Here is a 144,179-nt window from a genome sequence, read left to right as displayed (position 1 = left end):
ATTTTTCTTGTTTCTTAAGGTAGGCTTGTATAGCTATAAAATTCCCTCTTAGAACTGCTTTTGCTGCATCCCATCGGTTTTGGATTGTCGTGTTTTCATTGTCATTTGTCTCTAGGTATTTTTTGACTTCCTCTTTGATTTCTTCAGTGAACTCTTAGTTGTTTAGTAACGTATTCTTTAGCCTCCATGTGTTTGTGTTTTTTACGTTTTTTTCCCTGTAATTCATTTCTAATCTCATAGCATTGTGGTCAGAAAAGATGCTTGATATGATTTCAATCTTCTTAAATTTACTGAGGCTTGATTTGTGACCCAAGATGTGATCTATCCTGGAGAATGTTCTGTGCACACTTGAGAAGAAAGTGTAATATGCTGTTTTGGGATGGAATGTCCTATAAATATCAATTAAATCTATCTGGTCTATTGTGTCATTTAAAGCTTGTGTTTCCTTATTAATTTTCTGTTTGGATGATCTGTCCATTGGTGTCAGTGAGGTGTTAAAGTCCCCCACTATTATTGTGTTACTGTCGATTTCCTCTTTTATAGCTGTTAACAGTTGCCTTATGTATTGATGTGCTCCTATGTTGGGTGCATATATATTTATAATTGTTATATCTTCTTCTTGGATTGATCCCTTGATCTTATGTAGTGTCCTTCCTTGTCTCTTGTAACATTCTTTATTTTAAAGTCTATTTTATCTGATATGAGTATAGCTACTCCAGCTTTCCTTTGATTTCCATTTGCATGTGTCCCTAGGTCTGAAGTGGGTCTCTTGTAGACAGCATATATATGGGTCTTGTTTTTGTATCCATTCAGCAAGCCTGTGTCTTTTGGTTGGAGCAATTAATCCATTCACGTTTAAGGTAATTATCGATATGTATATTCCTATGACCATTTTCTTAATTGTTTCGGGTTTGTTTTTGTAGATCATTTTCTTCTCTTGTGTTTCACACTTAGAAAAGTTCCTTTAGCATTTGTTGTAGAGCTGGTTTGCTGGTGCTGAATTCTCTTAGCTTTTGCTTGTCTGTAAAGCTTTTGATTTCTCCATCGAATCTGAATGAGATCCTTGCCAGGTAGAGTAATCTTGGTTGTAAGTTCTTCCCTTTCATCACTTTAAGTATATCATGCCACTCGCTTCTGGCTTTTAGAGTTTCTGCAGAGAAATCAGCTGTTAACCTTATGGGAGTTCCCTTGTATGTTATTTTTCTTTTTTCCCTTGCTGCTTTCAATAATTTTTCTTTGTCTTTAATTTTTGCCAATTTGATTACTATGTGTCTCGGTGTGTTTCTCCTTGGGTTTATCCTGTATGGGACTCACTGCACTTCCTGGACTTGGGTGGCTATTTCCTTTCATATGTTAGGGAAGTTTACAACTATAATCTCTTCAGATATTTTCTCTGGTCCTTTCTCTCTCTCTTCTCCTTCTGGGACCCCTATAATGCGAATGTTGTTGTGTTTAATGTTGTCCCAGAGGTCTCTTAGACTGTCTTCATTTCTTTTCATTCTTTTTTCTTTATTCTGTTTCGCAGCAGTGAATTCCACCATTCTGTCTTCCAGGTCACTTATCCGTTCTTCTGCCTCAGTTATTCTGCTATTGATTCCTTCTAGTGTCGTTTTCATTTCAGTTATTGTATTGTTCATCTCTGTTTGTTCTTTAATTCTTCTAGGTCTTTGTTAAACATTTCTTGCATCTTCTCGATCTTTGCCTCCATTCTTTTTCTGAGGTCCTGGGTCATCTTCACTATCATTATTCTGAATTCTTTTTCTGGAAGGTTGCCTATCTCCACTTCATTTAGTTGTTTTTCTGGGGTTTTATCTTGTTCCTTCATCTGGTACATAGCCCTCTTCCTTTTCAACTTGTCTTATCTTTCTGTGAATGTGATTTTTGTTCCACAGGCTGCAGGACTGTAGTTCTTCTTGCTTCTGCAGTCTGCCCTCTGCTGGATGAGGCTATCTAAGAGGCTTGTGTAAGTTTCCTGATGGGAGGGACTGGTGGTGGGTAGAGCTGACTGTTGCTCTGGTGAACAGAGTTCAGTAAAACTTTAATCTGCTTGACTGTTGATAGGTGGGGCTGGGTTCCCTCCCTGTTGGTTGTTTGGCCTGAGGCAACCCAACACTGGAGACTACCTGGGTTCTTTGGTGGGGCTAATGACAGACTCTGGGAGGGCTCACGCCAAGGATTACTTCCCAGAACTTCTGCTGCCAGTGTCCTTGTCCCCACAGTGAGCCACAGCCTGCCCCCTGCCTCTGCAGGAGACCCTCCAACACTAGCAGGTAGGTCTGGTTCAGTCTCCCCTGGGGTCACTGCTCCTTCCTCTGAGTCCCAATGTGCACACTACTTTGTGTGTGCCCTCCAAGAGTGGAGTCTCTGTTTCCCCCAGTCCTGTTGAAGTTCTGCAATCAATTCCCACTAGGCTTCAAAGTCTGATTCTCTAGGAATTCCTCCTCCCGTTGCCAGGCCCCCAGGTTGGGAAGCCTGACGTGGGGCTCAGAACCTTCACTCCAGTGGGTGGACTTCTGTGGTATAAGTGTTCTCCTGTCTGTGAGTCACCCACCCAGTAGTTATGGGATTTGATTTTACTGTGATTGCGCCCCTCCTACATTCTCATTGTGGCTTCTCCTTTGTCTTTGGATGTGGGGTATCTGTTTTGGTGAGTTCCGGTGTCTTCCTGTCAATGATTGCCCAGCAGCTAGTTGTGATTCTGGTGTTCTCGCAAGAGGGAGTGAGAGCATGTCCTTCTACTCCATCTTGGTTCCTCCTCCTCTTTTGGCTTTTTGATAATAGTCATCCTAACATAATCAGAACAGCATGGCTTTTGTTAAAGAAGGGAGTCTCTCTTACCTAAAATCCAAGCCACCAGAGAAGAGACTTGAAGATATAGTAAAGTGGAATCTTTTCTTAAATATCGGGATTTTTCTGAATGCAAAAGTAATACAAACTCATGGGGGGGTGGTGCTCAGGGGAGGTGGATGAAAACACAGAAGAAGACAAAAGTTTAAAAATCCCACCCTGCCATCATCCTTCCATCTTTTTCCTTTCTTCTGTTAAAAGAAAAGTCGTGTTTGCAGACTCACAGACATAGAAAACAAACTAATGAATACCAGAGGGAAAAGGGGTGGAGGAGGGATAAATTAGGAATTTGGGATTAACAGATACACACTACTATATATAAAATAGTTAAGTGAGGACCTACTGTATAGCACAGGGAACTATATTCAATATCTTGTAATAACCTATAATGGAAAAGAATCTGAAAAATAATATATATATTATAAATAAATAGAATATATATATATTCAGTTGTATATATATATAACTGAATCAGTTTGCTATACACCTGAAACTAACACAACATTGTAAATCAACTATACTTCAATATAAAGAAACCCAGTGGGGACTTCCCTGGCAGTCCAGTGGTTAAGACTCCACGCTTCCACTGCAGGGGGCGCAGGTTCAATCCCTGGTCGGGGAACTAAGATCTTATATGCTGCATGGCGCAGCCAAAAAACACAAACAAACAAACAGTGGTTTCCACATCTTTCCTTTGTCCTGGAACTAAGTCTTCTCTCATATTCCATTTCTCAACTGGGTGGTTGGCTCAGAGGTTGAGTCACTACTCCCTGTGCTACGGTCTGGAGATTACTGCCTCTTCTCAGAAGCCATACAAACTAGGTCACCAGCAACAAATTTGGCCTTCCAGTGTTACTTCTCCTTCAGCTCCATTTCCCCTGCCTTTCCAGTGTCCACCTGGCCTGTACAGGAAGTGTCCTGCTTCTTTCATGATTGACACCTGCTTCTGGATCTCACTGCTGCCATCTAGAGTCTCCTAGGTGGATGAGTCACTCCCAAGGGGGTGCACAAGATGATCAAATGGGCTGAAGGAAGAAAATATGGAGCTTCACTTGATCTTATTTTTATCTTGACAAAACAAAGAAGTTCATCTTTACTGACCTTGAATGTACAGCCAAACAAGGGCATCCTTGTTTGGCTCGTGTGTCAGGTGGACATGTGGTACACATTCGGAAGACTGGAAGCTAAACACATAGAGAAGGTGACAGTGGCTCTCACACTCCTTCCTTCCTTCTCAGTGTGTTGCAGAGTAACACAGTTTATGTGTGCCCAGTTTAGAGGATTAGCAACTATACTATCTAATTTTAAAACCTAGCCAACACAAAGTGAACAAGAAGTTTACAGAAATTCCTGCCAAAACAAAAACAAGACAAAACAAAACAAACAAAAAAACTATGGTGTTATGGAGTGGAAAACTGCAGAACCTAAAAGTTGAGAATTATGTTTTATTCAGTGGACTTGCTGAGGACTCAAGCCCGGGAGGCAGCCTTTCAGATCGCTCTCAAGAGGTAAGAGAGGAGCCCAGGGTATACAGGAATTTTTACAACCAAAACCAGGTAGTCGGAACATCAAAAGATTACTGTTAATTAAAGAAAAACCGGACATCTCAAGTTACTCAATTTAGCACTTTTCTATATATGGGAAGATGCAAGAATCTGGGCTCATTGAAATCATTCCTTTGATATGCACCTCAGCTATCTGGGGCCAGCATCCTGTTTTTCTCCATCCTGAATCCCCTCAGGGTGCACTGTTGGGGGTGGCTGCAGTGGCTGCATCCTTTGTTTACTGATATGGCAGGAGACACTCATTGTCCACAACTTGAAGACAATACTAAAGCAAGCACAAACAAAACACTAAGATCAAAAAGGCAGACATAACATCTCTTTTACTATTAGAGATGAACTTTTCATCAGCCACATTACAGAGTAAAAACTACAACAATCTAATCAGATCTACGGAAAAAAAGCCAAATTTTATCCAAAAAAAGTATTTGAAGCATGGATTCTTATATGAGTAAAGATGTGCTGTTAATAAATAAAATTAAAATGATCTAGCTTTAAATATTGTTTAGTCCATTAAAATCTCATCAGTTTAAATTTTCTCCTTCAATCTGTTTTATCATTTATATAATTCATGAACATACCAATATTTGTATATAAATTACAGGGTTATGTGTCGGGGTGCATCTATTTTATTCTGATAGTGGTTTACAATCAAAAATGTTTGGAGAAGACTGCCCCTAGCAATGAACTTTCAGGTCTCTGACCTTCCTCAGATCGGGAGGGTTCTTGGTCATTAACTACACAACTCACTCAAGCTATTGTAACTAGAAAAGGAATTTATCAAAGGACATTAAGTGGCTCACAAAACCTTTAGGGGAGCCAGACAGCAAGTCAGGTTTGGAGGCTACACAGCCAGGAGTAATGCTTGTCTAGCCACACAGTGTGATTCACCCAGCAAAGAACTTTCTTCTTCTACAGTGAAGACCCTATGCCAGCTGAAACTCCACCACACTGCACCCAAGGCCAGACCCCTCCCCAGCCAACCTTCCAGAAAATGGAATCCACAAAGTGCCTGCCTCCTCCTGGCTCTATTTCACATCAAAGAAAGTTGTATGCCCATTGCAGAGCCTAGATCACATTCTTTTTTGATGGTTGTTTTTGATGAGCTTTGAGATGAGGAGTAGGAGGAGGAGGAAAAAAAAAATGCCTTTACTTTGCCAATTTTAATAGTAATTTCCAATTTGGGTAATTTAAAAGAAACATTTTCTTTCTCCTTTCTTGATCAATCTGTCCAGAAATCTGTGCTATTTTTTTCCTTCAATTTGTTTATCAGTAACTCTAGTTCATTTTTCTACTTACTAATATACTACTTTTATCCTTATTAATTCCTTACTTCTGCTTTCCTTGTGTTTATTTTCTGTTTTCATAAGTTGAATGCTCAATTCATTTATTCTCACTCTAGTGTAAGAATTTGGTGCTAAGAATTTAACTCTTAGGGAGGTTTTAAAATATAATGTTATTATTTTTTAAGTAGTATAATTTTAACTTTTATTTCTTCTTTGATCCAAGATATAATAAGATTGTTTTGTTTTCATTTCCAGGTTTTACAAGATTATTTCTTTGTTTAATCTTAGGTTATTACTTTCTGATTTTATTGCATCATGATGCATATTGCATCAAGATGTAGTGTGACCTGTACATTTTCAGCTTTGAGGAATTAATTGAGGTTTTCTGTGTAGCCCAATATACAATTAATTTTTGTAGATGTTCCATACACATTGGAAAAATTAGACCCAATAGGAGATTCTTTAATTTCTAGGTGGACCTTTAAAAATACTTTGTTATTAATTTCTAGTTTTATTCTATGTTATCAGAAAGTATTATTAGTAATTTTCTACTTTATGGTATTTAATATTTCCTTTATGACTTTATACATGATCCATTTTTGCTAATGATCTGTGTGTGCTTGAGAAGGTGTATTTCCTATAATCAGGGTGTGAAAGTTTTATATATGCGTAAAATCTACCTTATTGATTACATAGTTCGTCTTCATTATTCCTGCTTATTTTGACCATTTGACCTGTCTTGTACTTGTAGTGGTATGTTAAAGCGTCCTACTATTAGTGTTTTCCTATCTGTGTCTCCTTGCAACTACAGTATAGTTATAGGTGGTTGCTGCATTATTTGGTGCATACCTATCTATAATTGTTGTAGCTTAATTGTGAGTCATAGGTTCTAGCATCTTTATTTGTTATACTTAACTCTTTTTGACTTAAATACTGCTTTGACTGATATCAGGATTATAACTCCAGCTTTCTTTTCCTTTCCATTTACCTGGTATATTTTGCCTATTTCTTTATTTTTAACCATTCTGAATGACTTTTCAGTGTCTCTTGTATACCTATCAGCTTTATGAGCCAACTTTAAAATCCTTTTCTTTTATTAGATGAGTTCAGTCCACTCACTTTTATTGATATGACATATATGTTTGGCCTCAATTCTGCCTTATTATTTTATGTTATAATTACTATACATGTATAGTTATTGTATTTATTTCTCTATTGGATGTATTTTCTTTGTTCTTATTTTTAAATGCTCTTTTGATATTTAGAGAGGTTTGCCAAGTCACAGAATATTTGGTTAGTTGTTACCCTTATATTTAGACCTTTTACAATAACCTTACTTTTTATTTTTATTTTATTTTATTTATTTATTTATTTATTTTATTCGGTACACGGGCCTCTCACTGTTGTGGCCTCTCCCATTGCAGAGCACAGGCTCCGGATGCGCAGGCTCAGTGGCCATGGCTCACAGGCCCAGCTGCTCCGCGGCACGTGGGATCTTCCCTGACCGCGGCACGAACCCGTGTCCCCTGCATCGGCAGGTGGACTCTCAACCACCGCGCCACCAGGGAAGCCCTACTTTTTATTTTTAATATATATTTTTACATTTTTTATTTTATAATAAATATATTTTTTATTTTATATATTTTTATATATTGGGTTTGTCAGTTACGAAAAGTATCCAGTAACCCCCACCTGTTGCCCATACAACAATCCATGAACTTATTCTACCATCCCCAAGACATATTATTCTTCCACTCTTGCCCCCCGCTTTTGTTTTAGTCTTAGAGCTAAAGTTACATGTATTAAATGAATTTGAAGTGTGTAGTGTTCTCTGTCTTCTAGTATGCCAAATGCACAGGTTAGTGGTGGTTTCACTTGTTTTTCGTGCCAATCTGTACAGTTTTTGGAGGAAGCATGGAAAGATATAAATTTAGATGACCACCATCATCCAGGGATACCTTGAAGTTCTCTTGAATTTTGAGAACCCAAAATAAAATTCCTCCTGTGAACACGTGCTCTTCTGACTCATGAGAACTTGGCGAGCTTCCTTTCAAGTCACGGAATAGTGCTTCTTTATGTGCTCATGCATTTAATCAGATTTGAATGCTAAGAGTGTCATCCATGCCTTGTGTTTGCCCCCAACATTCTTCTTAGATCACTCCATGCATGACTCAGGTGCTGATGGCATTCTGCCTTTATCTTAAGGTAAAGAACTTGTTACAGTTCAGTGATCAAGCCTCTCAAAGAGAAAAGGGAGGAAGCCAGGGCTGTGGGCCAAGGTCTCTACATAGTTTCTTCTCTATGTCTGGTAAAGATTCTGTGCCATGAACCAGGCCCTCAAATGCCACTGATATTTATAGACAAGAAGATACAGAGTTGAGTGTTGCCTATCTGTCCTTTTGCCCACTCTCAGTTTTCCCTCCTATAGTAGAAACACAAAAAACTAGGAATTCTTAGATTTAAAAATCCACAAGTTCAACTGCCTTCTTGGGAGGGGAATTATAAATTAACACTTGGCATTCTTCTTGATCATGTTCCAGCTCACTGTGACTTCCAGAAATTAATGTTCTGTCATGCGACTGTCCTCTTCTATAGAAAAGAAATAGGACATTTTTTAGTTTTTTTTATTCCCTTGTTCATTTCCATTGGGATTGAGATAGAAGTCTGTTGCCTTTACTCAAGTCACTATTTAACCCTAAAATTTTATATAAAGATATTACACTTTTACAGTACCATGTAAATACAGTGTTAAGAAAAAGTCCATAGTGTCATTCTTAATAGATGTTATCAGCTCATTAACTGCCCACACTATGTGCTGGACTCCAGAAATAAGACATGGGTCCTTGAGAAACTTGCAGTCTTGTGCGTCAGGAAAAGGATGGATATGTAAGATAAATAATAAATAAAGTGCCTAGTACAGATACCAAATGCTATAGCCTTTGAGAGGAGTCTAAATCCTAGAGGGGAGTTTTGATGCAGGATATGAACAGAACTGGGCCCCAAAGGGAGGGAACCCATAACCAAAGGGAAGTTGGGAAAGGGGGAATATGAACACACGTAGTACCTGGGGCATATGGTGTGGTCTATGTGAGAGATAGTGATGCATTCTTTTCATCATTAGCTGATGCAAATTACCTTCCTTCTTTGATAGCCTGGAAGAAATTTTGGTCTTCCCAAAGCTAGGGGTACAGTTATTCATTCATCACCTCTAATTTTCTTTGCTTTCTCCTTGAATGAATGAAATACTGCATACTGGTTTAGCCTTTATTAAAGAGGATAGTTGTTTACCTCAGAAACTTTGGGCCTCTCTAAAATATGGTTGGCTGATGAAATCTATTTTACATGTCTGAAGATAATTTCTCCATTTCTGTTTACCCATTTGTTTTCTTGACACCACCCATTCAGAAAATATTGGTATAGTACTGTCATGGTTAATTTTGTGTCAGCTTGGCTGGGCCACAGTGTTCAAATATTTAGTCAAACATTATTCTAGATGTTTCCATGAAGGTGTATTTTGAATGAGATTAACATTTAAACTGGTGGACTTTGAGTAAAGCAGATTACCACTCATAACGTGGATGGACCTCATTCAATCAGTTGAAAGCCTTATAGAACAAGGACTGACCTCCCCTGAGAAGGAGGAAATTCTGCCAGCAGACTGCCTTTGGACTCAAATTGTAACTCTTCCCTGAGTCTCCAGCCTGCCAGCAGCCTACCTCATCAGATACACACACACACACACACACACACACACACACACACACACACACACACACTATTGGTTCTGTTTCTTTGGAGAACCCTAACTAAATACAAGTACCTAAGTAATTTCTTCATGAGAATGAATTTAAGAACAAGTATAATCACATCTAGGGCCTTTAGAAGGGCATTAACAAAGAATAGACTGCAATACTCTGTAATGACCTATATGGGAATAGAATCTAAAAAAGTGGATATATGTATATATATAACTGACTCACTTTGCTGTACAGCAGAAACTAACACAACATTGTAAATCAACTATACTCCAATAAAAATTAATTTAAAAATAAAATAAGATATTATAAAATAAAATAGATCACCAACAAGGACCTACTGTATAGCACAGGGAACACTGCTCAATATTCTGTAGTAACCTAAATGGGAAAAGAATTTGAAAAAGAATGGATATATGTATATGTATAACTGAATCATTTTGCTGTACACCTGAAACTAACACAACATTGTCAATCAACTATGCCCCAATATAAAATAAAATAAAAAAGAATAGACTGAAGCTACCAGATAAATGATGCCAGATCTTTTAACCAGGGAAAAGCCCATTCTGTCAGTAGGTGCACCCTAGAAAAAAGAAGGAAATACCAAGCAATAAATATTTCATGCCCTTAAATTTAGAGAACATGAAATGTATGAAAGAAAAGATTAAAAGATAATACAATAGACTAAGAAGAATAACAGGGAGATTTCAGAGAAAAGGAAAGAGAGAACAAAAAGAAAAAATGTCTGTATATAACTAGTTCATATATGAGAATAAAAATCAAGGAAGATAATGAATTACACAAAAAATGTCTCACAGAAAGGGAAAAGGCAAATAAATAAAACAATTAGAGGTAAAATGATGGATATGGAAGACATAGACAGGTAAATGATACTCCTAAATAAAGAATAAACAAATGTTTAAAAAAATTTCCAAAATTAGAACAGATGAAAACACCCCTGAAATGAAGAAATAACTATATCTTCAAATTTAGTCAACTGAAGACAACAAAGTTGTGGAGGAAAATATGATATCATCAAAACTGAGACATAGCCTGGAGAAGTTTCTCAACTCTAAAGATAAAGAATACTATTAGCACACAGGAAAGTCACCTATATTGGGGAATAAACCCAGGCAGGGTTCTGATCATCTCTAGACAATGCCAGAAGACAGGAATGTAAGACAAGAATAAAAACTCCATGCTTCCACCTAACAGGATGCTACCATTTCTTGTAAAACAAAGCTATCACACTCTTCCCCAAAAAGCAATACAGCCATCACTCTCTTCCCAAATAAGCAATATACAAACACCTAACAGTTCCTATTTCCATCTCTGGGTGAGGTTAGTTTCTCTTCTAATTCAGTGGGAATCCCATGTGAACCATTTGGAACACAAAGACTAATATTAAGCCTTATATGAAATTGACCAGGGGAAAATGGGGAGGAAGAAATAATACATATACAGATATATATATATATATGCATGTGATATATAAATATATATATATATATATATATAGAGAGAGAGAGAGAGAGAGAGAGAGAGAGCGAAGGTGCAAGGAAAAATATACATGCTGATGCACCCCATTTCTGTAACTGGTACTCAAGCTGTAGTTGTTATATCCAGCTTCTTGTCTCACTATACATTTTAGTCCCCTTTATCCTCAGCCAGTCTCTTCTTTTTTTTAGTCCCCTTTATCCTCAGCCAGATCCAGATTCTTTGGGGTAACCCAAACCTTCATTCCTGAACCATCTGACCCCCAGTGGTCTTCATTTAGTTTACTATTAACTTTCTTTCTACTGGACGTGGAAGCACTAAGAGATGCCTTAAGAGAATCCACTGAGTTCCATTGTGTCTTAGCAACTCAATTCCCTAATATGATTGGGATCACCCCAGCCAATACAATGACCCCCTTCTTTGCCTGTTAATTGAGTGGCACATTAAAGTCCAAATTGGCCAATGGTAGTCTCAACTTATAACTCAAGGATGTTAATCAATTATGATCCCTAGTGGAAATATTCTTCTATTAGAAACTAAGACTTCTAAGCTAGCAAAAACCTGTCATATTTGGAAGCAAAAATTTTGTGAGTGGGTTATTAGAAACACTCACATTTCTACCCCTTGATTTCTAAACCTGAATATCCTGGCTATGGAAAAAATAGCACATATATTGATCACTGGTACAAGAAGAAAAGAAACACATTTTGTAGGATATACCCCAACCTTTCAGAGTTATTGTCTTCCAACTTACACTGTAGCTGTCTTCAGTAGGCGATGCTACTGTTCTCTCAGGCCAGCTGTTTCTGAGTGTTGGGGCACATGGTAAAGTCAGTGAATTACATGAGCATGAGCTTGTTGTGATTCCCCTTTCACTGGGAAATGAGTTGTTTGGTCAGAAGTGATGTATGAAATACTTTCCTGGTGAATGAAGCATTCCATAAATCCAGGGAGGGTGGTACTATCAGAAGCATTGCATATAGAAAAGGTAAATCCATATCCATAAATGATCATTCCAATGAGAACCAATTACTGCCTACTTCATATTATGGTATCATCATTGGCCTGTGCTGTTGGCAGGTAGACATTCAGCTACATCATCCTGGTGAGGAGGAGGTCTACATGTTGGGCCCATTGCTGCCATCATGGCCACTTTGAATATGGAGCATTCAGCAAGCACTAAGGTGGCTGGGAAAAGAGGCTTGCTGACCTCCTCAGTACGCGGGCCTCTCACTGTTGCGGCCTCTCCCGTTGCGGAGCACAGGCTCCAGATGCACAGGCTCAGCGGCCATGGCTCACGGGCCCAGCCGCTCCGTGGCACGCGGGATCCTCCCGGACCAGGGCACGAACCCGCGTCCCCTGCATTGGCAGGCGAACCCCCAACCACTGCACCACCAGGGAAGCCCCATGTCTTCTTATCTATTAATTATTTTATGGTAGATGCCCTTTGGTGAGCACCCACATGGGACATAAATATCCTTATACTCTGTGCCCTTTCAAGGAGGTCCATCTTCATATCTCTTCCCTAGATCTCCTTTTCACTCCAATATTGTTCTTTCCAAGTCCCTGGCCAACTGGCCAACTCATAAACCTCTGCCAAGAGATAAATATAGATTCTCACCTCTAGTTATTTCATGTTGAATGAATTATCAGTGAAATGGACCACTTGAAGTTGTGGTAGGTGAGGGAATTTTTCTCCAATAATGTCTTTCAGGAATATTTCTAATTAAGGTTGGGCCTCATTCCAATATGGTAACAATCAGCTGAAGCTTAGCATGACTGTCCCTTTTATAAGGGGCTCCCCAGTTTGCCACAGTCCTCACCACTGCTTATCTTGTACATAGTTTGTTTCAACCACTTATATTTCTTGGCTAGCCCAGTAGTCATTTGAGTATAGCCAGTCTATTGAGAAATCCAACTTTTTTTTTAATTGAAGTATAGTTAATTTATAATGTTGTGTTAGTTTCAAGTGTACAGCAAAGTGATTCAGTTTTTTATATATATATATTATATATATATTCTTTTTCAGATTCTTTTCCAATATAGTTTATTACAAGATATTGAGTATAGTTCTCTCTGCTATACAGTAGGTCCTTGTTGTTTACCTATTTTATGTATAGTAGTGTGTCTATGTTAATCCCAAACTCCAAGATTTATCTCCCCTGCCCTACTATCCCCTTTGGTAGTCATAAATTTGTTTTCTAAATTTGTCTGAGTCTTTTTCTGTTTTGTTTATTTGTATCATTTTTTTTAGATTCCACATAGAAGTGATATGATATTTGTCTTTCTCTGACTTACTTCACTTGATATGATTATCTCTAGGTCCATCCATGCTGCTGCAAATGGCATTGTTTCATTCTTTTTTATGACTGACTAGTATTCCATTGTGTGTGTGTGTGTGTGTGTGTGTGTGTGTGTGTGTGTGTATACCACGTCTTCTTTAACCATTCATCTGTTGATGGACATTTAGGTTGCTTCTGTATCTTGGCTATTGTAAATAGTACTGCTATGAAGGTTTGGGGTACATGTATCTTTTTGTATTAAGAGTTTTCTCCAGATATATGCCCAGGAGTGGGATTGCAGGATCATATGGTAACTCTATTTTTAGTTTTTTAAGGAACCTCCATACTGTTCTCCATAGTGGCTGCACCAATTTACATTCCCACCAACAGTGTAGGAGGGTTCCTTTTTCTCCACACCCTCTCCAGCATTTATAATATGTAGAAGTTTGAATGATGGCCATTCTGACTGGTGTGGGGTGATATCTCACTGTAGTTTTGATTTGCATTTCTTTAATAATTAGTGATATTGAGCATCTTTTCATGTGCCTGTTGGCCACTGTATGTCTTCTTTGGAGACATGTTTATTTAGGTCTTCTGCCCATTTTTTGATTGGGTTGTTTGTTTTTTTTAATATTAAACTGTATGAGCTATTTGTATATTTTAGAAATTAATCCCTAGTCAATAGCATCATTTGCAAATATTTTCTCCCAGTCTGTAGGTTGTCTTTTCATTTTGTTTATGGTTTCCTTTGCTATGCAAAAGCTTTAAAGTTTAACTAGGAGGCCCCATTTGTTTATTTTTGTGTTTATTTCCATTACTCTAAGAGACGGATCCAAAAAAATATTGCTGTGATTTATGTCAAAGAATGTTCTGCCTATGTTTTCCTCTAGGAGTTTTATAGTAGCCAGTCTTACCTTTAGATCTTTAATCCATTTTGAGTTTATTTTTGTGTATGGTGTTAGAGAATGTTCTAATTTCATTCTTTTACATGTGGCTGTCCAGTTTTCCCAACATCACTTATTGAAGAGACTGTCTCTTCTCCATTGTATATTCTTGCCTCCTTTGTCATAGATTAATTGATCATAAATGTGAGGGTTTATTTCTGGGCTTTCTATTCTGTTCCATTGATCTACATGTCAGTTTTTGTGCCAGTACTATACTGTTGTGATTACTGTCACTTTGTAGTATAGTCTGAAGTCAGAGAGCATGATTCCTCCAGCTCTGTTCTTCTTTCTCAAGATTGTTGTGGCAATTCAGGGTCTTTCGTGTTTCCATACAAATTTAAAAATTTTTTGTTCTAGTCTGTGAAAAATGCTATTGGTAACTTGATAGGGATTGCATTGAATCTGTGGATTGCCTCGGGTAGTATGGTCATTTTTAACAATATTGATTCTTCCAATCCAAGAACATGGTACATCTTTCCATCCATGTCTTCTTCAATTTCTTTCATCAGCATCTTATAGTTTTCAGAGTACTGGTCTTTTGCCTCCTTAGGTGGGTTTCTTCCTGGGTATTTAATTCTCTTTGATGTGATGGTAAATGGGGTTGTTTCCTTAATTCCTCTTTCTGATATTTTATTGTTAGTGTACAAATGCAACAGATTTCTGTATATTAATTTTGTATCCAGCAACTTTATCGATGAGCTCTAGTAGTTGCCTGTTAGTGTCTTCAGGATTTTTCTATGTATAGCATCATGTCATCTGCAAACAGTGTCAGTTTTACTTCTTTTCCAATTTGGATTCCTTTTATTTCTTTTTCTTCTCTGATTGTTGTGGCTAGGACTTCCAAAACTATGTCAAGAGTGGGCGTCCTTGTTTTGTTCCTAATCTTAGAGGAAATGCTTTCAGCCTTTCACCACTGAGTATGATGGAAATCCAACTTATTTTATTCTTAACAACCATTTATAAAAAGTTTACTCTGTGTCATGTATGTTCCTAAGTGCTCTATGAATAGCAACCTGTTTAATCCTCAGAATAACCTTGTTAAATAGATACTCTCATCATCGCCATCTTACAGATGAGGTAACTGAGTCCCAGAGAAATTAAGTAACATGTCAAAGGTCACTCAGCTAATAAGAAGAGGAACCAACAAGTCAGTGCAGGTAGTAGTCTGGCTCCAAAACCTGTTTTTAACCACCACTATGAAATAGTTTTATTTATTATTTTCTTCTCTGGAGAAATCTTTTCCCTACTGCAGAGAGGGCTCTCTTAACCTCTCATACTAATTCCCTAAATTCAGTTACCTTTTCATTTTTTTTTTTAAGATTCAGTCTAGTTGACTTTAATGTATCAATTGCAAATGTGGTTTAAAGCTCCCTCTCCACTTCACCATCCTGACTAAAGTATAGAGTCATGTTGTAAAGTGTTGGTAGCAGGATAGATCTGTTCAACCCCCAACTCTTCCTGGTGACTTCTTCTCTCTCCAGGGCAGGAGGAGGGTAGAAACCTGGGGTCCTCCACATTACAAGCCTCTCTTAGCTCATTGTCTGTTGGTGTGGTGTGAACAATGGTGAGGGGTTAGCAGTGGTGCCATTAGGAGACTTGGCCACATCTTTGCCATGATTCCCCAGCTGGTGGTATGGTGCTGCATTCCTAGGATATCTGTAAAATGTCATTCCCCCTCGTGGTGGCCCCTGAAAGACCAAGGCTCCCTGTATCATCTGCTCTCCATGGCAACCTGTGTGACTATAAACAAAGAATATCATCTGCCATGTCAGAAAACAAAGGATGCTGTGGCCATCAAGCCAGCAGCCACTGCAGCCACCCACAATGGTGCACCCTGAGGGGATCCCTCGATAGTTAAGGTGCATATCAAAGGAATGATTTCATTAAGCCCTGCCTCTTGCATCTTCCTATACATAGAAAAGTGTTAATTTCATTAATTTGAGATATCTGGTTTTTCTTTAATTAGCAATAATCTTTTGATGCTCGATTACCTGATTTGTTTTGTTTTGTTTTGTTTTTGCAAAAATTCCTATAGATCCTGGCTCCTCCCTTACCTCTTTGGAATAGTCCCTCAGAGCTGAGAGGCTGCATCCTGGTCTTAAATCCTCAGTAATGCCCCAGTATCCTGGTCTTAAATCCTCAGTAATGCCCCAAATAAAACATAATTCTCAACTTCTAGGTTGTGCTTTTTTTCAGTTGACAGGCCCTTGGAGTTCTGTGGGATCTCTCTTCCATATGTTTGGCTTCTGCGAAGTACAGGATGTGGTCCTGGCCCCTCGTCTGTCTTCTCCAGTGCTCTTTTCCCTTGCTCTGCTGTCCCAGGGAAAGGTCAGCAAGTCAAGTGACTAAGCAAGAACACAATCACAAATGGAAACCTCAGCCTCCCCATCTCACAGACTTTCCCAAATTCTATAAGTGATTCCCTAGGGGAATCCCTGACTTGGCTTTGAAGAGGTAAGTGGAGGAAACAGTCTCTTCTCAAACACTGCACTGCCCTGCAGGGTGTCTTCCTCCCCTTCCCACCACTTTGTGGAGAGGAAATCTTGTGCACTGAGGTACAACAGCATCTCCCAACCTCTGCTCCCTGGAGCACCCATCCTATAAGATGTTCCAAGAATAAAGGATCCTGAGGGTGAATTCATTTGACATGAGCTACATACTTTGTCCCCTTTTGAAGATTAAAAATTTTGTTAGATTTGTCCCCCATTTATTAGATTCTCTAATGTATTAGAGGCTCTAAGAATCCCCACAGTAAAGATGGCTTAACTGTGCTTTAACTTAGCATTTGCCAAACTTATGTGACTATGTAATTCTTTTTGCCCTACAGTTATTACTGTACCAGTCACAGATCCAGACGAGAGGAATCCTTGCTCTGGGCCCTGCATATCACAAACATTGTTCAGGACCCAGAGAAAAGCTTCTCTGCATCACTTTCCCTGCATCCTCAAAACCAAAGGTGACTGTGTCAAAACACAATGAAGGTTTGTGGGTGGCTCTGCTGCCAGTGTGAATGATCAACACCGGCTAGGAGTCTGGAGAAGTTCTGAGTGGGAGAAGTGCTTAGGTAAGAGACAGGAAAAATTAATATGCCATATCCTTCTCTGATAGCTTGAATACATTTTTGCATAACAAAATATCTTCTCCAGGTAGGACTGAGTTCACTTGTTTTCCTTTCTTTGTATTCCAATTCATCGTTCTGGTGTGAATTAGTAAGGTTTCAGCCAACAATTGCACAGGGTGGAGAAGAATATGTTGCAATACTAAACAATTAAAACTAATTTTAGGGGACTTCCCTGGTGGTCCAGTGGTTAAGACTCCGAGCTTCCACTGCATGTGGTACAGGTTCAGTCCCTGGTTGGGAACTAAGATCCCACATGCAATATGGCAAAAAAAAAAAAAAAAAAAAAAAACTAAACTAATTTTAAATGTGTATACATATATATAATTCATATAGATATATCATATACTATACAATACTGATTCTTTACCTTGGCATAAAATGGACATTTTATGGTCGAATGGCAAATGCTTTTATTTCCATGAAAATATTTTATGAAGTTTAATTGAAGTTAAAATTAAAACATTTTGGTTTAGGGGACTTCCCTGGTGGTACAGTGGTTAAGAATCCGCCTGCCAATGCAGGGGACATGGGTTGGATCCCTGGTCTGGGAAGATTCCACATGCTGTGGAGCAGCTAAACCCTTGAGCCACAACTACTGAGCCCACGTGCCACAATTACTGAAGGCCCAGTGCGCCTAGAGCCCATGCTCCACAACAAGAGAAGCCACTGCACTGAGAAGCCCACGCACCACAAGAGTAGCCCCCTGTTCGCCACAGCTAGAGAAAGCCTGTGCGCAGCGACGAAGACCCAATGCAACCAAAAATAAATAAATAAAATAAAATAACATTTTGGTTTTATATAAATTATTTAAGTAATGTCAAAAATTGTTGAGGGCTATTTTTCCAAAGAAGATATACAAATGGCCAACAGGTAGAAGAAAAGGTGCTCAGTATCACTAATTATCAGGGAAATGTAAATCAAAACCACAGTGAGATATCACCTCACACCTGTGAGAATGGCTATTCTCAAAAAGACAAGAGACAACAAGTGTTGGCAAGGATGTGGGGAAAAGGGAAGCCTGTGCACTGTTGGTGGGAATGTAAATTGGTGCAGCCACTATGGAGAACAGTATGGAGGTTCCTCAAAAAATTCAAAATAGTTACCATATGATCAGCAGTCCCATTTCTGGGTATTATAGCTAAAGGAAATAAAGTCACTCTCTCATATGTGAACTCATGTGTTCATTACAGCATTATTCACTGTAGCCAAGATATGGAAACAACCTAAGTTCCCATCCATCAATGGATGAATGGATAAAGAAAATGTGAGGTGTGTGTGTGTGTGTGTGTGTGTGTGTGTGTGTATGTGGTATGTTGTCAACTGAAAGAAAAATGCACAATGCAAGAGTTGTGAGTTAAACTTGCTGAGGACTAACTATAGCCTGGCAGATCTGAAGAGGGTTCTGAGAAACTGCTCTGAAGAGGTGGTAGAAGCCTAGTTTATATATGACTCTTTTTTTTTTTTTTTTTTTGCTGGGGAATACACGCAGCCAAGCATACATCTTTGTAAAAGCTTGCCACTAGTCACAAAGAGAAGATATCACAAGTTAATGATTTTAGTGCTTTTCTATGTATGGGAAGATGCAAGAAGCTGGGCTCATTAAAATTCTTCCTGAGATACATCTAACTATCTAAGAGGCTTGCTTGTCCAAAGCACGGAGCATCCTCTTATCGCCTTTAATTTCCTCTGTCTAAAGCACAGATTGCTTCATCCTGTCATCACCTTAATTTCTCTGTCTGGACCGCCAGGGAATTCCCTGTTCTTCTTTTGTTTTATATATATATTATATATATATAAATGGAAGATAATTCAGCCATAAAAATCAAGGAAATTCTGCCATTTGTAACAACATGGATAAAACTTGAGGGTATTATGCTAAGTGAAATGTCAGAGAAAAACAAATACAGTTGACCCTTGAATAACATGGGTTTGAACGGCATAGGTCCACTTATAATCAGATTTTTTCCAATAGTAAATACTACGGTACTACACAATCAGAGGTTGGTTGAATCTGCAGATTTGGAACTGTGAGTATGGAGGAACCACATATGCAGAGGACCAGCTATGAGTTATATGCAGGTTTTCAACTGTGAGGAGAGTCAGCACCCCTAACTCGTTCAAGCGTCAATTGTGTTGTCCGATCTCATATATGGAAACTAGAAAAACTGAACTTATGGAACAGAGAGTAGATTTGTGGTCGCCAGGGTACCAGGAATGGATGATGGTGGCCAATGGGTACAAACTTCCAGTTATAAGATGGGTAAGTTCTGGGGAATCTAATGCACAGCATGGTGACTATAATTAACAGTACTGAATTATATACTTGAAAGTTGCCAAGAGAGTAAATCTTTTTTTGTTGTTACATTGGAGTATAGTTGCTTTACAATGTTGTGTTAGTTTCTGCTGTACAGCAAAGTCAATCAGTTATACATATACATATAGTCCCTCTTTTTTGGATTTCCTTCCCATTTAGGTCACCACAGAGCATTGAGTAGAGTTCCCTGTGCTATACAGTTGGTTCTCATTAGTTATTTTATACATAGTATTGTATATATTCAGTCCCAATCTCCCAATCCATCCCTCCCGCCTTGGTAACCATTCGTTTGTTCTTTATATGTGTCTCTATTTCTGCTTTGCAAATAAGTTCATCTATACCGTTTTTCTAGATTCCACATATATGCGTTAACAGAAATGGTAACTACATGAGGTGACGGTTGTGTTAACCAACATTATTGTGGAAATCATTTCACAATATATATGTATATTAAATCAACACATTATGAACCTAAACGTACACAATGTTATATCTCAATAAAGCTGGCAAAAAACTGTCAAGGGTACTAACAGTTAAGAAAAGGGTGGATAAGCCAGAATTTTGGCCCTGGATATAGACGTATTCTTTGTGCCATATATGGCATATTGTTCGAATTTAATATTAAAAGATGGGGCCTCATCTGTTCTGATAAGAGACATACTTGATGGGCTTCCCTGGTGGCGCAGTGGTTGAGAATCCGCCTGCCGATGCAGGGGACACGGGTTCGTGCCCCGGTCCGGGAAGATCCCACATGCCGCGGAGCGGTTGGGCCCGTGAGCCATGGACGCTGAGCCTGCGCGTCCGGAGCCTGTGCTCCGCAACGGGAGAGGCCACAACAGTGAGAGGCCCGCATATCACAAAAAAAAAAAAAAAAAAAAAAAGAGAGAGAGACATACTTGGAAACAGTTCAAAGGTTATATATGATATTGTAGGAGATCAGAAGATCAGAATATGCCACCTTCAAAATATGCCTCTTTGGCATAAGGATTATTTTGAGCTGAAGGCAATTAAGAAGGTGCAAATGAAAAAAAATGCTTTTTTCCTAAAAGCAGGTCATAAGTTTCCCTTTGTGAAGGTGTTCCCCCTCCCCTCTCCTATACCAGGAGGAAAATGATTCTTATTACTGGAGACAGAAAGTCAGCCCCAAGATGGGTGCTGACAAACAAATCTTACTAAAATCACCATTATCTTCCACTAGTTTCCTCCCTTCCCATAATTTACCACCTGTAGAAGCCCAAACCCCTTTTCGTTTGACTTGTCACTTCTCCACATTGATTGGTCTTTGTTAACATGGTATACAAGCTCCTGGGTCTAACTGCTTGTTCGGGGTCCTAATTGCTTTTCTATGAAGGCCTCCATGCACGTAAAGATTAAAATACCAACATCACATAAAATTTGTGTGCCTTTACTTTTGTTAATCTGTCTTTGTCATTTTAATTCTCAGGCCCCAGTCATAGAACTGAAAAAGATAGAGGAATCGTTTTTTTCCTCCCTTACAATTTTTCTAGGTCTGCCCAAAGATAGAACAATATTGATGAAAATATATATGAACTGTGACCTTACAACCATTCTAGGACAGTAATTATATCCAGCTGAATGTTGTTAAGGCTATTAGACTTAATTTAGACAAGATATGAAATGCCCCAAAAGAGTTCAGTGAAATCACAGAAAATCCTCAAATGAAAAACAAATCATGGTATTTGTTGGAAAATTAAAATAATTTTGAATTTGCATTATCCAGTTATTTGGTATAAACTGTTGCTTGCTACTAAAAGTATTACCAGAAGTTTATTTTTTAAAACTATTTCACTTTTAAAAGGATTAATTCTTTTAATTTTTTGAGAACGTTTTTCTAAATCAAAAGAAGCTACATATGAAATATGCAAAAAAGTGATAGTCCAATAAAATAGTAGGATATCAGAACATGGAAACACAATTTGCTTGATTCTGAAGGAGAGGATTTACTTACAAATGATCCTAAAACTAATTCTGTGGAGACCCCTTTCTGGTCAAATTAAATCAAGAAGTAGTCTTCTTTAGAAGAGAAATTTGCACCAATCAAGGAAGATACTGCTATTTTGGTTTTCTCTAGAATATTTCAATATTGAAAAATATTTGAAAATAACTGAATAAATACTGTATATATACAGATATTCCTTTAGAAGATGATAAAATCATAATAAATATTAACAGTATATGATGAAATTAAAATATTTTTATAATATATTCTGTAATAATCATTTTATATATGCAACCCCATTGTTGCATATCATGATATACATGATATATAAAATATGTAAAATTCTTGGTTTCTTTCCAAACGTAGGTAGTGCTTTGAGAATATTGGCAATTATAGTTGTTACTGCCCCAGCAGAGCAACATTTCTCCAAATTGAAATAATTAAAAAAATTTTTTTAATCATCCAAGAACTACAGTGTTATATTATAGACATTAGTAATGTTAAATTGACATCATTATCAATAAAATGCATGTTATGGAAATCTTGATTTTGCTGAAATGAAGGCAGGAAAATAAATATTATGGAGTAAATATATTAACAACTGATTAACCATGTATACCTTTATTACTCACCCAAACATCTCTGGACCATCAACAGAACAGGCAGACATGCACGATAATAATTATATTCATCATCTTTGATTTTTGCCCTGTTTCAATCACATAAAGATTATAGCTGCTTACACATTTTTCAGTTTTATCATTTTGAAAGTATGCTTGCCAAAGTAAGTGGGCAGAACGTATTTTATCTAACAGTATGTTAGCTTGACTTATAACTTCTAAATACTTTTGTATGATACATGGCTTCAATTTACACTATTGACCTGAGTCTCACAAATGTTAGGAAACCTGCTTATGAATATCCTAAAAAAAGCAGTATTTGTTTGGGAAAAGTTGATGTGTAGACACTGGAGGTCATAAGTACTATTTCTGATTCCCTTTCCATTTCACTTTGACTTACTGCCAACATCCTTTACTATTGTTTTTCTTCCCATTAAAAGAGGGAAGAGATATGGGAACATATGTATATGTATAACTGATTCACTTTGTTGTAAAGCAGAAACTAACACACCATTGTAAAGCAATTATACTCCAATAAAGATGTTTAAAAAAACTTACTTCCTCCACAGTAATTATTTCTACAGATTGATTCATTGACTTTTCTCTGATATCATCCATTATTAGCTTAAAAGCCTTTGGTCCTATGGTGAGTTCCTGGGCAAACAATTCTCTTAATTGAGTGCTCTGCATCATCAACCAAGATCCTATGGTTGTGGCATCTTTAAGCCACAATGACAGGTACGTGTTGTGTGTGCCATCATTCTTTATCTGGTACATATGGCAGACACTGCCAACTGAACACAGAATCTTTCCCACTGATCCTGGATGCAGTTTCAAAATACATTCTCCTACATGGTGTTCCAGGTAGCCATTATTAATAATTTGGAGTTGGCACAGTTAGTGAAATCTATTTGCCATCCCTGGCCTAAAGCTAGGTCAGACCTTGTGATAGGTGCTGGGCATACAGAAGTAAATGAAATAGTCTCTCTCCTTGAGAAGTTCAAACTTTATTGGTAAGTGGTCCTTAATGATCTGGAAAGGATTCTGTATACTTTCTAAGAATTATCTCCCTTTCCTGAAGTCACTTTGAAAGTCAGAAATCCCCTTCATCCTTTAGGGATTTGTCAAGGAAAGCAAACATTAGACATAAAAGCATGTACATGGAGTTGATTTCAGAATTTTTAAGCCATAGTCCACCAATATTAATTTTTAATTTGAAATAAACTTTATTCAAGTATAACAATTATAAAGATGTGAAAAAACATGCCTACCATGTGTACAGCATGATTATCATAAAGTGAACACACCTGTGTAAACACCCCCCAGGTGGAAAAACAGAACATTACCAGCACCCAAAAGTCCTCTGTGCCCATTCCCAATTATTATCTCCATCTTCTTTCCTAAAGATAACCACTATCCTGACTTCTAATACCATGGATAACTTTTGAACTTTTTGTGAATGGAATCTCATAGTCTTATTATTTCATGTGCCTGTCTACTTTTGTTCAACATTATGTTTATAAGATTAATCCATATTATTATATGTGGTAGTATTTATGGTGTTTATGGGTATTGCATCCCATAAATTATTCTATTATATGACTGTTCCATTATTTATCCATTCTAGTATTGATGGACATCTGGATTTATTCCATGTTTTAACTATTACGAATAACACTTCTAAGAAAAGCCTTGTACATGACTTTTGTTGTACTTATGTTCACATTTATATACCTACGGAGTGAATTGCTTTATATTAAACTTTAGTAAATATATTCAACTTCAGTAAAATAATGATAAATTATTTTCCAAATTGGTTATACTAACTTATACTTCTTCCAGCAGTGTTTTTTTTTTTTTCTTTTTTGCGGTACGTGGGCCTCTCACTGTTGTGGCCTGTCCCGTTGCGGAGCACAGGCTCCGGACGCCCAGGCTCAGCGGCCATGGCTCATGGGCCCAGCCGCTCCGTGGCATGTGGGATCCTCCCGCACCCGGGCACGAACCCGTGTCCCCTGCATCGGCAGGCGGACTCTCAACCACTGCGCCATCAGGGAAGCCTGCCAGCAGTGTTTGAGAGTTTCAATTATTCCACATTCTTGCTGACACATGGAATTGTTTGTGCTTTTAATTTTAGCCATTCTCTTAGGAAGATAGTGGTATTTCATTATTATTCTAATTCGCATTTCTCTGACACCTAATGATTTGAGAAGCTTTTCATTTTTTTTTCCCCATAGGCCTAACATCTTTTGTGAAGTGCTTGTTCAAGTTTTTTAACCATCTTTCTTTTGGATTGTTGCTTTTTCTTATTGATCTGTAGGAGTTTTTTGTTTTCTGAATACAAGCCCCTCGTTGATTACATGTCTTGCAAATATTTTCTCACACTCTGCATGGTTTGTCTTTTTACTCACTTCTTCAGTGTTGTCTTGGCTATTGTTACCTCCTTGCGTTTTATACAAGTTTTAGAAGCAGCTTGTCAATTTCCACACACACACACACACCAAAAAATAGTTGGGATTTTAATTTGGTTTAATTAGATTCCATACATCACCTTGGGAAGGAATAACACATTTATGATATTGAGTCTTCCAATCTATGAAAATGGTATATCTCATTTATTTAGTTCTTCTTTAAATTCTCTAAATAATATAGTTTCTGTGCAAAGTTCTAACAAATCTTTCATGAAATTTATTCCTAAGCAGTTGGTGTTTTTGATGCTATTGAAAATGAGAACATTTCTAAAATTTCATTTTCTAATTGTTTACTGCTGGTGTATAGAAATGCAATTGATCATTTTTCTATATTGACCTTTTGTTGGCGACATTGTTGAATTCACTTATTAATTCTAATAGTTTATCTGTAGGTTCTTTTAGACTTAGTACATACATAATTATGTAATCTGCAAATAACAATACATTTATTCTTTTCCAATCCTCATATTTTTCTTTTTTAATAAATTTATTTATTTTATTTATTTATTTTTGGCTGTGTTGGGTCTTCGTTGCTGTGCGCAGGCTTTCTCTAGCTTCGGTGAGCAGGGGCTACTCTTCGTTGTGGTGTGCGGGCTTCTCATTGCGGTGGCTTTTCCTGCTGCGGAGCATGGGTTCTAGGCGCATGGGCTTCATAAATTGTGGCTTCCGGGCTCTAGAGCACAGGATCAGTAGTTGTGGCACATGGGTTTAGTTGCTCCGCAGCATGTAGGATCTTCCTGGACCAGGGCTGGAACCCTTGTCCCTTGCATTGGTAGGCGGATTCTTAGCGACTGCATCACCAGGGAAGTCCCTGTTTTTTCTCTTTGCCTTAATTCATAAGCTAAAGAATCTAGTACAATCGTGAATAGAAGGTGTTATAGCAGATATCCTTGCCTTGTTCACAGTCATAGGGAAAATTGTCAATATTTCCCCATTAAGTATGATGTTTGTTATAGATTTTTGTATATACCCTTTATTCTATTAAGAAAGTGCCTATCTATTCCTAGTTTGCTGTTGCTTTAAAAATATATGCTGAATTTAATCACTTTTCCTGAATTTCTTAAAAGGATCATGTGATTTTTCTCCTTTACTATATTAATGTTGTGAATGACATTAATTTTCAATGTTAAACAACCTGCATTCTGGATTAGGTTCAAATTTGTCATGATATATTATTCTTTTTATGTATACCAGCATTTGGTTTGCTGATATTTTGGTTGAGATTTTTTAATCTGTGTTGTAAGAGTGATTGGTGTATAGTTTTCCTTTCTTGTGTTATATACTTGTCAGGTTTTGATATTGATTGTGCTGGCCTCATAAAACAACTTTCCAGTCTTCTCTCTTTTTCTATTCTCTGGAAAGTTTCTGTGAATTGGCACTATTTCTTCCTAAAATGTTTGGTGTAATATACCAGTGAAGCCATCTGGGCCTGGAATTTTCTTTGGGGGCAGATTTCACTTACAGATGGAATTTCTTTCGGTAGTAGATTTAGGACTAGTCACATTTCTCTTTCTTTTTGTTTGAATTCTGGTAAGAAGTGTTTTCCTAGTATGTTGTCAGTTTCATCTAAATTTCCAAATGTAACAGCACAAAGTTGTCCACAATGACTTTTTTATTATTTTAAATATCTGTAGAACTTGAAAAGATGTCCCCCTTTTCATTTCTCATTTGTTATTTGTTCTTTCTCTATTTCTTTTGATCAGTCTTGACAGAGGCTTATCCATTTTTTTAGTCCTTTAGAAAACCAGCTTTGTTTATCCTGTGATATATTTTTATGGTTTATTAATTTCTGCTTTTTGTTATTTCCTTCCTTCTGCATTTTTGGGTTTACCTTTATGTTCTTTTCCTAAATTGTTGAGATGAATGCTTGAGATCATTGCTTTTCATCCTTTTCCCCGATATATGCATTTAAGACTCTCTATACAGCTTTAACTTCATCTCACAACTTTAGATACATTGTTTCCAATATTATTCACTTCAAAATATATTTTGATCTCCATTGTAATTTCTTGACTCATGTGTTATTGAAAATTAGACATTAAAAATATTGTTTAATCTCCAAATATTTTGAAATTTCCTAGTTTTCTTTTTGTTACTGACTTCACAGCTTAATTCCACTGTGGGCAGAGAACACACCATGCCTAATTTTATCCTTTGGAAGTTGTCGGGATTAACTCTAAGAACCAGCATATGGTAAGTTTTGGTAAATGTTCCATATATATTTGAAAATGTGTATTCTATAGATATTTGGTACTGTGTTCTAAATATATCAATAAAATTGCGTTTATTACTTACGTTACTTAAATCACATACATTCTTTTTTTTAAACATCTTTATTGGAGTATAATGCTTTACAATGGTGTTTTAGTTTCTGATTTATAACATAGTGAATCAGCTATACATATACTATAACCGCATATCTCCTCCCTCTTGCGTCTCCCTCCCACCCTCCCTATCCCCTGCTCTAGGTGGTCACAAAGCACTAAGCTGATCTCTCTGTGCTATGCGGCTGCTTCCCACTAGCCATCTATTTTACATTTGGTAGTATATGTTAAGTCCATGCCACTCTCTCACTTTATCCCAGCTTACCCTTCCCTCTCCCCATGTCCTCAAGTCCATTCTCTATGTCTGCATCTTTATTCCTGTCCCGCCCCTAGGTTCTTCAGAACTTTTTTTTTTAGATTCCATATATATGTGTTAGCATACGGTATTTATTTTTCTCCTTCTGACTTACTTCACTCTGTATGACAGACTCTAGATATATCCACGTCTCTACAAATGGCCCAATTTCATTCCTTTTTATGGCTGAGTAATATTCCGTTGTGTATATATATATATATACCACATCTTCTTTATCCATTTGTCTGTCGATGGGCATTTGCTTCCATGACCTGGCTATTGTAAACAGTGTTGCAATGAACATTGGGGTGCATGTGTCTTTTTGAATTATGGTTTTCTCTGGGTATATGCCCAGTAGTGGGATTGCTGGGTCATATGGTAATCCTATTTTTAGTTTTTTAAGGAACCTCCATACTGTTCTCGATAGTGGCTGTGTCAATTTACATTCCCACCAACAGTGCAAGAATGTTCCCTTTTCTCCACACCCTCTCCAGCATTCATTGTTTGTAGATTTTTTGATAAATCACATACACTCTTATTATTCTTTTTTTTTTTTGACCACTTCTTCTATCAGTTCCTAAGAGAACTTTGTTGAGATATCCCACCATAAATGTGGATTTGTCTCTTCTCCTTGTAGTTCTGTAAACTTTTTGCTTTATATATTTTGGGGCAATGTTATTAGTGTATACGTTAAGCTTTTGATTTTTTTTCTGGTGAATTTACCCTTTTATTTTTATGTAATGTCCCTTTATAGCAGCATTTCTCAACTGTGGTGCTATTAACATATTGGGCAGGAGAATTCTTTGTTGAGTGGGTATGGTGGTGCTGTCCTGTGCACGGTAGGATGTTTAGCAGTATCCTTGTTCTCTACCCACTAGATGCCAGTAGCATCCCGACCCTACCCATGACAATCAAAACTATATGAATAGGTACTTCCCTGGTGGTCCAGTGGTTAAGACTCCACGCTCCCAATGCAGGGGGCCCAGGTTTAATCCCTGGTCAGGGAACTAGATCCCACATGCTGCAAGGAAGATCCTGCTCACGGCAACGAAGATACAGCATGTGACAACCAAGACCCAGCACTGGGACTTCCCTGGTGGCTCAGTGGTTAAGAATCCACCTGCCAATGCAGGGGAAACAGGTTCGATCCCTGGTCCGGAAAGATCCCACATGTCACAGAGCAACTAAGCCCGTGTGCCACAACTACTGAGCCCACACGCTACAACCACTGAAGCCCGCATGCTCTAGGGCCCGTGTGCCACAACTACTGAGCCCGTGCACCTAGAGCTTGTGCTCCACAACAAGAGAAGCCACCCCAATGAGAAGCCCATTCACCAAAATGAAAAGTAGTCCCCACTCGCCACAACTAGAGAAAGCCCGCGGGCAGCAACAAAGACCCGGCACAGGCAAATAAATAAATATTAAAAAGAAAAAAAAGTCTAGACATTCCCAAATGTCCACTGGAGGGCAAAATTGCTCCTACTTGAGAGCCACTCATCTATAGAATGCTTTGGGTTGTAGTCTATTTTGTCTGATGTTAGTAAAGCCATTTGTATTGATATTTGCAAGGGTTTTTTGTTGTTGTTAATCATTTTACTTTCAGTACTCTTACAGTACCTCTCTTGAAAGCATAATGCTGATGTCTTTTTAATCCAGTCTTACAATCTTTTAATTTTAATTGGAGTATTTCTTCCTTTTACCTTTAATCTGATCACTGATATTTTTGGGTTAAAATAATTATGAATATTTATCTCATTTAATCCACTATTCTATGTCCTTTTTCTCTTCTTTCTTACCTTTTTGGGTTCTGTATTACTTTACTATTTTGTTATTGCACCCATTAGTTGAGAATTCTTTTATTATTCTTTTAGTTGCTATCCTACAGATCATGACATGAATCTTTAAATTATTAAAATGTATTATGTTAGTTAGTGCTTTTCCCACTTTCTGTACTATCTTAGGATCTAGGGCCTTTTTATTCCATGCACCTCATCTCACTTTTTGTGAATTTTTATTTCTCCATATATATATAACCCAAGTAATTCATCATTCAAAATACTTTTTAATCCATGGCTTGATAGCTTTAATCAGTTTTAGAAAATTCTTGGCCATCATGGCTTCAAATACTGCTTCTATGCCATTTTCTCTCTCTCTCCTCAACATCTGAGACTTCATATTAGACTTTCTCACCATATCTCATAGATAGAAAATACCTTAGAAATACTAACCAATAGAAAGCTGGTGTGGCTATACTACATTCTTTTCTGTTTTTTCCTTCCTTTAATCTCTCTTGGCTTAAGTCTGAATATCTTTCCTTTTGACCTATCTTCCAGATCACAAGCTCTCTTTAGCTGTATCTAATCTGCTAATTAAACCCTGTTTCAGTTATCTGTTGCTACATGACAACCCAACCCCAAATTGTGTGGCTTAAAACAATCAACACCATTTACTTGCACATGATTCTGCAATTTGAGCCAGGCTCAGTAAGGACTGCCTGTAGCTTACAGGGGTTGGAGGACCCAAGATGGCTACACTCACATGTCTGGCACCTCAAGTAGGGAGATCAGAAAAGTTGGGGGCTGTCTAGGTGTGTGTCTCTCTCTCTGTGTAGTCTTTCATTCTCCAGGGCCTGTCTCTCTCCACGTGCCCCTTCCCCTTCCATATCAGCAGGGTATTTGTGATTACAGTAACTCCCCTTCAAGTTGTGAAATTTCAAAGATGCAAACGTGCATCTGGTTCCAGCAAGGAACCAGAACCTGTGCCAGCAACGTCAGGAATGAGTGAAATTGCAGCTTGCCCTCCATCTCCTATTGCTGACGATCCTTCAGCTCTACCATCTCCCACCTCCTCGCCCTCCTCTAGTCAGTAACTCTTCTTGCCTGTTCACTCGATGCCAGCCGCTGGATGCCAGCTGTTGTACTGTACTACTGCACTTCTCAAGGTATGGTACTGTAAGAGTCAAAATGTTTTCTTTATTTTTTGTGCTGGTTTGTTTTTTATGTATTTTTTGTGTGAAAAGTATGATAAACCTATTCCAATACAGTACTATAGAGCAGATTGTGTTAGCTGGGTACCTAGGCTAACTTTTTTGGACTTAGGACAGATTGGACTTCTGAACATGCTCTAGGAACAGAACTCGTTTGTACGTAGGGGACTTACTGTATTTACACGGTGGGCCAGGATTCCAAGAGGGTGAAAGTGGAAGTTACTATGCCTCACAATGGCTAGGGCTAGAGCTAGCAACGCATCATTTCTCCCACATCCTTCACTCCACACAGCAGCCCTTCAGATGGTTGCCATTAGATACACTGGCCTCTCGTAACTCCTGCAACACTACTTCATCTGACATGTTTTTGATTCCCTCACCATCCTCCTTGTTGTCCACGACTTCTAGTCCTAGAACAATGACTGACACATAGCAGTACTCGACAAATATTTGTTCGATAAATCAATGAAGAAATGAATGCTAACTTGATCTAAGGCTGTCTTCAGCAGCACTTACAGAAATATTGGAACAATACTAGCCAAAGTGGTAGCTAAATTTGCAAATTCTTCATCTTTAATACTTTCTACATATTGAATCACCTCTTCTCCCAAATAGCTGATAACACTAAAATTCTCCAGTTTGTTTCTCAGCCTGAGACAGGACGGTGAAGGGAGAAGAATGAGAACAGTCTTAATAGAAACAGCCTTGGACTCTGAGTATCAGGGAGAAAAATTCCCAGGACCCAAACAATATCCCTTTCCTTCCCCAAATAAGATCCAGGTGACTCAAGTATGTCTTCAGAGAACATTAACATGCATCTAGGGTCATTATTGGGGGGCTCTCTGTTTCTATACATTGTGGCCTGAGTACAGTTGCTGCTGTTACCCATCCTCCCTCCAGCAATGATGACCCCAACCTTTGACCCCTACCCTGCCTCATCGTGGCCCATGCTGAGTTTATGACGCCTTTTGCCAACCTAGAACTTCCTGGTGCTCACGCTGAGGTGGGAGTTCCCTCTCTCACCACAAGTAGTATATTACAGTTCTTCTATGTGACTGTCACAAAGGTGTCAATATCTTATGATCCTTTCTCTTTCAAAGAATATGAAACCAATTCTTCTGGGACTGGGTCAAAGGACATTTGAGAGATAACCCTAGTGGAAAAAGTAATAGAAATGAACTCTGATGCAAAGTCCAGGGAGTGCCCTTCTGACATACCGAGTGTGTGTGTAACACCAAATTTTCCCAACTCCCTTTCCATAATTCTTTTCACCACACCATGTTAACAACAAAGACGACAATATAAACTAACATTTAATGAGTACTTAGTATGTGCCAGGCACTGTTCCGAGTGCTTCAGATATATCATCTCATATATAATTTTGGGTGGAGGAATAGATTGTAGGTAATTGAAGCATCATGGAATGGGTGAATTGGGAGACAAGATTTGAAGGAACTGTTAAAAGAGATTTATCAGGAAGCTGAGCCAAGATATGAAAGGGGAAGGTGAAAACAGGACAGGGTTGACAGCATGTGGGGATGTGTGAGTGAGGAGTGGCAAAAAATAGATCAGGTAGGGCTTCCCTGGTGGCGCAGTGGTTGAGAGCCCGCCTGCCGATGCAGGGGACACGGGTTCGTGTCCCGGTCCGGGAAGATCCCACATGCCGCCAAGTGGCTGGGCCCGTGGGCCATGGCCGCTGAGCCGGCGCGTCCGGAGCCTGTGCTCCGCAACGGGAGAGGCCACAACAGTGAGAGGCCCGCGTACCAAAAAAAAAAAAAAAAAATAGATCAGGTAGCCAAGGGCAGGGAGATGTAGTAGCCCATAGGGATTTGAGGATGCTGAAATAAGGTGATCAAAGGAAGTTGATATTATCACCATTTGTGAATGGAGATCCTTCCAATTTTCAAGTAAAATTAATGTATTCTATTTTGACATAGCAAATAGACCAGCTCTTGGGGCCACACTGATTAAAATAAAATACATCAGACTCTTTTAATGGTCTTAGTGGTATCTCTAAAGGGATACTCATTATCTATTAAATATTTGAATAGAGCATTGTTCTGGAATAGCCATAGAAACAATCCTTTGCATAAAAGCGGAGGACCCAGTCTGAAAGCTCTGTCTGCAGTGAAAGCCACAGAGCAATGCCTCGTCCCTGGCAAAACTGTGTTGACAAGGTGGTCTGCATCCAACCTGGCTGCAAAACAGATGGGCTCTTAGCCAAGCACATTAGGAGATTCCCGATGAGCAGTCGGAGGGAGCCTGTAAAGGGATCCCATGTGCGTGTGTCATTAAGTGTGACTTGGTACGGCAAGAGAGGCAGGCAGAAAATGTGTGCTGAGCAGTCAGGCCGAGGCTCAATTAAAAACCTGAAACCAAAGCCTAGACTGGGAGAAATCTCCACATTATTGATATAACCAACCCCCCATCAAGTGTCCCTTCTTTGGACTCTGTCTTCAACCACTCTGCTGGCTCCTTCTCCTAATAACAAACTCAAATTTCTCCAATCTTTAAAATCCAGCCAAATAATCACAACAGAACAACTCTCCCTGCATGCTTTTGGGCTATTCCTTCTCCACTGCTGGGGATGAGCTGTCTACACTTCCTGCTTCCACATGTTTACCTTTCACTCCCATCTCAAGCCACTGCTCTCTGGTTTCCTCTCATCACCATTTCAGTGACGCAGTTCCCAACATGGACACCAAATACTTCTCAATCACCAGATTAAATGGAGCCATCACCTCCCTTAACTTGACCTCCCTGTGGCATGTATCTGGACATCTCCCTCCTTCTGGAAATTAATTCTTTGGTTCCTACAGGACCACACTCTTCTTCTTCTGCCTGACCCTTAAATGTTGGTGTTACCTGGCTGCATCCTCACCACTGCTTTTTACATTCTACACGGTCTCCTAGGAACCTCCCTCATGGTTTCAGCCACCACTTATCTACTGAAGTCACTCAAGTCTCTATGTTCTACCTTGACCACTTTCCCTACGCTGTGTATTCAGCTCTCGACTAAAGCATCTCTCTCTGGATACCCCAGGAAATCTCAACACACAAAACCACTCATGGTCTCATCTCCAAATTGTCCATTCTTCATGGATTTCCTCATCAAAACTAATGTCAAAACTAATCATCCCATGGCTTAAGCCAGAGACCAGAGAAGAGTTTTTGACTCCTCCTTCTTCCTTGCTACATACTGCCCAGTGAGTCAGCAAGGCCTGTCTCAGGCCTTGTCTTCTCTCTTCTGGAGAGAGCCCCCCACCCGCCAGCTGAGCTCCTGCCTCCAGACTCTCACCCTCAAATCCACCTCCACACAGGCCCCCAGAGTAATCTGTCTAAACCCAAACTATGATCGTGCCCCTCCCCTATTTTTTTTTTTTAATTTATTTTTTTAACATCTTTATTGGAGTATAATTGTTTTACAATAGTGTTAGTTTTTCCTTTACAACAAACTGAATCAGTTATACATATACATATGTTCCCATATCTCTTCCCTCTTGCATCACCCTCTCTCCCACCCTCCCTATCCCACCCCTCTAGGTGGTCACAAAGCACAGAGGTGATCTCCCTGTGCTATGCAGCAGCTTCCCACTAGCTATCTAATTTACATTTGATAGTGTGTATATGTCCCTGCCACTCTCTCACTTCGTCTCAGCCCACCCTTCCCCCTCCCCATATCCTCAAGTCCATGCTCGAGTAAGTCTGTGTTTTATTCCCGTCCTACCACTAATCTCTTCATGACATTTTTTCCCCTTAGAGTCCATATATATGTGTTAGCATACGGTATTTGTTTTTCTCCTTCTGACTTACTTCACTCTGTATGACAGATTCCAGGTCCATCCACCTCATTATAAATAACTCAGTTTCATTTCTTTTTATGGCTGAGTAATATTCCATTGTATATATGTGCCACATCTTCTTTATCCATTCATCTGTTGATGGACACTTAGGTTGCTTCCATGTCCTGGCTATTGTAAATAGAGCTGCAATGAATATTTTGGTACATGAGTCTTTCTGAATTATGGTTTTCTCAGGGTATATGCCCAGTAGTCCCTCCCCTATTTAAAATCCTCCCATGGGCTTCCCTGGTGGCGCAGTGGTTGAGAGTCCGCCTGCCGATGCAGGGGACGTGGGTTCGTGCCCCGGTCTGGGAAGGTCCCACGTGCCGCGGAGCGGCTGGGCCAGTGAGCCATGGCCGCTGAGCCTGCGCGTCCGGAGCCTGTGCTCCGCAAGGGGAGAGGCCACAGCAGTGAGAGACCCGCGTACCACAAAAAAAATAAATTAATTAATTAATAAAATAAAATAAAATCCTCCCATGGCTTCCAACTGACCACCTTTCCCCTCTCATTTCTCTCCTCTCCCCTATCTTTAATCTGTGCCCAGAGGGAGGCGGACCATGTGGGGAGAGCAGCCAACAGCTAGGGCTTTGGCAGCTGGCCAGAGGGATCTGGATTTGGCATAAGAGGATATAGGAACCATTCACAGGTTCATGAGCAAGGCATGATGACATGATGACAGGTATACATGGCAGTCCTAGAAGTGGGTGACACATTAGCAGGCTGTTATAGACTGAATGTTTGTATCCTCCCAAAATTCATGTTAAATCCTAATGACCAATGTATTTGGAAGTGGGACCTTTGGGAGGTGGTTAGGTCATGAGGATGGAGCCCTCATCAAGGTGGTTAGGTCATGAGGATGGAGCCCTCATCAACGGGATTGGCTCTCTTATAAAAGAAATCCCAGAGAGCTCTCACTCTCCTCCCCTTTACTCCTTACCCCATGTAAGGACACAGAGAAAAGACTATTTTCTGTGAACCAGGAAGTAGGCCCTCACCAGACAAATGAACTGCCTATGCCTTGATCTTGGACCTCCCGGTCTCTAGAACTGTGAGAAATAAATTTCTGTTGTTTATCAGTCACCCAGTCTACAGTATTTACAGTATTTTGTTATAGCAGCCCGAAGGGACTAAGACTTACACAGGCTCTTGCAACAGAGGCAAAAGGACCTAGACTAGTCTACAGTGAGAAAACAGGAAAACGTGAACCTGTAGAAATGGTGAGAAAGGGTAAATATCTAAAAAGGAAAATCACCAGATGCAAGTAGTAAGGAAATGCATTAGTAGATAATGTTAAGCACTATTAAAGTAAACAATCCACAGGAAGTCTAGAGAATTTAAAGCCCCATTAAAGGAACACGAGCAGGGGTTAAAACACACGCACAATTCTACACAGCAAGTGAGGAAGGCAAATGCTGGGAGGAACTGTAGCTTCTATAAAAGGGGGAGAGGGCAAGAAAGCCTAGAAGAGGGGACAGACACAAACAAGGAGACAAGATGAGGACCACAGAAAGTCCCTTACGCTCAGGAGCTGCGTCAGCTGACCTCTTAAAGATGAGCTTCAGGATGATGAAAGAGGCAGCATTCATTGGGCAGATTCAAAAAAACTTTGTCCAAAATGTTGCCAGGATTGGAAACGAGTGACCTGCCAGAATAAGTCCCTTTCACAAAAGTACAGGCCTATAAGGCCCACGCATGGAAAAGCATAACCGCTTGCGGACTTTGGAGTTATGGAAATCCGTGTTCGAATCCCGACTGTCTCGCTTGGCAAATTAGATAACCTCCGGTGACTCCGGTTAGCTTGCCCTGGGTGGGTCACACCGCATTGTGAAGGGCACGCCTAGGGTGAGACCCCCAACAAGGTCGCTGACTCCAGAGCGCTGCTCTTTCCAGCAGCCTGATGCTCTGGGTAGCGCGTCCCCTCGCGCAGACGGCCCCCGGCCTGGAGCGCCTTTGTGCCCCACTCACCCGAGAGCACTCGCAGAAGCGGCCCGCGCCGGGGAGCCGGGAGGGAGACCAGTCAGCGGGAGGTGGCCGTGGGACTGGGGACGCCGGTGGGAGCGCCCCCGATGTGGCGCGGACGAGTGGGGAGGGGGGCGGCCAGGTGGTGATTGGCTGGGCTGCGGCTGGCAGCTCCGGGCCAAGAACAAAAGAGACCGGGCGGCGGGCGGCCTCTGGAGTAGGCGCTCCCGCCCGCCCGGCGCGGGCTTCGGTGCTGGGGGAAGACGCACCCGCCGCCCGCCCGCCGAGCAGCCGGGCTGGCGCGCTCGGTTTCTGCGCGAAAGCCGGCCGTGTACCTAGGAATTAACCGGCCGGCCCTGGAGGGGAGGGGTGGGGAGCGGGAAGTGGTGGTGGTGGGGGGGGAATGTTGAGCGCGCGCGAGAACAATAATAAGATCGTGTTTGCGGTCGCTGCCCGAGGAGGAATTCGGAGGAGGCGCGAGGCCCGGTGCTCGCGCCGCGCCCGGGAGCCCGGGAAAGAGGCCGCCGGTGGCGGCGGCGGCATGAGGCAGGCGACGCGGCGCCTGTGAGCAGCGCGCGGCGGCGGCGGGGAACCTCAGCGCGCGGAGAGCCGAGCGGCCGGGGGCTCCCCTCCCCCGCTGCCGGGCGGTGATTTGCCGGGCCTGCTGCGCCCCCCGCCCACCCCTCGCCCCAGCGGCCGCCTCACCGCTTCCCTTCGTCGGAGCGGCCGCTCGTCCGCCCGCCCGGCTCGAGGCCCGCGGGGAGCGCGGCGCAGTCTGTTGGCCCGCGGGGGGGCGGCCTCCCGGCATCTTCGCGGCGCCCAAGGACGACCAGGAAGGGGAGCGGCCGGGATGGCGCGTCCGCGGCCCCGCGAGTACAAGGCGGGCGACCTGGTCTTCGCCAAGATGAAGGGCTACCCGCACTGGCCGGCCCGGGTGAGTACGGCGGCCGCGCGCGGGCCCGCCCGCCCACCATTTTCCCCTTCATGATGGCGCGCCCGCCCCCTTTCCCCATCGCCTCAGCCCGGAGCGCGGAGCCCGCCGCGAGCGGCCGACTGCGGCCGGGGCTGAGGGCGCGAGCGGCGCTGCGCAGGGAGGACGAGGCCTCGCCGGAGGCGAGGGTTCCGGGCCGCGCCCGCACCCCGCGAGGGCCGCCATCCTTCCGCCCACTTTCGAAGGCGGCTCCAGCCCCGGCAGGCCCGCCGCTGCCTTCCTCCCGGAAAGCCGGTGGTGGCCAGGAGCCCGCGCCGCCGGGAAGCGGGCCTGGAGTGGAGCCATCGCTCCGAGCAGGGTCGTTGGTAGACATCGCGGTCCCGGGCGAACGTCGGGGTACGTAGGGGAGCGTAGTGCAAATGGCTGTCGGAGAGCCGGCGGGCGCCCGCGGCGCAAATCCTGGAAAGGGGTAGTGGTCATTCAGAGCCAGCAGGAGCCTCTCTTGGCAGTCATTCATCCGTCTCTCGTTGCATCCTTCGCCATCCCGACTTGTTGAGTTTTCCCTGAGCGCGATTCCGGGTGCCCCGCCTGCCCTGTCCTTGTCCTGGGGTACGTGCATCCTTGGTGCCCATGGTTCTTTTAAACCGACACCAAATAGCCGGGAGCTTGCAGTTTGGCACTGGCTGGTGTGTCCTGTAAGCTCCTCGTGCCTTTTCACCTCCATGTTTGTTTTAGGTCAGATCCCAGACCTTATCCTCGGCCTCCCACAACAGTCCACAATAGCGCTCTCTTTCTGTGTAGCAGGGTTTTCGCTGGCCTCTTTCTCTAGAAAGCATCTGCGTGTAATACATAACATTAAATTTTATTAGGCCCTTTTCTAACATGTGTGCTTTGTGTCTTAAAATAAATCCCTTTTACTTTTATTTTATAACAGTTGGCAGTTAATTGCTTGCAATAACAGTGAAAAGGAGGGTCAAAGCATGTGGAAGATTATGTTAGTAAACTTGAGGAATAGAAGTAGACATGGGAAATAGTGGCATAAATATGAGTGCAGGCTCTAAAAATGTTGTATTATATGCAAGTGAAGGTACTGAGATTCCCCCCGCCCCCAAATACACCCATTCACAAAAGGAAGTGACATCATGGGTGGCCAGACTGAAATTTAGTGAAGTTGAAGTAATGGATGGACATAATCACTTTTTTTGTTTTTAGTTTGTCATGATTGTAAAATGGAAAGAACACTGGGTCAGGAATTAGGGGACCCTGGCATCTGGTCTGGGCTCTGTTATGGGCTAATCATCTCAACTGTCTGAATATCCATTTCTGCAACTGTAAAATGATCAACTCTAGGATTCATTCCAACACTAACAACCTCAGATTTCAAGGGGAAAAAACAGTCTTATTCAGATTCCGTGAGGCTGTGCAAATAACTTTTCTCCACATCTGAACTGTAGGTTTTCCTTAAATAAGGCAAAGTTTTTATGGTGGAATAATGGGTTATTTTTTCTACTAAAGTGCCATAATGCTTTGGGGCAAGATTTGTTACTTTAGGAGTCCTTTAGGAAACCCCTTGAATATATTTGTCAAGTAAGAAATAAACAGCTATAGGGCACATATGTTTATACGTAGTTGAAAGTGAATTAAAAGTTATCACCAGTTGGTCATTTTCTTGTAACACAATGGCTTTCTTTAATCTTATCTTTGAAAAATATCTCCTGAGAGTCAAAAAGAAAATAGACTTAAAATTTCATTAACATGTTGCTTGTATATGTTGGTCACCTGTAGTAATTTTGAAACAAAAAAGTGCTGCAGAAGTAGTAATAGTTGTATATTTAATTGTACATAAAATTCCTAGGAGTTACAATTCCAAACCAAGGCAAAATGGAAAATAAAATGAGGAAATAAAATCAATTACATTGTTAGATAAGATACAGTAAATACAGGGGAAAAAATGTGTGTCTGTTCACATTTAATATGAGCTCCTCAAGGGAAGGACCTAAGTCTCTCTAATTAAAAAAATATATTTTATAGTGAGTGGCATGTTGTAATTTCCAAAGAAAGGTAAAGGTTAGAAAAAGAAGAAAGATATTTGAGTCCCTACTCTTTGTTACAGTTGAATGTGTCAGTGTTCTCGTTTTATTTTCATCCCAATTCTGTGAGATAGTATCCCTACTTTACACCTAAACTATAGCTTTGTAGATGATGATATTATCAAGTATGGGGGGGAGAATCCTACTTATTTAAATTTCAAATATTATCCCTTGATATGAAGGCCAGCCATGTTGGGATTCTATCAATATATGGCCACAAGGAATGAAACATAGGAGGGAGAACATGGAGGAAACATTTCTTCAGGCTATGGGGAGGAGCTTTCTGATGGTCAGAGCTGGTCCAGTGGCATGGAGAAGTGACTTCTCTGCTGTAGAGAAGACATTTGCTTTAGTCCTAGGAATCCCTTTGTGAGGAATGTGAGCCTAGAGGATTCAGACATCTAGTAAATTTGATCAGGTTGGTTTCAGCTTTTGGCTGAGCTTCACACTCTGTGCCCAGGGTGTGTTCTGTAATCTAAGTTTCAGTTTACTAGTCTGTAAAATAGGGATAATTCTCACCTCACAGATTTAGTGTATGTTAAAGCACTAAGCAGCAGTACTTGAATGTTCCTATCTTTTTTGCTTTTTGAATTTCTAATTTTTCCCCTGTATCAATTACTCTATTTAAAATTTTCAGCTATTAAGTAGATTTGTTATTTGTCCAACATTTTATCATGAAAAATTTCAAACATATAGAGAATTTTTTTAATTGTATAGTGGGGCTTCCCTGGTGGCGCAGTGGTCGGAGAGTCCGCCTGCCGATGCAGGGGACACGGGTTCGTGCCCCGGTGCTGGAGGATCCCACATGCCGCGGAGCGGCTAGGCCCGTGAGCCATGGCCGCTGAGCCTGCGCTCCGCAACGGGAGAGGCCACAACAGAGAGAGGCCCGCGTACCGTAAAAAATTGTATAGAAAACAGCCATATATCTACCACCTAGATTCCACACTTAACATTTTGCTATACTTGCTATATCACCTAATTTGTTCACATATCCATCCCTCTATCCATACAGCAGTCCATCTTTTTTTAATGCATTTCAAAGTAAGTTGCAGATAATTTACTCCTAGACGCTCCAGAATGTATTTCATTAACTAGAGGTCAATATTTTTAATCGATTCTTTTTTTTTCCTTTTGAGGTAAAATTTACATAGACTGAAACACACTTACCTTAAATGTATACCATTCAGTGAGTTGACAAATGTATACACTGGTGTAATGCAAGCCCCTACTGGGACAGAACAGTACCAGTACCCAAGAAAGTTCCCTTATGCCTCTTACCAGTTGATTCTTGTCCTCCTCCCTTTTCAGATGTATTATTTTAACATTAAATAGCAGCTGGCTGTTTCTAATGGAGTATACTTGCTGTATATGACTTTAAAAATTAGAAGTTCATTTATGCCTAAGGATTAACTAGCTTAATACTAAAAAATACTTATGCTAAAACAAGAGTTTTTTTTTTTTAATTTTAAAAAAATATTTTATTTAGTTTTTATTTTTGGCCACATAGGGTCTTAGTTGTGGCATCCAGGATCTTTCACTGCGGCATGCGGGCTTCTCTCTAGTTCTCTCCAGTTGTGGAGCACAGGCCTACTTGCCCCACGGCATGTGGGATCTTAGTTCCCTGATCAGGGATCAAACTCAAGTCCCCTACATTGGAAGGCGGATTCTTTACCGCTGAACCACCAGGGAAGTCCCTCTGAAGGCTTTTGATTGTGTACCTTGTTGGTAAAAAAAAAAAAAAAAAAATAGAACATGCATCTCTAATATGTGTAAATTTACTTTAAAATTACATATGCATGTACTTTGTACTATTATATATAAGATAAATACAAAAATACTAATAGGGATGACAGATGATATAGATGGTATTTTATGTTTTAAAATTCTTACTGGTAAAATGTCATTAATAGTACTAGATTAAGTTTATATTTTAAAAAGTACTAATTTTTGGAATTTTTTTGCCTCCTTCTTGTGAGATCTGACTAGATTGTAACAGTTTTTATCTTCTATAGAGATATTATAGAATAGAACTGTCAGCTTGGCCATTTCCTTTTTTGCTTGTGCTTGCATTATTAGTGTCATCTTTGTAGGACTCCTTTAGCCACTTGTTCATTTAGTGAGAATTCTGTTAGAAGTAGATGTTCCATAATTCTACTCAACAAGGCACACACAAATGGCAATAAGTCACAGTATACCTAAAGTGAATAAATACAACTATCTAAATGAGCAAACTAGTGTTAATTGATGTATTGGATATTAGTAAAATTTATTTTTTAGGTGAAAGAATAAGAAACTAAGATAGAAGTTGTACTATTTTCTTCTCAGACCCCCTAAAATCATCTTGTGTATCCCCTGAGGTGTGAGCACTCTGCTTATGTTACCCCTGCTCTAAAAAATGGAAAAACAAAAAACAATACAAAAACCAAAAAGTCTTACAGCTCTTGTGTTTCAGTTAAAGAGCTTTTTAAAATTTAACTTTAGGGCTTCCCTGGTGGTGCAGTGGTTGGGAATCTGCCTGCCAATGCAGAGGACACGGGTTCGAGCCCTGGTCTGGGAAGATCCCACATGCCACGGAGCAACTAAGCCCGTGAGCCACAACTACTGAGCCTGCGCGTCTGGAGCCTGTGCCCTGCAACAGGAGAGGCCGCAACAGCGAGAGGCCCGCGCACTGCGATGGAGTGGCCCCCACTCCCCGCAACTGGAGAAAGCCCTCGCACAGAAACGAAGACCCAAACACAACCAAAAATAAATAAATTTATTTTTTAAAAAATTTAACTTTATATGAGAACTCTCAAACATCGTTAATAGGAGAGTAAGTCGATATAACCACTTTAGAAAACTGGCCTGATCTACTGTAGTTAAACACATGCCTGCCTTGTGACTTGGCAGTCTGTTCTAGGCATATATCTAAGAGAAATGGGTGTTTATGTCCACCAAAAGATTTGTACAGTAATGCTCATATATGACAGCTTTATCCATAATAACAGAAGACTGAAAACAACCCAGATGTCCATCAACACGAGAACGGATGAGCAAATTTGTAGTATGTTTGTATAGTAGAGGACTACCCAGCAATAAAAAGGGGCAGACTACTGATGCCCACAAAAATATGGATGAATCTCAGAAATATAAGGTTGAGTGAAAAAAGCCAGACACAAGACGGTACCTTCTGTATGATCCCATGATGTTCAAAAACAGGCAAAGCTGATCCATGGTGATCAATTTGTGGTAGGTGGAGGTGGTGGTGGGGTTACTGTCTGGTAGGAGGCACTGGAAATGTTCTGTATCTTGATCTAGGTTTGTACATATGTAAAAATTTATCAAGCTTGCACGTGGGGATTTATGCACTATTATGTATATAATGCCTCAATTTGTGTATATAATGCCTCAATTTTAAAAACACACAGTTTGTATGAGGTGGGGAAAAAGAAGAATCTAATACTCCAAGCTTCTTCATGGATTGAATTTCACCATTCTTAGCTTTCAGTGAGAAATTTTTTCCTTTAAGGCTTCAGTCCTACAAAGTTGAATCTTCCTATTCCCTTTGACTATTTTAGAAGCTTCATTTACTACTTCACAGCTTTCTCTTGAGGCTTCTTTGTAGTTCTGGATTCTGCCTCTGTCTTTTGCTTAACTCTACTAGAGTCTTTCTGTTCCTTTCATGCTAAATCATTCATTGCTCATCATATTTTTGATCTAGCTCTCCACCTCTCACTTGTTAAAACTTAAGAATAAAGCATTTGACTTACCCCTCTGACAGTTCAAAGAGCTGAACTCTTACTGAACTTTTATTGAGTACCTACTGTATGTAAGGCACTGTACTAGGTGTATTTTTTTCATTTTTCTACCAACAGATTAAACTTGCAGCAATTTAAATACATTGTAATTGAATAATTAAAGTGTTTCCCTACCCTCTATTAATGTAAATACTGGTTGGAAATCCTCAGTTTCTGATCCATAGCACTTTCCTTTTTTTTTTTTTGCCTTTGACAGTAAATTGCTAAACTGTGAACCTTTATTTCTGGAGACCAGGCTACATATTTTTAGAAAATCAGTTGACACAAATTCTTTTTAATATCGACATAAAGTAAGATGTTTATAATTTTTATTACTTTGTCCTGAGTCCACAGAAATCCATCGTTGGTTCATTCCTCAGGTAGAGTGGCACAGGCTCACCCAGCCTTTCCCCAAGAGACTATATTCACATTAACAGTTTGAGACTGGCAAACTGTCTCATTTTCTTCAGCTTAACCCTGGGGGCAAACAGGCAACTTAAACTCTCAATACCAACATTTACATTTTCCTTCAGCCAGGTGAATCTGTATATCTGGCATATCCCCTTTGGAATGCCCTAATGACTACTTGTTGCCCCATGATTTGAAGAATATTAATTCTCTTAATTCCACTATATGAGATTGTGTTTGATTCTTTTAGAAAATGACTGATGGTTTAAAACGATATATGACTTTGTTGAAAATGTCTATTAGCATTAGAAAAACATTATAGACTAAAAAGTATAGTAGAGGAGGAGCCCAAATAGTTCTGTTCATTAGAGAAATATCTTCTATTGCAGAAGAGTCTCCAGATGTCTGATCAAAATATAGTCCACTTAATACGGTTGTTAGTCTACTGCAAAAAGATTTCTTAATCATTTCAAGCAGTACTGAAAGCATGGTCTGTAGACTGTTTGTTACCTGTCAGTGAAAAGATAGATATAGAAATTGAGAGCAAGAGTTTAGAAACTTTTTAAGCAATTTGATAGAGTAACTTTTTGTTTGTGAATCTGATTTAAAATTGAGGTTTGTATTTGTATGCCTTTTAATTTTAATTTTCTAATAATACATCTTTAATGTATTTTATTTAAATGTCTGTAACTAATTAGAATTTTTTTTAATTGCTCCTTCACCACAGAATAGAAGTACTGACTATAGAGGATCCTTAACAGTCAATAGTGTTCCTTGCACCGAAAACAATTTGCTCATACTGTAAACTATTTAAACTATCCTTATTTAAAGGAGAGAATGGACTGACCTTCATGTTAGATACTAATTTCACCTGTGTAACAGTTACAGTTATTACACAAGTAATAATGTTCACTGTAGAAAGATTGACATCCCTAGACATACTTACAAGCATCAGGAATATGCACCTATATGTGTAGGTACATAATTTTTGTAATATATACAGTTTTGCAAACTTTTTTCCCCACTAAACACTGTATCTAGAATACTTTCAATGGTAATATGTTTTTATAACATTATTTGTAATAACCATCTGGTAATTTATGGCGTGGACCTATTTTTATAAATTATAACTACTTGCTATTATAAGACATTTATTTTATTTCCAGTTTTATACTATAAAAGAATACTCTGAGAAACATTCTTTTGGCTTAATTATTATTTCCCTAGGACAAGTCTCTGGAAATTATATTTCTGAGTCAAGGGGCATGTGCATGTTTTAAAGCTTTGTATTACAAAGATTTCACTATCTTATCTTACCCACTACCAGAATAAGAGAATACTTGTTTTCTCACATATTCATTAAAAGTAGATGATTCAAACTTTTAAAAATCTTTCTCAATTTAATAAGCACAAATATTTAATTGAATTAATTTCTTTGGTTACAAGTTAGGCAGAATATATGTATCATATATGACATTCTATCAATAATGTATATGTGTCTTGATTATCAAGTTAAAATGAGTATATATAATAACACTACTATGAGGTAGATATCCCCATAAGAGAACCAAGACTTAGCTTAAGAAATTCAACTAAAGACAACTTAATTAAGTGTCTTAACCCCAGACTATTAAGAATGCCACAAGAACATAAGAAATGTGATATCAGATTAGGTAAAGGACTAAAGAAGCATTTGGTGGTATGTAAAAAGACCATACATATATGTGTGTTTGTAGGGCTCACAAGTTTCTGTGAAGCTGGAAATCTTCAGTCAGAGAACATTTACTATTGTAACATTTATTGTATTATCTTTAGTCTATATCTCTTTGAAAGCCCTTTGACACAGGGCAATATAAAAATAAATATTAGTTGTGCATTTAAAGAAAGCAGAGACCCATTAAAATCAATTCTGAATGAGTAGCATGATGTTGACTTAGTGTAAGTTCTAAAACCTCTATGTGTGAGAGAACACATCTACTTTGAACATCAGGTAGGGTAGTTATGAGAGTTACTGGCTCAGTAGAGCCTAGAAGCTAAATCATAAGAACTACTACTACTAGCCTGTGTAACTTCTTGCCAGTTTACTGCATTCCCAATCTCTGTAACAGCATTTTCCTATATACAGTATATCACTGCCATTTGTATATGTAATCTCCTTTCAGCTGATTAAAATGGAGGTAGTAATTGAATTTTTCTACTGTATCTTCTTACTTGATAAGAATTTGCTGTAGTTAGGTAAGTACCATCTGTAGGGTTACAGAGAGCCACTTAGAGGTTTAAAAGAGTGAAATAATCTAATGATTGGTGAGCTCAGACATTTAGAATGACATCCTCCAGATTTCTGAGCAAGACGTCCTGCCATGTCGGGAAAGACAACTAGACAAGGAGTTAAAAGATAAGCACCTCATTCTACCACTCTCTTGGTTTGTTAGGTTTGGGCATCTTTTTTTATTACAACCTCTTTGTAAAACAGGGAGAGTGATAATTCTTAGTCTCACCCTTTTTCCTAGTAATCAAATGTGAAAATATACATGAAGGAAGTGTTTGCTAATTAAGTACCTAATAATTAACCTCCTAGAAACACCAGACCTGGTAAAATCTCAGTAAATGTTTTTGTGGTTTGGCAAGTGTGTCTTTCAGCAGTTTCCTTGTGACTTTATAATAGTGAGTTGGCTTTAGGCTCTGGGAGTTGTGGGGACTTCCCATTAATATTACCTTTCCAGATTTCTGAATGTGATGAGCCATCTCTAGAGGGTCCACATAGCTTCAGGATTTGGGGGCAAACTAAGCTGGACTTCGTTGGCAGATAAATGGTGCCTATGAATCAACTATTCCTCCCACTTGGTCACTGAAACTCAAGCTCTGAGTGGATTCCCTAAGCCTGATTATAGAGTCTTGAAGGCTCCCCAAAAGTGGAGGTACCGTTTCAAAGTGGACTGTGTAATTATTACTAACATATTAGTAACTTCTTAGTTTCTATCAAAATATGTTTAAGATGAGAGTTGTTGTAAGTGATGGGTTCATTTAAGTTCAGTAGTGGTTAGCAAATATAAAAATGAGTTTCACAGAGATTGAAAAACTTTTATGTAGGGAAAAATGTCAAAAAATAAACCCATGCCTTTAGATCTCTTCCTTTTTGTCACTGAAGTAGAACTTTTGTACTAATGACATCTTTAATTTTGGAGGAAATGCATATTTAGAGGGAGCAGTGTTATGAATTCTCAGTTCATTTTTTGGGGGGAGTTAGCATATGTTAAATGGATTGAAAATTAATTCCCTCAAGACTTCTGTTTGACTTTCAAAATGAGACCAGCTATTTTCAAACAAGGCATAACTGTTCTTATCTCCTTTACTGGACTGCTACATGAGGATTAGGTCAATAATTTTGAAAAAGTATTTAGACCTTGGAAATGAGTCATTGTTGCTGATTGATTCTGTTGCAGTCTAGTCTAGTGGCTTTCAGACTTTTTTTGACTGTAACTGACAGTAAGAAATAAATATTAATTTCATACACACACACTAGAAAAAGATTTTCACCAAATCATACTATATGTGATGCATCCTGATGTTTTTATATTTCATTTTGTATAAAATCAGGTTGTAACCCGCAAAATCAGTTTCACAACCTGTAGTTTGAAAAGCACTGGTCTGGTTTGTTAGGCCAAAGGGAAATTAATCTATGTGAGTTATATATGTTTATATAGAACAGTAGTTGGATTTTTGAGATGAGTTAATAGTCCTGAGCTTTTTATTCTGCTGTACCCATAGTCCTACATGGAGGTCACATGAACATAAAAAATGAAGGTTAGGAAGGTTATGTTAGGTCACTTAACCACCCTGGCCAGTATTTTACTTGATTTCCAAAGGTATACAGATCAAATATTTCTACTCTCATTTTCCTTCTATTCTTTGTTTTGTTTTTTGTTTTGTTTTTGCGGTACGCGGGCCTCTCACTGTTGTGGCCTCTCCCGTTGCAGAGCACAGGCTCCGGACGCGCAGGCCCAGCGGCCATGGCTCACGGGCCCAGCCGCTCAGCGGCATGTGGGATCTTCCCGAACCGGGGCACGAACCCGTGTCTCCTGCATCGGCAGGCGGACTCTCAACCACTGCGCCACCGGGGAAGCCCCCTTCTATTCTTTGAACTGCAAATATACCTATTACTTTCTTAGCTTTCTCTATGAAGCTAATTATAGTTTCATACATATGGCTTGTTGAGGGTAATAAGCTTCATACGTTTGCTAACTAGTTAGTGATAAACACTGACTATCTAGTGTTCCCTGGCCGATAATATTGAGGTTCTGGGGTTTTCTTGGGTTTGTGAGACTAGACTGTGGAAGTATCAGGCTATCTATGACTGGGATTGATGAGCTTTTGTTAAGTGCAGAAAACCTATAGGTGCGGTAGGTTTGTGGTACCCTCTGAGGTGGATGTAAAGTCATGGGACTACCACATTTCTAATGCTTCTGTATTTTCTTTACAATCACTTTTGTCCAATCAAAAAGATTTCCTTGCTACTATTTAGATAACAGCAATCTCAGAAGAGACAATCTAATATTGATGATAGTAAGACACCTTCAATTTCTGAAAAAGATATATTTCTGAAAAGTTATAGTAAGCACAGTTTTATATCTTACATCTGGCTGACTGACTCACACAAAATAAGTACACTGCTATTGGAAAATAGCCCCATTATATTAACTGGAAGTATCTGGAAACAAAAGGGTTAGGTTAATCTTTGTGTTAAGTCAGGTATTCAAGAACTCTGGTGGTTCTCCGCTCAGCTTTTTGTCACTGCTGTTGTTCAGTGGCCCTATCTTGTGCTAGGTGGGGTGGCGGGTGAAGGACAGAGCCTTTGATAGAGTTATGAAATTTGATGGTCTCCATTGTTCATTTTTAATAAGCTCCTTGTCTGGGGCAAATATTTATTTAACTACAAGGGATCAGGTAACCCAGAACAAATGTGTCCCTTGTTTTTAATATTGTCGTAAAAGCAAATTACAGAAGTAGGGCAGCTCAGCAAGAGCCGGCGGTTAGAGAAGTTTGTTGAAGTGAAATAGAGATGATGGTGATTGAAGACCCCTCCTTTGCGCCACTAAAATTGCTTCTCATTCAATATTGTAAACTCTAAAAAATAAGCCCTTGACCTCTCTGTTTTCTCTGGGTATCCCAGCTACCTCCTGGCTTCACTCCTTCCTTATCCAAATTAGACCTACGTGATTACTTGAACTGCTCTCACCCCATGCACACTTTCATGCATTCACCCTACAAACTCCTACTGAGACCAACTAGACATAATCACAAAAGCATGCAGACTAGGGCTGCTCCAGGATTAATTTCAGTTAGGTCCTCAACACTGCTCATCACTCCTTTTACTTGACCTGGGTCAGCTCTTTGTCCATCCTCCTCAGGTGTTAGTAGATATTTTTACTACCCTTTTCCAACTCAACTTCTTTCCCCTTATTTTCAGCAAATTATTTTACTTTCATATTTTATATGTTCATTTTCAAGGTGCAGTGGAAGAGCAGGAGCTTTATGTGCAGATAAAGCCATGTCTGCTTACTGTCTCTATCCCTCAACAGATGAATGACCTTGAGTACCTAATCTCTTTGCTTTGATGGACTGTAAAATGGAGACAATAATGCCTTCTTTTCGTTATTTCAAGGATTTTGAACATAAAGAATCTGAAGTTTAACGGATGATCAAAAAATGTTTTTTTCCCTCTCCATTGCCTCTTCCCCATCCTCCTTACTAAGACCCTCCCCTTCTTGCTTGACCCCACCCCTTTTCCTTTCTTCATTCAACATTCAGCAAATATTGATATTTTTGAGTGTTTGCTATGTCCCAAACACTAACACCCTAATAGATGCTGGGGGTAGAGATGTGACAAAACAAAGTTTTGTTCTCATAGACTTTAAGTCATCAGCCTCTTCCCCTCCACTGACTTTCTCTCTTCAGACTACAAAGAATAATCTCTCCTATCTTCCAGGCACTGCTCTCTCTGCTTTCCCTGGTAGCCAAGCTTCTTTAAATAACTGACCTTACTGTCTCTTTTTCACTCCTATCCCAGAAGTCACCATCACCTGCCAATTAATAGAATTCATTTCAATCCTAATTGTTGCCTCTGTAGAAATTAACACTGCTGTTAAAAAAATTCTCTTCCCTTGACTTCCCTAGTGTGTTTCTTTTGAAAGATTCTTCTGCTTCTCTAACCATACCTTTACAGGTTTCTTCTTTGGCTTCAAGCCACCATTCTTCTAAATTTCTGTTTCAGGCCCAGACTTACTATTGTGAGCTTCAAATCCATACATCCGTTTGCCTATTAGACAGCTCCATCTAGCTGTCCCTCAGGTACCACAAATTCATCATCAAAAGTAATCTAGCCATCCCTCCCAACCCAAGTATTCCTGTTTTACTTAAAGATTACTATTTAGCTAGTCACCCCAAAAAACAAAGACCTCAAATTATCCTAGATGCTCCTTATTCTTTGCCTCCAACATCTTATTGATCACCTAATGATGTCAAGAGGGGCTGTGCAAATGGAGGCCTGGTGGTAGTTCTGATAGAAAAAAATAGTGTGAAATTTGATTCATTATACAGCCCAGGGCAGAATAAGAGTGCTAAACACAAAAGAACCTGAGGCATATTCATGTTGTAAACAGGATGTAATTCCAGCAAAACAGTATGACATTAAATTATTAATTTGGATTTTTTTGGTGTCACTTTATTTCTACTTAATAATATATAAATTTATCTTGGTTTTATAATGTATTGTTATAGTAGTAGTACTGTTATATTTGTGCACATTTCAGAACATTATGATAAAATTTTATGACAGCTGGGGTCCACATCATGTTGATATATTCTTTTTAAAAAAATTTATTTTATTGAAGTATAGTTGATTTATGTGTTAATTTCTACTATACAGCAAAGTGATTCAGTTATACCTATATATACATACTTTTTCATATTCTTTTCCATTATGGTTTGTCACAGGATATTGAATATAGTTCCCTGTGTAGGACCTTGTTGTTTATCCATTCTATGTACAATAATTTGTATCTGCTAACCCCAAACTCCCAATCCATCCCTCCCTAGCCCCCCTCCCCCTTGGCAACCACAAGTCTGTTCTCTAGGACTGTGAGTCTGTTTCTGTGTTGTAGGTAAGGTCATGTGTCATATTTTAAATTACACATATAAGTGATATATGGTATTTTATCTTTCTCCTTCTGACTGACTTAGCATGATAATCTCTAGGTCCATCCATGTTGCTGCAAATGGCATTATTTCATTCTTTTTTATGGCTGAGTCATACTTCATTATATATATATTTACCACGTCTTCTTTATCCATTCATCTGTCAGTGGGCATTTAGGTTGTTTCTATGTTTTGGCTATTGTAAATAGTGCTGCAGTGAACATTGAGGTGCATGTATCTTTTTGAATTATAGTTTTCTCTAGATATATGCCCAGGAATGGGATTGCAGGATCATGTGGCAACTCTATTTTTAGTTTTTTAAGGAACCTTCATACTGTTTTCTATTGATGTATTCTTTTATTCTTATTTGTCTAAAAATTATCAAAAATGGAAGTTAAATTTTGTCAAAGTTAAATTTTGTCAAATTGTAATAGTCTTGTAAGTTTTCTCTTTTGGCCTTTTTATTAATTATATATTTTAAATGTTAAATTGTACTTGTATACCTGGAATATACCTTACTTTGTTTCAGTACAGTAATCCCCCATTATCCATGGGGATACATTACAGTACCCCCAGTGGATGCCTGAAATTGCAGTTAATACTGAGCCATATGTATACATTTTTTCCTATACCTATGTACCCATGATAGAGTTTAATTTAGAAATTAGACATGGTAAAATATTAAATAACGAATAATAAAATAAAACAGTTATATCAATACACTGTAATAAAAGTTACGTGAATGTGGTCTTTCTCAAAATATCTTATTGTATAAATTTAATGCCTTTTCATCTTAACACTTACAATGCACTATGGCCATAACTTTTGCAGTTTGGAGTGCAACATCAAAACTAGCATGAATTTCTTTTTCCTTTACAATTTCATGGATAGAATATTCTTTCATACAGTAGATCTTAGCAACTTCAGCAAATGGTATTTTTTCTCTCCTTATTAAGTCGAGAACTTTCACCTTTTCACTTAATGAAAGCACTTCACAGCTTCTCTTTGGCATATCCAAATTGCCAGCATCACTACTCTTGGCTTTGGGGCCCTCATTAAGTAAAATCAAGGCTACTTGAACACTAGCATTGCAGTACTGCAACAGTTGATCTGATAACTGAGACAGCTACTAAGTTATTAACAGGTAGGATATGCTGGACAAAGGGATAATTCATGTCCTACTCCAGGATGGCTTGAGATTTCATAACATTACTGAGAATGGCATGCAATTTAAAACTTATGAATTGTTTATTTCTGGAATTTTCCATTAAATATTTTTGGACCATGGTTGATCACAGGTAACTGAAACCACAGAAAATGAAACTGCAGATAATGGGGGACTATTGTACATACATTTCTTTTTTTGTTGAGATACCATTTAGGTTCCATAAAATTCACCTGTTTTAAATTATACAGTTCAGTGGTTTTTATTATATTCACAATGCCGTACAACCATTGCTAATTCTAGAACATTTTTATCACCCCAAAAGGAAACGCATACCCATTAAGCAGTCTGTCATCATCCATCCTTACCCCCAATCCATGACAATCACTAATCTACTTTGTCTCTAAGAATTTGCTTATTCTGGGTATTTCATTTGAAGGTATCATAGACTATATGGCCAATTGGACTTCCCTGGTGGTGCAGTGGTTAAGAATCCACCTGCCAGTGCAGGGGATTCTTCATCACATGGGTTCGAGCCCTGGTCCGGGAAGAACCCACATGTCGCAGAGCAACTAAGCCCACGCGCCACAACTACTGAGCCTGCGCTCTAGAGCCTGCATGCCACAACTACTGAGCCCACGTGCCACAGTTACTGAAGCCTGCGCATCTAGAGCCCATGCTCCACAACAAGAGAAGCCACTGCAATGAGAAGCCCGTGCACTGCAACGAAGAGTAGCCCCTGCTCGCCACAACTAGAGAAAGCCAGCGCACAGCAATGAAGACCCAACATAGCCATCCATAAATAAATAAATAAATTTATTTATTTTTTAAAAAAATATATGGCCAATTATGTCTGGCTTCTTTAATTTAACATAATATTTTCAAAGTTCATCCATATTGCAGCATGTATCCGTAGTTTATTCCTTTTATTTATTGTTTATTTAATATTCACTTATTTATTTGGTTGTGCCGGGTCTTAGTTGCAGCAGGTGTGCTCCATGTTGTGGCATGCAAACTCTTAGTTGCGGCATGCATGTAGGATCCAGTTCCCCGACGAGAGATCAAACCCAGGCCTCCTTCATTGGGAGCACGGATCCCCAACCACTGTGCCACCAGGGAAGTCCCAATAGTTTATTCCATAGGTACTCCACATTTTGTTTATCTGTTCATCAGTTGATGGTATTTGGGTCATTTCCACTTGGGGCTGTTATAAATAATGCTGCAATGAACATATGTGTACAATTTTTTATGTGGATTTAATGTTTTCAATCTCTTAGGTATATACTTAGGAATGGAACTGCTGGGTCATATGGTAACTCTTTGTTTAACCCTTTGAGAAATTCCCAGACTCTTTTCCAAAGCTGTTATATCATTTTACATTCCATATAGCCTAATGACCTTGACTAGAACCTCCAGTACAATGTTGAATAGAAGTGGTCAAAGTGGACATCCTTGTCTTGTTCCTTATCTTATGCAGGAAATTTTAGTCTTCCACAATTAAGTATGACGTTAACTGTGGGGTTTTCATAGATGCCCTTTATCAGGTTGAGGGTGTTTCCTTGTATTCCTAGTTTGTTGAATGTTTTTATCATGGAAGAATGTTGGATTTTGTCAGATGCTTTTCCTACATCTATTGAGATAACCATGTGATATTTTGTCTTTTGTTCTATTAATATGGTATATTATATTGATTGATTTTTGTGTGTTAAACCAGTCTCACATTCTTGGAATAAAAATTCTTGGTCGGGCTTCCCTGGTGGCGCCAGTGATTGAGAATCCGCCTGCCGATGCAGGGGACAACGGGTTTGTGCCCCGGTCCGGGAAGATACCACATGCCGCGGAGCGGCTGGGCCCGTGAGCCATGGCCGCTGAGCGTGTGCATCTGGAGCCTCTGCTCCGTAACGGGAGAGGCCACAACAGTGAGAGGCCCACGTACCACACACACAAAAAAAATTCTTGGTCGTGGTGCATATTTCTTTTTATACATTGCTGGATTCTGTTTGCTAATAAGAAATAGAATCCCTGACACATGACAGTTGAACTTATAATATTTCGACTTCATGATGGTACAAAAGTGATACACATTCAGTAGAAACCTCGCTTCAAGTTTTGAATTTTGATCTTTTCCCAGGCTAGCGATATGCAGTAAGATACTTCCTCCTGAGGATGCCCAGCATCCTCCTGATGCTGGGCAGTGGCAGTGAGACGTAGCTCCCAGTCAGCCACACTGTCACTAGGGTAAACAGCCAATACACTTAGAACCATTCTATATCCATACAACCATTCTGTATTTCACTTTCAGAATAGTATTCCATAAATTACATGAGATGCTCAACATTTTATTATAAAATAGGCTTTGTGTTAGATTGTTTTGCCCAACTGTAGGTTAATATAAGTGTTCTGAGTACATTTAAAGTAGGCTAGGCTAAGCTATGGTATTCGGTATGTTAGGTGTATTAAATGCATTCTGTCTTAATGATAATTTCAGTTTATGATGGGCTTATTGGGATGTAACTCCATCATAAGTTGAGGAAGATCTGTATTTTTGTTGTAGATTTTTGCATCTCTAGTCGTAAGTGATACTGATCTATAGTTCCGTTTTCTTGTGATGTCTGTTTCTGGGATCCTGGTATCAGAGTAATACAGGCCTCAAAAAATGAGTTGGGGAGTGTTCCTCCTCTTCCATTTTTTGAAAGAGTTTGTGAAGGATTGGTATTAATTCTTTAAATGTTTGGTATGATTCACCAATGAAGCTATCTGGACCTGAGCTTTTCTTTGTGGGTGGTTTTTTTTTTTAAATTTTAAACAGCTTTATTGAGATTTAACTGACATAAAATATTGTGTAAATTTAAGATGTACAACGTGTTGATTTGATACACTTACACATTATAAAGTGATTACCCTAGTAGGGTTAGTTAGCACTTCAGTCACCTCACATAATTACCATTTCTTTTGTAGTGAGAACTTTTAAGATTTACTCTCAGCAACTTTCAAGTCTATACAGTATTGTTAACTATAATCACCATGTTGTATGTTAGATCCCCAAAACTTACTCATCTTATAACTGGAAGTTTGTATCCTTTGACCAACATCTCCCAATTTCCCCTACCCTCCAGTCCCTAGCAACCATCATTCTACTCTTGTTTCTATGAGTTGCACTTTTTTAGATTCTTTGTGGTAGTTTTTTTTATTATTTATGGTATTTTTTAAAATAATTCAATCTCATATTATAGCTCTACTCACATTTTCTGTTTCTTCTTCAGTGGATTTAAATAGTTTGTGCCTTTCTAGGAATTTGTTCATTTTATCTAGGTTATCTAATTTGTTGGCATACAGTTATCCATACTATTCTCTGATAGTCTTTTTTATTTCTGTAAGGTCAGTAGTAATGTTCTCTTTTCGTTCCTGATTTTACTAATTTGAATCTTCTCTCTTTTTTCTTAGTCATTCTAGCCTAAGATTTGTCAATTTTATTGATCTTGTCAAAGAACTAACTTTTGGTTTCATTGATTTCCTGTATTTTTCTATTGTCTGTTTTACTTATTTCCACTCTAATCTTTATTTTTTTTCTTCCTTTTATTTGCTTTAATTGGTGTGCTATTCTTTTTCCAGTTTCTGAAGGTAGAACGTTAGCTTATTGATTTGTGATCTTCCTTTTTTAAAAAAAAATTACATGAATGAATCAACAGTTTAAATTTTATTTATTTATTTTTGGCTGTGTTGAGTCTTCGTTTCTCTGTGAGGGCTTTCTCTAGTTGCGGTGAGCAGGGGCCACTCTTCATCGCGGTGCGCTGGCCTCTCACTATTGTGCAGAGCACAGGATCCAGACGCGCAGGCTCAGTAGTTGTGGCTTATGGGCCCAGTTGCTCCGCGGCATGTGGGATCTTCCCAGACCAGGGCTTGAACCCGTGTCTCCTGCATTGGCAGGCAGATTCTCAACCACTGCGCCACCAGGGAAGCCCCATGATCTTCCTTTTTAATATAGGTGTACATAGCTATAAATTTCTCTCTAAGCATTGCTTTCACTGAATCCCATAAGTTTTGGTATATTATGTTTATGTTTTCATTCATCTACAAGTAATTTTAATTTTCCTTGTGATTTCTCCTTTGCCAATTGTTTATTTAGTAACGTGCTAATTTCTATATATTTGTGAATTTCCCAAATTTCCTTTTATTAGTGATGTCTAATTTCATTACCTTGTGGTCAGAGAACATACTTTGTATGACTTCAGTCCTTTTAAATTCATTGAAGCATGTTTTGTGACCTAAGGTATGTTCTATTCTGGAGAATATTCCATGTACACTTGAGAAGAATGCATATTCTGCTGCTATTCAGTGAAGTGTTCTATAGATGTCTGTTAGGTCTAGTTAGTTTATAGTGTCTTTTGTTTCCTTTTTGATCTTCTGTCTAGTTTAGTTGTTCTATCCGTTATTTAGAGTGAGGTATTGAAGTCTCCATCTATTATTGTTGAATTGTCTATTCTACTTTCAGTTCTGTCTGTTGTAGTAAGTCCTTTGTCTGATTTCTTTCACAGCTTTGCTGATTTGGTAAAATGTGTGGTAAGCTTTCCAATTTTTAGATGCCCTAAAATAATTTCTATTTTTTAAAAAATTATTTTTGGCTCCATTGGGTCCTCATTGCTACATGTGGGCTTTCTCTAGTTGTGGCAAGCGGGGGCTACTCTTTGTCACAGTGTGCGGGCTTCTCATTGCGGTGGCTTCTCTTGTTGCAGAGCACGGGCTCTAGGCACACGGGCTTCAATAGTTGCAACATGTGGGCTCAGTAGTTGTGGCGCACGGGCTTAGCTGCTCTGCGGCATGTGGGATCTTTCCGGACCAGGGTTCGAACCCGTGTCCCCTGCCTGCATTGGCAGGCAGATTCTTAACCACTGCGCCACCAGGGAAGTCCCTAAAATAATTTCTATTTAGCAAGCAAGCAAGTCTGTTTCCAAGACTTGAAAGACCTTAAACCCACTTAAGGCCCGGAAACTTTTTGAGGGTTTTTTTGGGCATCTTTTAAATCAATTTCATGGTTATTGGTTTATTCACATGTTCCACTCTTCTTGAGTCAATTCTACCATTTTTATTTTCCTAGTAAAATGTCTATTTCATAGATACAGTAAACCTTCTAGTATAGATTTTATATATATATATCATTCTATTATAATGTTTAGTCTCAGTCACTATAGTTACATCTCATTACTAATCTTATATATTTTTTAAAAAATTGTATTTAGATTTGCCAAAGATGTGTCAGCTTTATTGTCATTTTTTTCACCAAAACTCTAGCTCTTGGTTTTTATTTCTCCCTTTTATTTTTATTTTATTTTATTTTTTTGGTTAATCAGTTCTCCTATTTTTTTTCCCCTACATCGTGAATTTCTGATTTCATCTTCACTACCTTTCTTTTCTTCTATTTCAAAAGTCATGAAATTTCTTTGAAATTTTTTTTGAAAATGAAAAATTTTAAAGCTAGTTTTCCTAAGGTCAGATTTGGCTTCAACATGTAGATTTGGGTAATTGGTGTTTTATAATCATTTTCAACATAGATTTAAATTGTGATTTTCTTTTCTTTTTTGGCCTAAGAGATGTTTAGGAGATAATTTTAGAAATTATCATTGGTTAAAAGTTTTTATACAATGTTTAAATTTGTTTTTTTAGCATGATTACCTTGTTATCAGAGTATGTAGTCTTTTAAACTATTTTTTAATTTGAGTTTTCTTTTAATATGTGATCAACTTTTAAAAAATATTTATTTGTTTACTTATTTGGCTGCACCAGGTCTTAGTTGCAGCATGCAGGATTTAGTTCCCTGACCAGGGATTGAACCCAGGTCCCCTGCATTGGGAATGCAGAGTCTTAACTGCTGGACCATGAGGGAAGTCCCTGTGATCAACTTTTTTAAAGTGTTCTTTGTATTCCTAAAAAGAAGGCTTGTAGCAGTCAATATTTAGAGATGCAGAAGTATAGCTACCATATCTATTATATTTCTACGTATCTCTCACAATATTTTTGACTGTTTAGGAAATGTCAGGGCTTCACTTGCCACATAAGTGTTTAGGACTTATAACTCCAGGGTAGTGTACCTTTTGTCAGAATATAATGCTCCAAGTGGGCTCCTCTATGCGCGCGGGAAGATGGCCATATGGGTGACCAAGTCAGTGCTGTTCGAGTGTCTGGGTAACATCTGTCGATCACCCATTGCAGAAACAGTTTTCAGGAAACTTGTAACTGATCAAAACATTTCAGATACTTGGAGGATAGACAGTGCAGCAGAGTCCATGTATGAACCAGGAAACCCTCCTGATTATCAGGGGCAGGCTTGCATGAAGAAGCATGGTTATCCCTATGAGTCACATTGCCTGGCAGGTTACCAAAAAAGTCTTTGCCACTTTTGATTATATACTATGTATGGATGAAAGCAACCTGAGAGATGTGAATAGGAAAAGTAATCAAGTTAAAAACTGCAGAGCAAATATTGAACACTTGGGAGCTAGGAGCCACAGGAACAACTCGTTATTGAAGATCCTTATTATGGTAATGACGCTGACTTTGAGACCGTCTACCACCAGTGTGTGCGGTGCTGCAGAGCCTTGCTGGAGAAGGTTCACTGACCCGGGTCCAGTCCTGCTGCGGCCCAAGCTCGTCCCCATAGGCCCGCATTCTCAATCGAGTGACACAGTGTCACCATTCCCTAGCCAAGGCTGCAGCCCTTTCTTCAGTTGACTCACTGTTTCTTATCTTAAAAAATAATTGTAGATGGAAATCAGTTGTTGTGTTTGGCGGAAGAATAAATAAAAATTTTGATTCAGACAGTTTATAGGGTAAATGTTCTTAGACTAGTTGAACCTCCCACTTCAACCCAGTTACAAACATAGTGGAACAAACAAAATAGTAGAGCAACAAAATAGAACATAATGAAGTAAAACATCACTGTAAGGCCCATCAGCATCTGAGCCCATCGACACTTCCAAGAATCTGCACTACATCTTCCCTCTGTGTGGATGGGGCCCCCTGCCCTGCACTACCTCTTGATGCCAGGGCCTGGTGTCCAATGATGTTGGTGAGAAGTGTTCATACACGCTCACAGTGCACACTTGTGCATTTACAGGACAGGAAGGAGGAATATTTGTGGGATTTATCTTTAGCACCTTCACTCCTTAGTTTGTGTCTGTCTAGTTTATTTCATAAGGAAGTTAGCTTCTTTGTTCCCATTTGAACCACTTTGCCTCTGGAAATGTAATTATGTCCGGGAAGAAGGACACTTGTGTGCTGGTTTACCTTAGATTAGTTTGAGGACCTTGCCTGCTTTTACGTGCATGTAATTAACCTGAATGTCAAATATAGATGAGCTTAGGTGGGAAGAAAATAAGTTGGAAAAAGAAAAAGTCCTTTTATATTGGAATGCTTAAATATTGATATGTTAAGTATTCTTTTATCAGTGCTTAGTTTATAGGTAAATATAGGTAATTTCTGTGCACTTGGAGATGACTGATCTAAAATTCATATGAATATATGTCAGAAAAGATTGTTTTCAAATAAACTGGGGAAATTACAAAAATATATATATATAACGAGCCACTTCATAATTTTTTAGCTTGTAAATTATGGTACTTGTAACCTGCTTTTATTTTTGTATACATTTGGCTGTTGTGTTTTTATCCAGCCTTTTATTCATAACTTTTCTTTCTTGTTTTAAGATGTAAATTGTATAAACAGTATATATGTAGCTTAATGTTTTTTGACCACCCCTGGGAGATATTCCCCTATTCCACTCTTTGTTAACAGACTTCCTCAAGATTTTATCTACTTTTTTTTTTTTTTTTTTGTGGTACGCGGGCCTCTCACTGCCGTGGCCTCTCCCGTTGCGGAGCACAGGCTCCGGACGCACAGGCCCAGCGGCCATGGCTCACGGGCCTAGCCGCTCCGCGGCACGTGCGATCTTCCTGAACCGGGGCACGAACCCGCGCCCCCTGCATCAGCAGACGGACTCCCAACCACTGCACCACCAAGGAAGCCCTATCTACTTTTTTTGGTTAGCAGAAATGCTTCCTGGTTTTAAACAGTTTGTTGTGTAACATTCTTAATTTCTGTCATTGAAACTTTCATCTTTTTAATTTCCAGTTATTTCCTTGTGAAGGCGGGGCTATGTGAATTGGGTAACACTAGTGTTCCATCATCATATTCCCATTAAGTGTTCATTGAGTATATACTCTGGGTTAGTCTCCATGATAGACTTGATAGACTTAGCATTACAAAAATGAATGAGACATGACCTTACCTTGAAAAAGCTTGAGATAGGTTAAGGAAGAGAACCATAGATGCATAAAGGAAAAGAATAAAAGTGAGATATGTGCAGAAAGTGATGAGAAGATTTTCTTATCAACAAGGCAGCTAGACTAAATGAACAAGTAATAAAACTGACCAAGCCAGAAGGAACATGAAAAAGAGAATAGAGACATTTTTTATTGGCATTTCCTTACAAAAAGGCTGGGTTTCAGCCCTTTTTTGGTTATAGGACATTGAAATGTAGTTTTTAGAACTATTTATTGTCCTATTATTTGTAATAGGACTTACACAATTTAACTGTTATATAGAGAGAACACTGCATCTTGAATGGACCGTCCTTTACATTTTGTGCTATTGCTTCCTGCCTCCCTGCAGTCAGTTTTGAAGTTGTTAATGAAAAGTTTAGTGATAGTACCTTCTGAGACTTAAGATTTGAAATGACTTCCAGTGTTGTTACTTTGAGGGGAGGGATGAGAAAACTAAAATGCGTTAAACTTCTTGACCAAGTGACTTTCTCAGAGTTACAGAGCAAGTTAGTAGGAAGAACTGCAGTACAATCTTTACTCACCTACGTAGGGTGAGAGGGAGAAGTGAAAGAAAATACGGAATTCACTCTAACCATTTTGACAGACAGAAACCCTTATTTAATTTAGAAAATTTAAGGCTCAGGTAAGAAAAGGGTTTAAAACCAGTCTTAGGATGAGCTATTTATGTGCTAATTGTAATTTTTTTCTTTTTAATTGTGTTAAAATATACATAACAAAATTTACTATTTTTAAGTGGACAATTCAGTGGTATTGAGTACATTCACATTGTTGTGTAACCATCACCATCATCCATCTTCAGAACTTTTTCATATTGTAAAACTGAAACTCTGTACGCATTAAACAATAACTCCCCATTCTCCTCTACCCCCAAACCTTGTCAGCCACCATTTTACTTTCTGTCTCTATGAATTTGACTTCTCTGTGTACCTCATATAAGTGGAATCATACAGTACATGTCTTTTTTGTGACCAGAGTATTTCACTTAGCATAATATCCTCAAAGTTCATCCACGTGGTAGCATGTATTAGAATTTCTAACTTCTTGAGGCTGAATAATATTTTACTGCATGTATATCCCACATTTTGTTTCTTCATTCATTCGTTGATAAAAACCCAGAATGCTTCCACCTTTTAGCTGTTGTGAATAATGCTGCTATAAACGTGTGGGTACATATATCTCTTCAATACCCTGCCTTTAATTCTTTTGGTTATATACTCAGAAGTAGAATTGCTGGGTCATATGATAATCCTATTTTTAATTTTTTTTAGGAAATACCATACTGTTTTCCATAGGGACTGCACCATTTTACATTCCCTCCAACAGTGCACAAGGGTTCCAGTTTCTCCATATCTTTGCCAACACTTTATATTTTCTGGGGTTTTTTTTGGGGGGGTGGTTTTTTTTTTTAAAGTAGCCACTTTAATGGGTATGAAGTGATATCTCATTGTGGTTTTGATTTGCATTTCCTTAATGATTATCCATGTTGAGAATGTTTTCATGTGCTTTATTAGCCATTTGTATATCTTTGGGGAAGTATATCTTCAAACCCTTTGCCCATTTTTTAATTGGGTAATTTGGGGGGGTTTGTTATTGAGTTGTAAGAGTTCTTTATATATTCTAAATATTATTAACTCCTTATCAGTTATATGATTTGCAAATATTTTTCCCATTATGTGGACTCCCTTTTCACTCTGTTGATCATTGTGCTTGTTGTTATTTGTTTATTTATTTTTAAGTCTTTATTGAATTTGTTGCAGTATTGCTTCTGTTTTATGTTTTGGTTTTTTAGCCACGAGGCATGTGGGATCTTAGCTCCCAGACCAGGGATTGAACCCACACCCCCTGCATTGGAAGGCAAAGTCTTAATAAATGGACCGCCAGGGAAGTCCCTGTAATTTATTTTAAAATAAGCAAAGAACAGGACTCTGAACAGATATTCCTGGGACAGTGAGTTTTTATGGATATCCATATGCAGCATATGTGGGGAAAGCAAGAGCAGTGAAATATGAGGTCCTGGGGTCATTGTGATCTTATCAGAAAGATGGAAAGGTAAGAATGAAGACAAAGCACAAGTTTGCCCAGGCCTAGCCTTATATGAGGTAGCTGGGTATAATTGAGAACAAGGAAAATGAGATACAGTGTTCAGAAAATGCCTGTGAGTGATTATTTAAATGTTTAAATGAGCTTTTGCATAGATGAGGCAGTCAAGATGGTTTGGCTAAGCTACCACCTTTATTTGTCAAAAACAGGCATAGTTTAAGACTATTATATGCTTTAATTTTGTTTTATGTGTAGAATTATTCAAATTTACAAGTGATGAATTTCATCCCTGAGACATGAACTGAAGGAAAGAATCTCTGAGAAAATCATCCTGTGGAATTTTTGGTGTTTTCTTCCTACTGTCTACTTTCTATTATTAAGTATTTGTTTAGCAGCCCTGTCAGGAACACAGTCATTACATTTTTGGGGGTTTTGGTTTTTTCTTTCTTTTTTTTTTTTGGTAGATTGGTGCTTTTGGCAGAAAGACAAAACTAATTTCATATATTTATCCTTAAAAAGAGATAAATTACAATTGGATACATTTAGCAGATGGTTCTAAATCCTTAGAATATTATTAATGCTGCTATAGGTTAAATTTCTGAGGCACTTCATGGTTTATCATACTTGTACTTTGCTTCTGTGATTTTGCCTTTTGTTTGATATCAGCAGTCTAGGGCATAGGTCCCTGTTTTCAGAGCCATTCAGGATAATTGCTTCTATACTAAATTTGAAAGTTTGCAAAGAGTATTTGCTTTTTCCAAACTTTGTGCTGTTTCTTCCCTTTCTCGCTGGCTTTTTTAAAGTCCTTTTATGCTATGCCTTATGATTGTCCAAAGCCTTTCTTTATGGTACTGTAACACGTCTGTGTTCTTTAAATTTTTTTTTTCTGGTAAAGAACATTAGGATGTGAGCAATGACTCTATTAAATAAGAATAGCCGGGGTTTCCCTGGTGGCGCAGTGGTTGAGAGTCCGCCTGCCGATGCAGGGGACACGGGTTCGTGCCCCGGTCCGGGAAGATCCCACATGCCATGGAGCGGCTAGGCCCGTGAGCCTTGGCTGCTGAGCCTGCACGTCCGGAGCCTGTGCTCCGCAACGGGAGAGGCCACGACAGTGAGAGGCCCGCGTACCGCAAAAAAAAAAAAAAAAAAAAAAAAAAAGAATAGCCAGAGTAAAGAGTATGTAAACACCTCAGGTAACAAGAAGAATCAATAAATTAGTCAAATAGAAGACAGACTTTGAAGAACATATCTAGAAAGCAAAAGAAGTGTTTGGAGACAAATATAAGGGAAGAGATTATAAACAACAAGTATATTTCAGAGAGAGTCAGCTTGGTAACAACATGAACTCTAGAAGACAGGACAGATATTTCAAAATTAATTATCTGAAGTATAATAAAGGAAAATTTCTAGACTTTGATTAAGAAAGACCTATCATCGGAAATAGATAAGGCTGATCACATTTTAGATTCTAATACATATTTTGGTTAAGGTTTTATATCTTATACTAAATTTATAATTCTGTATGCTTCCAAGCAAGGAGTGAGAGTTAAACAGTATATTAGCTTGTCAAGATTCACAATAAACTATGTTGGGATTTTGATTGAATTTGAATTATATTTATGGATTAATATGGAAAAATTGACATCTTATTAAGGTTTCTAATACATGAGTGTGGTCTGTTTCTTCATTTATGTGGGCTTTCTTAAATGTTTTTAAATTGTTTTATAAGTCTCTGTACATTCTTAGGTATCTTATACTTTTTGTTGCTGTTATAAATGAGTGTTTTTAAATTATGTTTTTGTTTTGTTGTCCTTTAAAATATATATGGAAGGGTAGATAACCAAGACAAGACATTTCTGAACAGTAAGAACAAGATGGTGGGACTTGTCCTATCAGATATCAAAATGTAGAATTGTTCAAATAGTAGTTAATAGTTAATTAAGGCAGTGTTTGGCTCAGGGAGAGTTGTACTGACCAGTAGAACAGAATGGTTACCCAGAAACTGGTCCACAGATATATGGACAAGGGTGGCATTGCAGGTAGGGGAGGGGTGATATGGAGAGAGTATTTTTAAACAATGCTAGCATGATTAGTTATCCATATGAGTTCATTATATAGTATCCATATGAAGATGAATCCCTATTTCATACTATATACAAAGATCATTTCTACATAGATGAAAGCGTAAAAAGCTTTTAAAGCATATGGGGAGAATATATTATATCCCTGGAGTAGGGAAGAATTTTCTATGACAACACAGAAAAAAACTAGCCATAGAAGGAAAAATTGATAAATTTTAGTACGTTAAAATCAAGTGCTTCTGTTCCGTTAAAAAATCCTTTAATGAACTTGAAAATATAAGTCACAACCTGAAGGAAGTTGCTACACACAGAACCAGCAAAGCTTTAGTATACAGAATGAATCAATAAGAAAAAGACAAATAGCTGGATAGTAAAATAGGCAAAAAGACATGAACAGCCATTTCATAGAAGAATTACATGAGGCCTGTAAATATAGTAAAAGATGCTCAACCTTATTAGTAGTTAGGGAAATGCAAATTAAGGTCATAATGAGATTGCCAAAAATTAAGAGGTTTTCCAGTATCATATGTTGGAGGGGATGTGGATCAACAGGATTTTTTTTTTTTTTTGGCCATTATCTGTGTTTTATTAGACTCTGTGATTATTTATTTGAGTATATTTTTTCTTTTTTTTTAAATTGAAGTATAGTTTACAATGCTGTGCCCATCTCTGCTGTGCAGCAGAGTGACTCAGTTATACACATACAGACATTCTTCCTTAAAACTCTTTTCCATTATTGTTTATCCCAGGAGATTGGATATAGTTCCCTGTGCTATACAGTAGGACCTTGTTGTTCATCCCAATAGGAATTCTTTTATTAATTTTTTTAAATTTCATTTATTTATTTTTGGCTGCGTCAGGTCTTCGTTGCTGCCCGCGGGCTTTCTCTAGTTGTGGTGGCTTACCTTGTTGTGGAGCACGGGCTCTAGGCACACAGGCTTCAGTAGTTGTGGCTCGCGGGCTTAGTTGCTCTGCAGCACGTGTGATCTTCCCAGACCAGGGCTCGAACCCATGTTCCCTGCATTGGTAGGCGGATTCTTAACCACTGCACCACCAGGGAAGTCCAGCAATAGGAATTCTCATACACCACTGAAGGAGTATAAATTGGTCAGCCACTTTGGAAAACAGATTAGCTTTATGTTGTGAAGTTGAATTTTGCATACTTTCTGACTCAACATCTGTAATCCTAGAGAAACTCAAATGTGTGTACTAGAAGATGTGTACAAGAATATTCACACCAACATGATTCATAATAGCAAAAATACTTGGAAGTAACCCAAATGTCCTTGACAGAGAATGGAAAATTAAATGGTGGTATATTGATGTAAAATATTAAACATTAAAAATGAATGAACTACAGCTATATATTGGTTCCTTTCAATGTAATTAGGCTAGCTTTGCGATGATCGGTGTCAAAAAATAATAAAGCAACATTTAGTCATTCTTGAAAAAAAAAATTTACACTGAATTCCTACTATGTGCCAGGCACTGTTTTGGGTGCTAGGGATTTAGTAGTGAACGAGAATGGACGTGTTTTCTGTCCTCATAAAGCTTATGTTTTAGTTTAGAGTGGGACAGATGACTAAGCAAGCAAGCAAAGCAATCTGTAATTTAATGTAACCGTAAGAGATATGGAAAAGATGAAGCAAGCGAAGAGGATAGCATATGATGTGATGCTGTGTGGGAGTGTGTTTCTGCACAATCAAGGAAGGGTTTTCTGAAAATGTGATATTTGAGCAGAGTCAAATGTTGGAGAGGAAAGAGTCGTACGGCTCTGGGGTAAAAGTTGGAATGAGCTTGTCATATTCAAGGAAGAGCAAGAAGGTAAATGAGGCTAATACAGAATGAGCTAGGGCTAGGGGCAGAAAGGCAGGAGATGAGTTCAAGGAGGTAGACAAAATTCCTATCATGGGTCTTACAGCTTTAGCAATGAGTTTAGAATTTTTAAAAATATGGAAAGTCATTGGAGTGTTTCAAGCAGAATGACATGATCTGACTTATGTTTAGGATCTGAAGAATTGATTGCTGTGGGCAGAGGTAGGGGCTAGGGAGGTGGATGCAAAGGGCCCAGTTAGGAGCCTTTTGTAGAAGTTTAGGCATTAGATGATGGTAGAGTAGACCAGAGCAGACAGAAGTGGATGTAGAAAGAAATGGTTAGTTTGGTGATATATTTGAGGGGGTATAATTGAAAGAAATTAGTGTTATTGAGACATATCTTTGTGGGAGAGAAGTAAATCAATAATGACTTCCAGGTTTCGAATAGGAGCAGCTGGTTGGACAGTGATGTCATTTACTCACATTAGAGAATACTGAAAGATAAACGGGTTAAGCCATAAGATTAAGAGTTGAAATGCCTATGAGACACTGAAGTAGTTGAGTCTGACGCTCAAATGGGAGGTCTGGATTTGGGGGGTAGAAATATGAGACTCATCAATGTATAGATGGCATTCAGAACCATGGAATTGGATGAAATCACCAGGGGAGTAAGTCTGTGTAGAGAAGAGGAGCTGTGAAAAGAAGACTGAAAAGAAGTGGATGGTGAGAAAGGAAAAAAAAAAAAATCAGGAGAGTGTAGTATCCTGGAACTCAAGAGAAGAAAATGTTTCAATGGACATATTATATAACAGAGAAATATATTTGCAATGGAGAGTATAGGTATCAGGTTAATGTATTACAGATGAATAGTAAAAAGACAGAAGCCTATAGAGAAATGCAAAAATGACGTGAATAGGCAATTAATTGAAGGGTAAATCCTAATCGCCAATAAACCTATGAAAAGATGCTTAACGTCACCATTAATCAGGGAAATGCACATTTAAAAGAGCAGTAATGCCTAATGCTGTCAGAGATTGGAAGGGAGGTCATTTTCATATCTTGGTAGAAAAGTGAATTATTATAACCTTTTTTGAAAGCAGTCTGGCAATATCTATTAAAATGAAAAATACCTCTAATATATGATCCAACAGTCTCACTCCTGGAAATCGTATCTCATGGAAATAGAAGCACCAATGCATAAAAATCTAGGTATGTTTACTGTAGCCTTTTTTAAAGGCAAAAACACTAAAAATAAGGTAAATTCCTTATTTAACATTCCTCAGGAAAAAGTTGGGTAAATTATAGGTTATCTAATCACTGGATTATTATGCAGTCATTAAAAATAAATGAGTTAAATCTATGCCAGTTGACTTCGAAGACTTTTAATAATGCAGAGAATTTGATAAAATGTGATTCATTTTGTGTGCATGTGTATGTGAGAGAGAAACACCGTAGTCGCCCCCCCCACAAAAAAAACACTTCTGCCTATGTGTAAAATATTTGTATATGAACATGGAGAAAAGCATACTTTGCTATGAATAGTCATGTCTCGATATTCTCAGGGGGATTGGTTCCAGTACCTCTGCATATACCAAAATCTGCAGACACCCAAGTCCTTTATATGTAACCTACACACATCCTCCCATATACTTTACATCATCTCTAGCTTACTTATAATACCTAATACAATGTAAATGCTGTATAGTTACCAGCACTTGGCAAATTCAAGTTTTGCTTTTTTGGAATTTTTTTTCTCAAATAATTTTCATTCCACTATTGGTCGAATCAGCAGATGAGGAACCATGACTACGAAGGTGCCAACTGTAATCATTACCTTGGGATAAGTAGGTCTGAGAGAGGTTGTAGAGGTAAACCTCCACTCACCTACCACTCAATACGTGTACACACACACACACACACACACACACACACACACACACACACACACCCCTCTACTTAAAAGAAAAAGGATCTTTATGATAAAACAGCTTCTGTGACATATCCCATTTATGTAAAATTTATGTGCGTGTATATAAAAGACATGAAAAGATAGTCACCAAAATAATAATCTAAAGTATAATTAATTTTTTTAAATAAAATGCTAAATTGGGATATACTTGTCATCACTTTTTTTCTCCTTTCAATACCGGTTCAGATGGAGAATCTTGATATTGATCAGATAAATTCAATTTTCAGATAGAATAAAGATAATTTTGAAAAAAATTTACAAGATTATTATCATTTTGTGCTCTTCACTAACTTCTGTTTCAACATCCATATTTCTTTTGTAGTCTTAACAAACAGTTTGTTTGGGATATAAGCTAAATATGAGACAAAGAATAAAAATTAGAACAGATTAATGGTCAAATCCAGAAGCAGCTAGCTGTGTTCAGTTGAGTGATAAACCTAACTGAATATTTCAGTCGTGAACACACTTACCTACTATTGCTATACATATTTGCTCAGTAGATACAAAGAGGCTCTCATACTGTTCAATTTTAGAAAGAAAGTATTTAAATTATTGTATTTATTGATTTTTAAATTGAAATTGAAACAGATACCATGACTGTCATTAATAATGCAAACTTCTCAGAGCACTGTGAAGACCTGTGGGTTTGGAAACTACCATTTACAAAATGTTGGATTCTAGCCTAGCTGATTTTCTCTTGCCTTGTCTTCATGCATTACTTAGTATTCATCTTGACCTACCCCCACCTTTGCTGTTACTCTCTATGATTTAGCTGCTCTGACGTCTTTCTTTCCTCATTTTGCTTTTTTGAAGCTTTGTTTTGCCTCTACTCTGTTCAGACCCATTTTGTGATGCTAACATTGCTCCAGTCCCTTTGGATGAAGTCCTATAACTTTTCTGATCACTCTCTGCTAATGAGAAGTCCTCAAAGCAGTTCTAGTACAAAAGCAGACTAAGTTCAATAATTAATATGATGTATTCTGTATAATTATTTAAAACTTCAAACTTTATTTAAAGCCAAAGTTTCTCCCTACCAAAAGTTGGCTTACTGTATTAAGGGGGGGGGGGTCAACTAATTTTTTTGACCTTAATGTGTTGACTGCTCATCCAACATTCTTCAGCCCTCTAGGGTTGAAATGGGTAGAAGGTAGCAGGAAAGTTCTTATTAGACTAATAGCTGTTGTGAGCTGGTGTTGATGCTGTCTGGACTGGGCAGCTGTTTAGAGCTGATTCTTTTGCCCATGAATTCTTTTGTACTTTCTTTAGAGCTACCCTGTTTTATCTTTTGCTACATAACAGATTACTCCAAAATTAACTGGCTTAAAACAATAAACATTTATTATTTCACAATTTCTGTGGATCAGGAATCTAGGCATGGCTTACCTGGACCTTTGGCCTCTGTGTCTGTCACAGTCATCTTACGGCTTGACTAGGGAATGGGATTTGCTTCCAAGCCACTCCAGGAGTTGTTGGCAGGATTCAGTTCCTCATGAGTTATTGACTTTAAAGGCCTTATTTCTTCATGAGCTGTTGGCCAGAGCCATCCCTGGGTTACTTGCCACATGGGCTTCTCCACAGAGCAACTCATGATATGGCAGCCAGTTTCCTCAGAGCAAGCAATCAAGAGGGCAAGAGTCTGCAAGCTGGAAGTGACATCCCATCACTTTTGCCATATTCCATTCATTAGAAGTAGATAACTAGATCTAGCCCACACTCAAGAAGAGGGGATTACACAAGGCCATGAATACCAGGAAATGAGGATTATTGGGAACCATTTTAGAAGCACCCTACCACCCCACCACCAGTAATCCTGGGATTATCTCATCTTCACTTCTCTTGATACAGGCAAATGTGTCTCCTATGAATAGTCACTTAGTCCAGTCCCTCCTCCCTAGACATGTCACGGTACATTTCTGCCTTCTTTCTGCTGTGGTCCCCTCACCTCCACATGGCCCTCTTGGATAGGATTTAAGACAACTTTCGTACTACAGTAAGTCCCCTACATACGTATAACAAGTTCCATTCCAAGAGCGCGTTCATAAGTCTAGTTTGTTCGTTAAGTCCAACAAAGTTAGCCTAGGTCCCCAGCTAACACAATCGGCTATATAGTACTGTATTGGAATAGGTTTATAATACTCTTCACACAAATAATACATAAAAAACAAACACAAGAAAGAAAACATTTTGACTCTTACAGTACCGTAGCTTGCAAAGTGCACTAGTACAGTACAACAGCTGGCATCCAGGGGCTGGCATCGAGTGAACAGGCAAGAAGAGTTACTGACTGGAGGAGGGCGAGGAGGGGGGAGATGGTAGAGCTGAAGGATCGTCAGCAACAGGAGACGGAGGGCGAGCTGCAATGTCACGCCTGACGTGGATGGCACAGGTTCTGGTTCCTTGCTGGATTCAATTCTGTCTACCCTCTTGAAAAGACAACCCAGTGATGCCTGGGTACTAGCTCTTTTTTTCTCCTCATAGATGACGCGGTAGCACTGGATTGCATTCTGAATGGCTGCTGCAAGCTTCGTGTACCATTCTACGTTCGGGTCCTGTGCCTCACAAACTTAACAGTGCCTCCTCAAATACAGAAAATCCCCTTGCCGTTTCCTGCGTCGCGAATCTCTTCGGTTCTTCAGTTAATTCTTCCTTTTGTCTCTCTTTGTCCTTTCTCTGGGCCTCCAGTTCCTTCAGGTCCTCATTAGTAAGCTCCTCATGTTGCACAGCAAGGAGTTCAGTGAAGTCATCCTCTTGGAGATCTAGCTCCAGCTTCTCACTGAAGGTCACTAAGTTGCTGAAGACTTCTTTGGACTCCTCATCCACCTTCTAAAATCCACAAAAATCATGAACGAACTGCGTGAACAAAGATTCTTCCAAACCCCATTCATGTTGACGGCTGTAACCTCACGCCAAACAAAGTCAGTGTTTTTTCTGTCCTTGTAGATGTTACAGTCCTTCCAAAATTGTTGTAAGGTTGTTCCTGATTTGTCACTTGTCTTTATTGCCTGATGAAAAGTGTGATGCAAATAATATTTTGAAAGTCGCAATAACTCCCTGGTCCATAGGTTGGATAAGTGACGTATCATTTGGTGGCAGATGCACTACTTTGACGTTGGGATGAAAGTCATCCATGAATGGGGATGGCCTGGAGCACTGTCAAGCAGCAATACAATGTTGAATGGGATGTCCTTCTCCAAGCAATATTTCTCTACCTCTGGGATAAAGTGGTGGAAAAACCAGTCCTAGAAAATGGCCTGTGTAACCCAGGCTTTGGGGTTACTCTTCCACACAACAGGAAGAGCCCTTGGCTATATTTTTAAGGGCTCTTGGGTTCTCTGAATGATAAACTAAGAGAGGCTTCAGCTTCATACCACTGGAAGCATTGCCACCAAACAAGAGTTAGCCTGTCCTTTGCTGCTTTATAGCCTGGCATCAACTTTTCCTCCTTACTGATGGAACCTCGGGCTGGCATCTTCTTCCAGTACAGTCCTGTCTGATCCACATTAAAAACCTGCTTGGGTAAATATGCGCCTTCATCAGTAATTTCTTGAAGCATTTCAGTAAATTCCTGGGCAGCTACCATATCTGCACTCACTGTCTCAACACGTAACTTTTACATTGTGAAGGTTGGCTGTAACCTTGAACCAATGAAACCAGCCATGGCTGGCATTAAAAGATGTGCCCTCTGACTCTTTGCCGTGTTTCTTCTTCAAGTCTTCATAAAGGCTTTTAGTTTTCTCTTGAATCAGCATTAAGCTGAGCAGGACTCAACACTGATGCTGATCCTGCATCCACACACTGAGAAGTTTCTCCATGTCCTCCATCACTTTTCCATGCTTCTTCAATATTATTGTCAACATCATCAGCACAGCAGACTTCACATTTTTCATGATCGTCCTTGTTCTTTAGAATCATGCTATGCTGATGGTTGAACAAGTCGTAAGAACGAGCAACGCCTACAATCTTTTCGCCTCGTTGCACTCTCAATTATTTTCACTTTTGTTTACATCATTACCGCTTGGCGTTTCTTAGCAGTACCAGCTACATCACTACTGCCTTTACGCTTGCTTCCAGACATCCTGACTTGAAATAAAGATACTGTACTACCGTACTCTCTACAGTGCTGTACAGTAAAGTACACAAAAGCACAACCAGTTGTAGAGGATGCATGCATGTGACAATGTATACCAGACACGTGAACTACCTTACCTGGTTGGACGTGCGGACGCATGTTAGCATGTTTAAAAGTTCACAGCTTGAAGGTTCGTATGTAGAGGACTTACTGTATCTCTAGCTAATGGTCCATGGAAGACTTGCATTCTTACCACTAGAAACTCTTGAAGTGCAAGCCAATCTCAGTGTATTCATCACCCATTTCACTCTACCATCAGGGGCTAACCAGGAAGTCCTGTACTCTTTCTCAGGATTTCTCAGACTTGAGTCAAACACCAGTCTCCTGTGACTCCCAAGCTCTAGAAGATATATTTTAAGCTCTCCAAGTAGTCTTGTTGAAACTTCTTTCCTTAGGTCAAGGTACTTGGGGAAAAGAAGCTTTTTCCAAAAATCCCCTCCTAATCTCTTATCTCTTTTCTTCCTTCTCCAACCTTTCTTTGTTTTGTTTTGTTTTCTTATTGTGCTAAAGCTAAAGTTTACAAGGTTTTTTGCCCACATTCTTTGCAAGTTTTGCATGGTGGTTACTCACCTCATTTTGGAATGTATTGTCTATTGTCTTAAATCTTCAGCTGAAACTGACACTCAGGTAGTTCCATATCAACATCCTGTTTTATATGCTGTTTGCCTTCTTCCTGCTCCTTCTTTGAAGGCCTCTCCCTTGGATAGTTGCCTACAGTCATTATAACAAGAAGAGTGATTAGTAACTAATTTATTAAACCAAACAGTAAAACATAATAGAGAAAAGTGGAGGGAAGATTAATAAAGATTGGGAAAGGGAAGAAGAGAGGGGAAAGCACTAAATATTTTGTTTCAGATTAGAATAAATAGGTAAAATTATCTAAATATTGTGTAAATATTATTTTAATAGTTTTCTTGAAATATAGGAAGTACTTAGTGAATTAAAAATGAGGTATTTGAGTTATACTTCATGTAATAAAAATAAACATGAAGAGAAAAAACAGAGGCATAAAAAGCCAGACATTATGTTACAAACATAAATGGTTCTCCATTTGGATTGATTAATAAAACCCAGCAATGCAGTGTTTAAAAGAGACCGATCTAACACAAAATAGTAGAAGACAAAAATTCGCCCCAGTTGGAAAGATCTATTTATCAGATTTGAATAAAACAAGAAATGGCAGTAATTTATATCATATAAAATAGAATTTAAGGGGAAAAAAACAGATATTGTATATCATTTTTTGTTGACAACATAAAGCTTGAGGAGTTGACACCAAAAATAAAAGATGTTCCCAAATTGGTACAAATACTGTGAATTAGATTCACAAGTGTCTGAATTTAGTTTAACATGATTGTTTTTCTTTACATTTTTTTGATGGGGGAGGCAGGGTTTGGAGTTTATGAGTAAAGCAGTGAATTCTCTCCCCATTAAAATGTGCTATATAAAATCTTGCATATAATTAAGGAAATTTTGCTGGAGGAAGACCAGCTAAGACTCCTTACTAGGGAAATGGAAAAGGGAAGGCTAAATTCTGCAAAACAGTGTCCTTAGAAATTCAAACCAAGTATATAACTGGAGACTCATTCCAAACCCCCCTTGTAGTGGGAAAAGGTGCCTTTATATCTGATCAGATGCGGTTCTCATTGGCTCAGAGGGGCTGAACCATAGAGGGGCTGACGGTTTAAAGGAAAAGTCATCCAGCACATATAGACAGTAGAGTCTGGAAGTTTAATTGTCCATTTGCTCTTTACCTAATAAAAATTCCATTCTGCAGTTGTATTTTTAATCAGACTTGCCAGGGCAAGCCCTAAGCATCAATTTTTTTATTGGGTTACTCTGACAAAATAATATTTTTGTTTATTTTTAATTTCAGAAGAAATGTTTTATAGTACTACCATTCCTACCCCATTGAGATAACTAGCATTGATAGTTTGGCATGTACCCTTCCTAATGTTTTCCTCCACTTACATAAGCATTCACATGCATGCATGGTTTTATGTAATTAACATTTTTTATCCTGCAGCTTGCTCTTTTCACTTGTCCTTGATATATTGCTAACTTTCCAAGTCAATGCACATAGATCTTGGCTATGAATGTGCCATACAATGACTGCACCATAATTTAGTTAACCATTCTTACACTGATGGCCTGTTAGTTGTTTCTTCTTTGGCAGGAGAGCCTCAGTGAACATATTGGTTTGTTTATGTTTATATACTCACTCATGTTCTTATTTCTGTAGGATAGATTGGTTCCTAGAAGTGGAATTGTTAGGCCATGTGGTATGTATGTTTTAATTTTATAATATATGCAATCATATCAATTTCTTAAATGTTTGTAGCAGTTTATAGTCCTAGTAATTATTTATGTGGGTGCTCATTTCCCTACACTTACTATTAGGCACATTTCTAGCTTAAGAAAATAATTCATAGAATTATTTTGTGACTTGTGAAATCACAAAAGTAATACAAGAGAAAATATGGGATAATTTTTGGGTAATCTTAAAATAGGAAAGGCCTTTTAAGCAAGATACAAACCCATAAGCCACAAAGGAAATGATTAATAGCTGTTACTATAAAAAAATTAAGAAATTTCTGCTAGCAAAAAAAATTTTGCAGATGAAGTCAAGACATGATAAATGGGTAAAAAATGTAACAAATGGTAGGAAAAGGGCTGACATAGATAGGTAGGTAGATAGATAGGTAGACAGACAGGCAGACAGACAGGCATATAAGCAAAATGAGCTTTTATTGATCAGTAACAAAACTAGACAACAACCCAGTAGAAAAATGGGCACAGGATATGAAAGAGCAGTTTATAGAAAACATAATACAAGTAACTTTTTAACATATGAAAAGATGTTCAACATCATCTATAATTAAGAAAGTACAAATTAAAACAAAACATTTTTCATATAGCAAATTTAGATAAGATAAAAAGATAATAAATTATTCATTATTAGTGAAGATGTAGAGATTTAGGGACTCACATGATTGGTAGAAGTGCAGTCACTAATTGACAATTTGGTGGTTTTAAAAACTTAAAAAATTTTTTTTAATTGAAGTATAGTTGATTTACAATGTTGTGTTAGTTTCAGGTGTACAGCAAAGTGATTCAGTTTTATATATATATTCTTTTTCAGATTATTTTCCATTATAGGGTATTATAAGATATTGCATATAGTTCCCTGTGCTATACAGGAGGTCCTCCTTGTTTATCCATTTTATATATAGTATTGTGCATCTGTTAATCCTAAACTCCTAATTTATCCCTTCCGTGCCTTTACCCTTTGGTAACCATAAATTTGTTTTCAATGTCTGTGAGTCTGTTTCTGTTTTGTAAACAAGCTCATTTTGTATCTTTTTTTTTTTTTTTAAGATTCTATATATAGTGATATGAGATATTTGTCTTTGTCTGATTTCACTTAGTATGATAATCTCCAGGTCCATCCATGTTGCTGCAAATGGCATTGCTTCATTAAAAATTCTTTTTTGAATTCGGTTGTTTTTAGTTTAAGTATTGTATGTACACAGTTTTAAAAACCAACTCGGCTTATAAGAACAGTTTCCTGTCTCTTTTTTTTTTGGCTGCATTGGGTCTTCGTTGCTGCGCATGGGCTTTCTCTAGTTGCAGCGAGTGAGAGCTGCTGTTTGTTGCGGTGCGTGGGCTTCTCGTTGTGGTGGCTTCTCTTGTTGTGGAGCCTGGGCTCTAGGCAGGACGGCTTCAGTAGTTGTGGCACACGGGCTCAGTAGTTGTGGCGTACAGGCTTAGTTGCTCCGCAGCATGTGGGATCTTCCTGGACCAGGGCTCGAACCCATGTCCCCTGCATTGGCAGGCAGATTCTTAACCACTGCACCACCAGGGAAGCCCCTCCTGTCTCATATTGATTTATTGACTAAACGATATCAGCCGACTCCATTTTAAGAACAAGGTTATAACCAACTTGTTATACTACCCTCGTCCTCTCTCCCCTCTTCTCCAATTTTTACCAAAATATTATTACGAAATTTTTGAAATGTATCAGAAGTTGATATAAAAAGTGAACACCATAACTCACCATCTAGAGTCTACAATTAGCATTTTGCTAGGTATGTTTTATGGCATTTGTATCCATCTAACAATTTCTATCCATCCACCAATTTATCTTATTTTTATGTATTTTAAGTTAATTTGCATACATTATTATATTTCATTCCTAAACACTTTAGCATGCATGTAATTAACTAGAATTTAATGTTTATTTACATTTTTGAGGTAAAAGTTACATACAGTGAATGTTCCATTTGATGAGTTATGACAGATTTATACACACATATAACCCAACCCCCTATCAAGATATGAAATATACCATCACCCCAGAAAATTCTCTCATGCCTCTTCCCAGTCAGTTACCGCTCCCACCTTCCCCCAGAGGTAGTCACTGTTTAGAGTTTTTTTCATCACAAATTAGCTTTTTCTTTTCTGGAACTTCATATAAATGGAATCAAGCAATATTCCATTTATGCAATATTCCAGTATTACTCTTTTATGCAGACTTCTTTCATTTACCATAATACTTTTGAGATTCATCCATGTTATTGTATGATTAGTACTTTGTTCTTTTTATTACAGAATAGTATTCCCTTGTGTGAATACACCACAGTTTGTTTAACCATTCTCATGTTGATGGACATCTACACTGTTTCCAGATTTTCACTATTATGAGTAAAGCTGCCATATACATCCTTGTACAGATCTTTGTATGCACATAAGCTTTCATTTCTCTTGGGTAAATGTGTAGAGCACTGTGACAGTTTGGTATGTTAAAAGATATCCACAGTAGATACCACTTCACACCTATTAGAATGGCTAAAATTAAAAAGACTGGCCACACCAGTCTTTTTAACACTTACCCAACACTTTTTAAGTGTTGGTTAGGATGTAGAGCAACTGGAACTCATGTATTGTTCAAGTGGGTTTAAAATGGTATAACCGGGCTTCCCTGGTGGCATAGTGGTTAAGAATCCACCTACAAATGCAGTGGACATGGATTTAAGCCCTGGTCCGGGAAGATCCCACATGCTGCGGAGCAGCTAAGCCCATGTGCTGAAACTACTGAGCCTGCGCTCTTGAGCCCACGTGCCACAACTACTGGAGCCCACATGCCTAGAGCCCGTGCTCTGCAACAAGAGAAGCCACTGCAGTGAGAAGCCTGCGCACCACAACAAAGAGTAGACCCCGCTAGTCACAACTAGAGAAAGCCTGTGTGCAGCAACGAAGACCCAACGCAGCCAAAAATAAATAAGTAAAATAAATTTTTTTTTAAATGGTATAACCACTTCGGAACACAGTGTGGAAGTTTCTTACAAAGTTAAACATATCCCTACACTCTTACTCACTAATCCTTTTCCTAGGTATTTATCCAAGAAAGATGAAAGCATATATTCCCCCCAAAAAAGGTACAAGAATAATTTTAGCAGTTTCATTCACAGTAGTCAAAACTGGAAACAATAACAAATGTCCATCATCACATAAAGAGAATGAATGTAGTAGAATACTACTTGGCAATATAAAAGAATGATATTAGAATTATATTACTAATATAATATGAATTCATCTGAAAAAGGCATTGAGCAAAAGAAGCCAATGACCAAAAACTTGTTGCTTTTTTTTTTTTTTTAAAGTTCAGGAACAGGCAAAACCGATCTGTGATGATGGAAATCAGGAAAGTGGTTGCCTGTGGTGGATGAGAAATAACCGGTAGGGAGTAGGAGGAAATGTTCTGAGATAACTTAAAGTTCTGTACTTGATTAGGAGTTGGTTAAATGGGTATATGCATGTATCAAATTCTCATTAAATATATTCAGTACATTTAAGATCAGTATATTTCACTATAAATTTTACTTCAATAAAAATGCAGATAGAGGGCTTCCCTGGTGGTGCAGTGGTTAAGAATCCGCCTACCAGTGCAGGGGACACGGGTTCGAGCCCTGGTCCGGGAAGATCCCACATGCCGTGGAGCAACTAAGCCTGTGCGCTCAACTACTGAGCCTGCGCTCTAGAGCCTACGAGCTACAACTACTGAACCCACGTGCCGCAACTACTGAAGCCCACGTGCCTAGAACCCGTGCTCCACAACAAGAGAAGCCACTGCAATGAGAAGCCCCGCACACCACGATGAAGAGTGGCGCCCACTCACCGCAACTAGAGAAAGCTCGCTCAGCAACGAAGACCCAACGCAGCCAAAAATAAATTAATTAAATAAATAAAAAATTTTTTAAATGCAGATAAACCCTAAAAACGAGTGTATTTATACCTGTTCAAGATTGAACCTGTGTGGGCAATTGCTTAAGACTGAGGGAAAGTTGGGGGAATAGGCCAGATTTTTTATACATTTCAATTTTAAATGTGCCTGCTATAATTTTTTTTTTTAAAAAAGAGGGATCTGGCTTTATAAATGAAGATCTTATATGAAGATCATACACCAAATCCCTCACTTTTTACTATTCAGCCTGAGTTTTTCCATTTGTCAGATTGGCTCTCCCCAGGTATGCTGTGAGGATGTGTTAATGCCCCATATATGCTCCTCCTCCAGAATCAGCAATGTAACATACAAATGAGGGACCTCAGTCAGTCATCTGGCCTATCCCCTATATAAAGCCTACAATAAGTTAAAAGCACTGTGTTCTAAGTGTATTGTGACCTCTCAGAATTATTTATAATTTTCTATAGATGAAAATGGTGAGGTTTTTCAAAGTTTTATTGAGTGAAAAACAATATGTCTTTCAATGTGAAATTGCTCTGTCAACTAACATGTGATGGTTTTTATATTCTTGAAGATAATTAGGGACTGGTTTTCAACAGATTTTTTTGAACTGTTATTTTGGAAGTTATCTCCTTATGTTTGGGGTCCTTCTAACAAAGTGTTATTTTCAGATATTAAGTTGATCAATTACCTGTTTGTTAATCCAAATATACTCAAATTTTAAAAATTCTTTCCCCTTCCTCTTGTGTACATTTCCTTTTTCCATAGTGTGCTTTCCCTTTCTTCCCCTACAGTAAATTTGTTGACTCATTTATAGACTTCTCTTTATCTAAAGCCGTTTTATAATATCGCAAGCTTTTTTCCCCTCTGTAATTTAACCTCACCTCATAAACTTTAATAGGTAAAATGGTCTTTTTTTCCTCCGCATTCTTAGTCAGCTAACCCCCAAAATTCTTCTTATTGGCATATTCAAAGAGACAAGTTTGTTCTTATTTCCTTTTCTTAAGCATAGAGACTCCTTTATACTATAACCCCATAATAGTTTTTCTTAGTAACCTGTGATTGAAAGTGGTCTGTGGTGTACCTTTCTGTTCTTCACAGCCAGGGTCACTGATTCTCTCCATGTAAGTACAGGCTTCTTCAGATCCTGAGTCAGTAAGGAAACCTTGGTCCTCGAGGAATATTTATTATGCACCAATCATGTATCAGGTGCTGCTTTAGGCAGTAGAGCTATAGTGGAGAACAAAGCAAGTTTCCCTCTCACAAAGATAATATTCAAATGTGAAGAAACAAACAAATACTCAAGGGCAGGGAAATTCTTACAATAAGAATAGAGAATGACAGGGTAAGAGGTGTTGTTTTAAGTTCGGTTGTAGGGGGAAAGCCCTCTGATGCAGTGCTATTTGAGTAGAGATTTGAACAAAGTTAGGGAATGAATGGGCCATGAGCACTTCTGAGAGAAGAGACACTGCCAAGGGAGGGACCTTGGTATCTCTGCCTAGCCCTCTGGCCTTCAGAACTTCTCTTCCTCCACTCAACCCCACCCCCAACTACCATCTGGACTCGGTGCATGAAACCTCTAAGCTACCACACATAATAAATTTGAGCCACTGTGTGGAACCTCTTACCCCAGCAGTCTGATAAGATTCCCCTGATGTTGGTGCCTATCTGTATTTTAATCACTTCCTATTCACCCTATTGGTAAGAGAGAGGATTCCCACCATGTGTTTTTGGGAATGGCTCAACACACAACACTGGACAGATAAGATAGGCAACAATTTGTTAATTACATAAACTCACATCCCAGAGGAGGAGGACACTGCATGCCATACAGGGCGACCTGGAGGTTGCACTCAGAAACAGTGAACAACTCAGGCAATGGGAAGAAGACTTTGTAGTATCAAGAGAGTGGGGTTCCCACAGGAGGATGTGATTGCCTTGTCTGAATAATTCTGAGGCTAGCAGGGAACCAAAACCAGGGATAAGGGCTAGCAGGGATTAAAAAGAAACTTTGCTTGGTCCCTTTGATGAAGAGGATTTTTTGACTAGGGGACCTTATCCACAGGAGCAGAGCGAGGAAGAGAACTTGCAGGTAGACCATTCAAGACCATCCCAATTTTACAAAATGTTGAGGCAGCGCGTAATACTGCACTTTGGGTCTTACACCACAATCTGAACCAAATCATTTGTTTCACAGTGAGTTCTCTGAACTCAGCAGCATCATAAGAATTATCAGACTTCATTGCTTGATTAAGATAGGAGCTTAGATATCTGAGGATAATGAATAATGACTTAGTCAAAGTAACAATATAATGTTTTAAATTAACATAGAAGGTAGTGACCCAGTTTTTTTTTAAGAACTTTAACTCTTTAGCAAGGAACTTTTGTTGTTTGTTGAAAAACAAATTTAAGGATATGACAGAGTCAGCACAAAGTCCAAGAAGTTATTCTAGTGAGATATGGCTATCTATGCAGATTATTCAGGAGGTAAAGAATAACCTTTTAGGGCTTCCCTGGTGGCGCAGTGGTTGAGAATCCGCCTGCCGATGCAGGGGACGCGGGTTCGTGCCCCGGTCCGGGAAGATCCCACATGCCGCAGAGCGGCTGGGCCCGTGAGCCATGGCCGCTGAGCCTGAGCGTCCGGAGCCTACGCTCCGCAATGGGAGAGGCCACAACAGTGAGAGGCCCGCGTACCACAAAAAAAAAAAAAAAAAAAAAAAAAGAATAACCTTTTACCATATTTTGTTAAGAACAGATAGAATACTCCAAGACCAATTTTTTATTTTAACAGAAAACCAAATTCTGATTTTATATTAATAAATATTTGACATTAATGGATTTAGAAGCTTTCCCTTTTTAATCTTATGAATAAATCCATCAAAACTGAGCCAGCTTTGGAAAAATTTTAATATTTCATTGCATATTTTAGATTATTATTTGCGGTTATTATAGTCCAAGGCAAATAAATTTCCCTTTCCACAAATCTTCTACAGCTTTCAATATCCAGGTTTGTCCTTCATTATCCTCTTTCACATTTTGGAACAACTTAGATACTTTACCTCAAGTACAAGACTAATCTTTTCCCATTAATTAACAAGAACACATGCCATTCATTATCTTTGCATACATGGTTGTGATTCTGTGTCACCATTGTTCTTAGTATAGTCTCAATCTGCATATCAATTATAACTTAACCAAGGTAACTTCTGTTTCACAGAGAAACTGAGAAATTTCTGTTATATACAGGTGTTTTAACAAACCAGCAAAGCTCATGGATACACATAATACACATATCCTTTCCACTACATAACATATAAAAATTAAAATCATATATATGTTAAAACTACACTTGCTGACCAATGTTTCAGTATTCTGTCTTACTTAGGAATTATTCAAAGATGCAAAGATGATCCTTTAATTAACTCAGTTTAATATTAGTCCAAGGTCTTAAAGTTAGCTATTGGAAATTATGTGTAATTGTAACATACCACAGAACATAATTACTGTAGACAGAAAAGTTTGTCAGAATTATAATTTAAGTTTACGTTTTCCTTCATCTTAAACATATGGAAGTAATATTAGCTTATCAATAGACCCTTTTTTCTTTTTTTAAAATGTCCATTTTATTCTTTTTTAATTATTTCCTTGTTTTTATCTATATGATGCCTTTATTTTTTATTATTATTTACTTTTGGCTGCGTTGGGTCTTTGTTGTTGTGTGCGGGCTTTCTCTAGTTGTGGCGAGCAGGGGCTACTCTTCCTTGAGGTGCACAGGCTTCTCGTTGCGGTGGTTCTCTTGTTGCGGAGCTCGGGCTCTAGGCGTGTGGGCTTCAGTAGTTTGTGGCATGAGGCCTCAGTAGTGGCTCGCGGGCTCTAGAACGCAGGCTCAGTAGTTATTACGCACGGGCTTCATTGCTCTGCGGCTTGTGGGATCTTCCTGGACCAGGGATTGAACTTGTGTCCCCTGCATTGGCAGACGGATTCTTAACCACTGCACCACCAGGAAAGTCTACTGAGGGAGGTTAGTTAAGAACTTCAGAACTTAAGGAATTCAGATGTAAATTCGTATCTTCGTGAGAAACCGCAATTTTATTTTCTTAAATTTACTTGTATTACACTCTACAATGATTAAATCCAGATTACGAGTTATTTTTAAACCAAAATTGTAAACCAGTCTGATTTGTTCAAAGATTCACTTTGATTACTTAAATTTGGATTCTTATATAAGAATACTTATGGCAGGCTTCCCTGGCGGCACAGTGGTTGAGAATCCGCCTGCCGATGCAGGGGACACGGGTTCGTGCCCCGGTCCGGGAAGATCCCACATGCCGTGGAGCGGCTGGGCCCATGAGCCATGGCCGCTGAGCCTGCGCGTACGGAACCTGTGCTCCGCAACGGGAGATGCCACAACAGTGAGAGGCCCGCGTACCGCAAAAAAAAAAAAAAAAAAAAAATACTTATGAGCTAACGGTTCCTGTGAGAAGAGTTTTTCACTTAAGAAGCCACCACATTTAATATAGTGTAGCACTCCTTTAATTAAAAAATAGAAAATTGGACATGTTATACATTTTTTAAAATATTAGGAAAATAAACGTGCACTGATGCAATTTTGCGGTCTCTCGGCAAAAATCCCGCAGATTTAAGCAGACTTAATGTGTTTTTGTTGTTGTTGTTGTTTTAACATCTTTATTGGAGTATAATTGCTTTACAATGGTGTGTTAGTTCCTGCTTTATAACAAAGTGAATCAGCTATCCATATACATATCCCCATATCTCCTCCCTAAGCAGACTTATAATGTTAATCAGAAGAAACAAAGGCAACTCATCCACAGGAACCACAGCAGGAGGATGGAATGTTTTATAATGTATATCAGAAACAGCTGGAGGCTTCTTAAAACACTGATTCTTGGGCCTAACCCTCATTAGGGTTCTGGACTGAGAACTAGCATTTCTAATGAGTCTGCAGGTGACACTGATGGCGAAGGCCCAGGGATGAACTCTGAGAACAAGTTGTCTAGGAAATGTGAGGTTGCCTGCCTCCAGGCCCCAAGTCCATGGGGCTTGTTAGAGTTGTAGACTCCAAGGGACACAGCCTCAATTCTAACTGACATTCCCTGTGTCTCTGCAGTGAACAAAGCAGACAGATAAACAATGAACTATAACAAAAAGGCCACCGCATTTGAAGTATTCTACATTCACTTTTTAATTTCTTGAGGATTCTTACATTCCTTTATATTAGATTTTTGTAATCTTACTAGTGTCTGTAAATCAGTCAAAACAGAGCTCTTTCATTTTAAGAAATTTATGTCTAATTTGTTAATACCCTTCCCAGAAATAGGAAAATGTTTCAAACTCACACAAGGAAGGGTAAAAACTCTCAAGTATGATAGGCACACAGAGAGCCTACGGCTTCAGGTCTACAACTTCAGTTACAGGTTAAAGGAAACACAAAATACATACACTCACTGATCTAGATCTCAAAGGGCTTTTCTTCTTTCCAGTAAAAGCAAGACTTATTCTTCTACAAACCAAAAGACTATTGTACCAGATTATTTGCCCTGTCATACCCAAAACAGAATAGGTCCCCATCCTCCTATTAATGGGCAATAACACATTGGCTGTGTGCAAACCAGAATCAGAACCAAACATAGCCAAGAACCAGAAATAAAAGTGAAAATAAAAGTCAGGAAAGTAGAAACAGTAGAAAAACAGAAACTGAAGTTAAAGTTCTATTGCCACTTGGTATTCACTCTAGAAGCCAAAACAAACAAAAACCAGTGCCTAGGAGGTGCACTCTTTACTTGGTTCAAGAAGGTATATCCACTTGAAAAACTTGGTATAATTCCAAAACTATCAAAGTGTAATTTTCAAAACAAGACTCAGTAAAATATAGTGAGTGCATGTCAACATTTAACACCTTTTATGAGGGAACCAGTGTGATGGTAAGGCCACTATTTTGGCATTATTTATTACAGGGGTATGAACTCAGATATTCAAAGGGGCCAGGCAAGCAACGTAAGTAAGGGAAGCAGACATTTACAACATTACCTAGAGAGTGGTAGGGAATATAGCAAACTTGAGAGAACATACCTTGTCTGAAGGTAGCTGTTGATCATCTTCAGCTAATTGTTGCCTCCTGGGAATGTAAGCTTAGTGTTGCTTATCCCTATCTTCGATATTTTTTCACAGAGGCTATTGTTCTGGATTTTAAGATGAATCTTCCAGTTTTAAAGTGTTGATACCTAATTCAGTTTTTTAAAAACTATGAGCCAAACAAAACATTTCTGCAGGCCAGACATGGCCTAAGGGCCATCAGTTTGCAACTTCTACAGTAGATGTTAGTTATATAACACAGCGAAGGAAAAGTTTAACCAAAAGTTGTGTTTTATTTGAAAGAAAAGTTTTTTTAAAAAGATGCACTTTCAGTTTCCTCACAAGAGGGAAAAAAAAACATGATGTGATAGTGTTTTGTCAGCTAGCAATTCAGTGCCTCCCACATACATAAACATATACATTTCCTTATTAAGTTCTATTTTTTTGTCCATTTAAAATATAGTTATTCATTTTCTGGAGATCTAGATCATAGTGTGAATATTCTTAACATTACTGAACTGTAAATTTAAAAATGGGTAAGATAGAAAATTTTATGTTATGTATTTTTTACCACAGTAATATATGTATGAGAGTGTGTGTGTGTGTGTATGTGTAATTGAATATATATTGAATTTTATTCAAAATGAAATTACTCATTTTAAATTGTTTTTGTATAGGGTAGTGTCTTGAATGTAAAACATACAGGCTTTACCCAGAAGTTGTACAGTCGGTAACGGGAAAGCCCAGAGGCAAGGAGATACTTTGACAGGCTACTGTGGCCTTGTCAAAAAATCATGAGAACTTTTTTAGGGAACTAAATTTAGTAATGGGAATGGTGTTCAATTTGGAGACATTTCAGGAGCCAAATTGGGGAATTTGGTGAAAAACTGAATGTGGAGCTTGAGGAAATAATAAAAAGATTAAGGTTTCTTTCTTGGTACTGAGTGTACCAATACTTAAGATAGGAAACAAAAACAGATTCAGAGAAAATAAGTTCAGTTTTTGCAAGGCATGGAATTTCAGGACTTGAAGGAAACCTAGAGGTTACCTAGTGCAGCCGTCTCATTTTACAGATGTGAAAGTCATTAAGTGATATCTTTGATCACAGTTGAAGTCAGAAGCAGGACTAAAGTTTCTAGACTGAAAGTCCATCTTTTCTCAGTACACCAGAGCATCTGTTCTGTGACACATGGTCCATTCAGTTCAGAGATGAATGTTGTGATGCTGTAGTAATCCTCAGGCTGTCGCCATATGTTAAGAAGGCCTGCAGATATCTTCAGGACACAGGATACCAGACCCTTTTCCTTGCTCTATAAACGCTTCTGAAGAACTCCAGGCCTTTTCTTCATTTTAAGCTGCTTGTAGGACCTGTAAATGGAAATGGTTTGTAGATGTTTGTAATTTCATGCCTGGAGTTCAAAGGAAAGGTTGGGACTACAGATGGAGATTTAGGAGTCAAGGACCATTTCTTGAAACATTCTAGGGAATAATGTATATGTAACTATGTAGCATTCTAAGGAATTTAGACTTTATCCTATGAGAAGTTCTCAACCTCAGCTGTACACAAAAATTGCTGGGTCTGGGGAAGGATTGATGATCTTTATTTTTAAAAAGCCCCAGAGGATTCAGATGCACAGCTATGAGAAGCTGTTGAAGGATTTGACACAATCAAATATGCATTTAAAAAGGTAATGTGAGCTTCAGTGGATGGGGAGAGACTTGCACTAGTCCAGGCAAGAGATGATATCTTTCAATGACTACATAATATTTTGAGTTAATTTTCCATAATTCTCCTATCTTGTAGGCTGGGGTGTAAAAATTTGTTACTATCCCCCCAAAGTGCATCTTCTGTTTCTTTTTTGTTATTCTTTTGAATTATTTCACTAGGACAGATTCCCAAGAGTAATTCTATTGAGTTGAAGGAAATGAGTAGTTTTGGCTCCTGATTATGTATTACCATAATAGTTATAATCAATTTACAGTGTTACTCTCCATATGGTGTGCCAAATATGACCTTTACAATCATTTTATAAGGTTCAAGAGAAGAAAAACTGTTGGGATTTTTATTAGAGTGATTTTATTTTGAAATTAGCAATAAATTATCGGAACAATGTTTATATCATGTTTATGCTGTTTTACATGATTTTATCTTTAATAGATTGATGAACTCCCAGAGGGAGCTGTGAAGCCTCCAGCAAATAAGTATCCTATCTTCTTTTTTGGCACCCATGAAACGTAAGTCAACAAAACAACTTAAATTTTCAACAGTTCTAATTTGATTCTGCTAGACTACATTATTTTATATGATGTTAAAATCACTTTATATTGTTAAAATCATTATAATTAATTATATAAAATTGCAAAGATAATATTTTTTTCTTAATGTAAAGATTTTTCATATATTTTGCTTTTGAATATCATTTCTGTTTCTGTTTAAATGTTGGGCATGACCCAGAAGTTTCCTTTAGGACACTTTTAAGACCTAGAGAGATGTCTTCCATTCATATTTCACAGAACAATGTCTCTCAGGCTCCTTCCATTTGTCAGACCCTGAAGGAAACATACTACCTTTCTAAGTTTTTGTAATTGTATTGGTCAGAGTACAGATTAAGCTATTGAATAAAGGAAACTGAAAATACAGTGTCTCAAATAATACAGGAATTTACTTCTTTTTTTGGAAACAGTCCAGGGATGGGGGATCTAGATAGATAGATAGATAGATAGATAGATAGATAGATAGATAGATAGATAGATAGATAGATAGATCCGTCTATCAAGGTAGATAGATCAAGGTGGATGTTCAGCTCTGCTTTAGGGACCCAGGTTTCTTGTGTTGTGTTGTCCTGCCATTCCCTAGGGCATTGGCCTTGTCTGCTTATTTTTTTTTAAAAAAAAGCAAAAACTGGCTCAGCAGTACCTGTGCATCTTCCAGGTAGAGGGAAGGGGGAGAGAGAAGAGGTAAGGAAATGACACAGCAGTTGAATATGTGGCTTACAGGTGCATTTATTCCAGTGGCAAGAACTTAGACATATGGTCACATCTAGCTGTAAGGAAGCTGGAAGCATAGTCTCTAGCTAGGCAACTTTGTTGGGGAAGCAAATTGGGAGGAGTATCCATTAAAAGAAAGACAATGATAATGGATGCTAGGGAACCATAGGCAGTCTTGACACACAGAACCTGACACACTGAGAACATATATGGTTATTTATAACAAGGACACAAATGGAATAGGAACTGCAAATGGGGGGGAAAGCTAAAAACTAAGATGAAATCTTATATTCAAGGTCACCCGCTATGTTCATGTGAATGTTAGTAGAGCCAGGCATGAACTTTTTCTTTGCTTGCTGTCTCTACCACTCTGACATCTTCCTCATTCTCGTATTGAAAGAGAGGTAGCTGGGAGAGGGCCCTTTAAGGCATATTTCTTTCTTGTCTTCATGTGAGAAATTTATGTTTTTTTCAAGAGGTTAGTTTTATTTTCTTTGTTTTATTTTTATCTAATAGACACTTGTGGACTATGCAACTTAACATGTTTTTCTCCTTGAAGAGGGTGCTCGAAGCTTAGAAGTAAATGTTTTACCTATAATAATAAGTGCATAGGTCTTTGTGATACCTATTTTTGTATTTCCCTCATTCCTGCTTCCCTTTTATGTCTATACCATTATTTTGCTTTTTCTTTAGGACCTAATTCCAAGTGATCTGATTGTATATCTAGAACAAGGCAGGATTTGATAAACCAGATTATCACATTTCCATTGCATACATCAAAATTAACCATTTACTAATATTATGTGGTAACTTTCATTCACTTAGTAAACATTTTCTAGATATTCTTTAAGGCACTAAAAATAAAAGTTGCCCTTAAAGAATTTGCCACCTGGTATATTGCTAGTGAAAGTAACAGAATCATTCCAGTAAACAGTGTGAAAGATATTCTGGAGTTATTTCTTATAGCATCCTTAATATAAGTCAGTGGCATAATTCCAAGTCTCAATTCAGTAAAAGCAGTTCTACCAAGGAGCAGTGTGATACAGTCCGTATGTGAGTTTTTTGCTGGTTTGATCATCCAGAGGTAGATTTTGAAACATCTGGAGGAGAATGAACTTTAGAAAACCTGTTATAACATTGTTTCAGCTGATCATTTACTAAGTATTGGGTGTCCTAAAACCTGAGATTATATGCCCTGGCAAGTGCCTAATATTCAGTCTCTCTGTGAAGGCAGAGATTGTGTGGATGTTGCTAAGCCCTATATACACAGTGCCCGGCCCATGGTAGGTGTTCTTTTTGTTTTGTTTTGTTTTGTTTGTTTGTTTGTTTGTTTGTTTTTGCGGTACGCGGGCCTCTCACCGTTGTGGCCTCTCCCGTTGCGGAGCACAGGCTCCGGATGCGCAGGTTCAGCGGCCATGGCCCATGGGCCCAGCCGCTCCACAGCATGTGGGATCTTCCCGGACCGGGGCACGAACCCGTGTCCCCTGCATCGGCAGGCGGACTCCCAACCACTGCACCACCAGGGAAGCCCGTTTCTTTGGTTTTTTTGAATTTTATTTTATTTTTTTATACAGCATGTTCTTATTAGTCATCAGTTTTATACACATCAGTGTATACATGTCAATCCCAACTGCCCAGTTCATCCCACCCCCACCCCCACCCCCCACCACTTTCCCCCCTTGGTGTCTATACGTTTGTTCTCTACACCTGTGTCTCTGTTTCTGCCCTGCAAACCGGTTCATCTGTACCATTTTTCTAGGTTCCACATACATGCGTTAATATACGATATTTGTTTTTCTCTTTCTGACTTACTTTACTCTGCATGACAGTCTCTAGATCCATCCATGTCTCAACAAATGACCCAATTTCATTCCTTTTTATGACTGAGTAATATTCCGTTGTATATATGTACTACCTCTTCTTTATCCATTCGTCTGTCTATGGGCATTTAGGTTGCTTCCATGACCTGGCTATTGTAAATAGTGCTGCAGTGAACATTGGGGTGCATGTGTCTTTTTGAATTATGGTTTTCTCTGGGTGTACGCCCAGTAGTGGGATTGCTGGATCATAAGGTAATTCTATTTTTAGTTTTTAAGGAACCTCCATACTGTTCTCCATAGTGGCTGTATCAATTTACATTCCCACCAGCAGTGCAAGAGGGTTCCCTTTTCTCCACACCCTCTCCAGCATTTGTTGTCTTGTAGACTTTCCGATGATGCCCATTCTGACTGGTGTGAGGTGTGATACCTCATTGCAGTTTTGATTTGCATTTCTCTAATAATTAGTGATGTTGAGCAGCTTTTCATGTGCTTCTTGGCCATCTGTATGTCTTCTTTGGAGAAATGTCTATTTAGGTCTTCTGCCCATTTTTGGATTGGGTTGTTTGTTTCTTTAATATTGAGCTGCATGAGCTGTTTGTGTATTTTGGAGATTAATCCTTTGTCCATTGACTTGTTTACAAATATTTTCTCCCATTCTGAGGGTTGCCTTTTCATCTTGTTTATGATTTCCTTTGCTTTGCAAAAGCTTTGAAGTTTCATTAGGTCCCATTTGTTTATTTTTGTTTTTATTTCCATTACTCGAGAAGGTGGATCAAAAAAGATCTTGCTGTGATTTATGTCAAAGAGTGTTCTTCCTATGTTTTCCTCTAAGAGTTTTACAGTGTCCGGTCTTACATTTAGGTCTCTAATCCATTTTGAGTGTATTTTTGTATATGGTGTTAGGGAGTGTTCTAATTTCATTCTTTTACATGTAGCTGTCCAGTTTTCCCAGCACCACTCATTGAAGAGACTGTCTTTTCTCCATTGTATATCCTTGCCTTCTTTGTCATAGATTAGTTGACCATCGGTGCATGGGTTTATCTCTGGGCTTTCTATCTTGTTCCATCGATCTGTTTTTGTGCCAGTACCATATTATCTTTTTTTTTTTTTTTTTTTTTTTTTTTGCGGTATGCGGGCCTCTCACTGTTGGGGCCTCTCCCGTTGCGGAGCACAGTCTCCGGACACGCAGGCTCAGCAGCCATGGCTCACAGGCCCAGCCGCTCTGCAGCATGTGGGATCCTCCCAGACCGGGGCACGAACCCGTGTCCCCTGCATCGGCAGGCAGACTCTCAACCACTGCGCCACCAGGGAAGCCCCCCATATTATCTTGATTACTGTAGCTTTGTAGTTTAGTCTGAAGTCAGGGAATCTGATTCCTCCAGCTCCGTTTTTTTCCTTCATTACTGCTTTGGCTATTCGGGGTCTTTTGTGTCTCCATACAAATTTTAAAATGATTTGTTCTAGTTCCATAAACAATGTCATTGGTAATTTGATAGGTGTTGCATTGAATCTGTAGATTGCTTTGGGTAGTATAGTCATTTTCACAATATTGATTCCTCCAATCCAAGAACATGGTATATCTCTCCATTTGTTGGTACCATCTTTAATTTCTTTTATCAGTGTCTTATATTTTTCTGCATACAGTTCTTTTGTCTCCCTAGGTAGATTTATTCCTAGGTATTTTATTCTTTTTGTCGCAGTGGTAAATGGGAGTGTTTCCTTAATTTCTCTTTCAGATTTTTCATCATTAATGTATAGGAATGCAAGAGATTTCTGTTCATTAATTTTGTATCCTGCAACTTTACCCAATTCATTGATTAGCTCTAATAGTATTCTGGTGGCATCTTTAGGATTCTGTATGTATAGTATCATGTCATCTGCAAACACTGACAGTTTTACTTCTTTTCCAATTTGTATTCCTTCTATTTTTCTTCTCTGATTGCCATGGCTAGGACTTCCAAAACTAGGTTGAATAATAGTGTCAGAAGTGGACATCCTTGTCTCGTTCCTGATCTTAGAGAAAATGCTTTCAGTTTTTCACCATTGAGAATGATGTTTGCTGTGGGTTTGACATATATGGCCTTTATTATGTTGAGGTAGGTTCCCTCTATGCCCACTTTCTGGAGAGTTTTTATCATAAATGGGTGTTGAATTTTGTCACAGGCTTTTTCTGCATCTATTGCGATGATCATATGGTTTTTATTCTTCAATTTGTTAATATGGTGTATCACATTGATTGATTTGAGTATATTGAATAATTCTTGCATCCCTGGGATAAATCCCACTTGATCATGGTGTATGATCCTTTTAATGTGTTGTTGGATTCTGTGTGCTAGTATTTTGTTGAGGATTTTTGCATCTATATTCATCAGTGATATTGATCTGTAATTTTCTTTTATTGTAGTATCTTTGTCTGGTTTTGGTATCGTAGAATGACTTCGGGAGTGTCTAAAACTAGCTATTGAATGAATTACAATTGATTAAATGAAAGGGGGGGAAAGTATGTGGAAGGTGAGGAACTTAACAAGAAAACTGTATGTGAGGTCAGCAGGAGCACCCCCAGGCAGGACCAGAATTTTCCTCAGAACATGGCTTTGAATCTGTTGCTCAGACAGATAAGTGATTGGAGCCCCAGTTTCTCTGAATCTGTTGCTCGGACAGATAGGTGATTGGAGCCCCAATGTCTTCTGCTCCATATAACTTTACCCCAGGAGTTTTAGTCTGGACAATTTTCAAGGCAGCCTTTGTCAGGGAAAAAAAATAACATCCTTAGAGCATGTAACTTTGAACACTTCTATTTTCTGGCCTACCCTTTAAAATTTATAAAACATACAGCAAAGTTAACCAGTTGAGAGGGGATTTGATTTGTGGAATTATCTGTAATCCGGGAAAAACCAAGATTGTCTATCAAAAACAAGAACTTGTTTTAGAATAGCTCATTTAGTTTCCCTCTTTCTGGCAGCAGCTAACATGACCAGTTGAATCATTAACCTTGACTCCTGTGGCATAATTAAAGTACAAACAAGCTCTGATTAGCATCTATAGCTGATGTGAACCCCAGGCAGCTTAGCCCACAATTAATTCCTATACATAGAGTCAAGGACTGGAGAAGGGTCAAAAGCCACAGTCTAAAAATTCATGTTAAATTGCTCTAAAAGTGAAATCACCATACCCAAAGTCACATTTCCTTCTCATGCTCAGTTTGTCAGGCATTTGGTTAGAATGTCCAGTATCCTGATAAACTATCTCTGGATTCAGTGAAATGCAGTCATGCTGAACGATTAAAGGTGAACAGTCAAGGAAAGTTTGGTGATTGGGGTCAGAAAGCTTCCTCAGGTGATTTTATCAGCTTGAATTCTTGACCAGCTGGTCAGTGTAAGGAAGGGATCAGTACTAGGATCCAATCAGAAAATGGAATTTATAACAGTCAGCAGTAAACTGTTAACCTATTGTCACAAAGCTTTCAACATCATCTCTGCTGATAAGTTCCAAATATATATCTCCAGCACAGACCTTTCCCCTGAATTCCAGAGTCACCTGCCCAGTTGCCTACTTGACATCTTCACTGGGATATCTAACAAAGTTTTCGAATTCAACATCCAAAACTAAGCTTTTCACCTTCAAATCTTGTTCGCTCAAAAATCTTTCCATTTCAGTAAATATCAACCGCATTCTTCTAATTGTGCAATCTAAAACCTTGGAGATAGCCTCAGTTCCACCCTCTCTCTCACATGCTGTAACTAGCCCATTAACAAATACCTTGGCTCTTTCTTGAGAGTAAATTCAGAATCCAGCCACCTCTCACCAACTGCACTGCTTACAACTGGTCCAAGTCACCACTGTTACTTCAATAGCCTAATTAGTCTCTCTGCTTCTACCCTAGTACCCAACTCTTCAGTGTGTTTTCAACACAGCAGCCAAAGTGGCACTGTTAAAACACAAATTGTCACTTCTCAAAACCTTTAATGGCTTCCCATGTGACTCAAAGCCTTTGTAGTGGCCTCCAAGGCCTGACATAATCTGTGCTCCCACCCTGTTACCTCTCTGACCTCATCTCACACAGCTCTCTCTTCACTCATTTCAGTCTAGCCACACTGGCCTCTTAATTTTTCAGACACGCTAGGCATTCTCCCACCTCAGCGTCTGTTGTACTTGCTCTTCCTTCAGTCTGCTCTACTCTTCCCCAGATAACGGCATGGGTTCTTCCTTCACCCCCTTCAGTTCTTAGATGTTTCCTTTTCAGTGAGGCCTTCCTTCTTGATCTCTATTTCTATAACTGTAAAATCCACCCCAGTCCTTAACCATCCCCCTCCTCTGCTTCATCTATATATTTATTGATTTATTTTCAGCACACAGTACTATGTATTTTATTTATCTTCTTTATTGTCTAGACCCCAACCCTTGCTACTAGAATGTATGCTCCATGAAGGCAGAAACATTCATCTCTTTGTTCCCTGAAGAATCCCCAGCACCTATGGAATAGTGCCTTACACATTAGAGATGTTCGATAAAATTTGTTGAATAAATGAATCTTAGTTTGAAATGAGTCTCAGCCAGCATGTGGGCCTCCACCATCTCATTCACCAGGTTAATATCATATATAATAATGCTGAAGACTCTAGTTTAAATGCTCAGATCTATTAGCTAGCCCCAGGATTTATTCTAACTCATTTTCTTTTCATAATTATGACTAATTTAGGATAAGGTTTAAATTGGATAAGATTCTATCTACTTTGCCACTTCTAATTTTTTTCTTGTGTAGTGCCTCATTAAACACTAATGCTTTTTTAATTTATAGAAATAATAGTGAATAAATACACTAATGTGGCATATAGAGTTAAAATCATTTTTTAATCCAGTGTTTATGTTTTTAATGTGAGTCTTACAAAACCCTTACCTATGAAAGATTAGCACAGGTAAGTCTTAGTTTAAGATGATGATTTAAGTGGTCAAAGTAGACATCTTTAAAACTACTTTTATAGTAGTTTAGCTAAAAATCAATTTCAAAACAAAAAAGAAATTTGTAATTTAAAAGTAAAATCAAAGTAGCACCATCCAGGGTTGCTAGCTTGTATACCTAGCTGTCTATTTTTTCTACCTTGAAATATATGTGCAAAACACCTTGTGATATGTGTCTGAGAGGGTTTATATATACTTTTAATGTATTTACTAAAATATGCTCTGACACTTGAGTTGATATTAAAAATATCTTACATTTGAAGGTCAAAATATCAAATCTCTTTCTCATATATCTCTGCAGTGCATTTCTAGGTCCCAAAGACCTTTTCCCTTATAAGGAATACAAAGACAAGTTTGGAAAGTCAAACAAACGGAAAGGATTTAATGAAGGATTGTGGGAAATAGAAAATAACCCAGGAGTAAAGTTTACTGGATACCAGGTGATGGTTTACTTCATTATCACTTGCTACATCTCATTTTTTATTTTAACTCTTTTTTTGGATCTTTCTTATATGTTCTTTGTACTAATGATTACCTACCACCCATTTGAAGTCAGAATTCTTTCTGGCTCCAGTAGCACTTTGGATTAAATGTACAGGCATACCTTGCTCTGTTGCACTTCACAGATACTGCATTTTTTACAAATCAAAGGTTTGTGGCAACCCTGCATCGAGCAAGCCTATTGGCCCCATTTTTCCAACAGCATTTGCTCACCTCATGTCTTGGCATCACATTTTGGTAATTCTCTCAATATTTCAGACTTTTTCATTATTCTTATATTTGTTATAGTGACTTGTGATCAGTGCTCTTTGATGTTACTATTATAATTGTTTGGGGGCACCACAAACCACATCCATATAAGACAGTGAACTTAATTGATAATGTTGTGTGTGTTCTGACTGTGCCACTGATCAGCCGTTCCCCTTTCTCCCTCTCCTTGAGCCTCCCTATCCCCTGAGACAAAACAGTATTGAAGGTGGGCCAGTTAATAACCCTGCAATGGCATCTTAAGTATTCAGGTGAAAGGAAAAATCACACATCTCTTACTTTAAATCAAAAGCTAGAAATGATTAAGCTTAGTGAGGAAGGCGTGCCGAAAACTGGAATAGGCCAAAAGCGAGGTCTCTTGGAGCCAAGCAGTTAGCCAAGTTGTGAATGCAAGGGAAAAGTTCTTGAAAGAATTTAAAAGTACTACTCTGGTGAACACATGAATAATAAGAAAGCAAAACAGCCTTATTGCTGCTGTGGAGAAGGTTTGAGTAGTCTGGATAGAAGATCAAACCGGCCACAACATTCCCTTAAGATAAAGCCTAATCTAGAGAAGACCCTAACTCTCTTCAATTCTGTGAACACTCAGAGAGGTGAGGAAGTGCAGAAGAAAAGTTTGAAGCTAGCTGAGGTTGATGCTAGAGGTTTAAGGAAAGAAGCCATTTCTAACATAAAGTGCAAGGTGAAGCAGCAAGTGCTGATGTAAAAGCTGCAGCAAGTTATCCAGAAGATCTAGCTAAGATAATTAATAAAGGTGGCTACATTAAACAACAGATTTTCAATGTAGATGAAATGGCCTTCTATTGGAAGATGCCATCTAGGACTTTCATAGCTAGAGAGGAGAAGTCTGTGCCTGACTTCAAAGCCTCAAAGGACAAGCTGACTCTTGTTAGGAGCTAGTGTAACTGGTGACTTTCAGTTGAAGCCAGTGCTCATTGACCATTCTAGAAATCCTAGGGCCCTTAAGATTTATGCTGAATCTACTCTGCCTGTGTTTTATAAATGGAACACCAAAGCCTGAATGACAGCACAGTCTATTGACAACATGGTATACTAAATATTTTAAGCCCACCGTTGAGACCTACTGCTCAGAAAAAAAGATTCCTTTGAAAATCTTGATATTACTACTCGTTGTCAATGCACCTGGTCACCCAGAAGCTCTAATGGAGATGTACAATGAGATCAGTGTTGTTTTCATGCCTCCTAACACAACATCCATTCTGCAGCCATGGATCAAAGAGTAATTTAGACTTTCAAGTTTATCATTTAAGAAATACATTTTGTAAGGCTATAGCTGCCATAGATGATGATTCCTCTGATGGATCTAGGCAAAAGTCAGTAGAAAACCTTCTGGAAAGTATTCACCATTCTAGATGCCATTAAGAACATTCATGATTCATGGGAAGAGGTCAGAATATCAACATTAACAGGAGTTTGGAAGAAGTGGATTCCAAACCTCATGGATGACTTGGAGGGTTTCAAGATTTCAGTGGAGGAAGGAACTGCAGATGTGGTGGAAATGGCAAGAGAAATAGAATTAGAAACAGAGCCTGGAGATGTAACTAAATTGTTGCAAACTCCTGCTAAAACTTGAATGGATACGGAATTGCTTCTTATGGATGAGCAGAGTGTAGTTTCTTAAGATGAAAGCTACTCCTGGTGAAGATGCTGTGAAGATTGTTGACATTACCACAAAGGATTCATAATATTATATAAACTTAGTTGATAAAGTGGTGACAGGGTTTGAGAGGACTGACTCCAATTTTGAAAGAAATTCTATGGTGGGTAAAATGCTACCCAGCTGCATTGCCTGCTACAGAGAAATCATTTGTCAATTGATACTGCAGACTTCACTGTTGTCTTATTTTAAGAAGTTGCCACAGCCTCCCAGCCTTCAGCAGCCACCACCCTGACCAGTCAGCAACCATCAGCATGGCTGACCCTCCACCAGCAAAAAGATGAGGACTCGCTGAAGGCTCAGATGATGGTTAGCATTTTTTAGCAATAAAATATTTTTAAATTAAGGTATACACATTGTTTTTATAGACATAATGCTACTGCAAACTTAATAGACTACAGTTTAGTATAAACATAACTTTTATATGCACTGGGGAACCAAAAAATTGATGTGACTTGCTTTATTGTGATATTTGCTTTATTGCGGTGGTCTGGAACTGAACCTGCAGTATCTCCGAGGTATGCCTGTAATTCTATTACCTTAAGAGGGTTCATGTCAATTGGTCACTGGAAAATTGAAGTTGACAGCCGTTTATTTTGAAAATCTTGAGTAAGCTGAACTTCATCTAATTAAAATAGAATGATTCTTTTCATAGTCTGTAGTCTCTGCTATTTTTCAAAAATGTAATTAGCTAATATTTTATTATCTCTTAGGCAATTCAGCAACAGAGCTCTTCAGAAACCGAGGGAGAAGGCGGGAATACTGCAGATGCAAGCAGTGAGGAGGAAGGTGATAGAGTAGAAGAAGATGGAAAAGGCAAAAGAAAGAATGAAAAAGCAGGCTCAAAACGGAAAAAGTCATACACTTCAAAGGTTACTGAGAAATCTTTCCCATTGTTGTTAATGCTGTATGCATATTCATTAAAGGTTTTTAGATTACGTTTAATTCATTCACTGGGCACATAGAAATATATTAGCTCTGTGGAGCCTCTGCCTTTAGAGACAGTAATATATCTGAGGGGAATAAGACAGGTGATCTTAGATGTGAGGGTAACTGGTATTGACTCATAAGGGCTATTGACCCTGAAAATAGCACCTTCTCCGTTGGAGGAGGACTGTTCTTTAATCAAGGGTGTAAGAATAGGTATTCCTCTTATAACAACTCCCAGGTGAGCCCTGAAGAATTTAGGAATATAGGAGACTCAGTACAATTTAGGACTGTATCTAGTATTATAGATGTAAATATAAAGATAGACTCTTTCTTGTCTTTCTGCTTTAAAGAATGTGCTTTGGCTCTTTATTTGTTCAGTTCTCATATTTCCAGGTTACCTGTTCTATGTCAGACAGTTGTACTAGGTAGATAGTGGTGAGCAAATCTAACGCCATTCCTACCCTATTGTAACTTACAATACAGTGGGTTGGGGGGGTGGAAACACAGAGTTAAAAAACAAATAATAAATAACTGTAAATTCTGAAAGGGCTATGAAGGAAATGAATGGGAGCAGGGAACAACAGAATAAGTGTGTCTATTTAGATAGAGTGGCCAGGCCTTTCCGAAAAGATGACATTTATGCTGAGACCTGAAAGAAGAGCATGGGACGAGGAGCGCGTGTGGCGGAGCAACAAAGCTCCGAGGGAGGGAAGAGTTTGACATGCCCTGGATTGAAAGAAGGCAGGCACGATTGGAGAATCATGATCAGGAGGGAGAGACAGGCAAGGGCTAAATAATGGAGACTGGCATGCCATGTTAAGGAATTTGAATTTTATTCCAGATGTAACAATAATTTATTGGAGGCGTGACATGATCCTTGATTTACAAATTGAAAGTTTAGGTTTTTCATACAGTAATTCAGAAATACAATTGAAAAAACTATGATATTGTGGAAATTGTTCACCCTTTAGAAACTTAAAGCAAGGTAGATGGATCTTTGAAGATAAAGATGGGTACAAGTTTTGTTGCAATTGGTCTGTCACACAGTTGAATACTTGGACAAATTACTTCCATTTAGACTCTGGTATTTAGTGGCTGGATATACTTAGGAAATTCCTTAAAAACAAGTATCAAAGGTTTCTTAGACTATCAGCATTTTATTTTACAGTCTATAAAATCCACCCAACTGGCATATGGGAAAATTGTATGAATGCATGTTACTTCCTGTACACCTAATGAAAAACATGGCATCTGCCTTAAATGGGGGTAAAGTTTGCAAATAGCAACAAAATAATTAGAATTTTCCCTAACAGACTGTATGTTCCATAGAGGTTATTTTTTAAGCTGAATTTCTTTTAACATTTTGGACTTCATTTAAACACCCAATTGAATTTAATTTAGTTTATGATTGCCTGCTGAGCTTCTATGTAATGTGTTGTACCACCCTAAATTATCTAAGCTCTCTGAGGTACCTGAGGTATTTAATAGTGTGAATATGTGGCTTTTAAATGTCATTATTTCATCACTCTTGTGAAAGCCAGAAGTAATAGGGCTCATACCTGGGGTGGATTTATAATTTAAAATAGTGAAGAGGTAAAGACATACTTTACTTACTAAGGCTTATCGATTTTAAATTAAAGAATCATTTCCTTTGCTTTCCTTCAAGATCACAACTTTCATGATCACTTAAGAACCATGATTTTTAATTTTCAATATCAACTGAGTAACCTAGCACAATAGTTCTCAAACTTTTGCATGCATCAGAATCACCTGGCGGGCTTGTTAAAACACTTATTGCTGAGTGTCGGCACCCCCCACCATTTTCTATTTTAGTAGGTTTAGGGCGGGGTCCAGGGTGGGGAATTAAATATCCAGTGAGCTGATGTTGCTGATCTGGGAACCACATTTAGAGAACCACTTACCTCATATAACCTCACTGCTCTCTTTGGCTTCCCAAATGTTTCCTTTTTGTTGAATATGGTGATTTTTTTACATCTGTTTCTTAAAGTTGAATAATCTTCCTTTACCACTAAACTTTTGGTTCACAAACTTTTTTGACTGCATCCAAGTTAGGTTGAGGGAGAAGTCCCACTTTCCCTCTACCTCACCTAATTGTGTTTTTCTGTGGAAAAAAATGTTCATAATGAAGAGCCATAGTATAAGCACATTTGAGGGAGGTTATGTATATATCATTTTAGCAGTAAGTGTATGTGTGATTCATATTTGAGCCATAACATACTAGAAAATTATAAGCAAAAAATATTTTGCATGCAAGTTATTTCCTGTATAAAGTAGGGCTAATCAGAGAGCCTCACAACAAACTAAACTGATGATGATAGTAAACCGTTAGTAATCTTAGTTAAAAACCAAAGATAGCAACAGTTGGATGCACAACCAATTCAAAACCACATTGATGAAACTGATGAAGGGTCCTTCCCCAAACTTACAGGAATTGCGACAATCTGCATAAGCACAGTAAGAGCTTTCTAAGGTTACCAAATATAGCTTGGCAGCCAGATTTCTTAGTAGAATACCGAATGTGTCTCATTAGCAAAGCATAGTAATTCCCTAATTCTAGTCTATGTATATCAAATTATAAAGCTTAAAAACTCACTTGTAGGATTACTTGTAAGTATCCTTTGTAAGCACTGTAAATTTTAGGGAGTTCTGCCTTATTATCTGTAAGAACTGCAAGTCAAGGACTATTACTTGAGAATTACTATATAAAGCAACTACTGCATTTCAATAATTATACTGTATTTACTAGGAGAACAAAAGTATTTCACTTTTTATATCAACATACTTGATCTAAACTTTAACTCCAGGCACTCAATGTTTGGATTATTAAATCCCTGCTTTCCCTCCTTGTAAGAAGTAAAAATGAAGTCATTTTAAACTGACATTTTGGGCTTGGTTGGTAGATTCAGTTAAGTAAAATAGAAGCAATGTAATTACATATTCTGTCACATAGCTAGAAGATATTTTCTCTTTGAAAGTTGCATTTTAAAATATTGATTGTCTCAGGAAGCTCAGATTTGCTAATTCATTTCTGTAAGACCAAAAGTGACTTGCCTTAATGAGTTTTGCTTTAGCTGTTATTTGCCATGTGCTTAAAGATTCATAAAATTTCTCAAAAAGGAAATGTAAGTGAAATGCTACATTTTATTTTCTTAAAGGTGCACAGTGGGGCCAGCTTTTGATCATTTTAATGCTGTTCTGCAAAGCAGCTCTGGCTGCGAACTATAATTGTATTTTCATTTTCATTGTAGAGTTCATCTTGGTTTCAAATGCAAGTTGATAAGAAAAAAAGGGCTAGTTTACCAGTGTGGCCTTGAGTTCTTAAATAACTATCCATAATTTAAAAGATTAAAGTTAATTTATATCATATGGTGATAGAAAAGTTTTGTCAAGATCATCCCATGTATACCATTAACCAAACAGCTTCCATAAGTGTTCCAACATGAATATCCATATAGTATCCTAGATAGTTTACCTTGCTTCTCTGGACCTCACATTCTACTGTGAAATGATGGGGAAGGACAAGGAGACCTTTAGGGTGCCTTCTAGCTCTGTAGCCTTCCTAGAGCGGTGTCCATCAGCTATATTTATTCATTGACAGTGTTCCAGGTATGTGAATCTATTTTCTGCTTTCAATATCACACTGCTGGAAAGAACTAGAAGGTTATCTAGTCCACCTCTACTTCCTTTCCAGCTGGTTAAACTGAGGCCTCGTGAGGTGAAATGACTTGTCCAAGGTCACCTAGCTCATTCGTGGCACACTGCCATGTTGTATTGGTATATCCTGTATCAAGCCACAAAGACTGGATATAGGTCAGCTACTTCTACATTTCTTACTTACATTTGTGCATTTGGGTTTCTAGTTTTGACAATACTTTTTAACTTGTCTAAATATTTAGAAATCCTCTAAACAGTCCCGGAAATCCCCAGGAGATGAAGATGACAAGGACTGCAAAGAAGAAGAAAATAAAAGCAGCTCTGAGGGTGGAGATGCCGGCAATGACACAAGAAACACAACTTCAGACTTGCAAAAAACCAGTGAAGGGGTAAGAATATACCTGTAATTTAACTTAGAAGACATTTTGCCTCAGAACAGTTTTCATATCTCAGCATTAGTAAACGTTGCCGTAGTAAATGGAGAAACATTCTCAGCTTGACATATACGTTCACTCACAGCTCCTGAATAAGTGATCAGATGCTTAGAGTCTGAGAACAAGAGAGCTGGGTGGGGATTATACCTGTCTGTCAGTTTGGAACTCTGACAGGTTTATTCTTTTTTAAACTAACTTCAGCACCTTGAGTGTTTTTTAGAAGTCAGGCATGAAGTATTGAAATTATGAAATGCCACATCAGAATTTGACAGTTGTATTTCTTATATTAAAAAATGAATGGCATGTTCAAAATAGGGTATTTTATACTGCTCCTTCTTTCTTTTTTTTTTTCTCCTTCTTTCTTAGAAGCAGTATGTAATTTAATACCCATGGGGATTTTAAACATTTAAATATTCAAGCTATATGTGAATATTAATGTTTAAAGTAACCAAGGGGAAAACTTGTACACTTTGAATCTTGTTAACTTTTGTTAACCTCTGTTAACTTCAAAGTCACAGGCAAGTCCACCTTTGTAAAAGTTTTAGTGAAGGCAGATTTTGCCCCTGGTCATTTTCCATGAGTCTTTATGAAGACTAATTGGACAGTGGCAAATCATTTTAAAACAATACTGATAAAATAAATTATTATTACTCTTTAGTTAAATTCTGGTTTCAGCCAAGTTCTTGCTTACTCTTGTCATTACTGTTTACCTCTCAACTGTCTCCTCCTGCTTCCCAAGTTATGATTCTATTTATTCCCTTGTTTCTCTCACCCAGCTCAGTTTACTCCATCCTCTGCCTGTCTTCCTTCTCTTGACCTCTCTCCAATAAATAGTCCTCTATCATTACTTTTGCCTGCAGCCCTCCCAGGGACACAGAGCTGCTAACAGTCACTAAAGGCTTGAGCACCTGACTTGGATTTGATTTTCTTTTTATCTCACCTGCTATCCTCCTTCATCCTAGATAACTTCAATAGGTATATAGCAAAAACTCCCACAACTTGTCTCCCCTTTACTGCCAATCCCATTTCTAGCTCTACTTCCCTTGACAGAGGAAGAGGTAGTTTACACCCGTAAACAGTGTGTGGTCTGCAGACAGGTAGCATCAACATCACCTGGGGGCTTGTTAGAAATGCAGAATCCAGGCTCAACCCCAGAGCTATCAAATCAGAATCTGCATTTTAACTAAACGCCCAAGTCATTCATATGCACATTAGAGAGAAGCACTAATCTGCACCTTCCTATCACCAGAGTCCAGAATATCATCTCCTGCTTTCTCCAAGGCTACACCCCGTCAGTCGTCCCCTTTCTCTCCTATACCTTTACTTTCTTTTCTGCTGGCTCCTTACTCTCTGCCTATAAACAGTATCAGGTCTCCCTTAACCTTAAAGATACCTCCCTTCCACCATGTATCCTACTCTTTTCACCTTTCTCTTCATCTCTGATTTCTTAAGAGTTCTTTTTTCTCCCAGGGTCCATTTTCTTACCTACTCATGCCTTAATCCAGGGGTCCCCAACCCTCAGGCCATGGACCGCTACCCGTCTGTCAGAGACCTGTTAAGAACTGGGCCGCCCAGCAGGAGGTGAGCGGCGGGCGAGCACAGAAGCTTCATCTGCTGCTCCCCATCGCTCGCATTACGGCCGGAACCATTTCCCCACCACCACCCCGCACCGTGGTCCGTGGAAAAATTGTCTTCCATGAAATCCAGTCCCTGGTGCCAAATAGGTTGGGGACCGCTACCTTAACCCATGGCACTCTTGTTTCTTCTTTGACCGGTTCATGGAAACTGCTCTTGTAAAGATTCCTAGTGATCCTCTCATTGCCAAATCCAGTGTCTCCTTTAGTCTTTATTTTACTCTGCAGCATTTAATACCATTAGCCACTTTTCTCCTCCTGACTTTGCCTCCAGGTCACCAGTCTCTTCTGCCTCCTCTCCCAGTGTCTCCTCAGTCTCCTTCTAGAGCACTTTTCTCTAGGCTGTCTTGGCACACTTCCAGTCTGAAAGCTTCCCCTGTTTCCATCTTATGCACTCATGTGGTTTCAGCTGTTATGTATTACTGATGACTTCTCACTCTGTAGCTCTTGCATTGTAGATTCATTTTCCTAATTTAATAAAACCATTTCTACTTTAATAACTTGAAAGCACCTCAGAAGATAGTTGCTACTAGAAGTAACAACAGCAGCAGAGTCAGAGTAGTAGTGGCTAACATTTTTACCATGTGCCACATACTGTGCTAAATGCTGTACATGCATTTGATCCTCATACAAATCCCAGGAGGTAGGTGCTATCTTCATTTTGTAGCTGGGGAAACTGAAGCTGAAAGGATTGGCCCAGGGTTGCACAGCTAGTCAGAGCCTGAATTTGAAGCAAGAGGCTGAGATCTTTTTATTTTTAACCTGTTTCTAATAATATAATTTTATACACAAAAGGATATATATATATAAAATATAAAAATAAAGTAGTAAGCATGGTAATTTAATGAATACCAGAGACCCTACCACTCAGTCAAAACTCGAACATAACAATAACTTGTATCTATATACATGTTCCACATCTTCTTTATCCTATATACATGTTCTTCCCCATCCTGTCTTCTTCCTACCCAGAGATAACCATTAGTGTTGTATTTATTATTTCCTTTCATTTTCAAAATTTTAGCCTATACCTAACATATATGTATATACTTAAATAATAATTTAGGGCTTCCCTGGTGGCGCAGTGGTTGAGAATCCGCCTGCCGATGCAGGAGACACGGGTTCGTGCCCTGGTCCGGGAGGATCCCACATGCCGCGGAGCGGCTGGGCCCGTGAGCCATGGCCACTGGGCCTGCGCGTCCGGGGCCTGTGCTCCGCAACGGGAGAGGCCACAGCAGTGAGAGGCCCGCATACCGCAAAATAATAATAATAATAATTTAATTTTGCTCATTTCTGAGCTAATGCACATATGCAAGAGTTTAGGGTATGTAAACTCACACTGGACATGCTGAGTCATGAGTTTAAGGTTTTTAACTTTACAAGGTAATGCCAAATTATTTTCCTAAGTTTTGGACCCATATATACTCCCAACCATCAGTGTATGAGTTCCTTGTGACTAACTGGGCATTGTCAGACTTTAAAATTTTTGCCAATATAGTGGATGTAAATTATAGTCTAAATTTGTGATTCTTTGATCAATAATGAAGTTGAGCCTCTTTTCACATGTTTATTGACCACCTGTTTCCTCTTCGGTGCAGTGCTTGGTTTTGGCTTTTTGCCCATTTTCCTGTTGGACTTCTTTTCTTACTGACTTGTAGGACTCCTTTACATATTCTGGATTCTAACTACCATGGGTGGTAATATGCATTGCCGATATCTTCTCTAAGCTGTTAGTGAACAGACTTTCTTAATTTTATTGTAGTCAAATGTATCAAACTTTTTCGGTTATGGTTATCGTTTTTCTATCTTGTTTAAGAAGTCTTTTCCTATCTCAAAGTCAGAAAGGTATTCTCCTATATTTCCTTTTAAAATTGTAAAGTTTTGTTCTTAACATTTCAGTGTTTAATCCATCTGGAATTGATTTTTGTGTATGGTATGAGATAGGCTCCCACTGCATTTTCCCCATAGCATAACCATTTAACCAGCACCATTTATTAAATAGTCTCTCCTTTTCTCTCTGATCTGCAGTGTCATCTGTCATATAGCCATGGTCTCTCTCTGGGTTCTCTATTCTGTTCCTTTGGTCAGTACTAAACTTTCTTAAATTTTAGTAGCTTTATAATGTGTCCTGATGTCTTGTAGGGCAAGTAGCCTAATTTTTTTTTCAAATATTTAATAGACATGGTCCAGGATGGAAGGTCAGAGGGGCTTTTTATTCTTGATGGGAGAATATACAGCACATATGCTGATAAGAATGATCCAAATATGGAATGATCACAAAATAATGTAAGAAAAAATTGCCACAGTAGTGCTCTTCAGAAGGCAAGAAGGCATAAAATCTAGTGCACATCCGGAAGGGTTACCTTACTCCATCCACCGAAGCATGAGGAAATGCAGTGTTCGGGCACAGGGGCAGGTAAATGAGTACTTGGGGTGAGAGCATGCAAAAGTTCTCATCTGATTGCTTTTATCTTCTTAGGAAGCAAGGTCAACATTTGAGAGTGAGAACAGGAAGAAGTATTGAAAGTTTAAAGAGAGAGGAAAAGGGATAAAATAGTTACTTAGAAGAACAGAAGAGTGATTGGACTTGGGAAATGAAGTTGAATTGCCAGACAGCAGTAAGGGCCCACATGAGGTTAGTGGTCATGAATTTAAAGTGAGAACAGTCAGGTGGCTGTGTGTTTTTCTCCAGGCATATTCAATTGTGCAATCACGGAGTGGCAGAGAATTGCATTTAACTAGAATTGGCACTTGCCCAGAGAATAAAGGAGGTTCAAGACAAGGGAGTTGAGGGTGTACGCAAGGAAGGGATTAATTATAATGATGGACCCATGGAATCCAATATATGTTCAGAGGGAAATAAGGATGTGAGGAAGGAGACAGGATCAACAGATTTTGTGTATCCAAGAATTCTTGGAGTTGGAGTACTGGATAAAGGGAGCGAGCTGGAAAGATAGGTGGTGATAGAATAGGAAGATGTTTAGATCAAACTGCGGAAGGGTGGCAGTAGGTGCTGATGACAGTGCAGGTGAGTTTGGTATTTTGAGTGGGACAGTTTTTCATTGTGTGAGCACTGTTCACATCACAGGACATTTAGTACCCTTGGCCCCTGCCCATTAAATGCCACAGGACCTCCAAGTTCTTATAATAACCTAAAATGTTCCCATAATTCCCCCCAAAAAAACAGTGACTTAAAACAGTATTTGCAAATACACTCAGTGGTTGAGAATCACTTGTCTATGAAATAACCATGGAAATGAGTGACTGAGGTGGAAGACGAGATCTTTGGAGAAGAGGAAGTCTAGGAACTTAAGAGGCCAGAGTGTTGGAAAGACGATCTCTCTGCATGTCGACACCCAGCAGTTATGGTATTGAATGACAGTGAGCCAGAGCTAAAGTCTTCAAGAAGAAAGGGGGAGTGACCTGGGGTGTCTGGAGGTGACTGCAGTAGGGAGGGGTGGTGGTTCACAATATTGAGACTGAAAGCTAGAAGGATTATTCTTCCTGGGGTTGGAAGCACAGGGGAGAGGAAGAATAGCTTAGAAATAGTCATTAAGATCAAGAACACCTTCCCCACCTCGGGGGGCCTGTAGTATAAGAGCTGTGGCAAAGGAAATAGTTACTATCTGGGGGTTGCAGGAAAAGAAGCAGCACTATCTTCAGGGGAAACCAGGTTTCAGTTAGAACAAGTTGATGAGTAAAATATCTCATGAATTTAGGAAATTTGCTGATGGCTGATTTCCAAGGGGCCCAGTGGAAGAGACTGAGGAATCTGGGTTGGGAGTGGTGGGAGCATTTAAGAGATGAGGTTATAAACGAACAGGTGTAAAGTGACTGAGGATGAGAGTCCAGGAAGTGATAGATACTCTGGAGCCCATCTTGCGGCAACCGAAGTAAGCAAGAATAAAGGACGTAAGGAAAAAGGATTATTGATCGCTCAAGGCAGATAGTGGTGTTGAAGTTATGAATATTGGTAAAGAAAGGAAAGAAGAGGTTCTTCAAGGAACCCACAGACTTCTAGATCCCCTTTATTTCCAGAGGCTCTCTGCCTTCATCCTCACCCCTGCTAGTGGAAGCATGAGGCAGAAAGGGGTAGGCTCCAGAACACTTAGAGCTCCCCTTCTTGATTCCTGTGGCTATAAAGTGGAGGGGACTAATCTTTGTGGCCAGGAAGCCATGCAGATAATATACCTGCTCTATTGTCTCTTGCCATGTAAGAAATTATCCCAAAACTCAGTGGCCTAAAATAGCATTTTCTATGAGTCAGGAATCCAAATAGATGTAACTTGTTGATACCTCTATCTCGATCTCTCTAAAGCTGCAGTTACAAGTATTAGCAGGGGCTCAAATCATTTTGAGGCTCAACTGGGGGTGGGAGTCCTCTTCCAAGTTCACTCAGAAAGTTGTTGGCAGGATTCGGTTACACACAGCTTACTGGGCTGAGGGCTTCAGTTCTTCATTGACTGTTGGCCAAAGGCCTCCCTTGGTTGCTTGCCACATGAGTCTCTCCATGAGGCAACTCCAACATGGCAGCTGGCTTCATTAGCAAGAGAGAGAATGCTAGCAACACAGAAGTCAGTCTTTTGTTATCGCATCTCTTTTGCCTCATTCTGTTTATCAGAAGCAAGTAACAAGGTCCAGCCCACACTCAAAGGGATGGTATTACACAAGGGTATGAATACCAGGAGGCAGCCATCATTGAGATCCCTGTCAGAAAGCTGCCCATCCCTGAACCAACCACTGATAACAGGGGATGAGAACTGGCTCAGACCAGTCAGGTTCTCCCCATCCCTGGAGCTGGAGTCAAGTCCCCAAATCACAAGGCTATCACATAATTGTGGGGAGGAGCAGAGGATAGAATAAATGTTGGGAGGACAGCCGGAGTTCACTGTAACCACTAACCAATATTCATACCTTTATTCTTCTGACTCTGGACCTATTGTTCTTCCTGCCATATAGTGCTGCCTCCTTATGTCTTGCCGTTGCCCTCCAGATCAAGCCCAGACTCCTTATTTCAGCATATAATGGCCTTCACACTCCAACCCCAATTCATCTTTTCAGCCTCATTTCTCACTGTTCACTCTCATTTATTCTAAGCCAGTGGTTCATCAAGCTGGCTCAGGACCCCTTTAATACTCTTACAAGTTATTGAGGGCCCCAAAGAGTTTTTGATATAGCTATTGATATTTACTTAATTAGAAATAAAAACAAAATTTTAAGATATTCATTTCCTTTAAAATAATAATAAACCCATTACTTAGTATAAATAACACATTTTTGTGAAAAATAAATGCATTTTCCCCAAAATTTTTTGAGAAAAATGGCACGGTTTTACATTTTTTTAAATCTCTTTAATGTCTGCTTTAATAGAAGACATCAGGCAGGATTCTCATATCTGCTTCTGGATTCAGTCTGTTGTGATATGTTATTCTGGTTGAAGTATAGGAAGAAAATGTGGTCTTACATAGACATGTAGTTGAGAAGTGGAGTTAAGCGTATTTTAATAGTCTTTTCATATCATTGTGTGTATTCTCTGATATTACACCAATTCTGTAAGTGGTAATTTCTCAGAGGTTAGTTGCAGTGTGGAATCTGAACCCTTTGTATTCTGTTTGGTTAAAATCCATTGGACTGTCTGGCACTTTGAATAGCTTTTATACATTTGGAAAATCTTTGTTCCCTGAGTTACTCAAGTTTTCCAAATATTTCATTATGAAATCTTTTTAGTCACATTTTAAATATCACTGCCTATCTTGTCAGAAGAATCTACATTTTGGGAAGCTGTTGGTTGTGGAGGATTGAAGTTATCTAGAATTCTAATTTTCACTTAAAAGCTCAGATTTTATCATTGGCAACAAATACTGCCATTTTCTTTGAAATAATAGGCTCATTTCATTTATTTTTGACAAAGTGCCAGATACCCAAGTCTGAATAACCATAGTTTATCTGTCATCATTTTTTGCAGTAAAACTGGTGCTCCATAAAATGATCCTATGGGGGGAAAAAAAAATGATCCTATGACTTCACCTGCCTCATAACTTCTGCTTACTATATTCTGGGTGTCCTTCAGCTTCACTGCCACCCTACAGCCTTTCAGTGTGCCTCATATTCAAATGCCTCAAGAGAGAATCTGATTGGATTAGCCAGCCATTATCCAGTGTAGAAGTGGTGTGGCGCTGAGCATGGCAACCAGCGCGTTAAGGAACAACTTCTGGCTGCTTACGTGGAGGAGACTTCCAGTCTAGCAGATACTCAGAACAGTGTGTCCAGAACATTCACCATTATGAATTAGCAAGATATATTCTCACACACAGGTGCACAGAGAGTAATTATGGTATGAGAAGTTAAAAAAATTAGATTTATAATTTGGTTTTATAAGTACTCATTTGATAGCACCTTGTTTAAAGACCCCGCCCCAAAAAAAGCATGTCCTTAAAATTATAGTCACATTTTGCTACCACTTGCACTTTGTTTGGAGCACTAGTAATATTCTGAGGCTGCCATCAGACCATCTGTTCCAAACATACTCTTCAGCATGGATTGAGTAGTTGTTACTATGAATTTTCTACCAGTGTAAACATAAAATGTATTGCCTTTCACATTAATATTAATAAAAAGACATTGTTATAAAGAATTTTCTTTGGTTGATTAACAATTTTTCATTGTTTTAATGGGTGTCTTCCTCCTTCACAAGGGAGGAAAATCCTCCAAAGTCTGTGAGTATAATCTTATTTCTAGTGTTTTTCTTTGTTAGGAGTCACGAGGCACTGAATCTTGCAAGTTCACAGATTTTAAATGTAATTTTTATTTAAGATTGGCTTTCTCATTTTGGTAGGAACAAAGGCGGCTAAGAAATGTACTTCTGCCATCTTGAGTGGATGGTAGGTTTAGTAACTTTTCCTATTTGAAGGTTCTGGAATTATTTGTATATTATGTACGGTACAGGATAGATTTTGGCTGCATAAGTGAAAACATACCCATGAGTGAGCACATGTATGCTTACAAACAAGTTCATTCACTCAGTGAAGTAAAGAGCTGAAGCAGGCTGTTTTTAGAAAAAAATATTGGGGGCCCGAGTTCCTTCTTTCATTCATCTCATGAGAACAGTACTAAGGGGTAAGGGGTTTAATGTATTTGGGATAATGATGAAGGAAACAAAAATAGCATCCCTGTGGGGAAATGTAACCTGATACAATTTAAAGTGGGACCCAAATTGAAACATAATTCTTTTAGGAAACGGAAATATTTTATCTCTGTCACATGGGTGTAATCTAAATTTTAACAGAAATCTAGGCTTCTCTTCTTTTTGTACATCTTGATTTTATTAACTTTTGTATTTCTTTGAGCCATATGTCACAAGTAATTAAGTTATAAATATTATACAGAATAATCCGCATACTCTTCAAATACTTTTAAAATTTTCAGGAATTTACCTTTCCTTCTGACACCAAAGTCCTCACAAAGATGGATTATCTTGATTTTTCCATTGACTGTATGTATCCCAGCAATACATAGTACTGGAGTTGTACAGAGTGCGTGCTACTGCACTCTGTTCCCTGCCAGACAGTAGGCAAAGTTTATTGGTTTTTTCCTTTTTTTTTTTTTTTCTTAATGGAACACTAAAAATGCCCTAGTCGTTACTTTAGCTTTTTGCACTGATAGGTATAAAGCAGAGCCCCAGGGGCTGTTCTTGCTAAGTATTGTTAATGCTGCAGTGCAGGTTGGAATCTCAGGAAACCCAGTTATATACTATAAAGATGTGGATAGCTTTTATTCTTAATATCCAAAATCATCTAAAGGCTTGTTTTCTTTCTTTTTTTTTCAGACCTAACTACCATTATGAATGCTGCATATTAAGAAAACCACAAGAAGGTTATACGTTTGGTTGTCTAATATTCTTGGATTTGATATGAACCAACACATAGTCCTTGTTGTCATTGACAGAACCCCAGTTTGTATGTACATTATTCACATTCCTCTCTGTTGTGTTTGGGGGAAAAAAGACATTTTAGCCTTTTTTAAGGTTATTGATTTAATTTCATGTTATTTGGTTGCATGAAGTTGCCCTTAACCACTAAGGATTATCCAGATTTTTGCACAAGCTTATACAAGTCTAGGATCCTTTATCAAGGCAGTTATGTTCATCAGTCTCCTGCCTTTACTCCACCATCACCAAACACTCAGTTAAATATAAATTAGCATTTTTTAAAATGACCACTCAACATAATGCTTAAGGGATTTCCTCTCTGTGACAGAACCCAGGAACCAATTCCTAGATACACAATGTTGGCATATTGAAGATAAACTTAAAATTGTTCTTCAGTTTTGAGGCCATGTGTAAAGTTTAATCATATTGTAAAATATCTATTCCGTATTAGAAATAGCTAGTTGACAGCTTATACTTCTCAAAACTCATGTTGTTAACGTACACAAACTCAGTTTCTATATGTGAAGTTAGTTAGTCTTTTGTGTTACTCCAAAATAAAGGCAATGATTTATTTTTTCCCAATCTCAGTACAATTTGAGCTAATCACTCAAGCTGGATTCTTTACATTTTAAAGCTGGAATCAGCAGTAGCCCTATGGGAAGTAAGACAAAGCATTGACTTTTAAATATAGACTTTTAAAATGATCTGTTGTTTTCTTTTGGAACTAGAATTAGAATAGTTAATACTCATCCACAAACCATTATTATGTGTACATTATTGTTACAATTGTGATAATAGAAAATTTTATTTATTTTTATGCCAGCTTATATTGTGAGAACACATTTAGTCAGTTTGGGTTTTATCAATCCTGTTATGCTTGTCCTTGGAACATCTTTCGCGTATTCGAGGTTTGTAGTTGAAAAGTTTACTGTAAAAAAAAAATCAAAAACAAAAAAATGTATTGTTTTTACAGAATAAATTTATTGGAATGTGTACTGGGAGTAAGGTTTGAGGTTGTAAACAACTAAGTTAGTGTAATTTGGCTTCATATATGTAATGTGAGGTATTAATGTAATTCATATATTAAAGCAAAAATTGTTAACAGCAAGTTGACAATAGAATCAAGTACAGGTGAGGGTTTTCTTTTTTTTTTTTTAACACTCTATGGGTTTTAGGGGTTTTTTTAAACACTGTGGGGAGGGAGAGGAACTGGCTACATGATTGCTTGCACGTCTAAGATACTTACCAGTTCAGTGGACCCTAAATTCACACACTTGACATTATCCATGCATTGATTTGGACCCCATTTTCTTTTGGTTTTCTTATTTTGGTGAAGAGCTAGTAAATAACATGAAGGAAAAACATGAGTGGCCCTAAAAGTTTAGGGCCATTGATGATGATGATGGTAGTGGTAGTGGTGGTGACGATGGCAGCTGAGGGCATGAAAGCGCCAGTCCACTTACCACTCCCGGGCTCTGAGGAGGCAGCTGGATTTTTGGTTTGTTTCTCTTACTTAGCAAATACTGATTTTCCTCTATTATACTCACTCACATTTCCAAATATGAAAAGTTCATTAAAAGATAGTAGGAATGCCAGTCCAGTTCTTTTTCCTTACAAGGTACTTTTTAATTTTGAATATTTTAATTTAAAAGTAATGAAATTTAATTAATTCATGAAAAGTCTTCTTCATTGCTCACACTAAAACATGAGAATGTAGATGACATTTTGAACTGGAACATATAACTGACAGATTTTTAAAACAAAAAGCGTAAAGACTATAGAACTTTTTCTGAAAAAAAAATATACAGAATGTTTCAAATTTAATAAGATTTGTCTTTATAAAAGACCAAAAATAATTTATTAAAAATATACACAGAAATACAACAGAAACATTTCCAGTCACCGATAAAATAAGGGTAATGATAAAGTTATAGATCCCTCCTTAGCTATTTAGACTCACAAAAAAATTTCAGTAAAAGCAATTTTTGAAACAGCAGTAAATAATATACTTTCCTTGGGAAAACATTTTTCAAACAACATTTTTAAATATTCTGATAATTTGTCTTTTATATTGAGGTTGATAATGAAACATATAGATCTTATATGCAAAAATATTTCTCCATCTGTATTTGCTACTTTGAAATTTTTAATATGCATAGACCATTTTCACTTTTGAACAGTTTCCTTTTCATGCTCACTATTACAGGAGCTAAGTTGTAATTTTTCACTTATATTTAAAGTGTGCAAACAGAATATTGAGATAGGTGGTCAAGTTTATTCACAAATAACTTGAAATGTATTTCTTTAAACAAGCTTTCTGAATAACTTCAATTTTCCTTCAAAAAAAGAAATTTATCCACATAATTCCTATGATAGCTCACATATACAGTACGGAGCAAGAATTTATGTATTCTTAAATGTTCCTATATGGGAAGAGAGTAGAATGGGACCAAATATTGGTACCAAAAGAACAAAAGTCAGTAATCTAAAGAGAAAACATAAAATAATGCTTTTATTCAACTTTTTCATCTGCCTTTGTTTTTATGAAGAACTCTGGTTTGTAGATACAGCGATAGGCCAAGAGCTGAGGAAGAACTCCATATGCTATGTTTAATGCTAAAAAAAGGATTTTCGCTTCTTCAGGGACTCTGTAGACATAAGCAGTTCTAGCATGAAGAGAAGCACCGATGTGAGAAAACTGAGCCTGTTGCATTAAAAAAAAAGGGGGGGGGTAAGCATGAATTTTGTGTTTAGTTGGATGCACGATGAGTTCTGAATGGTTCATTCAGACCATGCTCCTGTGCCCTCAAAACCAGGACTTTCAGACAATCCATAGTCTTCAATATTTCATTGAATTTAGGGCCATTCTTGACTTAACTGGTCAAATAAAGTAAACCTTCTTTAGCACGTCTTTATCAGGCTAGCTGTTTTTTAACGCATCTAGTGCCCCCATACCAAAGAGTAGTGGCTCAATTTAACAAAAAATCTGAATAAAATCTGCTTTTTTCTGATTTACATTCTGGAGATATCCTATATAGGAACTCAGTTGTGGCTCACAAAATGTGTTCCAATAAAAAGGAAGCAAGTACAGAGTTTAGACAGCTTAAAATATTTTTAGCCTAACTATTTAAAGAGAAGCACTGAGGGAGGGCCTCAGCTTCATTTATCAGTTCTTTCACCTACTCCTTGGAGCAAGAGCTCAAAGCCCTTCATTATGCATTTTTTGTTTATTTATTCACATATTTGTTTTTTTGTGCAACTTAAAAAATACTAAGGGTTGTTTTGTAAGATAAGGTGGGGGTAGGGATTTGGTTGCTCTTTATAAAATGGCTAATATACATGCAGGCAACCTTTTCAAATCAGATTATTTAGAAGTGTGGCTTGTCAGCATAATCTGAGTTTACAAAACAGAAAGGCAAGAGCTTCCCATTTGTACTTAGATTACTTGCTGAGAACATACATTCAGAATGTGCCAGTTGGTCTTTTTTGATACTTTTCATAAGCACAGGGGAAACTATTAGAAAAGGCTTCTGTGAAAGTATTTCCTCAGAATCCTTGTCATTACAGAATGCAATCCTGGAGTCTGCATTTCATATCTTACTGAAATTCAAGATATACACAAATAAAGGATTGGGAATCTAAATGTAATGAGTGGTGACTTAGTTCATCAGGATCAAAGTGAAGAGACAGAAGATACTATAATCTAAAGAAGGCAGAGAAGTAACAAGAATGAAAACTAAATAATTTGCTTTAAATACATATGAGTTATCTTACATTTCCTTCCGTATGAAATCAGTTTATTCTGCTAAGTGGTTAATAAATCAGTTTATTCTGCTAAGTGGTTAACACAGATAAAAGTGTTACTTAGCACTTGACTTTACTATGATGAGCAAAGGACAAGTTTTCATAAGCAGTATGTATACAGATTGTATCAGTGACAGATTTTAACAGGTTACATTTTTGCAAGTTACTGATACATTCTGGGCGCCTCTGGTAGTTTTGCTGCTTTCTGAAGATAGAAATTAAATTAGTGTGGTGTGTTGCCAAGGACCCAGGGACCAACGCCAGTTCCAACGCAGGAATTGTCTGCATTGTGATCTGTGAGACACTGAGAGGGCTCTGCCCTCAAACACACCTCCCCCGGGGCACATGCCCAAACAGAACCCAGCAAACATTAAGCATTTCATCTCTGGGCTATGAAGACAAAAGACCTTGAGAGTTCAGGGCATTTGAGAGGCTGCCCTGAGGAGCTGCTCTTGTGGACATTCTAGGAACACTGGACAGGAACTTGGCCCCCGTCACTATTTTCTTCTAGGGCCTATTTTGAATAACAGTATTTTTCTGAATATGTAACTAAATTTTTTCTTCTGGACTAGAGGCCAGATTTGAACCATGGTTTTAAGAAATGTGCATTTGGTGTCTATCTTTATAGACACTTATACACATCTCAAAAATCACCAAATTTGGGGAAATGCGAACCCTAGTTTGAGAGAATAATATGAGTAATCATGCCTACTTGCATAGGGAACCTGCTAAAAAGTCTGGTTTCGTAGGCTTTTTTGCTGCACTAACTGGTGCAGTTAATACCTCATTTTCACAAACAGCAAACTCATGGCAACATTAAAAAATGATCGTGTCCTTAGATTAGATTGTAAGCCCACCGGGCAGGTACTGTATCTGATGTTTTGTGTGGCACCTATCACATTGTTAGAGCTCAATAAACGTTCAACAGTAATGGTCTTGTGACTGTCAAAATACAAAAAAGCTTCTACAAAGCATTTCTCTATTTTTATACCTATTTTAGTAGGCCTTTTGCTTCAGAATTGTTTAACAAGGGGCAAAGATGATTGCATTTCTAATCAAAAGAGGTATGTAATTGAGAGAGAGCCTGAGGCCAATTTTCTGCAGTTTCTGGTACTGCTCATGGTTCTAATGGGTGTATTTATAGTGGCCTCACCTCTAACTGAGTGAGCAACCTGACCATAGCTTCCTCCCAAGGCATATGGCATCCGGTTTCCAGGGTGCTGAAGTTTCAGAAACCCTCAGTCTCACTTGAGGAGGGTTCCGTTCCCAAGCACATAGCTGCTAAGGGGCTACACCGTGTCTCCTGGGTGATTTTCCCACCAGCACACGAGACCTCCTTATGACAGGGCCGAAGAGCTCAGCCTGAGCACTCTGCTAGTAGGATCTGGTGGCTTGGTGACCTCAGTGCTGCTGAACTGACACATGGCCAAGATGACAGGTTCAAGTTATGGGTCCCAGAAATTTCTCCAAAATTCAGTGATGTGAGGTTGAGCCCCTAATGATTTTTCTTCTACTTCATTCTAAATCATTTTTCACCTTAAATTTAGTTAAGAGATTTACTTGGCTTTTTTTGTTTGTTTGTTTGTTTTTTTTAAGAATGGATGGTTGGGATGGAAAACGAGGCAATAAGGGCAAAGAAAAAGGTTAAATTTTAATAGCTGTTTTCCTATAAAGACAACCTGGAAAGACTTTGACAAAAAAATCACAATCTTGGATCCAGAAAGGAGACTTGAAAGAGTTTTGTGTGTCCACATAAATATTATAGGCAAAAACTAATGTGAACATTGGGATAGTAGCCAGGCTATTTGGCTGATATGGTATAAATAGCTAATCTAGAACCGTGTTACCGTTTCTTAGGGTTTTCTGAGCGCCATAGTCTTGTGGTTAAGAACACTGAATCTGGAACCAGATTGACAGCGTCAAATCCCAGCTTCACCGAAAACCAGCAATATGACCTTGTGTTAGGTATGTAACTACCTCTGGCTCCTCACCTGAAAAGCAGAATAATATGGAGTCCACCTCATAGGATTGTTATACAGGTTCAATGAGTTGATCTTTGTCAAGTGCTTAGGACAGTGCCAAGTACATGGAGCTCTTCCACAGCCAGATACAAAACCCAAGTGAAATACTTGTTCATGATCTGGCACTCTACTTGCTTGAAAACCTGGGCCCTTTGTTTTTAGATTCCCTTGCTGATCTTTTGACAATTTCAAGACTGTCTGTCTCCACCAAAGGATAACAAACACGTAAAAAGACATTAAACCCAAGCTCTAGTTTTAATACTAAAAAAGATGTTTAGTGATGAATCACATCAGAAGCAAATGATTAAAATGAGATTTGCTTTAGTATCCCAATTACCCATGTTCTTCCTAAACCTTTACTTTCAGGTTTTCTTAAAGGCTTCCATAAAGGAAAATACTTAATAAAACTTGTCCCCCAGTAGAGTCAACTCTTGACAACCAAATTATCCACAGATGAGCCTCCAGACCCTTTTGTGAGAAAGTATATGGCACCTGCATAGCCAGGGGGTGGGAGAGTCTGAGGCAGCAGGTGGGAAGGGGCACTGGCATTGCCTGACTGAAGTGGAACTGCTCCTGCTTCCGTGGCTGCGAGCTGTTAATTGGATGGCATGGCAGTCTCCCTGCCAAATTCACTGTGAATCTGTCCCAGAGCTTTCTTCCAGTTTCTCTGATTTTTAGGTAATTATACGCAATACACACAGCTACAGATTAATGTATCTTCTGAGCAACATCAGGCATTTCTCCTCCGAACTCTTACTGGGAAGCTTCTAACAACAACAGTATTAACAAAAGCAACAAAGAGGCCCACAGCTTATAATGTGCCAGGCACTGCTCTACACCCTTTACACATATTACCTCATGAAATCCTTAACAGCAGCTCTATGAGAAAGGTACTATTATTATTCTTTATAGAAGAGGAAACAGGATCAAAGAGGTGAGTGACCAAGGTCACTGAAGTGATCAGTGAATGAGATTCGAACCAGTCTGCCTCCAGAGCTCATGGTCTTAACCATATTAACAATATATTTTCTTTTAATTTTCAGTGATATTTTAGCAGATAAAAATTCTTTGATTAAAAAAATGGTAATAAGTAGATCTAAAGAGCCTGTAATACTTTTCAAATTAGACTTGAAACTTTAATTTTATATGAAAAGATACTTGGGTTAAAGTCCCCAGTGGAACTCTTCGGTGTAAAATGTGTCCTGGTTTTATTGCATTTTCGTTTACCTTTTGATTTATCTTTTGATTTCTGAAGGCAGCAGGTTTGGCAGATTCCTAAATGGTCTGAAATGAGGGACCTAATAACTACTAACCATGTTTTCCATTGACTTGTACTGATCTAGAAGTTTTTCAAGGATTTTTTTCTTATTATTAAGTCACAGGTTCTTGGGAGTTTACTAGATCTTACAATAAAAGCAGATTTTGATAAAGTTAGTGGGATCATGAATACGTAAAGCTTCTAAATTAGGAATGGCAGTTTTAGCAAGCTCGGGGTGCTAATCAAGGTAATGGAGAGCTTCTATGATGAATGTGTCCGATATCCTCTCAAGATGAGAATTAATTTCGTGAGCAAGTATTCGCTAAGCAGAAAACAAATCACACAACTGGAATTCAGCATTCTCATCATATGCACTGTTTTGTTGCAGTATGATTTGTAACTTTTCCTTAGGCTAAACACTCTGAATAGGTAGATATTAAAGCCCAGCTAAGAGTTATGGGAATGTCAGACACATAATTCTCAGATTGCACCATTCTTCTGTTGGGTTGGGAGAAACATCCTTCTGACATTGACAGAATCTAGTCGACAGCCTCAGGCTACCTTTGCAAATTGGGCAGTGATGGGTAAGACCAGAGATTTCTTCAAGGCCTGGCGTATGGCTGAAACTGCCACTGCTGCTGCCAGCCGCTCTGCTATCCACACTGCCTCTCCCAGAACCTCCTGGCTGGAGTCACAGGTGCCTGTCTGCAAGCTTAGCCTCACTAGCAGGTACAGTGTAGGTAGGGTTCATCTTACTGTTACAGATTTAAGTACCCATTCGCCCCCAAGCTCTGACCATCCTAAGCCTCCTGACTCTGCTGACCCTGTGCACATGGCTAGGCCCTGGCCTAGGTCTTCCTGCCTAGTTCTCAAGTTGTCTCCTGAGACTTGACCAGGTCCAACACTTGGCCTCACTCTTGCCAGCCTCCTAGCTGATGACACTCAGTGTTCCTGCATCAGGGCCTGGTGCAGGGCAGACCAAGGTACATGGCATGCAGAGGAAGCTGGATTGTGCAGGCAAAGCACACGGGTAATGAGTAGATGTTGAACCCTGAACAATCTTATCAAGGGGCTGGTAAGAGTGGGGCGAGTGGGAGGCCCTCTGTACCCTCTAACCGGGGCACACTCCAACATCTGAACGCTTCCGCAGTCTTTTCAAGTCTATTCAGCCAGTAAAGCCCACAGCTCAGGTGTCATTGCCTCCCACTCCCAGAAGGTCCTCTAACTCCTACATGCCACATACAAAGTCTTACTCTGCTGTAGGATTCTGGAGCATGGTTAATTGTTTGCATGAGGAGAGGGATAACACATGGAGAAGAATATGGGCTTTGGAGTCAGATGGGATTTTATATCCCTCTTCTAGTAACTTTGTGACCTTAGGCAAGTAACAACTACCCTGGGTCTCGGCCTGCTTATCTTTAAGTGAGGCTTTTGCAAAACTTGCGGAGATGATGCTATGTGTTCATCACACACTTTCTTCTGAGGCACACAGGAAGACCACATGTATCAGCCTCCTCTGCAGTTGGGTCGGTGCCAGGCCTGACTCTTGAAAATATCCCACATGACCTTTGCACAAGCAATAAATAAAACTTTATTTTTAACCACTGGATATTTGCTACTCCAGCAGAGCACACAGCCTGTCTTTACACAAATAGGTAAGTAAAACACTTAGCATGGCTTGCGTTGCATGAAGTAAGGTAATGAGAGCTCAGACTATCGTAGTGGCAGTGGAGCTGTAAAAAAGTGGAGGATTTGCAAATTACTCTGGCAAGAGAACTAACCCAGACCTAGTGATGGGCTACACGTAGATGGTAAGGGAATGGGAAGTGTAAAGAACTACTCCACATTTTTGACTTGAGCTGCTGGATGCCAGGAAGGGCTATTTTCAGAGATGGGGAAATGAAAGAGAAGTTGTGGGAAGGATCAGGAGTCCCATTTTAGACATTAAATCTGAGATGTCAGTAAGACACCCAAGTGAAAAGAAGGAGTTTGGAATTAAATATAAGAGTCTGGGAACAGTTTGAGCTAAAGATGGGAAATTAAAAGTTATCAGCTTATAGTTGGTATTGAAAGATATGGAAGTAAAGACCCACACCAAGGCCTGAGAAATAAGGTATTCAGAGGTCTGCAAAGAGGGTAAATACTAGTTCTCTTTTCTTATGTCCTTCAAGGAAAGGACAGGAACCATTACTTCTGAATACTGCAACAACTTTTTTGATATTTATATTCTAATTCTATAGTTAAGAAGTACCTCAGACTGCAAATATTGAGCCCAGTGTATTAACCCATAAATGCTGTTACTGGTTTTAAACCCTGTAAATTCTAGTGTGTCTTCTTGCCATCATAATTATTATACCATGAGTATAATTAACTGTATATGCCTAGAGTTCCTGGATGAACCTCATTTTTATGCCTGCTTGAAAAGAGCGAGACAAAGATAATGATTTTAAAAGATGAGTTCACTTGGGTTTTCTAATTTACAGTAAGAAGAGAACAAAATAATTTTCTTCCTTGTTCATAAGATCAATTTGTTTTGATAGGTTGTTATCTTATAAAAATACGCTTTGAATGATAATTCCATAGATAATTTCATTCCCAGTTCAATGAAGTAAGCATTCACTGAACATCTACTGTAGGCCAGAGGCTTGGCTAAGTAGCAGAGGGGAGGAATGAAATGACAGGCCCAGCTTCCCAGGAGCAGAACTTTTTAAAAACCAGTTTCCCTGGTCCTGTGTAGCATAATATAGTGAACTCCTGAAATCTTAAATTCATATAGACATCTTAATGATAACAGCTCTCAATTCTCTTTTAGTAGCTGTGGTGTTCAGAGACTGGGAAGCAGCAGTGCCGCTTGCTGGGTATGTGACCTTGAACAAATCATTTAACCTTGCTGGGCCTCAGTTTCCTCATTTGTATAACTGAATGGCGCACCTACCAGATTATGAGATTTAAATAATGCAGAAATGTCTTCCAAAGAACTGTAAAGCAAAGGGCACAACATATCTAATAACTGTTTCCTACCCTAAAACACAGAGCAGAGATATTTTTTAGACACTCAACAATGACAGCCAAATCCCCAATAAACTTTCTTAACAGCATATTCTTAGTACCTGAGCTAGACCTCCAGCATGTATCAGTGTTATGTCAGGCATCCAGGAGCATCCAGGAACCACTAAGCCATAAAGCGCCATCACAAAGTAAGGGACAGAATAGAACAGATATGCCAGCATCTACATTGAACAGAGAAATAACGTCATCAGTAAATTAATAGTTAATCTGGCCTTACGAAAAGCACAACATTTTCATCAATTAACATTTTCCCCTTAGAAAACGTTTAACTCCTATTTCCTATATGGTATCACATTTTCCCATTCTTTTAAAAAAAAAATTAATTTTAGAAAAATCTTAGGCTTCATAACTACTTGACCTGGATTTTAGCATAAGCAGCAGGATCCTTTAGGTAGGGCTCTTGAAATTGCGTATATAATCGGCAGAGCTCGGCTGGGCAATCCAAAGCAATCTACGAACAAAAATGAATGCATTATAAAGATACAGTCACATCTGGTTCTTACGTTTGCTGATAAGGCTAAACGTGCCAGGTTTAGTCACAAGCTGCTTTCTATTTAACAAAAGCTATTTTAGAAGCTCATCAGTAAAAAAGGAAAGAAAATAAATATTCACAGATTTACTCTGAAGAGATTAAGTAGAGGTTAATAGTGGAGAAGGAAATGGAAACTAATGCTCTGTTCTTGGGGATCTTTCGGGTATTCAGTTTAAATGTCTAGGTTTGGCTAACCAAAGCACAGCTTGTTTTAGGTTATCAATTTCACTTTTCCTGGGAATAACTCACCAACTATTCCCTGCAGGAAGAAAAGTACATTTCTATACCAAATTCATCTTTACTGTGCTTTGCAAGATTCAAAAATAGCATCCTCCTATCTCCAGTGCCTCACAGAGTAAATGGCCTTTGGGGGCAGTAAAGGATAATGATTTGAAAGTGAGGTCCTCTCTGAAGCCACCTCCTATATCCACTTTGAAAGAGGGCAGAGTAGACTTTAGGCCACAGAACAAACAAAGTGTCTCTCTGGCACATTACTGGGTCCCCTCTGAGTCACCTCCCTCAGGTACCATTCCTTGTGTCCTTAGCCATAAATGTCCCACCTAAATAACATGAACACGTCAGTGGCAGAATTGGTAAAAATAGGCCCCAACCTAAAAGCCCCACCTACCGAGGGTACACACACCCATGCACACGTTTTTCTCATGTGCACAGGGGAGTGGAGATGGCTATGCAAGAAAACAGTTGGGGCTCATTTTTATTGTTGCTGTTTTTGTTCTTTTGACTTTAGGAATTACAGCAAACTCAAAAAAGAATGTTTCAGTGCTCTGTGGTCTGAGCAAAGCCTATGGCCCTGCTTTCTCCTTTCCTTCCCTTCCCCATGCCACTCCTATTTGCCAGCTCTGCTCCAGGAAGTTTCTGATGATCCACAGAGGGAGAAAGCTCTTCCCTGACCCAGCTAGCCGCCCCCAAACAATGAATCAGCTGCATCGGTTTACACTTGCCACTCTGCCCCCAACTGCTGTGCAATGCCAGCAGCCTTAGAACAGTAATTGTCATTAAAGCTGAATATAATTACCCGTATAATTCTGGCTGCTCAAATTTATTGCTACTGAGCATAACCCATGAAACCGGGATACTGTGAAGGATCCTTGATCAATAAAAATAGTAAGAGCAATCACTTACTGAGCGCTTATGAGGTATAAGGCCCTCTGCAAGTGTTCGATGTGCCTTATCATTTAATCTTCAAACAATACTATAAGGTAGGTACTGTTATTTTACAGAGGAAGAAACTGAGGATCAAAGAGGTTAAGTGATTTTTTCCAACGCCACCCAGCTAGTAAATGGCCAGGAGTCTAGCACTTTACTCTGGTACTCCTTCCTCAATCCCGTCTCCCTACTCCTGAGAACACATGGATGCTCTGTGCCACAGTTTGACTAGTCTTAAGTTACCACCCTTACCAAAGATACTTAAATCAGAAACATCAAAGGAACCAAGAGAATGAGACTAATGGCTAATTTTTCAGGTACAGAGCTTGATCGAAGGACCTGAAGGAGGTGGTATGGAGCAGCCCAGAAGGGACTACCCCTTTGGGAGGAGAGGTCTGGGGTGAGGGTAGGAGAGTGTCAGGAAGCAGGTCCAGGCCTCCAGGATCTAATGGGAGGTATGTTTTGTTAGTGCACTAGGAAATCTGATTAAAAATATACTTTATGTTATTATGATATCTTATGCTTACCAAGCCTCTAAACAGGCAAAATCCAGTTGCCAGAAGGAGACACACAACCAACATTAAATCAAATGGTCTTCTCAGCAGGTCTTTCGCTTGGATTTCTTGAATTACCTAAAAGAGTTGGTAACTAATGAGCAGGCCCAAGGTGCCAAAGAATAATCTGAGATCTACTGAAACATAGATTCAATGATGATGGGTGGTGATAAGAGAATGCTGAAGATTCAAAACCACTAGCCATGTAACAGGAAAATAATTTCTCCCCTCAAGTCTCAGTTCCTCATCTGTGAAATGAGACTGGGCCAGGTGATCTCAAAGGGACCTTCTGGCTCTATGAGGCCATATTTTTTTTGAAAAAGCAGTTTTATGATTATAAATGTAAAATACACTCATTTTTAAAAATAAACCGTTAACCCATCATACTTCTATTAACAGTTGTTATATTTTCTAGTCACATACAGTTTTATATATATATATATATATATACACACACACACATTGTACTACATATGTATGTATAACATATAATCTACATTTATTTTTTCACAAAATTAGGACTTAATGTATAAACAATTTTGCATTTGTTCTCTTGCCTCTCACTATCTACCTATCAGTACTTTACCACATTATTAAAAATTCTTCTAAAACTTAACATCACATGGAAGTGCCATATCTCTGATTATTGGACATTTAGGCATTTTCACTGTTACACTTAATGTGATGATGAGCTACTTTGTACATAAATCTTTGACAGTATCTCTGATGATTTTCTTAGGATAGTACCCTAGAATTAAAATTACTAGATTAAAAAGTTAAATTTGTTAAGGTTGATAACACTGCCAGGTGGCTTTGCAGAGCGATTCTGAATTTATGTTCCTACCAGCACTGTGTGACAACGCCTATTTCTCCCCGGCCATCACTGTGTTTTAACAGTTTTTTTAAATGAACAGTCTATGTGTCTTACAACATGAATGGAACGGTGTTGATACACTGACATGGAGCCGAGCAAGGACCAAGGCTATAGTTACTGTTCGCTTATTTTTTAACAATCACCTCATTCCTCAAAGGGGTGTAAGGGAGTACCAGTTGTCAATGTGCCAAGCTGAGTTTACATAGCATGTCTAAATGTTTACAAATGAAGTGTCTGTAAATTAAAATGTATTTTAATGAATTCTATCGTAAGTCTTTTTGTAAAATGAAGAAGCGTGTTCTGATTATCTCTAGTAACTCATTTTTGTATATCAATTTTGCTTAAAGGATCTTGCTTAAGGATCTAATACCTATGAAAGGAAGAGAAACTTAGAAAAATGTCACTAGCTTAGAAATGAAGACCTTAACAGACTACCTGCCCGGCCAGTATTGTTTCACCTTGACCACCTCGGCTGTGAATGGAAGGGAGGAGGTGTCTCAGAAGACGTCCTGTAGCCAGTCTCGATGTGCCTGGATCTCTTGGTAATCAGACCCTATGGCTGTGTGTGCTACCTGGAACAGCAGTATCTCTCCAGCCTCCCTTTGGGGCAGTAGTGCATAGATAGCTCTGAAAGAGGTACCCAGGTGCTCAGACTCCAGGCTGTTAACAGCCCCAGACAAACCTCACGCTCTGCACACTAATGCAGAATCTGATGGGAAGAGCCAGTGTAACCTCTGGCACAGGAAGTTCCAAAAAGCATGGCCTGGCCAATCAAAGCAGATCTATTCACGCAGAAACAGACCATTCTGGCCACCATAACTAAGGTGTGAACCAGTGCTGCAGAATCAGCACAGTCACACTGATTGAATGCTCCAAAGGCTCCATCCCTGGAGGCATGGTTCAACCCAGTAGCCAGTGGATATGAGTGAGCCCTGTGAGTCTGAGAACAGGTTACATTTAACTTAATAAAATCACCTTTGAGGGATAATTATAATTTTCCGATGGCTGATTATAGATTCTGAAACCAGCCCAGACAGGAAGACAAGTATATGGTATGCTTAAGAAAAACGCAGGGCAAATGCGTGTTCCATACTTCCCTATTTAAAAGAGAGAAAAAAAAGAGAAAGTCAAAAGTATATCCAAACACAACATGTAGAACACCTCCCCGTCTCAAGTCATCTAAAATTTTGATATGGGCCAGACAGTATTTTTAATGAGACCAAAAACAGGTCAATTTAAAATTATTAGGTGTTTATTAACAGGCATGCCCTATCTACAGTACTTTAAAAATAGACAATATAGTATCCTGATTTCTTGCATGCATAAATAACTTCTACATTAGCTTTCAAGAATCTTAATTTTCAAGTACATTTATCAAGTTCCCATAGTGTATCAAGAGTTTTATATATAATACAAAGAGTTGTAGGAAATATTTTCACACTGAATGTAGCCACAAACACAATATTTACCCCACTAGATCCTTCTAAAACTCAGGAAACGATGGTCTAATTGTTCAGTGTACACTTCTGAAAATTGCTCAAAAGCATTTCTTAAAAGGTGAGATGGAAGGGAAAAGGAATAATTCTGCAAAACAGCTTTTTTGGTATACTTGGAATTTCTTGGTTCTATTACAATGAAAATAGCTTCCCTATTTAAAAACAATTCCTATTGTTTCAGAAAAGGAAAGTAAACTTTAAGATAAAGTTTCTTACCTACAATGTTTCCTGGCACAAAAACAACAATGCTCATAATAATAGATCCGACCCAATATAGGCCAATGGTTCTATAACTTTCCCTGTAAAGAAAAAAATCCTGACATAAAACATTTGTCTTAGAATACTATAGTATAAGATGCTCCACAATATTATCTTTGTTCTAACTAGTAAAGTACATGAATCAAAATGTACTGAATCAAGAGTAATAAATCAAATACAAGGAACCCTGGTGATCAAACTGCATTTCCATATGTGATATGCTATAGAACCCTCTTTGTGTCCTTTTGAATAGGAAATTATGCTTGCTACACTGATCTATTAAACCATACCATGGTCCTCACTATCAAAGGAGTCCTGCATTTCACTATTATTTATGAAACTCACAGCATGAAAGTAAAAAGAAGGTTCAAAGAAAACTGGATCCATATTTTAAATCATTGAGTAGTAGGATGTTAAGTGGACTTTCCCTGGTGTCACAGGATTTTAGCCAAAGCCCCAGAGATAAGTATAATAAGTGATACCTACCCCATGTTCTGAAGGAGCTGCTAGACACATACCCCTAATCTTAATAGGCGATGTTGACAAAAAGTGTTTACAACTGATAACTGACAGTCACCTCCATAAGGGGCCATGAGAAATTCAAAAAGAGATTCTCTGATGGGAAAGAGAAGTGGAGAATACTGTGTGCTTCCTGCCCTGCCCTATCCCCCAAGCCAAATGCATCAGATCCCAAGAGGCTCGTTCACAATGACTGGGATTGTCAGCAGGGGGACAGACCAGAATCTTCCTCCCCAACTGGATGCTAATCGAACCATAGAAACACTGGCGCACTGCTGGCAGCAAGCACAGCCTGAGCATTCTCAGAAATACCTGATGTGTTCCCTGGAGCTTGGGAACATTCATGAAGAGATGGGCGGGGGGCCTAGGAAAGTCCAGAAATTAGTTGGAACTGTCCTTGAGTGGATGACTGAGGGCATGGGAGGGGCACAGGACAGTTGGTCAAGCTTAATTTCAACCTGGTGTGGGGCAAAATGCACGGCTTTCTCTAACCTGGAGCCAAGGGGAGGCCTGGGAAGGTAGCTGGGCTTGAGCCATCTTTAAAGGATCCCCAAAGGGGCGTGCCTTCTGGGTTGCAGAGGCCCCAGCAGAAAGAAGCTGTGCGTGTACCACCATGGGCAGGAGAGTCACACAAATTCAGTCTGAGAGAGCATTGCTCATTTCAGGGATCAGTGTAATGCAGAGGTTCCTTCCTGTGGTAGGGGTCTCCAAGAACCCACACATGTGCCCCACAAGACAGAGCCAGCATATCATAACAGAGGCTACCAGTTCCCAGAAAGCAGCAATTGTCATGTAAGACTCTGCCCCTCTTCCTTTAACCCCGTGTACATACACACATGCTCCCAGAGGAGCCAGCCGCAGAGCAAGCTGAGAGGAATAAAGGGACAGACCACGCACCCCAGCCTCAAAGCAGGCCGCTAAGCTTCAGGGGTAAGCCTGAACTGGAGGGAAAGAGAGCTCTGAACCGAAAGGAGTTTGAAGTTTTGAATTACTATGTGCTGGGCTTTAATTTCTGAAAATGAGACTGCTGTGATAAGAGAACATAATCAGAAAGTTACGGGGTCTGCCCGAGCTGTCCATCATGGCAGAGGAGAAATCCAAAGGCATATGTTCGAAAGGCAGTGACACAAGGAAAAATAAAGCCGTGTCTAACTTGTCTCCACAGACCCTAGATTCATGTCCATGTGTACCTGCCTGTGTATGTGCCTCTATACATCCATTTTCCTTACCTACCCACCTATCGATTGCTAAGGTGACAAAGGCACACCCACCAGGCGAACTGACTTACTCCCAGGCTATGGCTGCCACCATCACCAGATACATCAGATAATGAGCAGAGCCATCCCAGTAGCAGATCATGTGCCCATAGGCCGTGTTCAGATACGGTTCACCCTAAGGAAAGCATTAAACAGAAGTCCACTTTAAATATGACTCAGACACTTCAACACAGAACACCAGACCTGTATTGAAAGTAAAATAAAGCAGCAGAACATCTTCGTCTGCTAAAATGAAACTATTCTTAATCCCATACAATTACACAATTGGTAGAAACATGAAAATGTACATTTACCCTGGAGCCGCCAGAACTAGGGTCTGCCACAGGGGGTGGAATTAGAGAATGCCTGGCCTATGCTAGGTCAACACAGGTGTGCACAGCGATACAAAACTGATGGCGTTACAGGCAGTCCTGGCCGCATGACGAACTCACTGAGGCCGAGTCTAATCTGTGACTAAAGGTGTTTGGCTCTGGGCAGCGGGGGTGGCCAGGGAAGACCCTGCTGACCAGAGCCACTGGCTGACCTTCAAAATTCATACTGACCCAGAGGCTTGCTGGGATGAGTGTGAGGAAGGCACGCCTTTGCCCCACCTCTGTCCCCATGTGGGCACAGACCGGCAGGCACTACACTCAGAGCTTCACACCCAACCCCTCGTTCAACCTTCCCAACAACACTATGGGATAGACACGATTGACTCCATTTTACAGATGAGCAAACAGAGGTTCGAAGAGGTTACCTGACCTGCCTAAGGTCACACAGCTAATTCCTAGCAGAAACTATACTACCAAGAAGAGCTATACTTCCAAGACATTTTTAATTTTATAAACAGATTTATGACGAACGACATTTCCCTTTCCCAGGTGCTTATGTTTCCAGGTGGCTACTGTAAAATCACTGTCAAACTTGCCTGGGTTTTTAGTGTCATTCTGGCTCCAACTCACTTTCCTTTCTTCTTTCTCCCACATTTGTGATCTCCTGCCTTGTTTCAGATGTTTTCCTAAGATGCCTTAAGTCCTTTCTACAGCAAGGAACAATGCAGGTCAACCAGCCCATCAGTCAACCAACCAAGCAGGGGATTCTCTGAAGCTCTGCACTCCCCTAGGGCAAAGACTGCTCTCTGTCATCTTGCCTCAAAAATCAAATCAAGTGACAATCACAGAGGTGGAGGAAACAACGTGAGTCATACTTCAGTACCCATGCCTGGCCCACATCTTTTCTCTCTGACGTGCTTTGATTGGATGATACTACCCAAGTTCATGGTTTTAATCATTGATGCCTACACACCTGGCTCTCGGGGCCAGTGCTGACCTCTCCTGGTGGCTTGATGCACATCTTCAACTGTCTGGTCCATGGGCCCTTCAAACTCACCTTTCCTCTAACTCATTGGCTTCCCCGTTCAACCACGCCCCACCTGGCCTCTCTGCTTTCATGGCGACACCATTCAACTTACCCAGGTCAAAACCACAGGGGTCGTTGTTCATTCCTTGTTCTCTTATGCAGTCTGTCGGCAAGTCCTATCAATTTTACCTCTATAATGTCACCCCAGGCAACCTTCCCTCTCGTCATGGCCTAGTTCAAGCCCTCAGTGCCCCTCACTGCACCTTTCCCACATGGTGTTCCTACCTCTCTCCTCTCCTTCCGACTCACCACACCGCTGCCCTGGCTCTTGACATGTCAACTCTTCTGCTCATAAACCTGCCAAAGCTGCTGGCGGCTGCAAGACCAAGCCCTACCTCCTCTTATCTGGCAGCTGGGTCCCTGCGCCTGGCCCTGCAGACCCTCCCACAGTTACACCCCAGCCCCCCATCTCATACCCTGTCTCACCACCCTCACCAGCTCAACCTCCAGGCCCTCTTGGCAGCCACCTCCTTCCTGAAACCTCCCCGCTCTGGACTCAGTGGCCCTGCACTCTCCAGGCTTTCCTTCTGCCTCTTCGCCTGTCCCCTCACAGTCCACTTCAGAGGCTCCTGATCTTCTGGCCACGGTCTCCAAAGTTCCACCCTCGGCCCTCTCCTCTCTACCCTCTCCTTTCCTCTCAGACCTTCAGGTACCAACTATACTCTGATGGGCCTTGTATCTCTTCCCCGAGCTCAACAGCTGTGAAGCCCTGCCAGCTGGGACACCTGCTAGGATGTTCTTTACCCACCTGAAACTCCACATGTCCCCAGATGAACTCAGCATCATCCCTGCACACGTGCGCCCCAGGCTGGCAATGGGGAGACATACGCTGTTTCTCCTCTCTAAGCCTCTTTTTTTTTTTTTCTTTTCTTTTTTGGCCGCGCTGTGCAGCTTGTGGGATCTTAGCTCCCCAACGAGGGCTGGAACCCGCGCCCCCTGCAGTGGAAGTGCAGAGTCCTAACCACTGGACCACCAGGGAAGTCCCTTCTCTCTAAGCCTTTACCCACACTGTCTCTTCTCCTTGACATGCCCTCCACCCACTAGCCTATCTGGAAAACGTTTATCATCCACTGCCACTGCCATTTTTAAAGAAGCCAAGGCCAGCGTCACCAACCCGCTGAGGCTCCCCCAAGTGCTCCCAGAGTCAGTGCTTCCTCAGTGCGTGCTGTGCCTGGCGTGAGCCTCCGTCTCTGTGCCTAGGACCATGCCATCTCACTGCCACATTAGCTCCTGGAGGGAGAAAGCAGGTCTTGTGACCCCCACAGTCTGCTCACCAGACATCTGTGGAACTGCATTTCCCCTTTTATCCCTCTCCAGTTGAATAACACCAGCGTTCTTCCAAAAGCAGGAATCAGGATGGCATCTCAGCCCTTACCCTCCCCATTGCCCCCAACTCATCCCCGAGACCTACTCATTCCAGCCGCCCAAGTTCTCTGAAATCCGTCTTTCTTCTCTACTGTCCATGCTTGGCCTCCGTCTGGGCCATCTTCATGCCCTTGCTGGCCCTGCAAAAGCCCCCTGACTGGTGTCCCAGCTCATGACATCGACCCTTCCCGTCAAGCCCATCCTTCTCAGAGCTGACTGACTGCACTGTTCCCTGACTTAAGATCTTCCCTCACATGCGGGACAAAATCCAAACTCCCTTAGCTTGCACACAAAGCTCCCCATTATTTGAAACACAGATGAAGACTACACTTCCAGTTCTGCTCCTTATTTCCTGTGTGACCTTAAGTACGTTACTTAACCTCTCTGGGGCTGGATTCATCACACCATAAAATAAGGAAAAAGGACTAGCTCTGTCAGGTGCCAGGGAGGTCTGTCATGCTGTGATGGGGGGAGGAGTGTGTGTTCATCCTCACAATCAAATGGCTTTATTAACTGCCTCAGTGTTTGGGGATTTATACATTTAAGACTGACCTGGGCTTTCTTAGAGAGTAGTGTATTAATAACAGTAGATACACAGATACTGGATTCATTTAAAGTAACCTCATTTATATTAAATACAAGTAAAGGGGAAAGGTGGTGGGTTGGGTGTGAGGAAGGAGCTGTAAGACCAAACGCCGAGGAGAACTGCCTCCCATGATCCAATCCTAACTTTCCGCTTCACCTTCCACGTGACTAAGTGTCCTGTGTCTATGGCAGCAAATGAAATACCGTGTGTCATCCCTGCTTACACTAAATGAAAGGATTTCCATCTCGAGCAATGCTGTTGGGGCCGCAGACCCTTTAGTTCAAGGCTCGTACTCGCCACCGACCCCGTACCTCTCTCAAGTAGTATGTCATGAAGCCATCAATGATCCCGTCCTGTTCCAGTCCTATGATGAGGTTCACCACGCTGGTAAATCCAAATACTGCGTACACTAGAGCAAAGAAAGCAGGAGTTCAAAAAGCTGTAGCTCAGGGGACGTTGCCTAAGAGCCTGGCATTCGCCAGTAATGATTTCTTTTCATGTTTTCCAGAAGATACTGCGGACGTTGTCAATACGGACTAAAAGAACATACCTCCTGTGCACGCAGCTGGATCTCTGCCGGTGTCGTGGAGCTGGGAGAGGACGCCCCCAACCCAGGGAGTAGCGAGTGACAAAGTCACCCACTGACTGTCCCAGAGGATTCTACCAGCCTGCCCCACCCATCCTCCACTTCCTACACGTGGCTGCCAGGGCCACATCTGCATCCCACCCGGGTAGCGGGAACAAAACCATTAACCAGTGGCCAAGGAAGCACAGAGGTGACCCCCAGGTTTAAAACAGGGACTCAAAAGAGATCATTCATCTCAGTGGTTAGTTACCAAGCAGTCTGCCTCACGGTGTGTCCAAAACGCACTTGCTTTATCCCACACTGGAGATCCGAAAGACAGACAGTGGCTGACGTGCAAGTGACAGTAGCTTTAAGAAGAAAGGCCAGTGATTTTTTAAAAAATGATACGAGATGGAACTGATGAATGTTAAAGAAGGAAAGCTGTATCATCTTAGAGAATCTCACTAAGGTTGTGAGAATCTCCTCAACGGGCTGAAAACTACCAGCAACAAACAGCTTAGGAATAATACTTTTTATACAGTGAGTGATCGAATTTAGTGTGTGGCAGTTTGTCAATAAAGCTGCATGTTCAAGTTGTAACACATCGGTGTCAAACTACGTAATGGGCATGGATGGTAGAAAAATCTGATGTTGAATATCAAAACAGCTGTGAAAAAAGAAATGGAGAGGAGAGCGGGGAAGGTTCACTCAGAGAGAAGGGAAGCTGGCCTGGCCCTGAGTCTGCTGCATTTACATCTTCCCCAGAAGGAGCAGAAGGCCCACACGCGCCCAGCCCTGTAGACCCTGCCTCCCTGGGCCTCTGTGCAGGCCTCTGGTCCGGATCCTGCTGACAGCGATGAGCCATCAGGTGATCCACCATGGCATGTCTCCCAGGAGAGGAAGCCTTCAGCACATGCTCATTCGACTATGCTGCCAACAATCGCCGATGCCAACAGGAGTGTCAGACGCTGGGTCAGAGATGGCAAGGACACTCTCTGCCCTCCAGTCTGGCCCTGTGGCTGCAGTGACAGACATGAGGACAGAGGGCTGAGAGGGTAGGAGCAAGGGTCCTCCACCCTGAGGAGTTAGGAGAGACGTGAGCGCAGCTAAGCGTGGGCTCCACGGAGTGTGGAGGGAGTGGGGGGAAGATGGCAGCAGGAGACCAGTCTGCAGAGGCCAGATCAAAGGCAGGTGGAGTGGGGCCTTGAACTCAGACAGGCCCAGCTCATCTCCTGACTGGCTGTCAGGTCTTAGGTAAGTTACATCATTTCTCTAAGCTTCAGCATTTTTTACATGCAAGTTGGGAGAAATTGTGCAGGTCAGTGCTGTCTCACTAACTGTGACCTTGACCACGTTTCTTAGCACCTCTGAGCCAGATTCTTCATCTGTGCAGGGAGGACATTTGTTGTGAGGATTAAATAAAATACTGCTAATGTGCTCAGCCACACCAGGCACACCACAGGTGCTCAATCAGTGGTGTTTTTATTCCTTTAACATACAAGTGTACTTGCCAGGCAATGGTCTAAGTACTTTACAGCTAGTATCTTATTAACTGTTTGTACCAACCCTCCATGGTAAGTATTGATACTGTTATTTTCCTCATTACACAAATGTGCAAATTGAGGCTCCATATGGCTATGTTCCATGCCAGGTGGAGGGCGCTGCAAACAGCAGGCTGAAGGCAGGAAGCCAGGAAGGAGCTGGCAAAAGAGCTGAGGTCAGAGGTCAGAGCATGGCTGGGGACAGGGGAGAGGAACGAAGGGATGTCCTGCCTGGCTCTGGCAGCGACCTTCCCTCCACCAGGATCCCAGCTGCGACAGGGTGGGGTCCACAGCTTGGGAGAGACTTTAGCTTATAGGAGAACAAAACTACTCCCACCCCTCCTGCTGCTTTACCAGTGGGCTCAGAGTATTCACAACCACAGAGGGAAAAAGACAGGCCCGAGTGTTGTGCTCTTAAGTGGACACAAAGTGTTTCCCTCCCATGGAGACGTACCATAGAACAGTGGGTCCCGGGGTGGTTTCCTTTTGACCAAGACACGAGCCAACAGGGCTACCAGGAACAGGATGAGGGCAGCCACCCCTACAATTGTCCAGGAACTGCAACGACCAGAACAGGGAGGTGGTCACTTATCAAAATAAACACACTCGTGCATGGAATTTCCTGGCTATTGAATGCATTCTCTTGCAGCTCTGCCTCTGCCTATCCCTCAAGTACTGGGGAGTTCATGAAGTTTATCCACAGCACTTGGGCCCCTCTGGGCTGCCCCTGTGACTTTCAGGGACCAGAGGTACTAGGTCCTCATTCTCCTGTCATCCTGCCCTCCTGGGTGAACCATGTGTCCGAGTGCCCTCGGCTGCTGTCCCGCTGCCTCTATCCACCTATTCCGCCAAGCCCTGTTCCCAGTGTCTGACAGGTCTAACCACTGAATCTGCCTCCTCTCTCAGGGCCAGCTGGAAACCCTCAGACTGAGCTCCAGGGAACACACAGGAGTCACAACTACATACACCTTCTCGGTGGACAAGCCCACAGGCTGTGTGTATAATCAAAGGGGCGAGAGGACGAGGCCAATCCAAGGAGGGAAGAGCCTAGGCCGGGCCTAAGGCCAGAATGATGCCAGCGCCCCAACACCCAGGAAGCCAAGCCAGCATCCAACCCCATACCCAGGAAGCCAGGGTGAGGCTAGGTTGGGCACAGCCCCTGGTCTTTCTCCTGGGAAAGGGCATGGCACCAAGGAGACTGGGGACCAAAGCCACTCCTCAGCAGGACAGCACTAGGGCACGAGGCTTGGTAGAGTTAGCAGTCAAGGGACCTGGAGTCTAGTACCTACTCCACCACTCCCTGTGTGACCTTAGGAACATCATGTCATTTCATCATCTGTTTTTTAATTCATTAAAAAGCATATTGAGGAAAAATGCATTGCACACCCCTGTGTGCCAGGCACTGAGGATGAAAAAGAGATCCCTGACTACATGGGGGGAACCTATCTCAATAGGCTCTGAGCTCCCTCATCCAGAAGGCTACCCCCAGTCCTAAGAGATGTTCTCTCTCTCACTCCTCCACACCAACAAGGCATCCAGTTCTAGACAAAGCTCCACCTGGCCCACTCCATGGCCTGCTACACTCCTCAGTAACCCTTGAGAGCTGCTGCAAGCACCACTCCTTAGCCAAGAGCCCTCCACACCATCACAGAGGACTTTTGGATAACCTTTGCCACATGCCCTGGGACTTCTGGAAAGTATCCTTCACAGCCCACCAATACCTACTAATATCTGAGGGATGAACTTATGCTGAAGTTCACTCCACACACCTACAGCTGCAATGGGTGCTAGGCACCAGTCAGAAATCTGCCCCTAATGTCAGAGAGGTGAGTCAGGAAGTGATCCAACTACTTGCAGGGAGATGGACCCCCAGGAGACTGGCCCCAGGTCCAGGACAGCTGTGTCCCCAGCACCTGGCCCCGGGACCCACTTAAGAGTAAAGGAGTGGGTTGTGGGCATCAGCAGTGCCCAGATTTCCAAATGCCACCCTAGACCTACAGAATCAGAATACTTCAGGGGTGGGGTATGGGAACGTGCAACCTTTTCCAAGATATCTGGATGAGTGTGCACAGAAAGTCTGCCTCGGGACCTCTTTTAAGGTGTTCAGGAATTGATGGATGAATGAGGGAGGGAAGGAAAGGAAGAGGAAGAAAGGAAGGAGAAATGGATGGATGGATGGACAGATGGATGGTAGATGGATGGATAGTTGGATGGATGGATGGACGATGGACGGATGGATGGGTGGATGGACAGATGGTGAATCGATGACATAGTTTTATGATAAGAATGAGGATGAAAGAGAGAGAGAGAAAGATAGAAAGAGGAAGGAAGGAAGGAAGAAAGAAGAGAGGGAGAGAGAGAGAGAAAGGAAGGAAGGAAGGAAAGAGAGAAAAAAGAGAAAGGAAGGAAGGAGGAAAAGAGAGAAGGAGAGTAGGAGAGAGAGAAAGAGAGAAGGAAAGAAAGAATTACCATGTCAGTAACCAGGTAAGAGACTGAAATAGGAGGTTTCTGGCGGTACACATCAGTGGATCCTCTAGGCTCCTCCTGTAGGGATGAGACAAAGGAGGAGCGGATGGAAGAGGAAGCTAATGTGGGTCAGGAACATGATGCTGGGCTGAAGCATCTGGTGAAGAGGGAAGAGGACAGGTGTGCGATGTAAGCTGACAGACATTTTAATCACAGCCTGAGACAGGTAGTGGCCAGGAGACAACTCCCATCCCTGCTCCTACCAAGGACCTAGGCTTGCAGCCAGCACCGTCACACAGCTGGTGCTCTTCTGGACTATGAGACAGCAGTGTGAACTGGTTCATGGTGTCCTCTCACACTCTCCACCTCTGGGGGAGGAGCAAAAAAATGAAGAGAAACTGGGGCAACAGATCACCTGTGTCTCCCAGTGACAGCCAAGTGCAGGACCTGCTCAGAACAGGGAGAAATGGATCCAGCAGTGGCTCGGGGTGTGGGGGGAGGGGTAAGGGCTGCCACTAACCCAAGGGTGGAAATGTTGTTAGTCTTGGAATGTGTGTGTGTTTTGGGATGGGGGGCAGGGAGTTGCAGATGCCTTTCCATGAACAGACAGCTACTGAGAGAGGTCATGTATGGGTGAGTATATTGGGTGAGTATGTGTGTTTGTGTGTGTGTGTATTTGTGTGTGACAGAGAGATCCCACCCTTTTCTGACTCCTCGACTTAATTTGATTTTTCTGTTTTTCAGCCTTTCGTAAAAGTTCTGATAGGAAGGAAGCTTCAACTAAGTCAACTAATGCAAACTTAATGGGATGCCCACTAGGCACGAGGCCCTGTGCTGGGCAGGACAATACTAAGGGGAGCTGTGGCCTGAGAAGGTAAGTTCTGACTACAGGAAAGTAACTCTTGTGAGAAGAACACAACCCAGCCGGGCTCAGAGGAGGGAGAGATCACATCTGCTTGGAGGGACCTGGAAGAGGAAGAGGTGGCATTTTCCTCTGGGCCATAAAGTCCAGGTGTGGCTTCAACAGTCAGCTACAGGGAGGAAGGCATCCCCGTCAGAGGGAACAGTGTGAGCAATGACAAGGAGGCAGGAAAGTTAAGGAGTGTCCTGGGGGCACAGAACAGTCCAGTGTGGCTGAAGCACCAGCACAGTGGGCTGGGCTGGTGGGCTGAGGCAGAAATGCACAGGGCACTGGGGCGGGAAGGGGACCTCCCGTGGGAGGCTTTGCCATGGGCTGGGCGGGAGAGGGCCAGTGCCAGGGGAACAGAAAGGAGGAAACAGATGCTAGCCCAGCCCGGGGAATTAGGGGGAAGGAGACAGTGGGAGGGCTGGAGGGAAGGAGTGGAGAAAGAAGAGGGAGGAATCAAAGGCTACTGGGATTTTAACCTGCAGGAGGACAGGAAGAATGGTTGGAACCAATTATTCCAAACTCTGCAGGGCTTAGCAATGTGCTCAACAATACACAGCAATACATAATCCACCATGTGTTCAGTAAATGCCATCACCATCCTCCCAGTGGCTGAGGCCAAATTCTCAGTCATCCTCAGATCCTCTCCATGCCATGTGATCCTTCAACAAGCTGCAGTGCCCTCCCTCCCAAATATCCCTACACCCAGCCACATCCCTCTCCCTGAACTGCCCCCTGTTCCCCTACCTGGAAAGCTCTGTCCCCAGATCTTCCTGTGGCCACCTCCTGCAGCTCAAGTCACCTCTTCCAAGAAGCCTTCCCTGACCACTAGTCCCCCCCATCACTCTCATATTGCCCCATTTTCTGTGCTGATGTGTATCTCAACACATGCCTCCCCAATCTCTTGTGGTTTGTTCATAGCTATTTCCCCAGCACCTGGAACAGTGCCAAGCATAGAATATGTACTCAATAAATATTTGCTGAACTGCCCATAATGCCATTTTAGGAGGGCAGGGTCCTCCATGCACTATATTCACAGACATGTGACATTCACTGCCCAGAGATGCTTCTTCCAGGAGTTGTGCCCCAAGACTGGGTCAGACCAAGGGCTGTCACCGCCCATGCCTAGGGAGCACTCAGTATGGATGGGTGCCATCTGGATAAGGCTGTCAGCAAGTGGTAGCCCCAGGAACAAGAGAGGAGCAAGTCACCGCCCTGTGGGCAGACACTTCTCTACAGCCTGAAGGTCTGGAGGGGGTTTGCAGCGTACAGACTGATGCAATTTCCTTAGCACCAACTGCTGTGGGAAACATAACAGGTTTACTTCCTCTTCCCCGCAGATAGCAAGAAACATCAGCAGGCCTGGAGGTCTGGCACCTTTCCCACTGCTAGAGCAGGCTGGCTGCTGACTGGTGCCCGTTGCTTGGCCAGGGATCCCTCACAGAGGAGAGGCAGGGCTTTGAACCAAATCCATATTCGGCCTCCTTCAGCCCCACCCATTTCCTTAGCATGGAACTGCCCTGCCTCTCTGCCTGGCTGCCCATCCTACACAACACTGCGCCCTCCCTTACGGCTTTTTGGATCCCGACAATAGGATGCAAATATAGGCCATTTGACAGGAGGACTGAGGCCGGGCCACATGGTTAGTGCCAAAGCCAGGCCTAGAACCCAGGTCTTTGCCTGTTCGTTCTGGGCTATTTCTGCTAGTCATTCACAACAGTTTCTAAAATTAATACGAAATGACAAGTATGCGTGTGTCCATACATGGAAACGTTCCTGAGAAATGTGAAACGAACAAGGCACAGCCTGAGATAAGACCAAGCTCCAAGTTGTCGGTGTGTGTACCGCCCCACCCCTGCCCCTGGGCAATTCAAGGGCAGGGGCATTGCCTTATTGACCTCTGTAACCCCGGATACCTGGCACGGGGCGAGCACAGAGCGGACGCCCAGCACTTGCCCCCAGAATTGCGCCGAATATCAGGGATGCCAGCCTAAGCGAGGACCCCGGCCCGCACGACTCCGGGCGCCTCCCCTCCTCCGGCCGCCCGCGGGGAGCCCTGAAGGCCGGCGAACCGCTGCCCTGCAGTTTGCGGCTCGGCCCCCTCTAAAAAGTTGCTGGGGCTCCTGACGCGCCGACCCCCGCCGCGCGCATCCACTCACTTGTGCTGGGCCGCCAGGTGGTTGAAGACGTAGGTGACCGGGATGGCCGAGAGGGACAGCACGAAGACCCCTGTGGCCGCCGAGGCACTCATCGCCGCCGCCGCGCCGCTTGCCCTTCACCGCATCCCGCGCGGGCGCCCCGCCCCAGCTTCCGGCTGCGCCCGCGCCCCTCGGCCGCGCCCTTCAAGGCGCCACGCCTAGCGCGCCCCCCGCGCTACGCCCTCAGCAGCGCCTTCTCGGCGCGCCCGCCCGCAGCCGCCTGGTAAGCAGGGCAGGTGCACAGGCCCGGGAGGCCCCCTGCCGTCCTCCAACCCAGGGCAGCTGGGGCTCCACCGCGAGCGCCGAGCGGCGCCGAGGAGCGGCGACAGCCCCCTGCCCGGGGACACGTGTCCCCGGAGGCGCGCGCTCTGCGGAAAGGCGGCGGACCGGGAGGTGGGCGCGGGACCCCGGCCCTGGGCGCAGCCGGGAGCTTGTCATCGACGAGAGAGGCTCTGGAGAGTGTCTGGGCCGAACTGCGGGCAGGCAGAGGGTGGAGCCAGACCCGGGGGTGTCAGAGCGGGAAGAGCCCGCGAGATCATCCACGTGGGGAACCTTCGGGCCGGGGATAGGAAGGGATAAATGATCCCGAAACCTTGGAACCTCTCCACTGGAGCAGCCAACAGCCGGCAGAGAGCAGTGCTCCTAGCCGAGTCCGAATTCCGGTTTGAACCCCGCCTGCTCACTAACCAGATGTTGACCTTGGTCAAGTACTTAACCTCTCTGTGTATTTTCCCTTCTCTACCAAATGGGAATAACCCACGTCAGTGTGATTGTGGGATTCACTGAGTTAATAGGCATGAAGTGCGTGCCCAGTACTGCTCAGTACACTGCTATCACCTGCAATTCCCATTTTTACTTGGAGTTGACACTCCGAGGAATACGATGATTTAAGAGACTAGAACGCTATTCATTTCTGTTACAGGTAGCGTTCCTGGAAGCCAGTTTACCACCAGCCAGCCTGCCCTAGGCCATACAGAGTACAAGGAAGCCAAGGACTCTGCCCTCACACTGCTGTCAGACAGACGCCTACTCATTACAGAGAATAATGTGGGCCAAGTCTGTCCTGGCTGCTTGACCATGCTGCGGGGCAGCCTCAGACAGCCCCTGTGACAGAGCCTGGAGTCCTCTACTGGCTGGGAAAGGGAAGGGAAGTGAGTTTCACACAGAGGACAGCTCAAGCAACCAAGGGAAGTATATGTACTTAGTGACTTTACACCTGCTAATGAGCTGAAGACATCAGCAGCTCGTTTTAGAGATGAGAGAAAAGAGTGGCAAAGAGGCTCTGAGCTGCCCCAGGACCACTCAACTTTTCAAAAGCCAGCTTTGCCAATCCCCTATCCCAGCGCTTCTTGGAGGCTTCTCAAACTCTGAGGACATAATGATAAAGCCTTGGCCCAAACTGTGACAAAACTTCCCTAAGTGATGTTCTTACCTGTGACCTGGATATCATCCTCTTCCACAGCTACTCCTAACCTTTACCAGCTCCTTAAACTGTTTCCTCCTCCCCAAGGACAAATACCTCGTCGGAGACCCCTTCTCTCCTCCCAGCCAGTCTCCCAGGCCAGCCCAACCCCTCCATCACCAGCCAAACCTTGCTGAATCAATCTTGCCTTCTCTCTTATACCGTGAACCCCTCTAGCCACCCTGGGTCCTTCCCCTCAACCTAGACACATGCTCGTGTATGATCCAGTTTAGAAAAGTGCTCCCTGGACCTGTGTGTCCTCTCCATTTGCCATCTTCTCTCTTTCCTTTCCCATCCATGCTGGGTTATTGTTGTTATTGTTGTTGTTTTTATCCCTTTTAAAACTTTTTTTTCACATCTTTATTGGAGTATAATTGCTTTACAATGATGTGTTAGTTTCTGCTTTATAACAGAGTGAATCAGCTATACATATACACATATCCCCATATCCCCTACCTCTTGCGTCTCCCTCCCACCCTCCCTATCCCACCCCTCTAGGTGGACACAAAGCACTGAGCTGCTCTCCTTGTGCTATGCAGCTGCTTCCCACCAGCTATCCATTTTACATTTGGTAGTGTATATATGTCCATGCCACTCTCTCACTTCATCCCATCCATACTGGGTTTTAATGACCGTGTCTGTGCTAATAGATCCCATTTTATCATTCCTAGCACTGATGTCTCCCCTCAGCACTGCTCCCTGGCATTCCACAGGCACCTCACCCTCAACATGGCCAAAATGGAATTCCTCATCTGCTGCAAGACCACTCCAGCTTTATCTCATCTGGTGGCAACACCATTCACCTGGTGATCCAGAAAACTGGCAGTCCACATCAGTTCTGGCCAATCCCGAACTCCTATGATTACCACAGTCCTCCTGTTACTTCCCAAATATCTCTCAAGTCTGTCTCCCTCTCTGTACCATTGCTGTCTCAGTTCAGGTCTCTACTATCTTCCATGAGCCAGCCTCCTCCCCTGTCTCCCTGCCTCTGACCTCACCTGCTCTAGAAGACCTTACCTGGCCGCCCTCCTGTGCCTCCCTCACCCTCTCTATCAAGTACCCTGCTTTGCTTTCTTCATAGTACTTTACTTATACTGTCCAAAATTATCTTGTTTACATGTCTGCTTCCTGTTCTGTGTCCCTCTCTCCATTATGATATAAGCTCCCTGAGGTCAGGAACCTTATCTATCTTGTTTACCATTCTATTTCCATCACCTAGACTAACACCTGTATGGAGCAGGTACTCAAGAAATATTTGTTCACAGAATGAACGCTCTAGATCCTCATTGTCTGACGGAAATATAATGCAAGCCACAAATGTGAACCGCATATGTAGTTTTAAATTTTCTAGTAACCACATTAGAAAAGTAAAAAGACAGAGGTGAAATTAATTTTAATAATACATTTTATTTAACACGGTATGTCCAAAAGATGATCATTTCAATGGTCATCAATGTCAAAGCTGTTAATGGGAAACTTTACATTCTTTTTTTTTAATACTAAGGCTTTGCAATTTTGTGTGTATTTTACAATATATCTCATTTCAGGCTAGTCACATTTCAAGTGCTTAATAGCTACCTGTGGCCAGTGACTTCTGTATTGGACTTCACAGTTCTATATGTATTCCTCCTATCTTATCAAGCTGGCTTCGGTTATGGTCTCTGCTACTTTAGGAATGGGTGTGGCAATTAAATCACTAACAGGAGGACTCAAACATCCTCAGAGAGTCTACCATGTTTCAGCATTGTTCTAAGAAGCGGTCACACAAAGATGAATCACAAACACATTTCGCCCAAAAAGACCACAGTCTAGTGTGAGAAAAACACATGTAAACAATTAGCATGCAAGGTGATAAAAGATTTATGTACAAATTGCTGTTGGAATCGCCAATCTTGTCTGAAGGAGTCAAGAAAAGCTTCAGAGAGGAGTTGAGGCTTTAGACCAGCCTTGCAGAACAAGTAGAAGCTGGACAAGCAGGCAAGGACTAGTGGGGTTTTCCAGAAAATGGAAACAACGTATGTGAAAGGCAGAAATGTATGAGAGAGCATGTCAGTCAATGAACTTCAAGCTGTTTGCTCTGGTTGGAAACACTCGTGCATGAGGGGAGCTGGCGGGAAGTGGAAATGGAGAGGTGATCGGGGACTCAGTCTCAGAAAACCTCAAGGGCGGGGAGCATTTAAGATTTACGAGTAGGAGGAGAGGCTGACTTAATAAGAGTCACTTTTTTGGAGGTGGGGGGGCCTGCCACAAGGCTTGTGGGATCTTTGTTCCCCGACCAGGGATTGAACCCTGGGCTGCAGTAGAGAAAGAACGGAGTCTGAACCACTGGCCTGCAGGGGAATTCCCCAGAGTAGCATCTTCAAAGATCTGCCTGGCAGCTGATGTGGACCATGGTTTAGAAGGAGGAGAGGTAGGAGGCAGGAAGTCCAGTTAGGAGGCTTATCCTAGCCAGAGATGCTGAGGACTTGAACTAAAAGTGATGGCAATGAGAAGGAAGAGGAGGGGGCAGATGTGAAAGATCTTGATAGGAATTGTAAGAGGAGAGAGCTGGGAGAAGGAGGCTTGAGGATGAGTTTGGTTTTGGATATGTTGGGTTTCCAGTACCCATGGGGCTCCCAGGAGGAGCCATCCCATAGGCAGTTGGGGATACTGGTCTTTGGCACCAAGAGAAGCACAGGCTGCAGATACAGATTTGAGGATCACCAGCCTAGAGGTGTGGCTTAAAAATCAAGGAAATGAATTCAATATCCAGGAAGAGGGTAGAGTCAAAGAGAATGGTAACAGAGGCCACCTGAGAGGGGCTGGTGAGCATTTCCATCAGCAGAGCAGCCCAAGGGCATCTGAACTCAATAGCAGAAGCATCCAACATCCCACACCTGTGAGCTGCTCCTTAGGAGTCTGCAAGGGACCCAAGGGCCATGGCAAAGCTTTGGGGTACTTTGGTATACATGTTGGAGATTATATTATTTTGTTGGCAACAATTTGTCTTAATGCTGAAAATATGAGTGGTCGGAATGCTTGTAGTGGTGAAGACTATTTGATAGGAACCCTCGACACAAACCCAGTGAATATAATCTCATTCTCCAGCATTGAAGTACTCTGTAAATTATAAAGGAATTCCATTAACATTATTCTATAATCTTCACAGCAGTTCTCTGAAGAATATGGAGCCATTTATGGATGAAGAAACTGGGGCTCAAAGAGGTGAGGCAACTTGCCCAAGGTCAAAGGGCTAAGAGAGGGTGCACTTAAATTCAGATCTGATGACTTTAAGTCACTATACCCATGATGCCACAGCTGATCAGCAGCAAAGCACCACATCGGGCACCTTAGAAATGGTGGGTGGACACCCTACAGATTTGGCCAGTTGACTCATTGCTTTAGGAGGCTGAGTTCTGGAGTTCTGCTCTATGCAAATCAGTAATTATTAAGTTGCCCCTTCTCTTGAAAAAGGGTTGGGTATGACTTAAAATAAAAGGCATTCAGACAATAAATTTGTTTTTTTTTATTTTCGGGTTTTGTTTTTTTAGGACCATCCATCTTGCAAGCCATGAAGGCTAATATTGTAGCCGTGAAATTTGATTCCAAGCTTCCTGGAAGCAAAAATAGACACACGGAGGTCAGTACTCTGCCCATTCCCTGATGAGACAGACAGTTTGGGGTGTATTGGTTCAAAAGGATTGACGAATCTGGAATTACACGGAAGAGCCCCT

The 144,179-nt window shown here is 40.1% G+C and overlaps 2 protein-coding genes and 1 pseudogene across 11 annotated transcripts; 2 read left to right on the top strand and 1 right to left on the bottom strand.

Moving 5' to 3' along the window:
- Positions 1-36,479: 36,479 nt before the first annotated feature.
- HDGFL3 (HDGF like 3) lies at positions 36,480-115,884 on the top strand. Of its 2 annotated transcripts, none has more exons than XM_059057354.2 (6): positions 36,480-36,999; positions 86,495-86,571; positions 94,405-94,543; positions 97,263-97,421; positions 101,397-101,543; positions 110,058-110,111. In XM_059057354.2, the coding sequence occupies exons 1-6, from the start codon at positions 36,916-36,918 to the stop codon at positions 110,094-110,096; spliced, it is 645 nt and encodes a 214-aa protein (XP_058913337.1). In that variant the 5' UTR covers positions 36,480-36,915; the 3' UTR covers positions 110,097-110,111. The 2 variants fall into 2 exon arrangements, with proteins under 2 accessions (XP_058913337.1, XP_058913338.1); XM_059057355.2 differs by lacking the exon at positions 110,058-110,111 and adding an exon at positions 111,048-115,884 and having other exon boundaries at positions 36,483-36,999.
- LOC131752711 (low molecular weight phosphotyrosine protein phosphatase pseudogene) lies at positions 57,755-58,356 on the top strand (annotated as a pseudogene).
- On the bottom strand, positions 84,613-139,522 carry TM6SF1 (transmembrane 6 superfamily member 1). 9 transcript variants are annotated; one of them, XM_059057334.2, is made up of 10 exons: positions 138,966-139,519; positions 133,888-133,991; positions 131,639-131,736; positions 127,990-128,093; positions 126,141-126,223; positions 125,404-125,525; positions 123,528-123,632; positions 121,660-121,752; positions 121,343-121,462; positions 84,613-85,704 (listed from the first exon to the last, which is right to left on the bottom strand). In XM_059057334.2, exons 1-10 carry the CDS (start codon positions 139,055-139,057, stop codon positions 85,687-85,689), a joined length of 939 nt encoding a protein of 312 aa, XP_058913317.1. In that variant the 5' UTR covers positions 139,058-139,519; the 3' UTR covers positions 84,613-85,686. The 9 variants fall into 9 exon arrangements, with proteins under 9 accessions (XP_058913317.1, XP_058913318.1, XP_058913305.1 ...); XM_059057335.2 differs by lacking the exon at positions 84,613-85,704 and adding an exon at positions 111,924-112,077 and having other exon boundaries at positions 138,966-139,517; XM_059057322.2 differs by lacking the exon at positions 84,613-85,704 and adding an exon at positions 113,483-113,853 and having other exon boundaries at positions 138,966-139,521.
- Positions 139,523-144,179: the final 4,657 nt, after the last annotated feature.

The sequence above is a fragment of the Kogia breviceps genome, chromosome 3 (assembly GCF_026419965.1).
Source record: "Kogia breviceps isolate mKogBre1 chromosome 3, mKogBre1 haplotype 1, whole genome shotgun sequence".
NCBI lineage: Eukaryota > Metazoa > Chordata > Mammalia > Artiodactyla > Physeteridae > Kogia > Kogia breviceps.
Note: the sequence above shows the minus strand (reverse complement) of the source record. Positions and strands in the feature narration are given on the sequence as shown.

Excerpts from the sequence above, each read along its gene's own strand:
- HDGFL3 (XM_059057354.2), top strand. The coding sequence starts at position 36,916 with ATGGCGCGTCCGCGGCCCCGCGAGTACAAGGCGGGCGACCTGGTCTTC. Across the intron at positions 37,000-86,494 it reads ACCCGCACTGGCCGGCCCGG|ATTGATGAACTCCCAGAGGG; the intron begins GTGAGTACGGCG and ends TATCTTTAATAG. Across the intron at positions 86,572-94,404 it reads TTTTTTGGCACCCATGAAAC|TGCATTTCTAGGTCCCAAAG; the intron begins GTAAGTCAACAA and ends ATATCTCTGCAG.
- TM6SF1 (XM_059057322.2), bottom strand. The coding sequence starts at position 139,057 with ATGAGTGCCTCGGCGGCCACAGGGGTCTTCGTGCTGTCCCTCTCGGCC. Across the intron at positions 126,224-127,989 it reads GTGGCAGCCATAGCCTGGGA|GGAAAGTTATAGAACCATTG; the intron begins GTAAGTCAGTTC and ends TTTTCTTTACAG. Across the intron at positions 121,463-121,659 it reads CTGCTTATGCTAAAATCCAG|ATGCTGGCATATCTGTTCTA; the intron begins GTCAAGTAGTTA and ends TGTTCAATGTAG.